The following is a 135,612-nucleotide window of genomic DNA, read 5'->3' as shown; positions in this document are numbered from 1 at the left end:
TAGTAATGCAGATAATGATGAACGGCGTATGGTATACATGCAAATGTAAGTGAACATGGCCTTTATGGAAGGAGGATCCCTCCCTGATAACAATTCAATAGGACATCAGCAGGTAGATGTCAAAGGTCACGAAAGTGGGAACACCAAGTAGGCTTGACCTGTAAGATGACAGGATCCCAACTCTGGTGCTGTCAGGCGGTGATGTGTATCAAAGGCTCCGAGACCGGATGAAGCACTAAGCTGTGCGAAAACACCGATTGTTCACCGCTGAGCGCAATGCATACCTGCTGCCAAAGTCCACGATGGATCCCGGTCTGAGGAGCATCGAGTAGTCTACTTCGCGGTGAGTGTGGCTATGCTTTTCCGTTCTTCGGTACCTAGTTGCCTTATTTATATTGTATTAGGTTTGTAAAAAATGGTGAAAACTCAAAAAATATGTTCATAAGAAAAAGAAATTGGGAGGGTACAGGCCGGAAGTCCATGGAGTATGACGTGCGGGAGCTGGGCTCTGACCCTCGCTGCACTAAACTGTGGTTTTAGCCCTGCTTAAAGGGGTACTCCGCTGCTCAGTGTTTGGAACAAACTGTACAGAATGCTGGAGCTGGCGATGGCAGCTCGTGATGTCATAGCCCTGCCCCCTCAATGCTAGTCTATGGAAGACTTGCATTGAGGGGATGTGGCTATGACGTCACAAGCTCTTGGCGCCGGCTCCAGCATTCTGTACAGTTTGTTCCAAACGCTGAGCAGCGGAGTACCCCTTTAAGCTCAGCATCTCGCCTCCTCCATCCACCTACAGCATTACCCAGCAGCTCTTCAGTGACCGTTTGGGTGAAGAAAAGCCAGCTATTGGACTCAGAGGTGCCTCCCTCAGACCCGCTGCAGACGCCATTATTGTGCCTCACCAACACGTGCTCCCTCCTTTGAGCGTTTGAATCCGGGTCTCTGCAAGCCTTCGGGGCGTCCATACCTACAGAATCCTCTCCACGTAGCAGCAGCCTGGGAGAGACCCGGCAGTCTCTACTGCATGCACTCAATGCACTGAGCACTTGGAGCCGGAGAGAGGAGTACACACCTACCTCGGAAAGTCCATAACTGCCGGGAGTCCCTGAACCTCCTTGCCGGAGCCATATACAGCACCCTTCCGAGCCCTGTCCACATAGCAGCAGTCTGGGAGAGACCCGATAGTCATTGCCACATGCGCTCCTGAACTGAGCGTTCAGAGCCGGAGAGAGGAGCGCACCTACCTTTCACTTCTGCACTCCAGAAGAGTTAACCTCTGCTATCCCCGTCTCCTCTATTCTACATCGGTGCTCCTCTACACCAGCTGGACCTTGCCGCAGCTCCTCACAGACCACGAGGTAGGAGACTACCACCCTGCACAGCCGCCATTTTACAAAGGTGACTCAGTACAAGGTAGTCTCTCAGAACTGCCCACAGGTACCCAAGCTCTATGGGGGAGATTTATCAAAACCAGTGCAAAGGAAAAGTTGCCCAGTTGCCCATAGCAACCAATCAGGTCGCTTCTTTCATTTTGCAGAGGCCTTATTAAATATGAAAGAAGCGATCGGATTGGTTGCTATGGGCAATTGGGCAACTTTTCCTCTGGACAGGTTTTGATAAATCTCCCTTTATATATCTAGAGACTGACATTAACCCAGTTATTAAACTGGTGACAAGCTTCTCTACTTTTCTGCCTACTATACATGTGTCTCCTGTGACCCTTGTTGAATACCCAATTGGCTCTCTCACTCAGAAGGGATTTAATTGCCTATCCCTTAGAAAGCCTCCATGGAAAGGCTGCTTATAAGAACCCACTCACCATTTGGTCTACGCATTCCAGATTTTTCATATTTATTACGCTGGTATAGTTAATTTTCCTCCATATTATATCTCAATCTATTCAAGATTTATGTGACAATACCTTTCATTTGAGAATCTCTGCAGCTTTACTGCCACCTTCTGACTGAATTCTTCTAGCAGCCTGTGACAGTTATTTTCACTCAATCCCCCAATCTGGACTAAAGTTCCACCAAGAAAGACACGCAGTCCCAAACCCAAGACACCTGACCGACGTGAACAACCTCCGTGATTCCAAATGACTTTAAAGTTGCTCCTGAGGTCTCAAACTTTACCTATGCTGACCGCGGAACCTAGATTACCCACCTAACCCTCAGGCTTCTATATTTATCCTCACCATAGAGAGGAGGGAACATTGTTCAACTAATAGTTATATAGTTTTTCTAATAGGCTTATAGCAAGGCTTGATATAGTTTGTTACCTGTATTTAAGACCGCAATACTGTTACTTACAGTAATCTAGATATGAATATTAAAGGGGTACTCCGGTGCTTACACATCTTATCCCCTATCCAAAGGATAGGGGATAAGATGCCTGATCGCAGGAGTCCCACAGCTGGGGACGCCCGTGATCATGCATGTGGCACCCCGTTTGTAATCAGTCCCAGAAGCGTGTTCGCTCCGGGTCTGATTACGGGCGACTACAGGGCCGGCGGCGTGTGACGTAACGCATCTGCCCTTGTGTGATGTCACTCTCCGCCCCTCAATGCAAGCCTACGGGAGGGGGTGTGATAGCTATCACGCCCCCTCCCGTAGGCTTGCATTGAGGGCAGAGCGTGACGTCACACGCCGCCGGCCCTGTAGTCGCCCGTAATCAGAACCCCTTTAAGTTCTCCTGCAAAAGGTCTTTATAAACTGGGAATTCTTTTTTCCTTCGATGGTAGCAATCCGTCCAGACCCTGACGCAGCAAAGCAGCCCCAATCGGGTGACACCCTGACTGGCGTCCTTGGCACTAAATAGCTTCACTACAATTATCCGACAACAACCCATCCACCCTCCTCAGAAATAAAAAATATATTAAAAACATACTATGCCGCAGCATGATTATCCGTACTCTGGAGGCTTTTTTGTTTAATTTTGAGCCTGCATTTTGTGACGTTGGAGGACGGAGTCTTGCGTTGCTGCGCTGAGGCCGGAGTTTACGTCAGGAAGGAAGACAGCGCAGCACCAACAGGCACATAAACAATAGTGAAGCCACAAAAAAATTAATAAAACGACTCAGTACATTACCCACCCCAAAATGTGCATGAAGCTGTATTACTATGGAGGTTTCTTTTTTTAAGGAAACATTTTAGAGCCACATATGGGTTATTTACGTAGCCTGTAAAAATTATTTCACAATTATTTTGTGTCTTATTCTATTTTAACACAACATTAATTTTAAAATTTAGTGGGTACGCCAGCATGTACATGTCCTAAAATTAACAAGGTGTGCAGTGTGTATTTTCAACCTGAAAATTAATAGATTTATATAATAATTTTTTTTTTTCATTAATGTAGCAGCTTTGCTTCATGATGCAGAACAAGAACAGTTGTTAAAGTGGGTGATAATTTCCTTCGTATGAACTTTCTGTAAGCCAGGTTGGACCTGGAATACATGTGACTAAACGGAGATGCAACTTTTTTTTCTTCATAAATAGCGACTATCGCATTTGATAAATACATGACCACTGCAAAGTGAAAAAAAAAATTACTACATGAGCAGATTTCAGTAATGTGCTTTGGAATAAGCAAAAGTCAAAAAGTCGCAGCATGTACAGAAAAGTCGCACGTGCGCAAATATGTGCAACTTTTTTTTAAACGAAAAATCTACTACAGAGCTTGATAAATCACAGTTTGGGAAAGCCATAAAGCTATTTTCAGAGGGCATTGTATTTCACTAGCTTCCCGCATTAAAAGAGACCAAATTCAACAAACCCAAGATCTAGAAAGACAACTCAAACGTTATGAAACTAGAATGGGCCTTTACCCTTCTACCTCTACTTTAAAAAATATATCTTCATAATAAATTAAAAGATTTAGAGGTTAATAATGTTGAGAAACTGCTCTTGTTCACTAAACATAAATATTACGCTAAAGCGAATGAAGCCCACACCCTGTTAGCTGCACAGTTAAACTCCCACTCCTCACAAACTTCTCCTTTTGCTTTGAAAAATAGGAATGGACATTTAATTTATGAACCAGACCAAATGGCCAAACTATTTCAAGAATATTATTCCCAACTTTATAACTTAACACCCAACATTTCCACTGGCTCGCCAGTAAATAACCTGTCCCAAATACATTCATATTTAAATTCTTGTAATCTCCCTAGGATTTCCCCTTTCGATCTCCAAATGTTAAATGCACAAATTTCCATTGAAGAACTATATGAAATGCTTAAGAAAATGCCAAATGGGAAATCTCCGGGTCCTGACGGTCTAACGTATCTGTTTTATAAAACATTTTCAGATATCCTACTCCCACATTTACAAAATCTATTCAATTCCCTTTTACATGATGCTCATATCCTGATGAGTATGTTAAATTCTTACCTCACAGTTGTCCTGAAACCTGGAAAAGATCCGGCTGAGTGTGGCAGTTACCGCCCAATTGCACTGCTCAACACTGACTTAAAACTTTATACTAAAATCCTTGCAAACAGATTAAGCAAAGTTCTACCAATGCAGATGCATGTAGCTTGTAGAACTGTGCAGTCCTACCCCCACCCCCTGCCTCCACTTGCTTTGATGTGTAGGTCATTGTACCTCTTGGGTTAAAGAGAAGCTTATCTGCAGCATGGTGAGTCGCCGAGTCTTTTTTCCTTTTGCAAAGTTCTACCAATATTTGTCCACAAGGATCAAGTAGGCTTTGTTCAACACTGACAGACTGGCGATGGTATGAGGCAAAATATTGACCTAATAGAAATTTTAAATAAGGCCAAGAAGTCTGGACTTTTTTTAAGCCTAGACGCGGAAAAGGCCTTTAATGTGGCTAGAAGGAAAGAACAGTTTAGCCTGTCAAAGAATTATGGAATATCTGGTCATTTTGCCTCGGCCATATCAGGTCTGTACACCACACCTACAGCCCAAGTTAGGTTACCTCATGCCCCTTCCAACAATTTAGCATATCTAATGGGACACGGCAGGGCTGCCCTTTATCCCCCCTCCTTTTTGTCCTTTGCATAAAACCCCTGGCTGAACACATTGGAAATAACCCAGACATCATGAGAATACAAATGAATTCTTGAACATTTAAGATATCATTGTTCGCAATGATGTCCTCCTCTCTGTAATCCCTTAACTTCTCTTCCCAATCTTCATTCGGCCCTTAATCTTTATGGAAAATTGTCTGGATATAAAATCAATGCCAACAAAATGGAGGCTCTCCCGGTCAATATCCCTGATAATGTCCTACGGATACTAACAAAAAAACACTTTCATTATAAATGGCAAGCCACTGCCCTAACATATTTGGGAATAAAACTTACCTTGTCCTACCTTCTGTTATTTAAACACAATTATGGACATTTATCAACGGGTTTAGTCAGGTTTTCTTTACTATAATTGTCGCAAAATTGTCGCAACTGCGACTACGCGATTTTTCGTGCGACATTTTGACTGGAAACCGACAAAAGCAAGTTTTCAAAAAATTAACGACGTAGTAATAATTTTGAAATGGACTACAGGTAGTCCGGTATTTATTAACTACGACAGTCGCAACTGCGCAAAAAAAAGTCGCAACAGGGTTAAAAATTGACTAAATATACTCCAGCTCAAACATGGAGCAGAAAAAGCTACTACCAAAGTAAAAAAGGAAAAATTGCTTACGTGAAAGAAAATTATCAATAGGCTGAAACCAGTTGATAAATAAGTCACACATAAGCAAAAAAAAAAAGTAAGGAAAAAATTACTAAAAAAAAAAGAATACATAAGCAAACATTGATAAATGTCCCTCATTATCCCCCGCCTTATGCAGGACATTAAACTTCTTCTTGAAAAATGGTCCCTTCTTCCACTCTAATTTTTTTGTAGAATAGCCACTATAAAAATGTCAATTTTACCTAAAATCCTTTACATATTGGAAACCCTTCCCATACCTATACTCAAGAATGTTATAAAACGCATCCAATCCATGTTGGTTCAAGGAAAACTGTCTGGGTACTGGCGGGTAGTGCGGGGGATGCTGATCAGTTTGATGCTTATTGTGCCCTGATCTGTCGCGCCGTTCGGCCGTAATCTTCTATTTTCGGTATATGCTAATGAGGTGCTAACTGGCACCAGCCGGGCTAACTGGCACTCTGCCGTCAGTGCCGATGGCCGCAGCGCCGCCCAGCTCATCAATATTCCTCCTCTCTCTCTTCATTACAGAGCGGGGAGAAGAGGGAGAGGCGGAGGGAGGGGAGGAATATTGATGAGCTGGGTGGCGCTGCGGCAGGCAGCACTGATGTCAGAGTGGCAGTTAGCACCTCATTAGCATATACCGAAAATAGAAGATTACGGCCGAACGGCGCGACAGATCAGGGCACTCTGCAGAATTTCCGTGCCAGCAACATCTGCTGCGGTAATCCTGATTTCGGCATCTGCAGAAATATTGAACAGGTTCGATGTTTTTTTGCAGATTCCGCAAGGAAATACATTGCCGTCTATGAGGTGGGGTTAAATGATCTTAACTTTTTTTTTTTTGCAATGTTATAGCTCCCAATCTTTTACATTGATCAATGATTTCTCATAGGAAACCATTTATTAATGATTCTGCCGCTTGACTGCTCATGCCTGGATCTCAGGCACTGAGCAGTCACTTGGCGATCAGACAGCGAGGAGGAAGGTAGGGGACCCTCCTGCTGTCCTACAGCTGTCCCAATTTCGCCGCAGCGATCCCAAACAGCCCCTTGAGCTAACCGGCATTAGTTTACTTTCACTTTAGACAAAGTTGAACGCCGCGTCTGAAGGGTTTGCGCGCGGCACCACGATCAGTGCCATGCGCTATTAGCCACGGGTGCAGGCCGTTGTTAGAGGCCTGGCCCGACCCACTAAGATGCGGGGCCACGGCGTGGCCCTGCGTTACAGAGAGGGAGTGGGCGGAGGGTGTACAGGTACGCCCTCCATCCCCAACAGGTTAAAGGGGTATTCTCGCCAAAGACATCCCTTATCCAAAGGATAGGGGATAAGATGTTTGATCGCGGAGAGCCAGAATACCACTTTAAGCTTGATCCTAATTTTTTGCTTGAAGGCACAACATCTTTTCATAGGTCTCAGAACATTGTTGTACCATCCTTCTGTTTAGACCCTAAAAATGTTCAGAAATGTTCCTATAATCTTTTAGATGTTAGAAGAGCTGTTCTCCAGTACATAGGGGGAGATTTATCAAAACCTGTCCAGAGGAAAAGTTGCCCATAGCAACCAATTAGCTCACTTCTTTCATATTTAACAAGGCCTCTGCAAAATGAAAGAAGCGATCTGATTGGTTGCTATGGGGAACTGCACCACTCTTCCTCTGCACAGGTTGTGATACATCTCCCCCATTAGTACAGAAAGGATAGCAATCTATAAGATGCTTTTATGCTCTGTTTGGATCAAAAAAATTGAACAAAGTTCCATAGCTAGATTGATAATGATGGTAATTTCAGAAGCTTGAAAAACAAACAACACATTCATGCTATGTATATCTTTGTTCATACTAATAAAGCTAATGCAATGTATGTGAATATTTCCAGCTCTGGGTTGTTAGAACATTCGATTTGGAAATAAGAATATATAAAAAATGGTATAAACCCAAAAAAATTTATCAAATTCATAAAGGCCCTTACTAATACTTGCCAGGAGTTCTCTCCCTCTCCACTGAAGAAACCCTTTTCCAAGATTTTTTGCTACCCACCTGCCAAACAACTGGTGTCTCAATGGACAGACAGAGTTGATCAGCTGTATAGAATGGAAGAGATTACAAATTCACGTTAAGTTTCTGAATATGTGGGCCTCTTGGAGTTCCTTTAGATCTTAATAAATGTGTGTACACTGTAATGTTTATCTTTGCCCGACCCTCCCCTACTTTGCCCGACCCTCCACTCTGCCTCCTGTTCAGCCTTAATTTTGCTTGAATTTGTTCTGATTTTACTTTGATGCTTTGTGTGGCCCTGATTTACTAAGAGTGGAGTGTAGTTTTCTTTGTGAATTTTTTTCCCCCTGAAACATTTTTCCATGGTTTCCCTTTTTTTTATTTTTATTTTTTTTATTATATACACGTTCTATGGGGATTTCCTCAGCTCAAATCCACCACATTTTCTGTGGAAACCTTAGTAAATATGCTGGGATTAAAAAAAAAAAAATAAATAAATAAAAGGTCTGGGACATGCCCCTTTTCAGAGACCACGCCCCCTCTCTTCCTGACTGCTACGTCCCTTTTCGGGGGTTCTCCCAGTAAAATGGAAAGTTGTTAAGTTTTTTTTCAATTCTGGCACAAGTTCTGTCACAGACAAATTTCTAGTGCAATGCACCAGAAACCTGACAAAATAGTAAATCAGAGCCATTGAGTTGCAGTTTTTTTTTCCTATTTTATTTCTTTGATAAAAAGATTTTATAAAAAAAAAAAAAATAGATATCTATCTCAAGGTGACTTAAGTCACAATATTATCCATTGCGCTTTAAACCTCATCCGTTTGACAAACACACCAAAAAGGAGTAGCTTTTATCACACTCCTCTTACTGTCGGCGTGCCATCTGACAGAGGCTGCACACACAATCTCTTGAGCCAGGAGGACAACAGCTCAGCAGAAGACAGGGGCAGAGAAAAGATGGACACGTCCAAGTGAAGCGGGCATTATTAAAAACCACTGGAGCAGAGAGCGGTTCATAGTAGGGATCGACAGATATCGATTTTTTAGGGCCGATACAGATACTCCGATAGCCGATAACTTATACCGATATATATCTTGCTATTTCAGCACACCCCCCTGACACCCCCCGCCTTTTTTCCTATAGGCTTTACAGACTCTACCCACTATTGATTTAACTAAAAGTACTATTAAGGGCAATTGTATGGAGTATTATAAACAAACTGCATGGACAAATACAGCAGACATTGCCATATCCGAGAACAGAATTGAATATCTGAAAGCTATTGTTGCTATCTGAAAGTGGCTACATTGTTTTATAGATTTCATGTTGTGTATAAGTGTACTTACGAGTTACAGGAAACCACTCCAGACAAGATTCTTTCTACATGTGAGCTGCTGTAGTCTTAGCTAGAGCTGTACATATTTATAAACATTCTATAAGCTTTATTAGCCTGGCTCCAAACATAGATATACCTAGCAGGACCAATTTTGTTAATTTCAGAAGCTTATTTAGGAAAAGGTAAGACACTGCCTCTTTAATTAAAAGCCCACTCGACCACAGCAGAGAGCAGGGGCTTCAGTAGAGCAGATATGTAAAGCTGCCATCTGGAAACATTAGAGGCGGCCTTCTTACTATTGAGGATATGGCCTTTGTCCCTCCCTAGTTCAATCTTGGGCATTACTCAGGGGTTTTGTTGTGGAGACGACATGGAGAATGATAAATTATACTCACTGATAATTATTCCTCTTTTTAGGGAGTCTCCACAACAACACCCAGACTTTTTAGAAAATAATTGGTTGGTAGGAAGTTTTGTAACTTTACAACTATAAATGGGGGGAAAAAAATAACACAGCCCTTGAGTTGTAATATCAAACTTTATTGCTTAAAACTAATAAACCAAAAGGCTTTAAAAACACAATACCGAGGATCAAGTGCACAAGATTTACATCAGTATTAAAAGCAAAACCCCATTTCAAACATGTGACAGGTTTGACAAATCACTTATTTGACAGTCACTCCACATAAGTCATACAGCAACCATTGATTAGATATATTAGATTACAAAGTATCACTGCGCAGACAATACTTACACTGGTTAATATAGCTGGTCGGAGCAAAACTAAGCTTATACTTTGCCAATGGCCTCACAATGTCTTGGAACATAATAAACAGAATCATGTTTAGTTAGTTTCTTTTTTTCAGCCTAGCCTGGTTATTAAGAATTATATATATGCACATACAGCAACATCAAAAACGTACATAAATGAATATATGTCTAAGTGTCTCGCAGTTACGGTATGTCTTTACAACCCACTGACTTCTTAGATAGGGTTCCCAGTAGCTAAATCACATTTGGCATTCACCAAGTACCACACAAAGTATAGCTTGTCTGCTCTCATACCTTTTAGGTCTATATTACCTGGGGGGGTGTACCTCACTCAAAGCATTTTAACATATAAAAGGGAAAAAGCTGTATTGTTACAGGTCTGCATGATTCCAGGCTTACTTTCAATGTGTGACAATAACTGAAAATCACACAACCAATATCAGAAAAAAAAAAGTTTTACATCGAAAAGTCATGCACAAAAATAGATCCCAAGATTTCAGTACAATGTAGCAAGCCGTGAGCACTTGACATGTTATCTACAAATAAAATAATGAGTAAAAAGTTCAATACAAGGCAAGTCTAGTAGTAATGCATATGGTTTGTAAACACAATTTGTACCAGTGAGTCAAAGGCGTTCTCTATCCAGTCAGTTTAACAGAGAGGAGAAATGATCCTTCAAAAAGAGGAACACATTATAGCTCAGGAACTTTTTCTCCCTCAATCTGGCCGTTTCTATATTAAGAATTTTAAGGATATTGTTAGTCTATAAAATGTTCATCTGAGGTAATAAATGTACAAGAGGCAACTATATAGGCTGCAAAGAATGGTCAGGCATACACCATAAAAGATTATTCTCATAAAAACACATACAATCATTGCTAAATTTGATTAGTAGTCACATAAAATGCTGTGAAGATCCATATCTAAACATCAGAGAGGGTTCGATTAAATTTTTACTTAAGAAAAGAGTCCACCATTTTAGGCTGAAATCACAAATGAAGTATCTCTGGCAATTAGTTATGCTAAAGGAATGGAACAAAAAAAAAATTAAAGAAAGACTGTTACTTCTCATATGTATCCAGTCCTGTGTTTGCTTCACTACATCAAAAAAAAGTTATTTGTGGTTCCAGCCTTAGGTACTAGGACATAGTAAATACTGCTATCAGTATTTGGAAGCCAAAACCAGGAGCGGGTCCATGGCAGAGGTGCAGGTGTTTCCATTATATTTGTTCTCAGCGGTGCGTTTCGCTCCTTATAGCTTACAGACAATGATGCAAAATACTGATGTGTGAAAGTGGCCCTAATCTGGGTCCATTATAGTCAATTACCACTTAGTGATATTTTTTGGGGAGAAATCAATTTTATCTGTTTTTCACTTTTTGATTAGTTATAGGAATTAACTATAATTCTTTATTAATTCATTTTAATGCTGGTAGATTTATTTTGATGTTATATTTAATCAAGGTCATTAGGAAAAAAAAAATGCCTATACATGGAGTCCTGCTGTAAATCTTGGACACATCTCCATTATAACCCCAAACAGGATAAAAATGTTATGAATGAAATATAAAAATTTATTGACTGCAGTAAGTATATATGTATAACTACACAGGCGTTCCAAGAGAACACAGATTTGTCTAGAAATGGGTACCAATTGGAACCAATCAAGTGCAAAGGAAGGGGGGGGGGTTCTCTTATAACCAAACAGAAAAGCCCATTGCTAAAGCTAACAGATAACAATGACAAAACAAAATTATACAAAAATAAATGAATAACTATTCAGTGTTAAGAGAACCTTAAAGAGAACTTGTCAGGTCTCAGGAGAACAGTGTTCTTGTGCTATTCTCTTACAGCTTTACCATGCAGTCCTCCGACCCAGTCTGGCTTGATAGGCTTCTCCCTGCATTCAACATGTCAATGAAGGCTGACTGGGTGGAAGGAGGGTGTGGAGTGTCACTCTGTCCAATGCAAGTGACTGCTATCCATTCACAGAGATGGGACCAGTTTTTATTTTTTTTGTTTTTTTTTATAGCTCTATGCAGCAAAGGAAAACCGTGTCAGAACACTGTCCTCCTAACCTGTCAAGTCCTAGGGTCAGTGTGTGGGGCACCAGGTACCTGAAAAGTTCTCTTTCAATATAGAACTCAAGGATATAAAAATATGCTATGTTTATTAGTTCTATACAATGCTTAGAGCTGCAGACAACTTCTAAAACACAATACTTGCCTCCAAGCTGATGGCTGTTTGCAGTTCTATCATCATTGCTTTCCTTCTAAGCTCAAGTGCTTTATGGGCTTCAGCATCCTTCAATCTCCTCTACCAGCTTGGCTTCTAGCATTGAGCCCTGTACATCAATCATACTCTGCCTACCCCAAATGTATCAGTTCTACAGGGGCAACAAACCTAAAAGCAAAAAGTCTGGCTTTTCTGTATTTTAACCAATTGCAAAAAAACTCTCTTTTGGTGATGGCATACCCTCATTATTATCAATTGTCCAATGACAAAGTGTATGGCAAACCATCCCTAGAAACAAGTGAGCAGTTTAAGTTATGATACATTTATTAAAAGGGGTACTCCGGCGCTAAAACATCTTATCCCATATCCAAAGGATAGGGGATAAGATGCCTGATCGCAGGGTCCTGCCGCTGGGGACCCCCGTGATCTTGCACACAGCACCCAGTTAGAATCAGTCCCCGGACCACGTTCACTCCGCGTCTGATTACTGGCGACCACGGGGGCCGGAGCATTGTGATGTCACGACCCCGCCCCCGTGTGTAGACACGCTCCACCCCCTCAATGCAAGCCTATGGGAAGGTGGCGTGACCCCCGCGATCAGGCATCTTATCCCCTATCCTTTGGATAGGGGGATAAGATGTCTTAGCACTGGAATACCCCTTTAAATGCTCCTTTGGACACTTTCACACAGCAATATTTTTTGCAGTATTTGTAAGCCAAACAGTCCCAAAACAGAGAGCAGATGTAACATAATGATCTGTAATATTTAAAGTTGTTTAAAGGGGTACTCTGGTGGAAAACATTTTTATTTTTTTAAATCAACTAGTGCCAGAAAGTTACAGATTTTTAAATGATTCCTATTAAAAAATCTTTACCCTTCCAGTACTTTTTAGCAGCTGTATGCTACAGAGGAAATTATTTTCTTTTTGAATTTCTTTTTTGTATTGTCCACAGTGCTCTCTGCTGACACCTCTGTCCGTGTCAGGAACTGTCCAGACCAGCATAGGTTTGCAATGGGGATTTTCTCCTGCTCTGGACAGTTCCTGGTACGGACATCAGGTGTCAGCAGAGAGCACTGTGGACAAGACAAAAAAGAAATTCAAAATCAAAGAATTTTCTCTGTAGCATACAGCTGCTAAAAAGTACTGAAAGGGTTAAGATTTTTTAACAGAAGTCATTTAGAAATCTGTTTAACTTTCTGGCACCAGTTGATTTAAAAAAAAAAAAATGTTTTTTATGTTGTGCAGGATCTCTAAAGTGAAACAACCGTAAAATTAAAAAAAATCACTCACCAGAATATATTCATCCAAAAACAAAGTGACATCTACTAAACATATACATTTTGTGGTTACTGCTGGGAAATCCTCCCAATAGAAAACCTTATCCCTTTGATTTGTGAAATAATTGTAAAACATTATTTTATACTTTGGTTATTTTGTCTATTGACATTATTCCAAAATTGTGTTTTAGAGAAAGTGAACAACTAAAATTGTAATAGGACTTGTGCAGATGATCCTGTGCTTTTAGGCTTGCTGCTTGCACCACTGAAGAAAAGAGGACACACACACACACACACACACACACACATAATAGATCTCATCAACATATATCTGCTTTTATGGGGACCTGCCTACAGTCCTTGATTTCTAAGGCATAAGTTTAAACAACAGTGGCTCAAATAGCAGCAAAAACATAACAACCAGATGACAGTTAATTATTAACATTATTAATTATTATTACTCTGAACAAGAGTTATGAGTTTTCTTTACCAAAGATAACAGTTCTCATATCTCAAAAAGAAAATAAAAAGGAAATACTGAAAGTATAAGTTATGTTATACTAAAATATCTTGTCTCATCACTAGTTTATGTACTTAGGTAGCAAAGCTGGATGAGATCTAGTAGAAGAGCTGGATCCCCATCCTGATATAGCAGTGCTTCCCAACCAGGGCGCCTCCATAGCAGTGCTTCCCAACCAGGGTGCCTCCATAGCAGTGCTTCCCAACCAGGGTGCCTCCATAGCAGTGCTTCCCAACCAGGGTGCCTCCATAGCAGTGCTTCCCAACCAGGGTGCCTCCCATAGCAGTGCTTCCCAACCAGGGTGCCTTCATAGCAGTGCTTCCCAACCAGGGTGCCTCCATAGCAGTGCTTCCCAACCAGGGTGCCTCCATAGCAGTGCTTCCCAACCAGGGTGCCTCCATAGCAGTGCTTCCCAACCAGGGTGCCTCCATAGCAGTGCTTCCCAACCAGGGTGCCTCCCATAGCAGTGCTTCCCAACAAGGGTGCCTCCCATAGCAGTGCTTCCCAACCAGGGTGCCTCCATAGCAGTGCTTCCCAACCAGGGTGCCTCCATAGCAGTGCTTCCCAACCAGGGTGCCTCCATAGCAGTGCTTCCCAACCAGGGTGCCTCCAGCTGTTGCAAAACTACAACTCCCAGCATGCCCCATGCTCAGAGTTTTAGTTTTGCAACAGCTGGAGGCACCCTGGCTGGGAAGCACTGTGATATAGGCCTATAAAAATCAGGTTTTGGCATGCATCTACACAGTATAAGCCTATAGGAATGTTGTAGTATAAGACAGGATACACCGTCTTTAATGAACGATGAAGTGACAAAACATACAGCCTTATATAAGCTGCTTTATATGACCAATTATCTGATGTAGCTGCCAGCACTATGGATATCTTCTAAATGTATGTACATCTGTAGTGTCACTTATTTGGCTATATTTACAAGACGTTTGTTCTGCATTAAAATTCATGTATGCTGTACTATTACTGGATGATGAAACCATCACAGAAAAAGTAGTAAAAGTTCTAACTGAGCAAATACAATCAAGGATATAAAAGATAGAAATCTGTCACGCATAACAGAATGGTTCTTACAGAGGCCCCAGACAATCAGTCTTTAATAAAAATAGACTGGCGTCATCGTGGAAGAAGGTAGACACAATGTTCTGTTATATAAAAGTAAGCGCCCGGTGGGATTTTATCACTATATTGCATATAAAGTTGTGTTTTATTGCCCAACTAAAGAGGTTTCATGAGAGGACGACAAAAAAACTAATGAAAACAACAAAAACAAAACAAAAAAAGACATATTGGCCACACTCACTTGGCTTTTAATGAAGTCTGAGGAAAACAAATCTGGCCATTTTGTCTCAACAGCACAGGGATAAATGTGTAAAGCAGCCCACATGGAGGAAGCAGACGGCCTTTGGTACATAAGGCTTTACAAGACAGGCAATATTGATTAAGGTGAAGAGCTCCTACACACAAAGCTTACCAACATTCATATGTGTAACATTGAGAGGATCCTACATACTACTATTGACCATTCCTCAGACCTAGTTATTACATCATAACGTGTCGAGTTACACGGAATAGGCAGCCTGCAATAATTCACCAGGAAAACGGCTAAATAAAAAGTAGAAAAATCATCCAATGCAAGGAAGCTTGTATTACCGGTAATACTACAACCCTCGCTTAAGTGAGGGATTTGACTCGGTAACAACCTTTTGACTGCTGTCCTACAGAAATTCGGAAAAAGATCCGTAAGCCTTTAAAGCCACCCTTTGTGTGCTTAAATATTTATTGTATTAAATCGCTTGGGCGCTCACTGTAACTTCCTGCTCATGTGACCTCTAGGATACAAGGCAAGTGTGACACCCAGGCTCCGTACACTGCATACAATGTGTATCACATTTACTTAAAAGTAGTATTTGCATTGCAGACTGATGCAGCTATTAAAGGGCATAGGACAACAACATTCATTCGGTTTGCATACAGGCTGTGCTTACAAGACATCTTTTCAGTAAACATCTATTATACAAGAGATGAATTACAGCAGTTGGTTGCTTGCTCTGAACTTGCCGGGAGATGATATAACCCATCCAGGTTATAGCGGCAGAGCAACTGATGTGATAGAGGCTTTGTCTACAGCATAAGCAGCTGAGATGTGTGCAAAATAAAAATGGTATACATGTGCTGGATATTGTGCTGTGGGTCCTTCATATGTCACTCATAGTAAATACCTAAAATCTAGTGCCAAGATCATGGTCATAAATAAGTATGGCCTTGGTCATAAATAAGTATGGCGAGCTAGGCAGAGGTCAGTAGGCAAAACATTACTCAAAACGTTGCGTATACCAAGTCCTGTAAGTGTCCTGTCAATTAGCTATTCAGTGCATTAAATAAACTTAATATTTTAGGTTTGCATTTCAAACTGGAAACGATACATATTTCTCTTTTTGACATACTGTACGCAGACAAGCATGATCCTAGGAGCGAAAGTGCTTGATGTTCTAAGTGTAATGCTTTCTTTGCCTTTTAGATTTGCACACATCAGCCCAGCTTAAAAGAAAATGAAAACAAAAACAGCAAGCTTCATAAAGGAGGTAATACGTCTTTTTTTTGTCCAGTTGATGAAAAAAATAAAATAAATGGACAATGCATAAGGAAGCAGCCCTGTTTATGAATCACCTTCTATACCAGATGAAAAGTTTGTCAAAGTAAGCTCTCAGTTTCTTATTGCTCCCTTTAGTGCACAGATCAGACATCCACTGTACATAGGGGTTCATTGCCAGGCTGTGCAGATTCAACAATCGTCATCTTAGGCTTTTTCCGTGTTTCTTCCTATTGGAAGAGATAATAAACAAGAAAACATTTCAATTTGTCTACAAGAAACATCATCTCTAGGAGGAATGTATTGTTTGTGCCATAGTAGGCAATAAGTGTAACCGAGCACAAACATACAGTTGACTGACATTTTTAGTCAATCATCAACCTATATAATTCTAAACAGTCTTTTTATACGACTTTTAGATTCTGTCTAATACTTCCATTGGTAGGGGGTCTTACATTTTTATCTCATACAGATATAAGAGTATGATTTACTATAGTATTGTACTAACCTTTAAAGGCACCAGTATTTGTGATACATGTACAACCAAGCACTTTCTGTAGAGGGTTAGAACAGATTAAGCCGCTGAGAAAGAGCTCCTTTCTTGGTCAACACTTTAATATTAAAGGATATATATCATGGGGAAAGACTAATCCCACATCCAAAGGATAGAGAATAAGGTTTAGATCAGAAGGGGCCCCCCACGATCTCCTGTATGGTGCCCCGGCTCTCCTGGGAGCAGTGCATCACGACCCCTGCACGAACCAGCGGCCGACATGCCTCTCCATATATCTCTATGGCAGAGCTGTTCCGCCATCTTCGGCATTCACAAAGAGATATATGGAGGGGGCGTGTCGGACAACGCTTTGTCCAGGGGTTGTGATAAGTTGCTCCCGGGGAGAGCTGGGGCCCCGAACAGGAGATCGTGCGGGATCCCAGCGTTTGGACACCCCACAATCTAAAACGTATCAAAAGGATTTCCCCCCCATGATACTTCTCCTTTAACTATTACAAGTGCCTTGGCAGATCACAATCACAAAACCCAATCACTGCTCCAGACCATATCACACTGGCAAGAGACATGTTGTGCCAACAGACCCATCAGTGTGTGAAATGAGTGGCTGAGTGGGCACTTCCTTGCGTTAAGACAGGTCAGGAAGTGTCATGGATTGGGACTTTGCTCTGTCACCATCGCAGCTGTGAGGGAGTTGAGCAGGTGAGTAAAAGATGAATATTGCTTGAGCAGACTGCAAAATAAAGACTTTCCCCATACAGACAATCTCTTTAACCCCTTAAGAACACCCCTTTTTTGACACTTTTGTTTTTCCCTCATCACCTTCTAAAAATCATAACGCTTTAAATTTTGCACCTACAGACCCATATGAGGGCTTGTTTTTTGCGCCACCAATTTTACTTTGTTATAATATAAATAATTTTACCACCCAATCTATGGCGAAACCAGAAAAAATATATTTGTCGGACACAATTGAAAAAAAAAAAACTAAAACATTATTATTATTATTTTTTTAACTATTGGGGGATTCTGTTTCTATGCAGTAAATTTTTCATAAAAATGACAGGCGATTATTATTCTATAGGTCCATACGATTATAATGATACCCAAATTATGTAGGTTTGATTTTGTTTTACTTCTGGTAAAAATCATAACTACATGCACCAAAATTAATACATTTAAAAATGTCCTCTTCTGACCTCTATAACTTTTTTATTTTACCTCATACAGGGCATGAGGGCTCATTCTTTTGCACCATGATCTGAAGGTTTTATCTGTACCATTTTTGTTTTGATCAGACTTTTTGATTGCTTTTGATTTACTTATTTATGGTATACTTTTCTCCCGTTTTAGTCTAAAGGGTTAATACCAGACATCAGCAAGATCGACGATGTCTGGTATTAGCCACGGGTCCTGGTTGCTGATAGCAACTGGGATCGGCCGTGTATGACACGCGCTCAGCTCCTGAGCACGCTTTACATAACGAGAGCCGTCCACGAGCGTAAATATACACTCGTGGTCGTAAAGGGGTTAATTTAGAAATTACAAAAATACTTTAAAGACAAATGGAACTGCCTGCATATGGGCTATTCAATGAAAAAAGAAGGGACAATTTGTATGCAGAGGTTAAAGTATCACTTACCCTTTCTTGTGCCAGCTTTGTCATTTCTTCCTGCAGCTTATTTAAAATATGAAGATTTGGCTTGTTCTTTTTGGCATACTGATGAAGTTCTATCACACTTTTATCTGAGGTTTCCTGACAAGACAAATACAACATAGCATTAATAAATTCAAACTTCTCTTTAATTCCCCTCTCTCTTTAGGAACTTCTTTGTAAATCATCATGGAATTGTACAGTATCAGACTGTACAGGGGCACACCATTTGGCACAGGAATAGTAAACAGTTGACAATTTATTTAAGGGAATCTGTGAGCTGGATTTCACTTAACTCTTAGCGGACACAATGATTTTTCATTTTTTGTGCTTGGTGATATTTTAATAGCCATAAGTCTTTCAATTTTTCACTTACAGGGTTGTATTTTTTATGCGTGACCTATTGTACTACTGTATCTAATTACATTCCTCATTTTACCACAAAATCTATGGCAAAGTCAACAAAAACTGGGGCAAATGAGAACAAAAAACACAAATTCCAACTTTTAGGGGTTTGTGGTTAAAACTATCTTTATTCTGTAGGTCAATACAAGTACAATCATAGGCAATTTATTTAAAGGGTACCTGTCGTTATCCAAAAAATGTTATATAATGTAGATAATACAATTATATGTATATTTGTAATATACATTGGTTAAAAATGTGTATAATTTTGTCCTTAATGCTATTGTCTGTGTGTCTCTGTGAGAAGACCAAATACAGGAAGTTTGGGTGGAAAAGCGGGCCTCTGTGCGCCGAGGACAAGCGGGCCTCTGTGCGCCGAGGACAAGCGGGCCTCTGTGCGCCGAGGACAAGCGGGCCTCTGTGCGCCGAGGACAAGCGGGCCTCTGTGCGCCGAGGACAAGCGGGCCTCTGTGCGCCGAGGACAAGCGGGCCTCTGTGCGCCGAGGACAAGCGGGCCTCTGTGCGCCGAGGACAAGCGGGCCTCTGTGCGCCGAGGACAAGCGGGCCTCTGTGCGCCGAGGACAAGCGGGCCTCTGTGCGCCGAGGACAAGCGGGCCTCTGTGCGCCGAGGACAAGCGGGCCTCTGTGCGCCGAGGACAAGCGGGCCTCTGTGCGCCGAGGACAAGAGGGCCTCTGTGTGCTGAGGCTCTATGACACGCTCCCGACTCACATAGAAGGTTGATTGAAGCCCTGCTTGTCCTGCCCTCACTTCCTGTATTTGGTCTCCTCACAAAGACACACAGGTCATGATTGTAGGAACAGCATTTTTTCACCCAAAAATACACATTTTTTAAACCAAAGTATATAACAAATATACATATAATCGTATTATCTACATTATATCAAAAGTTTTTGTTAATGATAGGTAGACTTAAAGTTTTGTTTTATTTATTTTCAAAACAATTCTAACTTTTTGTAAGGAAATTAGTAAAATACTTAAAATTGTCTGACCCCTATAACACTAATTTTTCTGTATAAGGGGACATTTGAGGGCTTACTTTTTTATGCTGTGACCTGTAGTTTTTATTAGCATCATTCTTGCTTTTTTTCTGGTATATAAAGTGACCTCAATATTAGACTTGGTATTTTTTTTTCATTTATGGCAATACCACGTTTATTTTTGTTTACATTATTGTATTTGAAAATATAACACTTTTTAAACAATTTTAATTTTTTAAGTCCTCATAGAAAACAATCACCTGCATTCTTTAGATTGTAAACACTGAACAATGATGTGCTATAGCACAGCATTCATCAGTGTCATTGTCACTTTGCTTTTCTAGCCTGCATAAGCAAGCTGGAGAAGCTGAGGCCAAATCGTATGACACAGAGGAAGATAACGACCCTTCAGCTATCATGCAGGCTGATTGGGACCCCGAAAACACTCCATGGAGGTCTCAATCAGCTCTATCAAAACCTAAAACTATCAAAACCTACAATCCAGCATGAATGTCAATTCACAATACTATACAAAACCTACAAAAGACTGACTCTCCATTATGAAAAAAAAAATGCAAAATCATTATTAAAACAAACACTACAATTAAAAAAACGGGCAGCCCTCCCACTAAAATCTCCCACCCATAAAAGTTCACTAACCCCAAAAGCAGCCAGGTAGGGAGCACCCACAAGAAGATCAACAGCTTTATTATGCACCACAATGTTACAACAGATACAAAGTACTAAAGACTGTTTGCACAACAGCTATTGAAAACGTATATAAGTAATACCTGACTGGGACATGCTGGGACCCCTGGATGCACCCCGCAGGGGTGTGGCATCTGAAGGGTTAATGCTGGACATCAGCACATTCACTGATGCCCGGCATTAGCGGTATGTCCAGGCTGCTGATAGCAACTGGGACTTAGAGTATGAAGCTCACTCAGTTTATGTGCAAGCTTCATAGCCACTGACAGCGACTATGAAAATTTAGCATTTTTTTTTACTTTGAAACTCTCTGCTTGTAAGGAAAATGGACATTCCAAATAAATGATATATTGATTCACATATACAATATGTCTACTTTATGTTGACATCATAAAGTTGACATGTTTTTACTTTTTGAAGACATTAGAGGGCTTCAAAGTATAGCAGCAATTTTCAAAATTTTCACGAAAATTTCAACATCTGAATTTTTCAGGGACCAGTTAAGTTTGAAGCGGATTTGAGGGGCTTTTCTGGGAGAAATACCCCATAAATGACCCCATTATAGAAACTGCATTCCTCAAAGCATTCAAAATGACATTCAGAAAGTTTGTTTCACAAGAATAGCAGCAAAGTGGAGGAGAAAAAAAAATAAATCTAAATATGCATTTTTTACACTCACTGACTCATCAACACCCAGCCTAAACCCCTGGACCAAGAAAGCTGAATATTTTCACAGGTGTTTTTAAGACGATGGCGAGGAATAAGAAAGGATTTTTTTTTCGAAATTCAACCCTTAAGGGGGTGAAAAAGGGGTTGAAAGTTTGTATGGAAGTCTGTCATTTTTGAAGCTAGAAGCTGTCTGTGTGAATGTTCTAGCATCACATCCAAACTGCTAAAGATATTACCATGAATCTTGGCACACATTACTTACATGTCAACAACAAACATAGGATAGGTAATTTAACCCTTACTCACCTCCATTTGCCAGGGGCGGGGTTTATGTTTACAGTCCCATACAAGTCAATGGGAAATATATGTTACTGCATAACTTCCAAACGGCTGGAGATATTTCAATACCTGGTACACATATTACTGGTCGGGATCGGAGGACGGGATAGGAGGATGGGATATGAAGTCAAAAGCTTCCTCCTTTGTTTATTTTCCTCCCCAACAAGGATTAGAAAGGAAAAACCGGGCAACGCCGGGTACTCAGCTAGTACCTCATATGTTGACAGAAAGTGCTCTGCATGCTCACAACATGGCTCAAGAGGGAAAGAGCAACTGTGGGATTTTTGAAAGCGAATTTTGCTGTCATGGTTTTTGAGGGCCATGTTGCATTTAGGAAGCCTCCATGGTGCCAGAACAGCAAAAAAATAAAATAAAAAAAATAAAAAAATAAAAAAACACATAGCATACTATTTTGGAAACAACACCCCTCAAGGAATGTAACAGGGGGTATAGTGAGCCTTAACACCTCACAGGTGTTTGACGACTTTGCGTTGAAGTTGAAAATTTTATTTTTAACACTATAATGATGGTGTTACCCCAAATTTTTCTTTTTCACAAGGGGTAATAGGAGAAAATGGACCCCAAAATTTGAAGCCCAATTTCTCCCGATTAAGAAAACACCCCATATGTGGACGTTAAGTGCTCAGGTCTCAGAACAGTAGGAGCGCCATTGGACTTTTGGATAAAGAATTTTGCTGAAATTGAAGTCGGGGGTCATATGCATTTACAAACCTCCAATGATGCCAAAACAGCCAACAAAAATAAAAAATAAAATAAAACACATGTGACACCATTTTGGAAACTAGACCCCTCCGGGAACATAACAAGGGTTACAGTGAATACTTAAACCTCACATATTTTTTGAACAGTGGGCCGTAAAAGTGAAAAATTAGATTTTTTCCACTATATTGATAGCATTACCCCAAATGTTTCATTTTCACATGGGGTAATAGGGCAAAAGGCCCCCATAATTTGTAGTGCAATCAATTTCTCCTGAGAAAGAAAATACCCTATATGTGGATGTAAAGTGCTCTGCGGGCGCACTGCAATGCTCAGAATAGAAGGAGCGCCATTGGGCTTTTGGAGTGAAAAGTTTGTTGGAATTAAAGTCGGGGGGGCCATGTGCGTTTACAAAGCCCCCATTGTGCAAGAACAGCAGTAACCCCACACATGTGACACCATTTTGGAAACTACCCGTCAAGGAACGTAACAAGGGTTATAGTGAGTACTTAAACCTCACGTTTTTTAAACAGTGGGCCGTAAAAGTGAAAGAATTGATTTTTAACCCCATAAGGACTGGGGTTTTTTCCGTTTTTGCATTTTTGTTTCTTGCTCCTTGCCTTTAAAAAATCATAACTCTTTCAATTTTGCACCTAAAAATCCATATGATTGCTTATTTTTTGCGCCACCAATTCTACTTTGTAATGACATCAGTCATTTTGCCCAAAAATCTACGGTGAAACGGAAAGAAAAATCATTGTGCGACAAAATTGAAAAAAAAAACTGCCGTTTTGTAAATTTTGAGGGCTTCAGTTTCTACGTAGTAAATTTTTCGGTAAAAATGACACCTTATCTTTATTCTGTAGGTTCATACGATTAAAATTATACCCTACTTATATAGGTTTGATTTTGTCGTACTTCTGGAAAAAATCATAACTACATGCAGGAAAATTAATATGTTTAAAATTGTCATTTTCTGACCCCTATAACTTTTTTATTTTTACGTGTATGGGGCGGTATGAGGGCTCATTTTTTGCGCCGTGATCTGAAGTTTTTAACGGTACCATGTTGGCATTGACAGGACTTATTGATCGCTTTTTATTCATTTTTAAATTATATAAAAAGTGACCAAAAATGCACTATTTTGGACTTTGGAATTTTTTTCCGCGCACGCCATTGACCGAGCGGTTTAATTAATGATATATTTTTATAACTCGGACATTTCCGCACGCGGTGATACCATATATGGCTATCCCGAACAGCCCACTGAGTTAACCGGCATGGTTTCACTTTCACTTTATCGCTTTTAGCGCGCGGCTAAAGGGTTAATAGCGCGTGGCGCCTCGATCGGCGCTGCATGCTATTAGCGGCGGGTCCCGGCTTCACTATGACGCCGGGCCCACCGTGATATGATGCGGGGTTACCGTGTAACCCCGTGTTATATCACGGGAGCAGGACCAAGGACGTACCAGTACGTCCTTGGTCCTTAAGGGGTTAAAGACTGAATTGTTGGTATTAACCAAATTTTTTTTTAGTTTTACAAGTAGTAAGAGAAAAAACATCTCCACAAAATTTGTAGCCCAATTTCTCCAGAATAAGAAAATACCCCATATAAGGCAGAAAAGCACTATGCGGGTGCAAAACAGGGCTTAGGAGTAAGACAGCACCGATGAGATTTGAAGCCTAAAGTGGTGATTTGCACTGCAATGGCTGAGGTTCTAACATAAAATCAAAAAAAATAAATAAATAAATAAAAAAAAAAAATAAAACAAACCCCAGCAAGTGTCCACAATTTTGTAACTACACTCCTCAAGGAAGGTACCAAGGGGTACAGTGAGTACTTACATCTCACAGGTTTTTTGAACAGTGTGCCATAAATTGAAAAATTTATTTTTTTTTACACTTGCTGGGGTTACCCAATTTTTTACATTTTCACATGGGGTAATGGGAGAAATTGGGTTACAAATTTTGGAGGGCTTTTTCTCCTGACTATGGAAATGCATCCACATATTGGGTAACGTGCTGGACGCGCGCACAACATGGCTCAGAAGGCATTTGCATTTGAGGCCTTTGGCATATCAGTAGCTGATGGTTACATACATTCAGAGGAATATACAAAAATGAAAACACCCACATGTGACACCATTACAGAAAGTACCCACCCTGAGGAATGGGTATAGGGGTAAAGAGGACATTTTGAACGCATGGGTGTTTCCTACATTTATTTTCCAGGAATGGATGAAGGGTAGCTTTTGAAAATTGCAATTTTCAACCTATACTCTGCTTCATCTTTCTGGGAACAACTAACATGTCACTCCGAATTGTCGCCTGGAAATAAAACAGAGATCATGAGGGAGAGCTCTTCGCATTTGAGGCCGATGTTTGTTACTGACCTAACAGTTACATACATTCAGAGGAAAATACAAGAAAGGAACACCCACATGTGAGCCTATTACAAACAGTACACCCATATACCCAGGTGTATAGGGGTGAAGTAGAGATTTGGAACAGACGGGTGTTCCCTAAATTTATTTTCAAGGTGGGGAGAGAGAGGGTGGGGGTGGGGGGGGGGGATTTGGCTTTAAAATTTTGTAGACAATGTACTCTGGACTGGTACATTGGAGTCGAATTCTGGGGAATTAAAATCAAGGAAAAGGATTAAAATTTAGTGCTCCATGGAAGTGTGATACTCCCTGAAGCAATCCTTAATGCAGAGGCCTGGATGATCAGGGCAAGTGTCGCATTGAGTGGTTGTGTCCTTCTGAATCCCCCTCTTGCGACACACACTGCATTTTTTCTGGGATCGTCCCTTCTTTCCAGTGTGGGGGACCTCACCTGGAAAGTGTTGGTCGGGGACGATCCAGGGCACTGAAGTTCCAGAGGTGCTCTGACCCGCTCCTCGGCGGTCACCAAAGATGAGGGCCTTTAGAACTACCTCTTGGAACTTCAGGAATGTCTCTGTGTTGTCAGCATACTGGGACAGTACTAAAGAGTTGTACATGGCAACTTGTACCATGTAGACCGCAACTTCTTTGTACCATGCCCGTATTTTCCGCAAGGCGTTATATGGCTTGAGGACTATCAGATTGTAGACCGATTGTAGTCCAGAATACAATCAGGCTTGAGGACCGGTCCCAAGGTACTTCGTACAGAGACAGGGATGCCGCCTTTCCCATGAATTGTGGACAGCAAAATGACATCCCTCTTATCCTTATACCTGACCAGGAACAGGTTTTCATGGGAAAAGGCACGGGACTCACCCCGGGGGATAGGAATTTGGAGGGGATAGCAAGGAAGGCCTCTGATTCTTCCGGACTGTCCCACAAGCGACCGTGGATCTGGCGGCGAGGGATGTGAAGAGAGGGATACTAGTATAAAAGTTATCCACGTAAAGGTGGTAACCTTTATCTATCAATGGGTGCAAGAGGCCCCAAACGATTTTCCCAGTAACAATTTTCCCAGTGGGGGGACATTCTGGGGGTTCAATACGGGAATCTCGTCCCTTATACACCATAAACTTGCAAGTGTACCAGGAGGTACTCTCGCAAAGTTTATACATCTTCACGCCATACCGCGCTCGCTTGGTAGGGATGTATTGCTGGAAGCAGAGTCTCCCCTTAAAGCTGATGAGAGACTCATCAATAGCGACCTCCCTTCCAGGGACATAGGCCTCCCAAAATTTGGCCCCCAAGTGATTGATGACCGGCCTGATTTTACACAGGCGGTCATACGCACGGATCAGTTCGGGGGGGGGGGGGGGGGGAGATGCTGCATTATCAGCATAATGCAAACATTTCCGAATGGCCTCGAACTGGGGACAGGTCATGGCCATACTGTATAGCGGGGTCTGGTAGAGGACGTCCCCAATTCCAGTATTGCCTGACCTTTGGCTGTTTAACTAGGCCCATATGCAGCACGAGGCCCCAAAAGGTCCTCATTTCGGCTGCACTGACTGGGAACTAGCCACCGGGCTTAGCTAAAAAGGAGCCCAGGTTTGCGGTGACGAACTGTTGTGCGTACAGGTTCATCTGGTCAACCACCAGATTGGCAGTCTTCACTAAAAAAAACAAAAAACTGAAATAGTCCATTTCAGTGAACCCGACGATGTCCATCTTGATTCCTGAGTCGCCAACAAACTCAGGAATCAAGGGTTCGTGGTCTGCTGGCTGACTTCAGACAAGTTCGCTGGTACCAGGCACCAGTAAACCTGGCTGGGGGGCTTGACTAGTATGAGCGCCAGGGGGACTCATACTAGCATGAGGCAGAGGAGGTTTGCAGCCTCCCTTGGCGGCATCTCCGCCGCCTTGGTGGCTCATAATCAGAACTAGATGAAGAGGAGGATGAGGAAATAAGGAAGGTGGGGTCTTCCTCTGAGGCGCTTTAAGTGTCCGAGGCAAGTATGGCATATGCCTCCTCCGCTGAAAACGCCCTGCGGGCCATTTCCCTACTCTAATGGGGATGGGGTGTGTGTATGTGTATAGGAAAAACTTTATTAGTGTATGTGCTGCGTGTGGTGTGGTGCGAGACTACCTCCCTAACCCGCCCTAACCTAACTAAACCTACCCTAACAGAAAAAAATATAAACTAAAAAAGGAAAAAAAAAATAAAAAATACTTCTAGCGCAAAAAAAGCCCTGCACAAAAAATAAATAAAAAAAAAGCGTTTACCTAATCAGTGGTGTGCACACTGATTAGCACTTAATGGCGTCAGGGAGCACAGAAGTCAGTGCAGTGGGGGGTTCCGGACACTCAGCCCAGAACAGTGGCTGGTGGCACGTACAGACCCACACACAAAATACCCGAAAAATAAAAAACGTTTAACCCCGAAAAAATGCACCCGCCTGAACCCCCAAAAAAACTGATCAGTGATAAGTCACCGACAGTGGTGGGGTAGGCCACACACAGAGGTACGGTCCCTCCACACAGCACAGGCCTGCTACTGGTGGCACGGACCGCCTATAGGTGGAAAAAGCAAAAAAAAGGCACTATAACCCGAAAAAACACCTGCACCACAAAAAAACGCTGATCAGTACTAGGGGACTGATCAGCAGCGTCTGGGCTTTAGCTAACAGAAGTGGACCGCTCTTTTATGGCTAAGAGGGCCCGCCCAAACTTTTAGCAAAAAAACTAAACAAAAACACAGTGACCCTGTAGGGCTCGGGTCACGCAGCTAAAGGTGCTGCGGACCCGAGGACACCTACAAATGTGCACTGAAATTTTTTTAAATTTTTATTTACCTCCTAAACTCTTTCCCTGCCTTATCTAAAACTGTCCCTAAACGCTGCTGTGCCAGGGGGGAACAGAACAATGCAAGATGGCAATTGTCCACTGCTGAAATTGTTCTGCGCAAAGAAAGAACATGTTCATTCTTTGCGCGGAAGTCCGCGAGCACTGCATAGCCGTCAATGGTGACGGCACAGTGCCGCACGGTTCTACCGCCGAAGTATTGCGGCGGCCGCCAGAATGGAATCTCTGCTCGCGGAATTCTGCCTAGCGGAGATTCCGTTCATAATCCGTAGTGTGAACATACCCTTTTCCACCATGTGCCTGTTTTGTTTTCATAACTGTTGCCCTTAGCAATACAGTGAGCCACACAGTGAAGTGGGTCACACATGCTCAGTTTAACTGAAGCCCCTTGAAGTTATTGGCAGTTGGTCTCCACTGCACATGCAAGCAAGGAGGATTGTGGGAAAGTGTGTGCTCTGTTGCCTGGCAACAGCAGGGTCACAGTTCAGAGGAAAGCATATTTCCTAATTTTTTAACTATTGACACAAACATACCATTTGTCTCCTTGCCTAAAGATATAATTAAAGTTGGCGCTTTAATACAAATTTACAAAGTAACAGCACAATGCGGCACTATGAGAAAAGATGCCTCAGAATGGAGACAACTATTTACTAAAAGGAGATTTTTTACACTTACCGTAAAAAATTTTTTCTCAGAAGCTACATTGGGGGACATAGGAACTATGGGTATATCTTGCTGCCACTAGGAGGCTGACACTAGGCATACAAAAAAAGAAGTCGGCCCCTCCCAGCAGGGTATACCCCATCTCCTGCCTTAGAGACACTCAGTTTTAGTCCCAAAGCAATAGGAGGAACTGAAAAAAATAAAGAGTCTAGAGGGCGCCCAGTCAAAATAATGAAACAACCAACTGACAGGCGACCAACTCTCAGATCACAACTAACCAACACAGGGTGGGAGCTGTGTCCCCCAATGGAGCTTCTGAGAAAAAGATTTTACGGTAAGTGTAAATCTCCTTTTCTCATTCAGCTCCATTGGGGGACACAGGAACCGTGGGACATACCAAAGCAGTCCCCGGGGGTGGGAAAACCATGTAACCCAGAATCAAGCGGACGGCAGAGCCACCGCTGCCTGCAAAACCTTACGCCTGAAAGAGGCGTCTGTGGATGCAGAAGTGTGCACTTGGTAAAACTTGGTGAATGTGTGCACCGAAGACCAAGTAGCCGCCTTACACACCTGTAGGGCCGAAGCCCTGTTAAAGACCGCCCAAGAGGCCCCCACAGAGCGAGTGGAGTGAGCCATAACCCGGAAGGGAGGATCCTTCCCCTTGGAACGGTATGCTTCAGAAATGGCGGACCAGATCCATCTGGAGATGGTGGCCTTAGAAGCCGGCAAACCCTTGCGTCGGCCCTCCGGAAGGATAAACAGCAACTCAGACCGTCGGAAAGAAGAGGTGGCCTTGAGGTAAACTTGTAAAGCCCGTACCACATCCAGGTTGTGAAGAGAACGCTCTTTAGGATGAGATGGAGCAGGGCAGAAGGAAGGAAGAACGATATCCTCGTTCAGATGAAAGGACGAAACCACCTTCGGTTGAAATGAAGGAACCGGCCGAAGTACTGCCTTGTCCTGATGAAGAATCAGGAAGGGAGGTTGACAAGAAAGTGCTGCCAACTCCGACACCCGACGGATCGAGGTCACAGCTACCAAAAAGGCGACCTTCCAGGAAAGGAAACTGAGAGAAATGTCTCGGATAGGCTCGAACGGAACGGATTGCAAGGCACTCAGGACCAAATTTAAGTCCCAAGGGGGAGTAGGAGACCTATAGGGAGGAACCTCATGAGCTACTCCTTGGAGGAAGGTGTGAACAGATGAGTCAGAAGCCAGAGGCCAGTGAAAAAGAATAGACAGCGCCGACACTTGACCCTTGAGGGAACTAAAAGCCAGGCGCGTCTCAAGACCCGACTGCAGAAACGCAAGAAGGTTCAGCAGAGAAAACTGAACTGGGGAAAGAGAGCGGGCCTCACATCACCGAAAATAAGCCCGCCAGGTCCTATGGTAGACCCTAGCCGAGGATGGCTTAAGCGCCTTGAGCATAGTGCGAATAACCCTAGATGAGAAACCGCGAGCCTTCAATACCGCGGTTTCAACCGCCATGCCGTTAAATGCAGCGGCTGTGAATTGGGGTGGCAAAGAGGACCCTGAGACAGAAGATCGAGGCGATCTGGCAGGCGGAAGGGAACGTCCGCCACGAGCCGAACCACGTCGGCGTACCAAGATCGGCGGGGCCAATCCGGGGCCACTTGGATGGCCGGTACGCCTTCCGCCTTGAGTTTCCTGAGCACTCGGGGAAGGAGGGGAATCGGCGGAAACAGGTACGGGAGAGTGAACCGAGACCAGGGAATGATGAGGGCGTCCGCGGCCAGCGCCAGAGGATCTCTGGACTTTGCTACGAAGTTTGGAACCTGCCGGTTTAGGCGGGACGCAAAGAGGTCCACGTCCAGAATCCCCCAACGGCGGCAGATGGACTCGAACACCTCCGGGTGAAGGGACAACTCCCCGGGATCGGGGGAGGAGCGACTTAGAAAGTCCGCCTCCCAATTTTCCACCCCCGGAATGTGGATCGCTGATATGGAGGGAACCATGTGTTCCGCCCAGTTCAAAATCTTGGACACCTTGGTCATGGAGGCACTGCTGCGAGTGCCCCCTTGGCGGTTGAGGTACGCCACAGCCGTCGCGTTGTCTGACTGAATGCGAACCGGGCGACCCCGAAGAAGAGACTCCCAGTGTCGGAGACAAAGGAATATCGCCCGGATCTCCAGGACATTGATAGGAAGCCTGGCTTCCCGAGGTGACCACCGGCCCTGGACCTTCCGGTCCAGGAGGACAGCCCCCCAACCGGAGGAGGCTCGCATCCGTCATAAGAACCAGCCAGTTCAACGGTAGAAACGAGCGGCTGCTCTGAAGGAGGGGAGAGTGGAGCCACCAAAGAAGAGACTGGCGAGCTGGGGTGGGCAGACGGATCCGATGATCCAAGGGCAGGGGGAATCCGTTCCACAGAGACAGAATAGCCCACTGAAGCGAACAGCAACGGAACTGTGCAAACGAAACCGCCGTTATGGCCGCCACCATTCTGCCCAGCACTGCCATGCATGCACGAATGGACACTGGATGCGGGCGTCTAAAGTGACGAACTCCTAACAGCAGAGCCCTCCGCTTGTCCGGAGGGAGGAAGATGCTCGCGCTCGCGGTATCGAACCTGAGTCCCAGAAAGACCAGAGACCGGGAGGGAGAAAGGTTGGATTTCTTCTCGTTGACGAGCCACCCGAAGCTGGTTAGGGTCAGCAGGGTGATGTGGAGACTCTCCTCATTCTGGACCCAGGACGGGGCCTTGATAAGCAGGTCGTCCAGATAAGGAAGGACAAACACCCCCTGGGACCTGAGAATGGCCATGACAGCCGCCAGGACCTTGGTAAAAACCGGGGGGGGGGGGCCAGTGGCCCGGCCGAAGGTCAGAGCCACAAATTGAAAGTGACCCTGCGGAATGGCAAAGCCTAGAAAACGATGAGGAGGAAAAATCGGGATGTGAAGATACGCATCCCGAATGTCCACTGAAGACAGGAATTCGCCCTGATCCATGGATGCCACGATCGACCGTAGCGACTCCATACGGAAGTGGCGAAGGTGAAGATGCCTGTTGAGGAGTTTCAGGTCCAAAATCGGACGGACTGAATCCTCCTTTTTGGGCACCACGAAGAGGTTGGAATAGAAACCCCTGAAACGGTCTTGAGGTGGAACGGGCACAATAACACCCTGCTGCAGCAGAGTGCGAATGGCAGAATGAAAACCTGCGGCCAGAGCAAGTGAACGAGGAGGCCCGGACCGAAAAAAAATGATCCCGGGGAAAAGAAGCAAACTCGATTCGGTAACCGTCGGAGATGACGTCCCGAACCCAAGAGTCCTGGACTTGTGCCAACCAGACGTCCCAAAAAAGAAGTAAGCGACCACCCACCCGAGACGGAGTCCCAGGTGGGGGCGCCCCTTCAGGTCGAGGCAGGTTTACGGGTTCCTGATTTAGCGGGAAATCGGTTGGAGCGATTATCCTGCTTCCAGGAGGAGCAAAGTTTGAAGGACGGGCCCTGCTTACCCTGCGAAGGGCTCGATTTTTCCTGGCGCCTCTGACCCAAGGGGCGAAAGGACCGAAAGGAGGTTGACTTACGAAAACCCCCACGAGCCGCAGTGCGGCGAGCCTTGTTCTGGGGTAGTAAAGAACTCTTACCACCTGTAGCCTCAGAGATGATGTCGTCTAGCCGCTTTCCAAAAAGGCGACCGCCAGTAAAGGCCATAGCCGTCAGAGATTTCTTGGAAGCCGAAATCATCACCAGACTAAGCCTGCTGCATCATGCCAGGCTTCAGAAAGCGGGGCGAGCAGAGGCAATAGGCGACCCAGACCCAAAGTACAAACCTGGTGCTGGCCTGTTGCGAGGAAGGGTTAACGGACCATACTCTATGGAACCGTGCTGTCAGGCCCAAGGCCTGATTATTAAAATCCTATATGTATATTATAATTATAACTGTGTGATGTATTATCCAAGACATGGGTGAGACAGGTCATTCAGACGGTGTATCCTTCGTTTTTATGTATTGCATTTTATTGGAGGTCTGGCTGTTTGGTATCTCCTTTGAAGTCTGCACTCTGGTCCCATCATATAATCAAACAGATAAGAGAGAAGACCCCCTGGTGGGATCAGAGGGGAATGGAGTCTCCCTCCCAAGAAAGCAGATATGATATATTTAAACAATGCTAGACTAAAAGTTGGTTGTTCAAGGCTGTGCCATAAGCTGACAAGACCATCCTAAGAACAGCACTCTCACTGACAAGGACTGCTATATGATCATGCTGTAAGAACTTCATCTTTTTTTTTATTTTTTTACTTTATTTAGGATTTTCAAGGTAATACAGACATGCCTCCAAAAGGAGGCCGACAAAAAGGATAAACAAAACAGAGTAAATTAGTCACAGAGGATGCTAAGTAGTAGTACATGGTACGGGAACAACAATTAAAGACATTAGTCGTAAACCCTAATACACGACACCACCAGACAGACAGAGAGGGAGTTAAATGGCAGCAGAAAGCGGAGACCCAGACCTTATCTCTAATGGCAGGGAGTCAATCGCTGCCAACCAGCGTTGTATTAGTTCCAGGCGATTCCTACCCCCATTTCTCTTAGCTATCATACATTCTAGGGTGAGATTATGATGGACCACAGCCAGCGTGGCAGGGAGACTCGGCACCCCAGTAGATTTCCAATTGCGGGCAATAGCTGTTTGGAACACTATCAGTACATGGAACAATATAAATATCGAGACCATAGGCAGCTGGTCAAGAGTCAAGTATAGCAACGCCACCTCCGGACCCCAAGGGAATGGGCAATCAAGCAATCCATCTAATAACTTTTTGAGGTCAGTCCAGAGGGGACACATTTTTTCACAGGTCCACCAGATATGTAGGAGGGTGCCGGGTTCCCTCAGGCACCTCCAGCACACCGGAGAAGCCGAGGGATATATTCTAGATAGGCGCACAGGGGTGTAGTACCACCTGTAGAGTAGTTTTCTGGAAGCCTCAAGATGATTAGCACACCTCGAGTGTCTCCTAGGCAAGTCGAACACAAAGTTCCACTGCTCATCAGTGAAGGTAAGTGCCAAGTCTCCCTCCCATCGATCCTGAAATATATAACGCCTCTGAGCGGGGAGGCCCAATAGCGCAGACTAGGATATAGAAATACCTCTAGTTGTATTCCCCTCAGATAAAAAGTAAGTTTCATAAGAGGTGCGGGGTACAGCAACAGGCCATGAAAGAAAGTGTAGGAAGTGTCTGAGGCGCAAGTACTAAGAACTTCATCTTTTGTTTTCTGAACTTGTCTTGCTAAACTCTTTTATATATTTTTGTAACTGTATGTCATTTGTTCCTGTATTTTTATATAGTCAGCACTGTGATACCTTTTATCAGATTAAATGTTTAATTAATCAGCTCTGGTCTTTGATCTCTAAATATATGAGCTCACCTTTCTGAAGGAAGCTCTGGTAAAACACGTTTATCTAAGGGTTAATTTGGTGACTTGCTGGGACAAGTGGATACCCAGAGGTCTGGCGGCTTTAACCCTTGCACCATCACACTCTCTCTAATGTCTTGGCTGGACCGATAGGGTGTGATTGTGACACGTGCCCTTCAGTCGCATGTGGGGAAACAGGCAGCGCCATGCTCCTGTCGCCCCTACCTAGAAAAATAAAAAAGAAGAAAAATTCTAAACACTATCACTAGAAAATAAAAAAAGACCAGACCTGGTGCAATCCAGGCTCGTGTTGCCTCCTATGACACTAAGCTAAAACTGAGTGTCTCTAAGGCAGGAGGTGGGGTATACCCTGCTGGGAGGGGCAGACTTCTTTTTTTGTATGCCTAGTGTCAGCAAGATATACCAAAGGTTCCTGTGTCCCCCAATGGAGCTGAATGAGAAAATATGTCATATCCCTATCGCCCTGTTACAGCACTCTTGGAGAGCGTACTCCTCCTTCCTTGAGACAAGAAACAGACAAGAAATCCGGTCAGCCCTTTCCCTATCAGTTCTGTTTCCTGTCCCTTGAGCAGAAAGCATGAAAGGCAAGGAACTGCGGGGGCCCAGTCTGTAATCTGTGACTGGTGGGTATTCTCCAGTAGTGGAAGTCTCCCTAGGGAGCCACTGCATTCAGCTGAGGCCCTCATCTAAAAAAAAATCACCATCCCCAGTATAGTCCGGGATCCTTTGTCCTCCAGCGGTCTCCTTCTGTCTATGCCATGTGGCTGGATTAAGTGGCGGCATTACATTGACTGGAGGCTTCGGGCGGAGCAGTGCTTTAAATGGGACGATGGCCGGGAGAAGGAATCAGCAAGAGCCGGGCTGGGGCCTATGACTGAGAAGTGATTCTTATTTAAAAATAAATAAAAAAAATAAAAATAAAAAAGAGTGCGCTCCATTATGAGGAATACGCAGGGTGAGGTTTATTGCCTGTTCTTTTGTCAACTTAGTCAATTACCTAGTTCTCATTTATTAATATATGGTTATTTCCACATTTTCAGGTTTCATTAGAGTTAAAATGAGAACAGCTATGTCCCCCTTTTACTAGAGAGATGACATTAAACATCTCAAGCATATGCTGAGGGGACGACTTGAAGCTTTGTAAGGGATCAGAGCCAGCAGAGGAAGGAGAACGGGAAGGGACGTCAGATGCCTTGTCTTCTGAGGAGGTATTCGGAATACCGCTATTCCCTATACAGCAGGGGACCTCATGCGGCCCGCCAAGGACATTTATCCGGCCCGCCGCTGCCTAAGGACATCCCTGTGTCCCGAAAGATGTTTTGGGGACACAGGGATGCGCTCTCTCAGCAGCCCCGCGTTTACTTTAAAAACGCAGGGGCCGCCGGGAGGTAGCGCACGCAGGGATGTCACCGACGTCCCGTGCGTGCGCCCATAGCAACGGAGTGCGGAGGAGCAGAGCAGCGATGAGGACGTGCACTGGCCTGCTTGGTAAGTGTTACCAGCGGGACGTCAGCTTTGGTGCTCCGACCACCGCTCCCCCGTAATGGACTTACTGCTATTGCCGGACTGGAGAAGTGGTGGTCGGAGTACTGAAGTGGGGCAGTATACAGTACTGCCAACCCTAATGTGGGGGGATCTGTACTGCCAGCCCTAATGTGGGGGAACTGCACTGCCAGCCCTAATGTGGGGGAACTGCACTGCCAGCCCTAATGTGGGGGAACTGCACTGCCAACCCTAATGTGGGGGAACTGCACTGCCAACCCTAATGTGGGGGAACTGCACTGCCAACCCTAATGTGGGGGAACTGCACTGCCAACCCTAATGTGGGGGAACTGCACTGCCAACCCTAATGTGGGGGAACTGCACTGCCAACCCTAATGTGGGGGAACTGCACTGCCAACCCTAATGTGGGGGAACTGCACTGCCAACCCTAATGTGGGGGAACTGCACTGCCAACCCTAATGTGGGGGAACTGCACTGCCAACCCTAATGTGGGGGAACTGCACTGCCAACCCTAATGTGGGGGAACTGCACTGCCAACCCTAATGTGGGGGAACTGCACTGCCAACCCTAATGTGGGGGAACTGCACTGCCAACCCTAATGTGGGGGAACTGCACTGCCAACCCTAATGTGGGGGAACTGCACTGCCAACCCTAATGTGGGGGAACTGCACTGCCAACCCAAATGTGGGGGAACTGCACTGCCAACCCAAATGTGGGGGAACAGTTAAAGGGGTAGTCAAATAATAAAATATGTAAGTATGCATAGGAATTTGTTCATGTTTTTTTTTTAAATCTATAGTCCGAGCATCCAACGATCTGAGGGACCGTGAACTGGCCCCCGTTTAAAAAGTTTGAGGATCCTGCTATAGAGAGAGTGTGTGGGGCCTCTAACCCCAACATTTTTTGAGACTTTAGCCCCTATAAAGAAGCATATTGCTGGCCTTTTACAAAGAAAACAGATAAGACCAGCTTTTTTTTTTTTTTTTTAGACTCACAGAATGTAAGAGAGCTACGGGCAGAATTTTATGCCCTATCACAATCCTTGTGAAGATTGGTAGAGAAGCATGTAAAGATATAGTCATGGCCATAAATGTTGGCACCCCTGAAATTTTTCAAGAAAATGAATTATTTCTCACAGAAAAGGATTGCAGTAACACATGTTTTGCTATACACATGTTTATTCCCTTTGTGTATATTGGAACTAAACCAAAAAAGGGAAGAAAAAAGCAAAGTGGACATGTCACACCAAACTCCAAAAACGGGCTGGACAAAATTATTGGCACCCTTTCAAAATTGTGGGAAAATAAGATTGTTTCAAGTATGTGATGCTCCTTTAAACTCACCTGGGGCAAGTAACAGGTGTGGACAATATAAAAATCACACCTGAAAGCAGATAAAAGGAGAGAAGTTCACCTAGTCTTTGCTTTGTGTGTCTGTGTGCCACACTAAGCATGGACAACAGGAAGAGAAGAGAACTGACTGAGGACTTGAGAACCAAAATTGTAGAAAAATATCAACAATCTTAACCCCTTAAGGACCGGAGGTTTTTCCGTTTTTGCATTTTCGTTTTTTGCTCCTTGCCTTTAAAAAATCATAACTCTTTCAAATTTACACCTAAAAATCCATATGATGGCTTATTTTTTGCGCCACCAATTCTACTTTGTAATGACGTCAGTCATTTTGCCCAAAAATCTATGGTGAAGCGGGAAAAAAAATCATTGTGCGACAAAATTTAAAAAAAAATGCTGTTTTGTAACTTTTGGGGGCTTCCGTTTCTACGTAGTACATTTTTCGGTAAAAATGACACCTGATATGTATTCTGTAGGTCCATACGATTAAAATGATACCCTACTTATATAGGTTTGATTTTGTCGGACTTCTGGAAAAAATCATAACTACATGCAGGAAAATTAATACGTTTAAAATTGTCATCTTCTGACCCCTATAACTTTTTTATTTTTCCGTGTATGGGGCGGTATGAGGGCTCATTTTTTGCGCCGTGATCTGAAGTTTTTAACGGTACCATTTTTGCATTGATAGGACTTATTGATCGCTTTTTATTCATTTTTTCATGATATAAAAAGTGACCAAAAATGCACTATTTTGGACTTTGGAATTTTTTTGCGCGCACGCCATTGACCGTGCGGTTTAATTAACGATATATTTTTATAATTCGGACATTTCCGCACGCGGCGATACCATTTATGTTTATTTTTATTTTTATTTACACTGTGTTTTTTCTTTTATGGGAAAAGGGGGGTGATTCAAACTTTTAATAGGGAAGGGGTTAAATGATGTTTATTCACTTTTTTTTTGCACTTTTTTTTTGCAGTGTTATAGGTCCCATAGGGACCTATAACACTGCACACACTGATCTTTTACATTGATCACTGGTTTCTCATAAGAAACCAGTGATCGATGATTCTGCCGCATGACTGCTCATGCCTGGATCTCAGGCACTGAGCAGTCATTCGGCGATCGGACAGCGAGGAGGCAGGTAGGGGCCCTCCCGCTGTCCTGTCAGCTGTTCGGGATGCCGCGATTTCACCGCGGCTATCCCGAACAGCCCACTGAGCTAGCCGGCATGCTTTCGGTTTCACTTTAGACGCGGCGTTCAACTTTGAACGCCGCGTCTAAAGGGTTAATAGCGCGCGGCACAGCGATCAATGCCGCGCGCTATTAGCCACGGGTCCCGGCCGTTGTTAGAGGCCGGGCCCGAACCGCTATGACGCGGGGCCACGCCGTGGCCCCGCGTTATAGATCGGGAGTGGACACGACGTTCCAGTACGTCATGTGTCCTTAAGGGGTTAAGGTTACAAGTTCATCTCCAGAGATCTAGATTTGCCTTTGTCCACAGTGCGCAACATTAATCAAGAAGTTTGCAACCCATGGCACTGTAGCTAATCTCCCTGAGCGTGGACAGAAGAGAAAAAATGATGAAAGGTGTCAATGCAGGATAGTCCGGGTGGATAAGCATCCCCAAACAAGTTCCAAAGATATTCAAGCTGTCCTGCAGGCTCAGGGAGCATCAGTGTCAGCGCAAACTATCCATCGACATTTAAAAATGAAATGAAACGCTATGGCAGGAGACCCAGAAGGACCCCACTACTGACACAGACATAAAAAAAGCAAGACTACATTTTGCCAAAATGAACTTGAGTAAGCCAAAATCCTTCTGGGAAAACATCTTGTGGACAGATAAGAGCAAGATAGAGCTTTTTGGTAAAGCACATTATTCTACCGTTTACCGAAAACGGAATGAGGCCTAAAAAGAAAAGAACACAGTACCTACAGTGAAATATGGTGGAGGGTCAATGATGTTTTGGGGTTGTTTTGCTGCCTCTGGCGCTGGGTGTCTTGAATGTGTGCAAGGCATTATGAAATCTGAGGATTACCAACGGATTTTGGGTCGCACTGTACAGCCCAATGTCAGTTTGCGTCCGAGATCTTGGGTCTTCCAGCAGGACAATGACCCCAAACATACGTCAAAAAGCACCCAGAAATGGATGGCAACAAAGCGATGGAGAGTTCTGAAGAGGCCAGCAATGAGTACAGATCTAACACCTGTGGAGAAATCTTAAAATTGCTGTTAGGAAAAGGCGCCCTTCCAATAAGAGAGACCTGGAGCAGTTTGCAAAGGAAGAATGGTCCAACATTCCGGCTGAGAGGTGTAAGAAGCTTATTGATGGTTATAGGAAGCTCCTGATTTCAGTTATTTTTTCAAAAGGGTGTGCAACAAAATATTAAGTTAAGGGTGCCAATAATTTTGTCCAGCCCATTTTTGGAGTTTGGTGTGACATTATGTCCAATTTGCTTTTTTTTTTCCTCCCTTTTTTTGTTTAGTTTCAATACACACAAAGGGAATAAACGTGTATAGCAAAACATGTGTTACTGCAATCCTTTTCTGTGAGAAATACTTAATTTCCTTGAAAAATTTCAGGGGTGCCAACATTTACGGCCATGACCGTATAAACAGACAATGCCACCACAATAGCTTACATTAACCACCAGGGAGGTACAAAGCTAAAAGAACCTTATGAGAGTTAAGTAATTTATTTTAATTTTAGGCTAGCAGAAGGCCATCTAAACTCCCTGTCAACTCCGAGCCTAAATGAAAACATAAGACGACTCCCTCAACCACCACTTCATGTAAGGGGGAGTAAATGTTTAATGAAGTTTTTCATAACATTATGGGATCAATACAGAATACGGGTGTTTGAGGTCTTGCTGTACCACTTGGTAATTACTTCTATTGTTATTTGCATATTATATTGGTCTTATCCCTCATCTCTTTTAGCTGCGATTGACATATGCTTTTTTATTCATGCTGCTAGGCTTCTCTCCCCATGTTATTCCCCATATGGGTATATACAGGGGCAAGTCCTGGTAAAAAGAAAAGTGAGGGAACTCGCCCAAGATTTCCACTCAAGGGGTGGTCCTACAGGACTCCTGCTAATGGGAACGGGGTTCCTGCTGTAAAAAGAGTGCAGGAACTCAGTTCCTATGCATTCCTCCAGGACTTGAGCCCTGGCCGTATATAATTGGTATGTAGTGTCACTGTTTCATTATTTAGTTATACTTACCTGAGGGATTCCATTTGTAACTCCATCAATATCTTTGCTCCACTGAGTAGTATATCTCTGTGATTCGTTCATTATTTTTTAATTGTCTTTTTTTAATGTATATATGTTTTTTTCCGATTTAGTAAACATACATTGTTTTCCTTGTCTTTCCCTAACCCTGAGGAACCCACACACTATAGGAGTGGGAGAAAAGCGACAGAAAGAGGGAATAAACACCGTATTTAATGTTATACCTTTAAACTATCATTATAGAATAGGGTATTAATATCAATGGTGGTAACATAGGCTCCCCCTATTAGTGTAGTTGTTTTTATTATTAGTACACTTTTCTTTATTGACAAACGTGGAATGTTGTTAGGACTGGGATATCCTTGCTAGAGTCCCTCTCTGGCATATATCATCCTAGCCATTGTGCCTGACCGTGCTTTGGTCACTTCCCATTGCTCATCTCTGTTCATAATTTTTTTCCTTTTGCACTTAGCACTAAGGAGGGAGGGTCACCATGGTTGAGGCCATCCTGTTAGGGAGATGGGTCCCTCAAAAGGCAGATATACAGGGGTGTCTATCTTTTAGGGCCGGCTTTTTTGGGGTCACAATTCATCCTTCTAGGTGACTAATCTCCCAGCTTTACCAACAACCCACGTTCACTTTTCTTTGTTGTGTGTTTTTGTCTCTTGTATTGTTAGGGACACCTTTTGTGTTTTGACCTATTTTTATGCATACTAATAAAAGTTGTGTTTTATTTTTCCTTATTAGATTAGATGGGACAGCAAAGTATACTCTATGCGAAAGAGATTCCCACACCCCTCAGCAACAGTATGTAGGCTTAAGGGAGAAGAGATCTTTTATTGGCTACACAAGTCTAGGAATGAAGCTGTCCAGATACAAGAGAGTTACTTAAAGGGGTACTCCAACCCCAGACATCTTATCCCCTATCCAAAGGAGAGATTGTGGGGGTCCCCAGCGGCAGGACCCCTGTTATCAGACATCTTATCCCCCATCCTTTAGATAGGGGATAAGATGTCTAGGGCCGGAGTACACCTTTAAGGCAGAAGCCTACTTGATTCATAGACCTCCACATACCACATGAGAGAAGTATAAAACTAAGAGAGCAGGTTTCGAACTGCACTTCACTGGTTTGAAAAAAAACAACAAACAAAAAAAACTGAAAGAAATAAAGATTGCAGCCTGCAACTCAAAGTTAGTGCTGACATGTAAAAATAAATTTATTATATGCTGAAGGTGTCTATAGCCTTAAAGCGTACCTGTCATAGTGCAAAAAAAAGTGATATGTTACTCAGAACCCAATCCTGATCATGTGCATATCATTTTTGTGTGTCTCGGACCTATATATCCAGAGATATAAGCATTTATCTGCTGGTGAGTTACTTTTTCATTGTGCAGGCTGGAGGGGGCGTGTCAGTCTGTCTCCCTCACAGGAGCAAGCCTGGGCAGTCAGCCAATCAGTACTCTCTACTCTGTAACCCTTTCCTCTCTGGTTTTATGCTGTGTCATGTGTCAGAGGAAGATACTTGGAGCTTGCCTGCAGTAATCAGAAGACATTATGGTGAATTCATAACCGGATAAAATGTATAAATATAAGAATAGATCTTTATAAAATTAGTGCAAGGATTTTTTTTAGATAAAAGAACAGCATTTTTATGAATACATGTTCTATCTGTTTTATCTTCTCCTAGTAAAGCTGGATGCTAATCAGCATAGCTGTCACTATGTGTGTCATTCATCTTTCACAGACTCCTGAATGTCTGATCAACTTCTTTGTCATTCAGGAGTCCGAGAAAGCTTTGACTATTTCAGCATGCTGGGAGTTGTAGTTTAGTAACAACTGAGGCTGCAATGTTTGTAAATAACTGTGTTAAAGCAGTGTTGCCTACAGCCGTTTTAAAATTACAGCTCCCAGCATGTCCACACATCCTTTATCTGTAGTTTTGCATACACAATAGAAATCTCCTATACTGGATACCGGTATGCTTTACGGCCGGTATCCAGTATACTGTAAAATCTAGACTAGTCTGTCTGGCTAAAAGACAGGCGACCCCTAGTGGTGGCTATTTTGAGCTTGAATTTCAGGTGAAAATTTTTTTAAAAATTTAACAGGTGTATATTGTCAAATGTCATATTATAATGAGTTCTGCAATATATGAAAAGTTTTTAACAATGACAGTGCCTCTTTAAGATGGAAGACCCTATATCATTTTAGGAAACAAGGTAGATGTTAGTGTCATTATAGTTTAACTGCACTTCTAAAAAGGTAAAACTATTTTTTTTTTTATTACAGTTTCAACAGTAAAGGTGTTAGCCACTCAAGGTGCACACACACCACACAATCCAAATCTAACACAATATAAAGACTCACCTGTTTTACCATTTTAGTGCTCTCCCTTCCATACATACGTAGAAGGGAGCCCCAGTTTTTCACATGGGGATGAAGAAGCTGAAGAATTTTTTGTGATGCCAACTGTTTGCCAACCCTTTTATTTTTACCTACAATGAAGAGGAGAGATTGTTTAATAAGAAATGTAGTACTAGTTAGGCACAAGTAAAGTTATTGGAAGAAAACATTAAAACGTACCTGTCAGGTCCAAAAAAAAACTGTCAGTACCTAATCCTGACCATGTACATCTAAGTTTTATATGTCTGGCACCTTTATTTTTTAATTACACTTTAATTGATGCTCACTTGTTTTAATTTCATCCCAGGGGGTGTGGCCTCACTGTGCAGGCCTTAGCCTCCTCCCTCAGTCTGCTGTCAGCTCCCCTATCTCTTTGCATTAATAAAACTACAACTCCCAGCATGTCCTCACTGTCAGGGCATTCTGGGAGTTGTAGTTTTGTTAACAATAGGGGAGATGTAAGTGGCAGGCGGGCAGTGAAATTAACATTGGGCGGGAGAAGTGAGCGGCTGGCGGACATTAAAATAAGCGGCGGGAGAAGTCAGCAGCGGCGGCATGCTAATAAGTGAGTGGCAGTGTGCGGCTGTATTAGCTGCAGAGTGGGGCTGATGTAATATGTGCGGCGCAATCTCGGGCGCTCCGCAGTAGCCGACATAAGCAGTTTTCCCCGTGCGCTCCTAGCACTTTCAGCATCAGTGATGTTAGAAGTGCACTGGGGGAAAACCGCTAATGGCTGCTGTGGAGCTTCAGTGTAGTTATTAACCCCTTAAGGACTGAGGGGTTTTCGGTTTTTGCACTTTAGTTTTTTCCTCCTCACCTTTTAAAAATGATAACCCTTTCAATTCTGAACCCAAAAATCCATATGATGTCGTATTTTTTGCGCCACCAATTCTACTTTGCATTGACATCAGTCATTTTACCCAAAACTCTACAGCGAAACGGGAAAAAAAAATCATTGTGCGACGAAATTGAAGAAGAAACGCCATTTTGGGAGCTTCCGTTGCTACGCAGTAAATTTTTCAGTAAAAATGACATCTTCTCTTTATTCTGTAGGTCCATACGATTAAAATGATACCCTACTTATATCGGTTTAATTTTGTCGTACTTCTGGAAAAAATCATAACTACATGCATGGAAATTTACACGTTTAAAATTGTCATCTTCTGACCCCTATAACTGTTTTATTTTTCTGCGTATGGGTCAGTATGAGGGCTCATTTTTTGCGCCGTGATCTGACATTTTTAGCGGTACAATTTTTGTATTGATCGGACTTTTTGATCGCTTTTTATTCATTTTTTCATGATATAAAAAGCGACCAAAAATATGTTATTTTGGACTTTGGATTTTCTTTGCGCGTACGCCATTGATCGTGCGGTTTAATTAATGAAATATTTTTATAGTTCGGACATTTACGCACGCGGCGATACCACATATGTTAACTTTTATTTACACAGTTTTTTTTATGGGAAAAGGGGGGCGATTTTAACTTATTAGGGAAGGGGTTAAATGACCTTTGTTAACTTTTTTTTCACTTTTTTTTGGAAGTGCTATAGCTCCCATAGGGAGCTGTAGCACTGCACACACTGATCTCCTATGCTGATCCCTGCAGAGCCATAGCTCTGCACGGATCAGCGAGATAGGGGCTCGATTGCTCAAGCCTGTAGTTCAGGCTTGGAGCAATCAAACCCCGATCGGACGCCGCGGACACAGGTAAGGAGACCTCCGCCTGCGTCCCAGCTGATCGGAACTGTCCCGATCAGCCCGACTGAGCTGCCGGGAAGCATTTACTTTCACTTTCAGACGCGGCGGTCAACTTTGATCGCCGCGTCTGAAGGGTTAACAGCGCGCAGCACAACGATCGATGCCGCACGCTGTTAGCCCAGGGTCCCGGGTATGATTAGCAGCCGGGACCGACCCAGTGTGATGCAGGGTCATGGCGTGACCCAGTTTTTAACACCGGGAGTGTACTAAGTCCTTAAGGGTTATTTAACAAAAAAAAAAAAAACTCCTGCATCCCTCTGCAGGAATGCAGGACCTTACTTGCTGTGTGCTCGGTCCCGGCCGCTCTTTGCTCCTGCAGGATGAGCGACAGGCTGGTGGGAGAAGAGCAGTGTCCAGGGTCCATGCGTCATGACGCTGCCTCTGGACTTGTGTGTGTCCCAGCAGGTATGGGGACCCCAGTTTTTTAAGCCATGATTTATATAAAAATTTTATAACATTTTCAGAAGAAGTATATTAGAAAAGTTATTGTTTTGCCAAGATGTAAAACATACAAAAAGTTTTTGTATCTGACAGTGCCCATTTAACCTCTTAGGGACGCAGAGCATACCTGTACGTCCTGCGCCTGCGATATAACGCGGGGTAATGACCCAGCGTCATATTGGGTCGGTCAGCTAACGGTAGCCAGGACCCGGGGCTAATAGCGCGTCACTGATCGCGGTGATCAAAGTTGATAGCATTCCATGGTAAACACTGCACCCTATGAGTACATTATGACACCCACTGTACAGTTTTTGCACTTCCCAGTTCTAAGCCTAAGTGCAAAAACGGAAAACCCTGAGTCCCCAAGGGATTAAAGGAGCAAACAAACAAACATTCTAAAATCCTCTTCTTACAAAGTTCCATGGTAAACACAGCACCCTAAGAGTACATTACAACACCCACTGTACTGTATATATGCATTAGTAGGGCATATAGATTTCTATGATTATGACAAGGAAGGCAGTTTATTTAATTGGTGGCCGTAAAAAGGAGGATATTTTTTATGCTTACCGTAAAATCTCTCTCGAAAGATTCATTGGGGGACACAGACCATGGGTGTATGCTGCTGTCACTAGGAGGTTCGACACTATGGCAACAAGAGAAGTCGGCTCCTCCCAGCAGGCACCTGAGGTAATCAGTTTTAGTCCCAGAGCAATAGGAGAAGACCGACAGTTCAAGAGAAAACCACAAACTGTCCGAGCAATCAGAAGGCAACTGAACACACCTTCGGACAGATAACTGAAATACGAACACCAGAAAAAAGGGGGGGAGCTGTGTACCCCAATGGATCCTTCAAGAAAGAGATTTTACAGTAAGCATAAAAAAATCTCCTTTTCTCTATCGGCTCCATTGGGGGACAGAGACCATGGGACGTACCAAAGCCGTCCCTTGGGTGGGTAAGGAATCAGACAGGTGGACGGTTGGACCACCGCTGTCTGCAACATCTTACAGCCCAGAGTAGCATTAACCGATGCAAAGGCATGAATCTGGTAGCAACTTGAGAAAGTGTACAAAGACGACCACGCGGACGCCTTACAGAACTGCAAGGCCGAAGCCACGTAGCGGAGGGCTCAGGATGCCCCGAAAAACCGGTGGAAAGAGCCAAACCCCTGAAGAGTGGGATCTTCCCCTTGCAGCGGTAAGCTCCCAAAAAGAGCAGACCGGATCCACCGAAAAATTGTGGTCGTAGAAGCAGGTTGTCCTGTACAACGACCTTCCGGAAAAACAAAAAAGGGGGGTCACACTGCCGAAAGGAAAGAGTGACTGCGAGATAAGTCTGAACAGCCCTCACCACAACCAGGTTGTGAAACAAATGCTTACAGGAATGAGAAGGGGCCGGACAAGAGGACGGTAGGGCAATGTTCTCATTGGAGATGAAAAAGTTAAAAAAAAACATCTCAAATAAGGAGGATGGACCTGGACGGAAAACAACTTGTCCTGGTATACCACCAGGAAGGGAGAACGGCAGGAGAGAGCTACCAGCTCTGACACCCTCCTAACAGAGGTAAGAGCAATAAGGAACACCACCTTCCGGGAAAAGAAATGTCCCTGGGAGGGTCCAAAGGGGCGTCCTGCAGAGCACCTATGACAAAGTGTAAGTCCCAAGGGAAAAAAGGGGACTGATAAGGAGGGGCAGCTTGTGCCACTCCCTGAACTAGGTTCGGACATGATATTTGAACGCCAAAGAACGTTGAAAAAGAATGGAAACGGCCGAAAGCCAACCACGACCGGAGAGAAAGGCTGAGTTTCACACCAACAGAAATAAGACCGCCAGGTATGGTGGTAAACCTTTGCAGAGGAAGGCTTGTGAGCCCTCAGAATGGTGTGAACCACTTGGGAAGAGAAACCGCGGGTCCTCAGAACCGCTGTCTCAAACGCTACGCCGTCAAAAGCAGAGACGGTAAATAGGGGTGGCACAGGAGACCTGATATAGGAGGTCTGGATGATAGGGAAGGTGCAGTGGTAAGTAGTTTAGGAGCCTGACCACGACGACGTACCACGCCCGCCGAGGAAAGTCTGGGCCACGAGAATGGGGGAACGCCCTCTGCTGCGAGTTTCCTCAGGATCTAGAAAAGAGAGGAAGGGGAGGAAACAGATAAGGTAGGGCAAAGCCCGACCAATAAACAGATAATGCAGGGCAAAGCCCGACCAAGAAAGAGGAACGCTTGGTTGTGGCGGGACGTGCAGAGGTCCACGCCTGGAGCGCCCCAGGGGTTGCAGATCACTGCAAACACCTCCGGATGTAGGGACCACTCGCCTTGGACGGCTGAAGACCAGCTGAGAAAGACCACATCCCAGAAACGCCCGGAATGAAAAGCGCTGAGATGGCCAGAAACCTGAGTTCCGCCCAGAAGGGATTTCCCAAGAAGCAAGCAAAGAAAGGATTGCTCTAGGCCCCAACATGTTGATGGGGAAAAAGGGCTTCTCGAGGGACCAAGGCCCCAGACCGGCCGGTCCTTGAAAACACCTCCCAGCCCAACAGACTGGCAGGGAGGGGCAGGAAGGAGCGCCCGAAAAAGCAGGGGAGAAACGAAGCCACCATAGAAGGGATCGACAAGACTGTCGAGTGACAATGGAGACCTGTCCCACTGGAAGAGAATCACCAATTGAAGAGGTCGGTGATGAAACTGGGCAAATGGCACGGCCTTCACGGCCGCCGCTAACCGACCCAGGATATCCATGCAAAAGCGAATGGAAACTGGAGCAGGGTCCCGAAGTCATCGGACTCTTGATAAGAGAGTCAGCCGATTGGTTGGCAGAGTTGAAAGCGGGCAGAGGCCGCATCGATCTGGAGCCCCAGGAAAGCGGTTGGACTTGTACCGAATGACCATCCAACCCAAGAGAGACAAGGTCTGGAGGTTGAGACCAAGACTCTCCAGGATCTGGGCCCTGGCTGGAACTCTGATCAGAAGGTCGTCCAAGTAAGGAATCACGGAAACAACTGTTGTCCGTAAAAGGGGCTATCACAGGCGCCGGGACTTTGTTAAAATGTCCACGGAGAAGTGGCCAGACCGAACTGGAGAGCCACAATAGAAAATGACCGTCCGGAACTGCAAAGTGGAGGTACCGCTGATGCCTGGAACAATGAGATGTGGAGGCAGGCATCCTTGATGTCCACCGACGAACGAAAATTCCCCATGAACCAGGGACGCCAGCACTGAATGGAGAGACTCCATTCGGGATGGGAAGCAGAAGATGCTGGCTGGGATACTCGAAAACCAAGATTGGGCGAACAGAAACGCCTTTCTTGGGGACCACAAAGAGGTTGGAATAAACCTCAAAAACTTTCCCCTGAAGGAACCGGGACAATGAATGTGCGTAGCCAAGGCATCCCGGAAGAGTAAGAGGCGACCAACCACCCGAGAAAGGTGGTCGGGGGGTGGGGGCGACCAATCAGATCGAGGAAGGCCTACGGGTGCCCGATGGGGCCGCTAAACGGCCTGAACGGATAGCCGACCTCCGGGAGGGACAGGTCCAGAAGGAGGAAGCCTTCTTCCCATGAAGGCGCCCGGCTGGACCCCTTGTTGGTACCCTGTGTGGCACCAAAGGTCCGCAGAACCCGAAGGAGGACTTACGACGGAAAGCGGTTCTGTGAGCCGTATCCAGAGGTAATAAAGAACTCTTTTCTGCCCGACGCCTCACTTCCTGAAGGCGGCGTCCACATTCCAGGCTTTAAGCCACATGGAGGGACGGTGGCTTGTGGCAAAGGCAGCACAGTGGCTGCGCATGAAACAGAAAATATCCAGCTGCGGAGCATCGGCTAGATTAAATAAATCCTCCAGAGGGATCTTGAAGACTACCCTGGCGGAGTTGGGAGACCACACTGACCCCCAGGCCGAAGCAAAAGCAGGAAGATCCTGCTGTCTAAGGCAAAGTTTGCCAAAGTCTCCACCTTCATGTCTTGAATGCAGCCACATGAGCCAAAGGCCGGGTAGGTGCCTTAGAGAGGCGGGAGACCGACAGATCCACAGTTGGAGAGGAGGTCCACGGCGAAGGGATACCGCGCTTGAACCTTCTAAGTTTCCTGAAACTTCTTGTCAGGGTGCCTCCAGGTGGATACCAGCAACGCGTAAAATTCAGCATGAGAACTGAAGGTCTTGGGTGCCGGGCGGGCACGAAGAAAAGGAGACTTCTGGAGCCACATCCGAAGTTCCTGGGTCCTTTAGATGGAAGGTATATCTTATGGCCGAAACCAATGAGTACACCACATCAGGAATCCGTGTGTTCCTTTAAGTCTGAGGCCGAATCAGAAACCTCATCCGCAAGTTCTCCAGGTGAATGGGAACGAGGTGAGGCAGCCCTGGAAGAGGTCGGGCATGATGAGAGGAAACTTCTGGACCATGTCCGAAGTTCCTGGGTCCTTAGCTGGAAGATGGCTCTTATGGCCGAAACCAATGAGTACACCAAATCAGGCATATTCGTGTGGTCCTCCGAGTCGGGGGCCGAATAGGAAACTGCATCCACAAGTTCTCCAGGTGAATGGGAATGTGTGAGGTGGCCCTGGAAAAGGGGGAGACTGACCAGGTACGCAGGTCTGGAGAGCCAGAGCAGCGACCATGGGAGCGTCCTCTAGAGGAGTAACAGAGCGATGCCTGTGAGGGGAGCGCCCGTGCCTGCCAGAAGACTCGGAGGAGGAGTCAGATGAAAAACACCCACATGATGCTGCGAGAGCATCAGTATAGGAGGAGAGTGGGACCCTCCAGAGGGCCAGGAGGGCCTCTCCAATGCAGTCACCTCATAACAGAAGTCCTGAGCCAAGTCGGACATAGACTGGGGGAGGTAGAGAACCCAGGCTGGAGGGGCGGCCGAACCCACCGGGTCTGGTAGACAACCGGGGTAGAATAGCAGGGCGGTCAAGGGGAGCAGGCAGAACAAGTGGTTCAGCAGAAACAGACATTTTTGAGATACAGCTTTTACAGATTTAATGAGTGGCTAACACTCCAGTTAACTGTTTAGAGGGAGCAAATGGGTTCAGCAGAACCAGGCATTTTGGAATTACAGCTTTTACAGACAAAATGATGAACTAACGCTCCAGTTGTCTGTGCAGCCCAAGTCTGTGACCCCAGGGCAGCTGCTGTGAGGAGAACTCCGTTCTAGTGTAGACAAAGGAGGGAGAAATGCCGGCCAATAGCATAAGAGGGGCGGGCCAGGAGCAGGGGCACTGCTGATTGGCCCCTGCCTCTCACTACGCGCACAGTGCTGATTGGAGGCTAATTTGGGCTTCTCAGAAGCCCCAACAGAGGAGGGCGGAGCTATAGTGCCCTCAGCTTCTGACAAGAAGGTCAGTAATGGCGCCCACGCCCCTTTCCCCGAGCGCACGTCATTTGCATATGCGCTTGCGGGGAAGCGAGCGAGACACCGCCGGCAGCCGAAACCGAAAGTAAGCCGGCGCTTCATGCGCCCGCATAGTAAAAACGCAGCGGCTGTCAGCCACTTAAGAAACATTGACACCACACACACATATCGCTCAGGAAAGTGAAAAGTATAGTGCCCTCTGAATAAAGTTGTACCCCAGTCCAAAAATGCTCCTGCTCACCCCAGTTTTTTCAATAACTATAGAAAAACCCCTTGTCCAGGCCAGCCCCTGAGAAAAAGTGGGCAAAAAGTGAGGGTATCCAGAGGTTGCAAGGCTGTACCTAGGAGAAAGGGAATATACTCACCTCAGTCAGAAGAACTTACCTCATGAAGTCTTCCTATGAAGTCTTCAGTCAGCCTTCTGTCACCTGCATCACACCGAGCTACCATGTGCGAACGAGGCGAGCAGGGAAATAGGGGACCCGGATCCATGAGGTACAACCCCAGGCGCTGACTGTTGGCGAGAGGGGGTTAACAGCGTATATACGCAATGTCTGTGCCCCCTCAATCGCAATGGGGAGACAGTGAGCCGCAGTTCCTGAATCCCCACCTGAAAACATGAAAGAAAAAGGAATAAAAAAAACCACATCCCTAACTAGGAAAATAATAAAAACATAAGACCTGGTCTGGAGAGAACTCCGGACCATGTCCACCTCCTTAAGACACTAAGCTAAAACTGGTTACCTCAGGTGCCTGTGGGCAGGTATACCCTGCTGGGAGGAGCCGACTTCTCTTGTTGCCATAGTGTCGAACCTCCTAGTGACAGCAGCATACACCCATGGTCTGTGTCCCCCAATGGAGCCGATAGAGAAATAATACATTTCTATTTATTGCTGAACACAGCTTTCCTTGTAACATGTTTGCAAAACTGTATCCACAGTGATCACTGTTCCCCGGGCCAGCCAAAAAGACAAATATCTTACATTATAAAAATGTGCTGCATGAGTAAACAATTGTATCTATCCATACAAAGGAAATCTTGTGACATAACTTCAACCCATCCCCCTGGAGAAGCCAGAGCCAAGTTAAAAGATACTGCATCTCTACTATTTTTTGAGCCAAAACCAGTGGCAGTTTTCCAGAAAAAAATAAAAATAAACTGCAGTGTGACAGTAGCCTCAGGTTATGTTCACACAGCGGAATTTCCATGCAGAATCTGAAATGGAATTTCTGCTGTCCCATTTACACAGCAAATTTTATGCTGCAGAAATTCCAGTGCAAAAATACTGCATTCCAGATTCCGCTACAACATTGAGCCTGTCACTAGTGTTCAACAACCTTTGAGGGGTTGCCCCCTCGCGGGGATTAAACCCTTCACTAGATCCCCCCTTAAAAACAATCTTTATTATTAACTTGTTAAAATATTACCCCTTCACACTATGATTAAAATTGTCAGTGGAGGGTATGATATTAGGGAGCTATAATTACTCCTCTCTTTGTATATGGAGCTTATAGTATATAATTCTCCGTGCCAATCTTATATTGCTTAGGCGCAGAGTATACCTATGCTCTAGACACTTTTTTTATCCCTCCACTGTTTAAAACTAACTACCAGCCCACCCGACGTTTCGGTGATAAATCACCTTTGTCAAGGGTTAGAGGCTAATGGCGCGAGGGACGCTGTGCACTTACTAATATAGCCTACTGTTGACATCACTTCCTAACTTAATTAACCAATCCCGTAGCGCCACATCATGTTCCCAGGTATTGCGGTCACGGCTCCTCCACTAATAATAAGGGAGGTCCGTGACGTGCTAGTCACATGGTCTCATCATGTGATCGAGTTCCTGTCGTCCGCGTCCTAGGTTGTCAACGCTACACATCCTCTCCGTGTCACGTGACCTCCACTTTACTACGTCACTTCAGTTTCAGCGCATGCGCTAGAACTTAGATTCTTATCTGATGTTTACATTCATAGTGCGCACTCTCCAGGACTTAGAAAAAATCACGGTCACCGTGACCGTGATTTTTTCTAAGTCCTGGAGAGTGCGCACTATGAATGTAAACAGCAGATAAGAATCTAAGTTCTAGCGCATGCGCTGAAACTGAAGTGACGTAGTAAAGTGGAGGTCACGTGACACGGAGAGGATGTGTAGCGTTGACAACCTAGGACGCGGACGACAGGAACTCGATCACATGATGAGACCATGTGACTAGCACGTCACGGACCTCCCTTATTATTAGTGGAGGAGCCGTGACCGCGATACCTGGGAACATGATGTGGCGCTACGGGATTGGTTAATTAAGTTAGGAAGTGATGTCAACAGTAGGCTATATTAGTAAGTGCACAGCGTCCCTCGCGCCATTAGCCTCTAACCCTTGACAAAGGTGATTTATCACCGAAACGTCGGGTGGGCTGGTAGTTAGTTTTAAACAGTGGAGGGATAAAAAAAGTGTCTAGAGCATAGGTATACTCTGCGCCTAAGCAATATAAGATTGGCACGGAGAATTATATACTATAAGCTCCATATACAAAGAGAGGAGTAATTATAGCTCCCTAATATCATACCCTCCACTGACAATTTTAATCATAGTGTGAAGGGGTAATATTTTAACAAGTTAATAATAAAGATTGTTTTTAAGGGGGGATCTAGTGAAGGGTTTAATCCCCGCGAGGGGGCAACCCCTCAAAGGTTGTTGAATTTATGATTTGCCCTGTTACCTCCAGGGACATATTTTGTGGATAAAATTTGTCACTAGTGTTTGCACAATTCTTTAGATTCCTTAGAAGAGCCCATTGAAGTCCAAAATCTTTGCAAATCAGCAGAAATTACAGGCACATTCCGCAAACAATCTGCAAAGCTTCAAAAAATCCGCTGCCACCTTGGTAGAAAAGAATTAAGCACAGAAATTTCTAAGGCTATGTTTACATGGTGGAATTGTTGTGCAGAATTCCACTGGAAAATTCTGCTTTGAAATTCACTGAACATTGAATTGAATGGGAATTTTTCACTGTTCCATTCAAACGGCAGTGCAGTGGAAATTCTGCTTTCCGGTTTCAGCATGTCTTTAAATTTTGCTAAATTCTGTGCGGAATCCAATTTAAGTCATTTGGGGCTTTGAATTTTGAGCGCACAGAAATTCGGACAAAATTTCATGAAACTGCAAAAATTATGCAGAAAGCTTTGCAAAATGTAATTTGAGCAGAATAACAGAATTTCCACTGCGTGAACTTAGTCTAAAGCTGAAAATTATGATTCAGTAGGATAAGAAAATCAGAAAACTCACACCAGCCTCTCACAGTGTGTTTTCCACAAGTCATCACATATTCACTCTTCTGGTTCTTTCCAGGAATGACTTCAAACTTGATTGATGTATCACCCATTCCATGGTTTCTAAAGAAAGAAAAGACAACTGATTTTACCAATTCATCTATCAGTGTGTAGTATGCATTGGATAACAAATGATGACACATCTGCTTTGTTAAAAATACAAACCTCTTAAGGCACTCGTGAAGAATTTGATATGGTGACAGCAGTCCAGCTTTATTGGTGAGCTCATACACTCGTGAATCTTCAATACTGATATGGTTAAAATACTAAAAAAAAAAAAAAACACATCAGGAGACAAGTTAAAAAAATTTCAGCTGTAACAATATTAAAGGAAAACAGTCACCCGTTCACCCGCACTATACCAGATACATTGGGTGAACAGGAGACCGATGCGGGGGTCTCGGACTGCTATACCTACCTGCAGTCTGGAGCCCCGCCTCAAAGCCCAAGTCAGCGCTGGAAGAGAGTGACCTTCGGGGGATCGGGGCTGCAGACTACAGGTAGGTATAGCAGTCCGAGACCCCCGCATCGGTCTTCTGTTCACCCACCCGGTGTATCTGGTATAGTGCGGGTGAACGGGTGACTGTTTCCTTTTAAGAGGACCTGTTGCTAACCTCAGAAAAATTTAAAGATTTTACTGTCATGAAACAGCTTAGGGTATCCTGATCACAAACACCTTTTAACAGTTTCTTGATACGCCCTTCCATTTCTGGGATGTGTGGATTTATAGTTTGTCTGACAATTCAGCCAGTCAGATGGAAGTGAACTAAATAAAGGGGAGTGAATATTGTATACAATGCTTAACCCCTTAAAGGGAATGTGTCACCAAATGTGATTGTTTTAAATATTTAAAAAAAAAATATATATATTTCTTTACTAGCCACAAAATATGAAAAATGAAATTAAAACTTGTCATATCTCCCACTGTTGCCCAGCAGAGGGAGCTAACATGAGGAATCTGGTGAAATCAAGCAACTTGTCTGGCTGCTGCAATTAGACCTCACCTGTCTACCTTCCTCCTCTGTCAATGTGCAATAGGAGAGGGGGAGTTTTTTTTTGTAGTTTTTCCCAATTCCACTGTCATTTAGTTGGTGTCTGAAGAGTGGTAAAAAACTGACTAGATGTCTCTTAAAGATCTTTGCTCCTCAGGGACTTCGAGAAAATGGTGCTGGTTCACCCCCTTTCATTTCACCTAATCTATGCTATGCACATGTGCAGTAAGCAGTCAATGCTTTTCTATGAGACACTCTCAGTCTTAACTTTCTTATGCCGTGTACCTGCCATAAAGTAACTGTGTAAGTGTTCTGTAGTTACAAACCATAAAAGAGGCTACAATAATGGCAGCCCCGAGTACACACTTTATTAATAAATAACATTAAAACTACATTGTCCAAAATTTTAATACATAAATGAAATCCTTTATCTTGATAAAATTATTCTATTTATTAAAAAAATAAAAATGGTGAAACATTCCCTTTAAGGACCGGGCCATTTTTCATTTTTGCACTTTCGTTTTTTCCTCTTCACATTCTAAAAATCATAACGCTTTCTAGGGCTGGGCAGTATACCGGTTCATACAGAATACCGACCGAGGCGGAACCTATCACCGGCCGAGGGGGAACATCACTGCGGGCGGTGATAGGCTGAAGGCTCTCCGACGTTCCCGTCCCCAGGAAGCAGGTGAGGCCAGTACCGGACCAACAGGAGGTGAGTTAAAGTTAACTGTTTATCTTTTGCAGCCTGGGCATAGGGATACAGCGTACAGTACAGAGTTCCAGTGCTGGCGGCCCGCAACAAACAGGAGGACGAGGAAGGCAGCGCTTGCGGGTGACATGTGATTAGTGTGGGGACAGCGCAGTGCTGGGCTGATAATTGGTGTGGGGGGGGGGGCTGAAGAAGAACAGCGCTCGCGGGTCACATATAATTAGTTCCAAGAGGTGGGGACAGCGCAGCGCTGGGCTGATAATTAATTGGGGAGGAGAGAGAGAAATACCGTTACATACCGTGGAATCGCTATAAGTTACAAAAATACTGTGATACACATCTTTGGTCATACCGCCCAGCTCTAACGCTTTCAATTTTCCACCTACAGACCCATAAGAGAGCTTTTTTTTGCACCACCAATTTTACTTTGTAATGACATTAATCATTTCACCACAAAATCTATGGCGAAAGCAGAAAAAAATACATTTGTGGGGCAAAATTGATAAAAAATTTTTTTTTTAAATGAACACCATTTTGTATCTTTTGGGGGCTTCAGATTCTACACAGAGCACTTTTCAGTAAAAATTACAACTTATCTTAATTCTGTAGGTCCATATGGTCACAAGGATACCTAATTTATATAGGTTTTATTTTATTTTACAACTTAAAAAAAAAAATTACATGCACCGAAATTAGCTGGTTTAAATTGTCATCTTCTGACCCCTATAACTTTTTTCTTTTTTCCACATACGGGGATGCATGTGGGCTAATTTTTTTGCGCTGTGATCTGAAGTTTTCATCATTACCATTTTTGTTTTGATGGGACTTTTTGATAATTTTTTATTCGATTTTTAAGGGTATACAAAATGACCAATAACACTACATTTTTGAATTTTTTTTACATACTATGCCATTGGCCATGCGGTTTAATTAATGCTTTTTTACACCATTTTTAAGTCCCCACTGGGGACTATTACATGCAATCTTCTGATTGCATACACTGTTCAATGCTATGCCATAGCATAGCATTGATCAGTGTTTTCGGCGCTCTGCTGCTCCAGCCTGCTGAGCAGGCATGGTGCAGCAGATCACCAATTGGACAGAGGAGGCAGGCACCCTCCCCCCCGTCCTCTCAGCTGTTCAGGATGCCGCGATTTCACCGCGGTGGGCCCGAACAGCCCGACTGAGCTGCTGGGAACAGTTTACTTTCACTTTAGAAGTTGATCGCCGCGTCTAAGGGGTTAACTCAAACGGTTATGTCCGGCATTAGACACGGGTCCTGGCGGCTGATAGCGGCAGGTACCATCCGGCTATGACGCAGGGGAGTGGGACCAGGGCGTACAAGTACACCCCAAGGTGTTAATACACACTGCCTGACTGTATAATCTAACCAATCACTCCTATTATTAAATAGACAGTTCTGTCTTACCTCCAGCTCATCGCTATCTTTGGGCTTTTCATCAGAGGTCTGTTTTATAAAGTCAGGAATGAGGATTTCCAGTGTAGATCGGGCTAAAAAAAAAGAAAAAGAAGAATTTTCCTTCACAGCTTACCAAAGTGCAATGATACATAAAGTAGAGAATTTACTACAAAATAAATACCAGCTTTATTTTTTGCCAGTTTTTTGCTGCTTGCAGTTCCAGTACCATAGGTCACTCCATCTATAATCACAGATGCTCCAAAAGGCTCACTTGGGTTCTCTACACAACAAGAAAATATCAGAACAGATAAAAAAAGGTTACCTACAATGGTAAAATGAAAGTGAAAAAAATTTAAGGGCAATCTGAAAATAAAGGCAGGAACCTAAAAGGATCTATTTAAATGTCCCTGCTGTATATTTGCCAGTTCATCAAGATATTTTCTACTATGCTACCTTTAATTACATACAATAAACTGGCAGCTACATCTTCAATAAACTGCGTTTTAGATACAATCCTTTGAATTTTAAAGGGTTATGCAGGAACAGAAAAACAGAGCTGATTTCTTTTAAAAAAAACAGCACACCACCAATTCTCAGGTTAGGTGCAATATTGCAGCTTTCCAGTGGCTGCAGGGAGCACTGTGTATGACTGAACTTTGTCCGGGGTCTGACCTGAGTCAAATCTTTATAACTTCCTATTGTCAGTTAATCTACAAACATTTTTTTCTTCTTCCCGGAACACCCCTTTAAATGGGCTCTGTGATTAAAACTATTTTTTTGTATATGATACAGCATGTAAAATAAATACTATTTGTAATTTACTCCCAGTAAAAAAATGTCACTTTCATGGCCTTATAAATCTGGAATCTGCCTGTGTATGAAACATGGAGAGTGCGTTCTATTCACTGCCTTTGGCCAGACCGCACTTCCTGAGTTTAGTCTCCTTTAATGACAGAGCCCATTTAAGTAAAAGTGCCAACGGAATGCTGCAAAGAAGCATGTCCAGTAAGTAAGAAAACCACTTAAACTTAAGTCTTACGTATGAAGGTATCACCCATGTCCTGATCTGCTGCGATTGCCTATTCACAACATACAGATGCCCTGGTTCCTTACCACATTCAAAGAAGTTGTAAACAGGACGGACTTTCAAGACTCTCTGCATATATTCATGGAGGATGCAAACTTCCGACTTTCCATTTGGATTAATAACAAATTCTGTTAGATAAAAACAGTGTTAGCATTTTAAATAAACTATAGTTCTTGTTAGATTAAATTCAAATATGGTGCAACGGCTGCAGGTTTACAGTGCTGGTTCTGCATTAACTTATAGTCCAATGTATATGGAGTGAGTTTAACAGGAATCTGCCAATTCTATTTGCTACTAAGATCTGCAGACCGCTTTGGGATAGCTGTTAGGGTATAAAAACAAACTGTACCTTTCCTGGAGCTCATGGTGGTTGCCAAACTCATGAAACTGCTTTTTTATGGGCAAGTATCAAGGAGATTGAATCGAGCTGTTTAAGTGCCACAGCTTGCCATGCCTACTTACTCACCTCCCTTCCCAGCCTCTCTGTGGCTGACATACAAGGCTCTATATGTCAACTAATAAGAGATTGGGAGGTGAAGGTGAGTGAGAAGGTGCCTCAGGCCTGTGGCACTTGAACAGCTCGGCACTGGATGCTGGCAACCACAGTTTGCTTTTATATCCCAACAGCCATTCCAAAATGGTCTGCAGCTCTTAGCAGCAAAGACAGCTGACAGATTGCCTTCAATACCCCATTCACATGCAGCAGAAATCTGCAGTGGAAAAACTGCTACGTATGAACTTACTGGCCATACTGCTCCCAATATAATATAATGAGCCCACTGTACACATTCAGCAAAAAAAAACAATACCTAAAAGTATAACACTGAAATATTTATAAAAATGGGCCAATATGAATATAATGGAACCCAGGAATATACAGTACATTCAGATATGTTCATGTAACAATAGATGACAATACTATTGGATTAAAGGGGTTATCCACCATAAGGTGATTTTAGTACTTACCTGGCAGACAGTAATGGACATGCTTAGGAAGGATCTGCGCTTGTCTTGGGGCTAAATGGCTATGTTGTGATATTACCATAACACTGTGGCTAGCTTTTTGTGAATTGTTTGACTTTTTTTTTTTTTTTTTTTTTTTTTACTACAAATCCCACAATTCCATCTTCCTCCCTCCCACACATCAGCCACCCCACCCATTGAAACATAAATGAGCTGCATCCATTCAAAAGACCTGTGGTTTTCAATCATGGTGCCTACAGCTGTTGCATTAGTTGCAGATTGATCTCTCCCACCAAGCGAACCCTCCACCCATTAAAGCAGACAGGCTCCCTGTCATCAGCTGACTAGTGAGTCAGGTCTTGGACACATTGCAAACTTGGAAAAATCTCAGACAGTCATTTTGTATGCTGACAAAAATAAATATTGGGGTGAAAATCACATAAGAATTGTGAGAAAACAGTCAAACACAGGTACAGACACTATATTATGGACTACGCTAACTTTACACAGCCCATGTAGCATAGTCAAATAAAAAAAAATTCCTGGAACACCCCTTTAATAGACGTGTACAGACAGGACAAAATCAGCAGACACACAAAGAAAGAAAGAAGAAAAAAAAAAAGGTATTCAGTTTGCTGTTTTTGTCCATACAACACTGTATTGCAAGGAAATTCACCCCTACAAGCAACACTTAAAGAGAGAATGGGTCTGAAATATTGCATTCATTAAGTGTTCCACTGCCCCGATCCTCTTGAACATGGATAAAGGGGTGATTTATGCTATAATACAGGTCTGCCAATAAGAACTGCTGTACTAGAGATGTCTTCTTATAATCAGCAGTGAACACACACATAAAATACACCTTTTGTAAGTCGCCTTATTCTGTGGGCCGTAACTTTTACATTTTTTCACTGACGCAATTGTGTGAGGACTCTTTGCGGGACATGTTGACGGTTTTTGGGTGTGTTATATACATATATACATAAAATTTTTTATATATTTTGTCATATTTCTTTCTTTTTCTATTTTATGATTTTTTTCTCTTTATTTTTTATTTTTCCCATTTAACTTTTTTTTTTTTTTTAAACACACTATTATACACATAATTCAATGGAGTACACATCTGTACTCCATTGAGTTATGCCTGTCATTATTGACAGGATAGATCAGTCTCTACCTTAGACTGATCTCCTGTTGCCATGACAATGGAGGCCACTGTCAGGCCTCCAGTTGCCATGGCAACCATCGGCGCTCTGCTTTCATTTTGCAGAGCGCCGATCGGTGACAGAGAGAGCTCCCTCCCTCTATAACCCTAATAGACGCTGCAGTCTCAGTGACCACATTGTCTACAGGGTTAACCCAGGATCGGAGGGCAGCTCCGATCCTGAGTGCCGCGGGTGGCCTCTTCCGACAGTGCCCCCCACACCACCGATCGCTTCACTGTGTGAAGCGCAGGAGGAGAAGGAGGAGACCCCCCCACTATCACAGCTATTGGTCTGTCTGTACTGATGGATCAATAGCAGTGATCGCCGGCCACGGACCGCTGCAATTGGTCCCTGGCTGGCTTCAGGGAGGCTCATCCATGGCCAATAAACTGTCACAGCGCCCGGCGGTGCTGTGACAGTTTAAAATGATCAGGTACATGTATATGGTGATGCAAGAAGTCATCCCTGATCACCACGTACATGTACCTGATTTTGCGTAAAGAGGTTAAAAACTATTTCCATATGCATAGGGCACAGATCACATTGAGGGAAAATGTATCCATCTGTATTTGCATCAGTAATCCCAATGCCCTAGAGTGTGGTTCATGTTAAAGAGTTTATTTTAGGCCTCCAGTTCAGCCTAAAGAAGAATTGGTGTAATCAATAACCATGGGTAAACAACTTTGTGTATTACTAATGTAACTATAAGTATTATCCATTCAATTCATATTGGATATGACTACCAGGCTCATGAAGTTGAACTCCAACTGTCCTCTTATTTGCACATTGAGTTTCCTTGCCCTGCAATAATCCATCAGTGGTTGACACGCCACTGAAGACTGTAGTCTTTACCTGTAAACTGCACTTGGTTGATAATAAAAATACTGGTTTCTCACTACTGATGTGACATCTTAGAAATACCAGGGTTCTTTTTAAATGAAAATTGTGTAGCGACTTACTAAGTTACATTTAAATGGGCATTGACAGATTTAAAATGTTTTATATGTTGTACATCTTGGCAAAATACACTGCTCAAAAAAAATAACAGGAACACTAAGATAACACATCCTAGATCTGAATGAACTAACTGTATGAAATACTTTCGTCTTTACCTAGTTGATTGTGCTGACAACAAAATCACACAACAATTTGGAAATCAAATTTAGCAACCCATGGAGGTCTGGATACGGAGTTACACTCAAAATCAAAGTGGAAAACCACACTACAGGCTGCTCCAACTTTCATGTAATGTCCTTAAAACTAGTCATAATGAGGCTCAGTAGTGTATGTGGCCTCCATGTGCCCGTATGACCTCCCTACAACACCTGGGCATGCTCCTGATGAGGTGGCGGATGGTCTCCTGAGGGATGTCCTTCCTGACCTGGACTAAAGCATCCGCCAACTCGTGGACAGTCTGTGGTGCAAGGTGACATTGGTTGATGGAGCGCGACATGATGTCCCAGATGTGCTCAGTCGGATTCAGGTCTGGGGAACGGGCGGGCTAGTCCATAGCATCAATGCCTTCCTCTTTCAGGAACTGCTGACACACTCCAGCCACATGAGGTCTAGCATTGTCTTGCATTAGGAGGAACCCAGGGCCAACCACACCAGCATATGGTCTCACAAGCGGTCTGAGGATCTTATCTCGGTACCTAATTGCAGTCAGACTACCTCTGGCAAGCACATGGAGGGCTGTGCGACCTCCCAAAGAAATGCCACCCCACACTATTACTGACCCACCGCCAAACCAGTCATGCTGGAGGATGTTTCAGGCAGCAGAACCTTCTCCACGCCATCTCCAGACTCTGTTACGTCTGTCACATGTGCTCAGTGTGAACCTGCTTTCATCTGTGAAGAGCACAGGGCGCCAGTGGCGAATTTGCCAATCTTGGTGTTCTCTGGCAAATGCCAAACGTCCTGCATGGTGTTGGGCTGTAAGCACAACCCCCATCTGTGGATGTTGGGCCCTCATACCACCCTCATGGAGTCTGTTTCTGACCGTTTGAGCGGACACATGCACATTTGTGGCCTGCTGGAGGTCATTTTGCATGGCTCTGGCAGTGCTCCTCCTTGCACAAAGGGGGAGGTTGCAGTCCTGCTGCTGGGTTATTGGCCTCCTCCACATCTCCTGATGTACTGCCCTGTCTCCTGGTAGAGCCTCCATGCTCTGGACAATACGCTGACAGACACAGCAAACCTTCTTGCCACAGGTCGCATTGATGTGCCATCCTGGATGAGCTGCACTACCTGAGCCACTTGTGTGGGTTGTAGGGAGCCTACAACCCACACAAGTGGCTCAGGTAGTGCAGCTCATCCAGAATGGCACATCAATGCGACCTGTGGCAAGAAGGTTTGCTGTGTCTGTCAGCGTATTTCATCCTACCACTAGAGTGAAAGCACCGACAGCATTCAAAAGTGACCGAAACATCAGCCAGGAAGCAAAATTGATTGTCCATCAGTGTTGCTTCCTGAGAGGACAATGTGATTTCACAGAAGTGTGACTGACTTGGAGTTACATTGTGGGTTGGGGGGGGGGGGTAATTAGGGGAGAGTTTAGATCATGGTTAGGTACTCTTTAACCTTTCTAATATACTTCAAAAGAAAATTTTATTTACTATTTATAGAAATCATGGTCACAGAGCAGCCTGCAGTGATTGGATAAAGAGACCCAGCACAGCAGACTCAGGGAGGAAGAGGAGTCATGCAGAGAGAGGACAAGAGACAGATATGCCTCTTCAGAGCACTGGATGAAAAACCAAGCGAGCACTATAAAAAGATATTTGTGAGAGAATATAGGTGCTAGACACATTAAAGTTATATGTACATCACCAGGATTAGGTGCTAAGTAGCATAAAAATGTATGTGGGATATGACAGGTACTCTTTAAAGGAGTTATCCAGAAAACCTTTAAACAGCACCACATCAGGAAAAAATACAGTCTTAACATATAAGTAGTTACAGAAATAGTTAGCTATTTGACAAAATATAATAAAAAACACTAATGTGTTCAAACACACCTTTCTTTGTTGGTGCATCCTGAACAGATAAGGTTATAAGTTTCTGATTGGCAGGCAAAATGGGTCTTTCAGAACCTGCTTGCTTGCGTTTTACTTCACGATTAAACTGTCTTCTTTCTGCCCATGTTCTGAACTTTTTCACTGTTACCTGTTCAAAATCAAATCTTTTTTCCAAATAGCTTCGGAAATCTTCAAGATCTATAAAAGTAAAAAAAAATAGCTGCAGTGAATAAAGTCAAAAATAAGCAGAATGTATTTAGATTTGTTGCCTGTACATATTGTGAGTCATAAATAATTGGTGAGGGGTGAAAAAAAGGTAAAGTATTACTGGGCTGTCAATGAGTTCACCCATAATGTATAAAATGGCACACAATTATTATGTTAAACGAATAGACTGTCCACCTCCAATCTATTATTGCAATATGTAACCCCTTAAGGACCAAGTCCATTTTGGCCTTAAGGACGAAACAAATTTTATTTTTAAATTTACATTTTTTCCTCCTCGCCTTCTAAAAATCATAAATCTTTTATATTTTCATCCACAAACTAGTATCAGGGCTTGTTTTTTGCGTGACCAGTTGTCCGTTGTAATGACATCACTCATTTTACCATAAAATGTATGGCACAACCCAAAAAAAATACTATTTGTGTGGTGAAATTGAAAAGATAACCGCAATTTTGCTAATTTTGGAAGGTTTAATTTTCACACTGTACAATTTACTGTAAAAATGACATGAGTTCTTTATTCTGTGGGTCAATACAATTAAAATGATACCCATGATTACATACTTTATTATTGTAGAGCTTTAAAAAAAATCTCAAACTTTTTAAAGAAATTAGTATGTTTAAAATCCCTATATTTTGACCACCTATAACTTTCACTTTTCCGTATAAGCGGCAGTATGAGGGCAAATTTTTTGCACTGTGATCTGTACTTTTTATTGATATACCAAATTTACATATATAAATTTATTTATTTTTTATAAAAAAAAATTGGAATATGATGTGACAAAAAAAGCTGCAATTTAAGATTTTTAAAAAATTTCTTTTAAAGCCGTTCACCATACGGGATAATTAACAATATATTGTGATAGTTCAGACATTTACGCACACAGAGATACCAAATAGGTTTATTTTTAAGCTTTCTGGGGGGTAAAAAGGGACGTTTTACATTTTTATTGGGGTAGGGTATTTTTCTAATTTCTTTACCTTTTTATTTTTAAACACTTTATGTCCCCATAGGAGACTATGTATTGCAATCCTTTGATTGCTAATACTGTTCAGTGCTATGAATAAGGCATAGCACTGATCAGTTTTATCGGCGATCTTCTGCTCTGGTCTACTCAATCTCAGACCAGAGCAGAAGACCTCTGGAGAGGGCCAAAGGCAGGACCACCATTAAGGATGATCCGATCCACGGCGATCTGATCATCTATTTTAAAGAAAAACTGTCACCAAGTTCACCCACACTAAACCCAATACACTGGGTTATAGAGTGGTCAACAGGAGTCCATACATGGGTCACTTTTTTATGTTTTCTTGTTGCTGAGTTGTCGTCCGCTTAAGTTCCGCTGTTTACCCTTCACTTGCGCTCTGAAGGCGGGTCCCCCGCAGGCAGCCTTGCTTTGGGTCCAGGAGGAAGGGACCTTAGCCCGTCCCCTTTTTTCGCATATTCATTTTCCCCCTGAGCGCAGTACATCGGGAGAGCGATCTGTGCAGTGTAACTGCGCATGCGCTGGTCCCTCGCTACACCCTGTAGTACCTATTTCTGAAGTCTCGCTACTCCCGACTTCCGGGTGTAGCGAGGGACTGGCACATGTGCAGTTACACTTCACAGAGCGCTCTCCCAATGCGCTGGGCTCAAAGGAAAAATTTATATGCGAACAAGGGGGGGCAGGCTAAGGCCCCTTCCTCCGGGACCAAAGGCAAGGCTGCCGGGACCCAAGGCAAGTGAAGGGCAAACAGCGGAACTTTAGCGGACAACAACTCGATAACTAGAAAACACAAAAAAGTAAGTGACCCATTTATGGACTCCTGTTCACCCACACTATAACCTAGTGTATTGGGTTTAGTGTGGGTGAACTTGGTGACAGTTTTCCTTTAAGTGCTGCACTGCCGCAGATGCCATGATCTGCATTGATCACGGCATCTGAGGGGTTAATGGTGGACATCGTCGCGATTACTGATGTCCACCATTACCAGGGTCCGGTGCTCGCGGTCATGTTCATGACATAAATGTACGTCATGATGCGCTAAGTACCACCGTACCATGATGTGCATTTACGTCCAATGTCGTTAAGGGCAGCAAGTTATACTCAATGGATTCTTGAGGGGTTATATAAGTGGAAGAAAGTTTTGATGTGAAAAGACCATTCAATATAACATGGTGCCCTTACATAAGGTAACATTTCAGGGTATGACATTTATTTGGATCTGTGTTATATTCACTTGGTCAGAAATGTTAAGCATTACTCAAGCAATAGTCAAGCAGAATCTCATCCCAAAGTTAAAAGGGATATTCCAGCCCTATCCCCTCAAGTGCAGGGACACCAGTCTGCCATTGATGTGGAGCAGCGGACCTCCACACAGAGAAAAATCTGATTTTGTCAAAACTTTGCCTGCTATTGCATTACACACTGGCATAAACAAATAATACAGTTTTGCTGTAAGGATGTTGTCACTTTTGCATTTTATTGGATATAATTTCCAGGAACTAACCATCCAAGAATTATTGGATCTAATTCATTATCTATGTTGCTCATGGGATTAGATGTAAAAGCCTGTTACATACTGCTGGATAAGTCACACATAACAGTATACCATTTACCTAGTATTGGAAGTAATACTAGAAAATGTTTTTTGACTTACCAATGGATTCATCTTTGCAAACTTCCACTTTAGCCTTCACCTGACACAGTGCTCCCTGAGTGATTTCCACTGCTACCTCTTTATCATCTGGTGCTAAACTACCGGCAGCAGTGGAATCCGGCTCATCTGCACTTCTCTCTAAGGTTTTTTCACATGGAGAGTCTAATGGAAGACCTGCTAGAGAAGTGTCACTGTTTTGTTCCTTTTCTTCATTATCCTTCATTTTCTTGTAATGCAAACAAGGAATACTACTGATAGGAGGATCATGTTTCTGAAATGTCAAATAAAACAAGTAACCAGACAGTTCAATCTCTGGCATCACCCTTTCATTATGTGGTGACAAGTCATAACAGTAAGACAAAGCCATTGCTGGATTCATAATGGACTAATTGAAGCAACCCTGATGAAGCCATGGTATGATGAAACTGATAAGGTGCATCAGACCACACAGATATGAAGATGAGGAATTTGTATATTTTACCAGCACTCCTAACTTATATAGGGGGTTGATCAATGAATAGTCATCACTCTTAGTTGATGGATTCTTATTGTGCCTTTAAAAATAATGAAATACATTTGACAAGTTTTTATCACATCAGGTCTCATTCCTGAGACCGACTGCAATTGTTAATTATAATCCGGGGAAGTGGGTGGCAACACGCTTTACTCCCTGACCCGCAGATATGAACTTTTCACTACTTAAAAAGGGGTACTCAACCCCTAGGCATGTTATCCCCTATCCAAATGATGACTGATTGCGGGGGGTCCGGCCACTGGGACCCCTTGGGATCTCCAGGCAAGCACTGTGGTGTTCATGAACACGGAATCCTGAGGTTATCGTGTTCGTGACGTCATGCCACGCCCCTTCCATTCGTGTCATTGGGAGGGGCATGACGGCTAGTCCCATAGACATGAATAGAGGGGGCAAGGCATGACGTCAAGAACAATGAAGCCCCAGGCTTCGGTGGCCACAAAGCTGGCCTGGAGATGGCGAGGGTCCAAGTGTCCGGACCCCTCTCCACGATCAGACATGTTAATTCCCTATCCTTTAGATAGGGGATAAAAAGTCTAGGGGCGGAGTACCCCTTTTAATTGACAGCCAGGGATTTAGAAGCGCACTGCTGCGACCTTCCACAGCTTATGTCTAGCTATCGCAGCAGGTCTCAGGAGTGACAAAACTTGTCATGCTGGGTAACTTATTTGAACATTTTTTTTATGATAGTAGCTCTTAAATCTTTGCTAAGCTCTGTCCTTAAAAGGAGTATTCCAGTGTGGTACAAAGTAAAAAAAAAAAAAAAAAAAATTATATAATAAAAATAATAAAGTATGCCCGCAGACTGCTATTCCAACAGTTCCCAAATCTTTAAAAAAAAATAAAAATAATATTTTGCCACATTGCCATATGCACTCCATGTGGATCTGAAAATTCATGTGAATAGCAGATAAGTTTTTAAGTGCTGGAATAGCTTTACATGGCAGTATTTTGTATAAGCATTTAACCCTGTTCCATGCTCCAGGGCTTCTCCTCATTTTGGCTAATGTCAAATACTACAATATTGCCATGTGAAAGATTTTGCCGGATAACCCCTTTAAAGGCAGTCTCACTCGATGAAGGACAGCCTTTCCTATTTCAGCCAGTATGAAGAAACAGATGGCAGTCCCAGAATAAACTGATCACAATACTTGGGTAGAAGACGCTCTTTCAAATCGATACAAAAGCAACATTAAATCTATCAAAGCAAAAACAAACATGATGGACAAACAGTGACGGCATTTAAACTAAGAAATGTCGATAAGCGCCAGTCATTTTTTTTCCTGTCTACGTACTCTTATGCTTCCGGTCCCCAAAAAATAAGGCCTGGACCACGTGACTACTCGTGTTTCTCTATGTAAATAGACAGGAATGCCGGAGTTATGGAATGTCATGATCCATCCATCAGGTAAGGGTTCAGTAGGAGGGCGTCCACGACCTTCATATTGGAAAGGAAAATAAATACATTTTAGCATACCTGCGCAGCACATACATTCCATCATATCTACAGTAAACTAATCTTTGTTTAGAGACAAAACCAATCTGCATGATATATAGTACACTCCTACTGCTGAACTGGAGCCGTAGAGGAAGAAAATGGGACCAAGTAAAATTTTCCAATATACACATCCTCATTTTGCCTCTTCACACTAACTCTGGAGCTTGTAAAACAAGATGGGGGGCCTAAAGGGGAGCAAAGCTTAAAATGCTGTTAGTTTACATGCAGTTGGGCTTTGCAGCTGTACGAGTCTAGTGCTACATGGAAACCTCAGTTGCTTGACATTCTAACGATTATCAATGTGGTCACATTGTAGCTTATGACATAACGTAATCACTAGTTACCCAAAATCTAAAAGTTAATGGATTTTTGGTTGCGGTTGTGGCACACAAATTTCCCCGGTTGTGCAACCTCAAAGGGGTTCTCCAGAAAAATGACTTATTTTTTATTTATTTTTAAATCTAATCAGCGGGTGCAGAGGGGACCTGCTTTAGCCACTGACTGGCTGAGCAGGTGTGTGACATCACATTCTCAAACCCAGAAGCACCGGACAGCAGGGAACTGAGCTCCATTATAATGGCGGGAGCCCTGGAGTGAGGATCACATACCTTTTTGCGTTGCCAATGGTCCTCTTTAATAAAATAAAAAATGTTCTCCACACCATCCCTTTCTGCAACAAGAAAAATAATAAACCTTAACTTACTGCCACTTCCATAGTCTGCCGATAATAGTCTCCCGTCCTTCCATCCGGTCTTTTTCCACATTCTGGGGCCATACATCTCACTGCACTGAGCTCGTCGCCAGCCACAGAAATGTCCTGCCACGGCGCTGATATGCTGAGGGGTAATGTCATGTAACAGGTCCGGGCCCCAGAATGCGAAAGAAGATCGGGGCGGAAGGACGGAAGACTGTTATCGTGCACTGGGGGAGCAGTTAAGTTAAGGTTTGTTATTTTTCTTTTTGCAGTCAGGGCAGAATGGAAAAAAAAATTTGAATCGTTGGATAACCTTGATAAAGGGGTACTTGATTTTTATCAACTGGTGCCAGAAAGTTAAACAAATGTGTAAATTACTTCCATTTAAATTAAAAATCTTATTCCTTCCAGTACTTATCAGCTGCTGTATACTACAGAGGAATTTCTTTTCTGCCTGACCACAGTGCTCTCTGCTCACACCTCTGTCCATTTTAGGAACTGTCCAGAGCAGGAGCAACTCCCCATAGCAAACCTATCATGTGGAAATTGATAAGACAAAGGAAATTCAAAAAGAAAAGAACTTCCTGTGGAGCATGCAGCAGCTGATAAGTACTTGAAGTGTTAAGATTTTTAAATAGAAGTAAATTTACAAATCTATTTAATTTTCTGGCACCAGTTGATTAAAAAAAAAAATTCCAGGAGATTTGATGCGCAGGATTTTCTGCTGCAGATTTCAATGTAAGCTAAATGACTGAGCACAGCTTCTAATCTGCAGTTACAAATCCTGTGCATCAAATCTGCACAGGGTCCTTAAAGATTTGTTGTGAAAGGTTTGTAGCTTTACAATGCACACGTCGTTATTGAACATGGCCTGCTCTTCTAGAAAACTCATGTTGCTGCTTTTAAAAGGAGTAGTCTACTGAAAAGTATTTCCAGTCCGTTGTGCCCGTGCAGCTGTTCCTTGGTCCGGTCCGGTCTTCTTCCGTGTGCACAAATCATCGCACTGCCCTCAGCCTATTACCGGCCGAGGTGGGACATTGCTGCGGCCGGTGATAGGCTGAGAGCAGTGTGACGATCCGTGCACACGGAAGAAGACCAGGCCAGAGGGCCGAACAGCTGTAGAGGTGCGACGGGGGAACGCAGGAAGGTGAGTGAAAGTTTGTTTTGTTTTTTGCAGTCCGGGCACAACGGACGGGAAAAACTTCTCAGTACACTTCTCCTTTAAATCAGTGCAGAGAGGTAGAACCAGGATGTAGGGGTTAAAAAAAATGCATATACTTGGGCACCAGTCTTTGAATTTGTTGAATCTCTTAATGTCCTATCATGTAGCTAGCACTAATGCACAGAACACAAGCTGTCCTTACTTTTCAAAACAGTTTTTATTTTGGTTATCATTGGCTGAACACTGGTCTCGCCATCTGAATGGTGGTCACTTTCTTCATCGTACTTTTCTTCCAGTCTTCTCTTCTTCGGGGTATGCAGGCCCTCCTCCAGCAGTGCATCCACATCGTTATCAAAATCATCCTGCAAAACAGACTATCAGGCAAGTCCCCTCCAAAGGCAGGAGAGGCAAACACTCCACTGAGCACAGACATGTACCTCCAATCTGCAGCTAGAAAGGATGGCAAAGAATGTCTACAAGACACTGTGACAACACAACACTCATATGTAGTCAGCAGTACACGAGAAACATATCAGACCAAGGCATGGTTAGAAAGCATGTGACAAAGCAGTGTTCATTATAAAGACAAATTGTAGAAATAAAAATGAAATGCTTCAAATTAGTAGGTTATGGGTGTATTGTTAGCACTTGCAAACATACCTCATAGTTGTATATCAGGGATTCGTCATCAATCTTATCTCTCTGAAGAATGGCATCCGATATAAACTCAGCAAACTCTGCTCCTTCCTCATCTACCTCCATCACATTCTCTGTGAAATCCTCCAAATCATCGAGAACGGCATATTCCACTTTCTTTTCCTGATCAGGTTCCGTCTCCTCATTTCTTTTATTTGAACTTTCATGATTATTGACAATTTTATCATTGCTCCTACCAGCAAAAGGACAAACATGCAACTCTCCATTGACAGTGTTATTGCTATCTATGGCTGTCTGATCCTCTGCCTCTGCGCCAGTGTACAGAACCTTCCTATCCTTGCTCTTACAACTCTCTGTAAAACTTACACTGATTTTAACATCTTTAAGCAATTTAAGATTAGGAGTAAACTTCTTAACTGCTGGTGCATGGCGAGCTGTTCTGGGACTTTGGTCACTTTGTAACTGATCTATCACTGTTGGATGACTCTTGTAAGAAGACGACCCTTTTGTGAGTAGCTGTGCTCCGTAGTTTAGCTGCAGGTCCCCAGCTGGGGTTTGTGACTGTCCATCACCACCAGAGCCAACGTCCATTACCTCTGCGTCACTGGACGTTTGCAGGGGAGGTGGTGGAGGCTCTTCATTTGGCGGCAGTGGTGGGGGACAAGCAGGTATGAGTTCCATTTCTTTGCTTCCAGGTTCATCAGGGAGAGGGGCTACATACTCACACTGATCCATATTCAATACTAAATCAGTACAACTAAAAACTACACAAATCAGTAAATTTCTACACTTAGTCCTTATAGGAGAATGTCCAATACAGTGGATATAGCATATCTCAATTGGCCACAGAAGATTCAGTTAAGCTGACTACATTGCTCTTTTCATTAATGTAGACAGCCTTCAGAAATACTGTCTCTATTACTGGAAATCACAATGTATTCAGCTTAAGAGGCGTTATCACTGAGAAGACATTGTTGTACTTCAAGCTTTCTGTTACCTGGAAGAAAAGACAGAGAGAAAGGGAAAAACAATGTCAGAAAAATTATAATAAACTGATCTGCCCTAATAAAAAGAAAAATGGCTATAAAACATCCATAATCCAAGAAATGCCACAAAACAAAGCTCATTCCTGTTTTTCTGTTGTGTTGTTAGTTCCAGAATCATATTAAATGGAGTCAGAATGCCATTCAAAACAGTCTTATTGACTTTAGTTTAAAGAAAAAGGTGGAAATCTCTCCGTTTTTCTCTCTCGACATTATGTGTGTCAAAGAGCTGAGGAACAGCAACGAGACACCTAGGGCCCGATTACATAAGTCAAAAATCAGAGACTTGCGCTTGTTTAAAGTGCGTGGGCAGTGCCGTACATTTTATCTCTGGATTGTTTGCGTTGGCCACACATCCCCTAATTACTCAGAGAGATGAGTGGTCAAATTATTATTATTTTTTTAATACTTTTACAAAGAAATCATCAGCGCTTGCTTGACATTAGCCAATCACAGACCCTATAACACAAAGTGATATTGGCCTGTTTGGTCACTAATGGCCCCGTGTTACAGGGCCCTTACACCGAAGGCTTACTTCATGCAGCTGCATGTTAAACCCATGTACGGGGACATCTGGGAAAAAGCCACACACTATTAGATCACCACCAGATCCCACTGAAATCAGCATGATCAGCTGACTTTGATCCAACAGTCATGCACGGCAACCTTTAGCCAATCCTACATAGTTTAAGAGAACCTGTCCGGTTACAGTTGCTTTCATTTACACTCACACCGCGGCCATGAGTGAGGCCCTATGAACCTGACAGGTTCTTTATAATGGGGGTTGTGCAGCATCTCTCTGTTCCATGCCAATGTCAGATTGGCCGGCAAGACAATGATGCACGCCGAGGAGGACAGTTGCCAAGGCAACCTTCTGACGCCAAGTGGGTATCCTGCACTGTCTTGTATAAATTAATAGGCCACAAGCATGATACCTGCCAGACTTCAGATGGTTGCCTCGCCAACTGTTCCGGGTGACATGCAGCAGCATCTCTAGGCATGTGCACAATACTTAATTGTCCTCCCCCCATACCAAACAGCGTCTCTCCGCACCCAATGTCAGGAAAAGTGAGAGAGAGAGCAAAAATGGACAACACCTTTGAAAGCCACCCAGCCCTACATGCAAAGTAGCATTTTTAGGATAAGTTCACACATTGTAAAATGCCAAGAAAAAAAACTGCAGTAAAAAAGGTATAAAAAGCAGCATTTAAAAAAAATCTAATACTGTGTTCACACATTGTAAAAGAAAAACTGCAGTAATTCCAAGGCTGCTGATTTTTTTCTTTTTTTACAAAGTGTGAACTGAATTAAAAAAGCGCTGCTTTTTATACCTATTTTACTGCATTTTTTTTGTTAATAATTTGTTTACAATGTGTGAACTTGGCCTCATTTTTCACCTGATCACTATCACAGCTAGAATCTGCACAACCTTTCTGTCCACACCATGTTTTGGCAGCTTGGAAGGGCTCATTCACACTGCCGTCAGGCTACATTAGGTGGAGTTCCGTCAGCAGTTCTGTCCAGTTTCTCTGCTAAAATCCTGTAAAATTACCGGGTCACCGACAGACCCCATGCAATGAATGGGGGCCGCTGGGACCTGGTAGTAGCTGTTTCCATCCGAACCGTTCCAAACAGGTCGGATGCAAACAGTTTTGTCAACATAGCCTTAGAAGGTCCAAAGTATAGGAGAATCAGCACAGGATGGCCTCTAGTGCGGTGCACAATATCCGCCAGCTTGCCAATGCTGGATTCAGCACCAAGCACAAAGTCCGGTTGAACGCAGGCTATAAAACTTTATTGCATCAGAGCATACAAATGCGAAGTTTCGGCTAGTGAGCCTTGAGAAAGGCTCGTCGCATTTGTATGCTCTGATGCAATAAAGTTTTATAGCCTGCATTCAACCGGACCTCGTGATTGGTAGTGTATCCTGGAATGGGGACTTAAGTCTTAGGGTACGTTCACACTATGGAATTCCAAGGCGTGAACATAACATTAGTGTGAATGGGTCTCCGCGAGACCCGTTCACACTGCGGAAATTGTTCAGCGCAAAGAAAGAACATGTTCATTCTTGCACGGATTCCGCGAGCACTGTATAGCCGTCAATGGTGACGACTCAGTGCCCCGCAGCCCTAGCGCCGAGGCATTTTCGGCGGCAGCCACCAGACGGAATCTCTGCTCGTGGAATTCAGCGAGCGGAGATTCTGCAGTGTGAATGCACCCTTAGAAGGTACTTTTTTTTTTTTTTTTTTTTTTTTTTTTTACTCTTTTTCTACCAGTATTTCCCAACAAGGGAGCCTCCAGCTGTTTCAAAACTACAACTCCCCGCATGCCCGGACGGGCATGCTGGTAGTTGTAGTTTTGCAACAGAATGGATACTGAAATGCATACAGCATGGCTCAGTGTACCGGGTCTATACAAAGCCGAAACAAGTCAGAATAATTTCTCTTTGTGCGATTCGGATTTAGTTGATTCCCTCATTTCTGTTATCCCATAGACCCTAATGTCATTTTAGGTGATCAACAACACACGATGGCTGTCATTGCACCGTATTTTATGATTAACCTAGAAAAAGTCATAAAAAATAAATAAATCAGGATCCCCCCCCCCCCCCCCCCAAATCTGTTTTGCTCTTTATAGAGTAGATGGTTTTACCTTGTGTTACACCACCATGTCAGGCTGACTACCTAGACGTAGCAGGCAGCATATAGTGACTAGGATAAAGACAATGCTATAATCTGTATGTCAGTGTATCCCAACCAGGGTGCCTCCAGCTGTAACAAAACAACAACTCCCAGCATGCCCGGATAGCCAAAGCTTTTCAGGCATGCTGGAAGTTGTAGTTTTGCAACAGCTGGAGGCACTCTGGTTGGGAAACACTGGTGTATGTAATGGAGATAGTAGTAATGGAGTCCCATGTAGTCAGGGATGACAGATTGCAGCAGTGGGGTTACAGGGACGTGGGTCTCCTCAGCAGTCACTACTAGTAAGGTGTCTCCATGTCACAGTCACCAGGGCTGCACACTGCGGGGGTCCCCTATAGCAGGCGGAGGGGAGGGGGGGTGCCTTATAGAGGCCTCCAGTCCCCAACTACTTCACAAGTCATCAGCCGTAAAGCGTAGCTAGAGCCGTCAGTGACCTCACCCGGCCTCACCACTCACCTCCTGAACGAGGCTTTCGGTCCCCTATCACCATCCCTCAACCTGAGAGAAACCCATCGCCATCTTGCATAGACCAGCCGGCTCCAGACAACCGCATCGATTCGTTCACCAATCAGGGAGGAGGAATGGCGCCTGGTGCAGCCCATCAGCCAGTAGCGGCCTGCCACGTCATTAGTGCTAGGAAGCGCTTCTCCAATTCGGTTGCGGAATAGGCAGGACGTCTGGTTAGGGGCAGCCAATAGGAGAGCAGCCTGTGGGGACACGGTGATGTGAATAGGAGAGTGTGATACAGCTCACCTCTTTCTGAGGTTCTGCGCTTTTTATGCGGGTATACGATGCGGTGTCCGGAGGCAACAGGTTCCTGTTCTCCTATATGTATGCACGGTGACTGGGCGGCCACAATCTTTGCTGTTCGCGGCTGATATCGTGGGGTAATAGGAGGGTTGGAAGTTAGGTTGGGTTCACACCACGTTTTTGCGATAAAAGTTCCCGTATCAGGTTTCCTAATGGATTCCTCAAAACCTGACTAGGTGCATGCACACCACGTTTGTGCAATACAGTTCCCGTATACGTTTTCAGTGTGAAAACCGTGCGGAACCGTATTGAAAACCGCATGCATTGACTCTCCATTGAAAACCGTATGCCAAAAGATGCATCAGGTTGTGTCCGTTTTGCATACTATACGGTTTTGTCAGTTTTTTTCCTGTACCCAAAAGTAGTCTACGGCTGGATTCACACTACGGTTTGTCATTACGGTTCCCGTATATGGCTGGGAGGAGGGGTGGGCGGAGCTTAATCGCCGTATTCGGGAACCATAGTTAATGTATGTCTATGAGCCGACCGGAGTGAACCGCAGCCTCCGGTCGGCTGCTTTTTCGGCCGTATGCGGTTTCCCGACCGCAAGAAAAACGTGGTCGACCACGTTTTTGCTTGCGGTCGGGAAACCGCATATGGCCGAAAAAGCAGCCGACCGGAGGCTGCGGTTCACTCCGGTCGGCTCATAGACATACATTAACTGCGGTTCCCTATACGGCTGAGTGCGGGTGCCGTGATTAAGCCCCGCCCACCCCTCCTCCCAGCCGTATATGGAAACCGTAATTACAAACCGCAGTGTGAACCCAGCCTACCACGGTTTTTGGTCCGGTGAAAAACTATTAAACCGTATACATTTTTTTTTTTTTAACATGGGAGTCAATGGGAACCGTACAGAACCTTATGTGCATATGGTTCCATCCGGTTTTCACCATACGTTTTTTTGACTTTGCACAGTTTTTTGGGGGGGAATTTCAATCAAACAAGTGAAACTTTATTCAAAATGGAGTGAAACGTTAAAAACGTATACACCATTTTTTTTGAAACTGTATACATTTTTTAACTGTATACGGGTTGAAATTTGTACACACGTTTTCATACAGTTTGGTCAGGTTTTGAGGAATCCGTTTTTCATCAAAAACCTGATACGGGAACTGTATTGCAAAAACGTGGTGTGAATGCAGCCTAAACTGTATCAAAACGTGTATAAATTTTAATCCGTATACGATTTGAAAAATGATATCCAGTTGCAGCCGTTTTTTAAGAAAAAAAAGTATATGTTTTTAACTTTTTGCTCCATTATGAATAAAGTTTCACTTGTTTGATTGAAATTCCAAGAAAAAAAAACTATGCAAAGTCAAAAACCATATGATGAAAACCGGACGGAACTGTATGCACATACGGTTCTGTACAGTTCCCATTGACTCCCACATAAGTTTCAATACAGTTTTTAACCCAGACCAAAAACCGTGGTAGGCTGTGGTTTTTGGTATGGCAAAAAAATTGACAAAACCATACAGGATGCAAACCGACACAACCTGATGCATCTTTTGGCATAAGGGTTTCAATGTAGAATCAATGCATACGGTTTTTTAACCCCTTAAGGACCAGGCCATTTTACACCTTAGGACCCGGCCATTTTTTGCACATCTGACCACTGTCACTTTAAACATTAATAATTCTGGGATGCTTTTAGTTATCATTCTGATTCCGAGATTGTTTTTTCGTGACATAGTCTACTTTAACATAGTGGTAAAATTTTGGGGTAACTTGCATCCTTTCTTGGTGAAAAATCCCAAAATTTTATGAAAAATTTGAAAATTTAGCATTTTTCTAACTTTGAAGCTCTCTGCTTGTAAGGAAAATGGATATTCCAAATATTTTTTTTAATTTTATTCACATATACAATATGTCTACTTTATGTATACATCATAAAATTGACGTGTTTTTACTTTTGGAAGACACCAGAGGGCTTCAAAGTTCAGCAGCAATTTTCAAATTTTTCACAAAATTTTCAAACTCACTATTTTTCAGGAACCAGTTCAGGTTTGAAGTGGATTTGAAGGGTCTTCATATTAGAAATACCCCACAAATGACCCCATTATAAAAACTGCACCCCCCAAAGTATTCAAAATGACATTCAGTCAGCATTTTAACCCTTTAGGTGTTTCACAGGAATAGCAGCAAAGTGAAGGAGAAAATTCACAATCTTCATTTTTTACACTCGCATTTTCTTGTAGACCCAATTTTTGAATTTTTACAAGGGGTAAAAGGAGAAAATGTATACTCATATTTGTAGCCCAATTTCTCTCGAGTAAGCATATACCTCATATGTCTATGTAAAGTGTTCGGCGGGTGCAGTAGAGGGCTCAGCAGCGAAGGAGCGACAAGGGGATTTTGGAGAGTACGTTTTTCTGAAATGGTTTTTGGGGGGCATGTTGCATTTAGGAAGCCCCTATGGTGCCAGAACAGCAAAAAAAAAACACATGGCATACCATTTTGAAAACTAGACCCCTTGAGGAACGTAACAAGGAATTAAGTGAGCCTTAATACCCCACAGGTGTTTCACGACTTTTGCATATGTAAAAAAAAAAAAGTCACTAAAATGTGTGTTTCCCCCCAAATTTCACATTTTTGCAAGGGTTAATAGCAGAAAATACCCCCCAAAATTTGTAACCCCATCTCTTTTGAGTATGAAGGTACCCCATAAGTTGACCTGAAGTGCACTACGGGCGAACTACAATGCTCAGAAGAGGAGTCATATTTGGCTTTTTGAGAGCAAATTTTGCTCGGGGGCATGCCGCATTTAGGAAGCCCCTATTATGCCAGGACAGCAAAATAACCTCCACATGGCATACCATTTTGGAAACTAGACCCCCTTAAGGAACGTAACAAGGGGTACAGTGAGCATTTACCCCCACTGGTGTCTGTCAGATCTTTGGAGCAGTGGGCTGTACAAAAATTTTTTTTTGCACAGCCCACTGTTCCAAAGATCTGTCAGACACCAGTGGGGTGTAAATTCTCACTGCACCCCTTATTACATTCCGTGAGGGGTGTAGTTTCCAAAATGGGGTCACATATTTTTTTTTTTTTTTGCGTTTGTCAAAACTGCTGTAACAATCAGCCACCCCTGTGCAAATCACCTCAAATGTACATGTGCACTCTCCCTTCTGGGCCTTGTGCGCCCCCAGAGCACTTTACGCCCACATATGGGGTATCTCCGTAGTCGGGAGAAACTGCAATACAAATTTTGGGGGGCTTTTTTCCCTTTTACCTCTTGTCAAAATGAAAAGTATAGGGCAACACCAGCATGTTAGTGTAAAAATTTTTTTTTTTTTACACTAACAGGCTGGTGTAGACCCCAACTTCCCCTTTTCATAAGGGGTGAAAGGATAAAAAGCCCCCCAAAATTTGTTAGGCAATTTCTCCCGAGTACGGCGATACCCCATATGTGGCCCTAAACTGTTGCCTTGAAATACGACAGGGCTCCAAAGTGAGAGCGCCATGCGCATTTGAGACCTGAATTAGGGATTTGCATAGGGGTGGACATAGGGGTATTCTACGCCAGCGATTCCCAAACAGGGTGCTTCCAGCTGTTGCAAAACTCCCAGCATGCTTGGACAGTCAACGGATGTCCGGCAATACTGGGAGTTGTTTTGCAACAGCTGGAGGCTCCATTTTGGAAACAGTGGCGTACCGGACGTTTTTCATTTTTATTGGGGAGGGGGGCTGTGTAGGAGTATGTGTATATGTAGTGTTTTTTACTTTTTATTTTATTTTGTGTTAGTGTAGTGTTTTTAGGGTGCAGTCACACGGGCGGGGGATTACAGCGAGTTTCCCGCTGCGAGTTTGAGCTGCCGCACAAAATTTGCTGCATCGCAAACTTGCAGCCTGATACTCACTGTAAGCCCCCTGCCCATGTGAATGTACCCTGTACATTCACAGGGGGTGGGAACCTCCAGCTGTTGCAAAACTACAACTCCCAGCATGTATGGTCTATCAGTGCATGCTGGTAGTTATAGTTTTGCAACAGCTGGAGGCGCACGGGTTGGGAAGCACTGAGTTAGGAAACAGACAATGTTTCCCAACCAGTGTGCCTCCAGTTGTTGCAAAACCACAACTCCCAGCATGCCCAGGCAGCCGAAGGGCATATTGGGAGTAGTGGTTACGCAACAGCTGGAGGAGAACAGTTTGGGGACCACTGTGTAGTGGTGTCCAAGCTGTAGCCCTCCAGATGTTGCAAAACTACAACTCCCAGTATGCCAAAACTGTCCAGGCATGCTGGGAGTTGTAGTTCTGCAACATCTGAAGGGCAAGATGTTACAGAACTACAACTCCCAGCATGCCTGGAGAGTAAGGGCATGCTGAGGATGTGTAGTTTTGCAACATCTGGAAGGGCACAGTGGTCTCCAAACTGTGGACCTCCAGATGTTGCAAAACTGCAACTCCCAGCATGCCCAGACGCCAAGGGCTGTCTGGGCATGCTGGGAGTTGTAGTTTACAGGGTCCCATTACAGCAATGCATGTCGCTTTACGGCGACGTGCATTGCTGTAAAGGGCCCGACCGCGGCTGAAGATCTACTCACCTGTCGCCGCCGCCGCCATCTTCATCGCCGGGATTCGGGTCTTCAGGGACGAGGTAAGTACCGGGGCCGGTCCCCAGCACTCCCCCGTCCCCCGCCGCGTCTTCCGGTCTTCCTCCCATCCTCTCCGGACGTCCAGGGGCCGGGCAGGACGGGAGGAAGTAACCGCCCAAACCCCCCCCCCCCCCGCCGCGATTGGTCGGTTAACTAACCGAAGAATCGCAGGGGATCGCTCCTATACTTTAGCATGGTCCTGGCTGTCTGTGACAGCCGGGATCATGCAAAATTACCGGGCGGTCGGGTACCAGAGACCCGATCAGCCGGGTATCACCGCAGATCGCAGGGGCGATTTCCCTACATGGCCCCCCTCGGCGTTTGCCCTGGATGCCTGCTGAAGGATTTCAGCAGGCATCCGCTTCCGATCTCTGCCCGGGGCGCGGCAGAGACCGGAGAAACACCAGGACGTACTAGTACGTCCTGGGTCCTTAAAGCCCAGGGTGCCAGGACGTTCTAGTACGTCCTGGGTCCTTAAGACGTTAATGACCAAGCCCATTTTCACCTTAGGGACCAGGCCAATTTTATTTTTGCGTTTTCGTTTTTTCCTCCTCGCCTTCTAAAATCCATAACTCCTTTATATTTCCATCTACAGACCCATATAAGGGCTTGTTTTTTTCATGACCAATTGTACTTTGTAATGAAACCCCTCATTTTACCATAAAATGTACGGCGAACCCCCCCAAAAAATATTTTTAGGGAGGAAATTTAAATGAGAACCCAAATTTTGCACATTTTGGAGGGTTTTGTTTTCACACTATACACTTTACGGTAAAAATGACGTGTTCTTTATTCTATGGGTCAATACGATTAAAATGATACCCATGGCTAGATACTTTTATATTTTTGTGCCACTTAAAAAAAATCAAACTTTTTGTACAAAATCAGTAATCTAAAATCGCTCTATTTTGACCACCTATAACTTTTTCATTTTTCCGTATATGGTATGAGGGCTAATTTTTTGCGCCATCATCTGTACTTTTTTTAGATACCACATTTGCATATATAAAACTTTTTTTTTTTTTTTAAGTAAAGGTTTATTAAATTTTACATGGTAAGAGAACAAGTCAGTAACAGTCATCAGTAAATGCCATATCACCATGCAAGAAAAGCAATCAGGGCCGTAATCAGGGGACAGCACGTCTCAAGCAGTCAAAGTGGGTAGCCATTTGAGTAGCACATTATGGGAAGCATGAGAATGACCGGGCGGCTACAAGGTTCAAGTGCCCATAACAATATTCAATGTTGGAGTGCATCCGGACACTCATACTACAACTATACATTAGCCTTAAGAGAGATTAAGTGTGAGACATATGGTGGCAAAAACTGGTATTACAAAGAGTGTGGAGGAGAAGGAGTGGGAGAGAGCAAGGGAGAAAGAAGAGAAGATAATAGGAGAATAAAAGAAAGAAAGAAAGAAAGAGAGAGGTCTATAAGAGAAGGCGGGGAGGTAGGAGAGGCGAGAAAGGTATCACAGGCTTAAGGAAGGGACTTACCTTGCAAACCGGACACTCAACGGAGGAACCCCCTGAACTGGGCGACACCACACAAAGGACATGAGTGTTATAGATATTTAGTCTACTTAGAGGGGCCTGTTGTCTAGTGTGCCTGGAGGAAGTCAGGAGCAGACATGTAATCTAACCAGGGTTGCCATGTGTAATAGAATTTATCATAATGTCGTTTGGAGTCGGCTGTCAGTTCTTCCATCCTACAGACGTGGGATACTTCTTGCATCCAGGACGATACGGAGGGAGGGGTCACGGATTTCCACAACCTGGGGATTACAGTTCTGGCTGCCAATAGGAGGAAGAGGAGGAGTTTGCGGGAGTGACGGGGAAACGATGAGGGTATGATGGAGAGGAGAAGCAACTCTGGCGTCTTTCGGATCGGTGTGGAGACAAGGCGCAATATGATAGCTAAGACACCCGACCAGAACTCAGCAAGTGCTGGGCAGGCGAGCCAGACATGCAGCAATGTCCCTCCACCATTAGCACATCTCCAGCAAACATCAGGAAGAGTGGGGTAGATACGGGACAATAAGGACGGTACTCTGTACCATCTGGTAAGGATCTTATAATTTGTCTCTTGCGCCTTGCAAGAGATAGACATTTTATGACACGATGAGAGCGCCTTGCTCCAATCCTCATCCGAAAGGGGGTGCCCCAGCTCCCTCTCCCACGAGAACCGGAATGGTAGTGGGTCTGCGGAGATGTCATCGAGGAGGTGGGTATGCAAAACACTTATCTTCCTGGGAATGGGAGATGTGTCGGTGCAGAGCCGTTCAAGTTTTTTGAGTGGACGGTGTAGGTTTAGCCTCAGCTTATTGGCCTGATAAAAATGACACAATTGTGAGTATTGGAACATGTGTATGGGGGAAATGGGATTGTCTCCAAGGATGTCTGAGAGTGGTTTTAGTCCCAACGGAGTGAGCAAGGAACCCATAGTGGGGCTCTCCAAATGTGAAAGAGCAAGAAACATCTGGGGCATTTGGGCTGGAAGAAAGACGCTCGTGTTAAAAAGGGGCATTAGTGGGCCATCCGAGGAGAACAACGACGACCTCGAGAGGTATGTCGAGCGAGCATAAAGAATGGAGCGCGTTATGGGCGGGAGGCTGGAGGACAATCGGGAGCGGGGAGACCATTTTGGGAGCCATAACAATGATCTGGGATCCAGGCCCGCTAGCGAGTGTTCTAGAGTCACCCATTGTTTATCTCGACTATGGTGGAAGCTATCCAATACTCTTGTAAGGACTGCTGCCAGGTAATACGAGAGAGGGTCAGGGAGGGCAAGGCCTCCCTCGATTTTCTTTCTGATAAGGATGGATCTAGCTATTCGGGGATGTTTATGGGTGCATATATCAAACTTTTAGATCATTTATTATTATTATTATTATTTTTTTTTTTTTTTTATGTGACAAAAAGCAGCATTTTTGGACTTTGTTTTATTTTTTACGTTTACGCCATTCACCGTACGGGATCATTAACATAATATTTTGATAGTTCGGACATTTACGCACGCGGCGTTACCAAATATGTATATATTTTTTTTTTATTACGCTTTTTGGGGGTAAAATGGGAAAAACTGACAATTTTCATTTTTATTGGGGGAGGGGATTTTTCACTTTTTTTTATTTTTACATTTTTCAACTTTTTTTTTTTTTCACACTTCTTATGTCCCCATAGGGGACTATCCATAGCAATCCTTTGATTGCTAATACTGTGCAGTGCTATGCATAGGACACAGCACTGCTCAGTATTATCAGTGATCTTCTGCTCTGGTCTGCTCGATCGCAGACCAGAGCAGAAGACCCCGGGAGACGGCCGGAGCCAGGTGAGGGGACCTCCGGCCGCCATGCTGGATGATCGGATCGCTGCGGGCGATCCGATCATCCAATCAAAGTACCGCAATGCCGCAATCTGTATTGATCACGGCATCTGAGGGGTTAATGGCGGACATCCGCGCAATCGTGGATGTCGGCCATTACGGGCGGGTCCCCGGTCCCCTTCCGATGCTCTCGGTCATACACAGGACGTAAATGTACGTCCTGGTGTGGGAAGTCCCGCCAAACCAGGACATACATTTATGTCCGTTGTCGTTAAGGAGTTAATAAGGTTCCATACAGTTTTCTAATTGAAAGCATATAAGGGAACTGTAATGCAAAGACGTGGTGTGATCAGTATAATGGAGAAAGACATGTCAGATGTTTTTTTTGTTTTTTTTACCTCCCCTTAACCTCTTCAGGAGGCAGGGCCCTGCATCCTGAGTCCTTGGGAAGAGTGCAGACAACCTGTTCAAGCAAAAAAAAAAAAAAGAGGTGACAGAAAACACAATGTTTATTTTTCTATTTTTTTTTTTTTGCTTGAACATGTGCTGCACTCTTCCCCACCCCCTCAGCCCAACCCTATATAAGTAGTAGTTAGCTACACAAGGGCCATTTCTTTCCTAGCAGCCTCCCAGTCTGACTGGGAGAGCATGGTAAGTGAGCTATTACACCTTGTTCACACTGGTGTGGAGCTGTGCGGCGTCCGTTGCTGCCGTGGCGCCGTGTCTGCGGGGAGGTGCGACCCATAGACTGGTTTGAGTGACATTGGGGCCGCTCTGCCAGTGGGTCGTTCCCCCCCCGTGGGCACTGGTGTCGCGGCGGTGGTGGTCGCCGCCCAGTGGTACGCCATTTTATGCTAGGGACGTTAGGGACCCACTCTAAATAGGTGGCTTTGACGTGGCGAGTGGGCTTGTACTTTTTGATCAAAAATGTATACTAACAACCTGTTAGTTTTGATATTATGCTGAAAAGCAATCAGATCATTATACAAGATTGTAGATGTGCACCATGTCTGTTTTCTACTCGAATTCAAAAGTTATATTTTGTTTCCATCATTTACACTTTTAAAATAACAGAAAACAAAAAATTTGTGTCTGCAAAAGTTTGGGCACCCTGCAGAATTTATAGCATGCACCGCCCCCTTTGCAAAGCTGAGACCTGCCAGTGTCATGGATTGTTCTCAATCGTCATCTGGGAAGACCAGGTGATGTCAATCTCAAAGGTTTTAAATGCCCAGACTCATCTGACCTTGCCCCAACAATCAGCACCATGGGTTCTTCTAAGCAGTTGTCTAGAAATCTGAAACTGAAAATAGTTGACGCTCACAAAGCTGGAGAAGGCTAGCAAAATGTTTTCAGCTGTCAATATCCTCTGTTTGGAATGTAATTAAGAAATGGCAGTCATCAGGAGCAGTGGAAGTTAAATCAAGATCTGGAAGACAAAGAAAAATATCAGACAGAACAGCTCTCAGGATTGTGAGAAAAACAATTCAAAACTCACGTTTGACTGCACAATGCCTCCAGAAAGATCTGTCAGACACTGGAGTTTTTGTTCACTATTCCACTATAAAGAGATATTTGTACAAATATGGTCTTCATGGAATAGTCATCAGAAGAAAACCTCTTCTACATCGTCATCACAAAAATCAGCGTTTGAACTTTGCAAATGAACATATAGACAAGCCTGATGCATTTTGGAAACAAGTTCTGTGGACCGATGAGGTTAAAATTGAACTTTTTGGCCGGAATAAGCAAAGGTATGTTTGGAGAAGAAGGGGAACAGAATTAAATGCAAAGAACCTCTGTCCAACTGTTAAGCATGGGGTGGATCAATCATGCTTTGGGGTTGTATTGCAGCCAGTGGCACAAGGAACATCTGACGAGTAAAAGGAAAAATGGATTCAATAAAATTTCAGCAAATTTTGGATGCTAACTTGATGCCATCTGTGAAAAAGCTGAAGTTAAACAGAGGATGGCTTCTACAAATGTATAATGGCATCAATGAAAAATGGCAAACATGGATCTTTGCAGGCGCATGGACAGCAGTGGATAAAAGTTCATGGAGTCTTCAATACATATAGATGTTTATTTTAAGCACATAAAAGCAACGCGTTTCCTGCCCGTAGCGGGCACTTCATCAGGCAAGTGTGCATGTATACAGGTATCAGAGAAAGCACATTTAAATAGACAGTCCCTACGTACAATCAAAAGGTCAAATCAATTAAGCTATTCTGGACAGGATTACGGAGTCCAGGTGAACACAGTTACGTAACAAAAACATCATACAAATGTCTAAACAAACTTATCACAGATAGAGGTATTATAGTCTCTAGTGGATACAGAGACACAGAAAGTTATAAAATCAAGAAAAAAGGAAAATATGATAGCCGCAGAATCTCCAAGCACTGGCTAGCGCACGGGTTTAGATTCCGGCTGCCCAGTACTGGAGTAGTCTGATTTTATGAATGAGCGACGCTACAGATACTGTAGCGAGGCTGAGAGTGGGCGGGGCCAGTGCATGCACTGGCTGAATATGGATTCATGAATGAACGGTGCTATAGATCCTGTGGCGAAGCTAGTGGTAGGTGGAATAGAAAACACACACTGGCTGGATAGAGAGCAGTGATCATGCGCTAATATTAATTAGAGAAATATAGATGGAAAAAACATGTGCTCCGCTAGTTATAGGGGAGCCGGCAGAAAGCTGAGAGTTGCAGGTGAGAAACACGGAGACAATCCCTGATGAATAAAAAGGGTAGTAACCCCTAGCAACCAGGTAATGGTAATTGAAAATCTAAAATCGGGTTTAATGTGGTAAAATCTAATATAGTCTATAGCCTAATTTAATAGACTGGAGGAGCACAGCTCACAAGACTGATGATTGGTACTGTTAAATTCAAAACACATGCATCAACCATAGGCAACAATAATAAACCAGAATAAAAACAATAAAGCTGAGAAAAAGATGCTAGCGTGCCATAGGTAGTAGACACAAGGATATTGGTACATATGTATATGTCTCACTCCATATATATTCTAAATAACATTTCAGTATTAGAGGGGTGTGTATATGTTATTTGATGGTAGAACCATCTCAAAGGCTAAAAATAGGTTAAAGACCTATATAGTGGGATAGATCGGTACAAAGTAAAAAGGAGGGGGGGGGGGGGAAGGCAATAAAAGGATTGATGCACACATATACGGGACAGAGATCATTAGCCCACTAACCTGATGGGGAGAATTCCATAAAACTAGATATATAAAAAAAGAGTATGCAAATATGGTATTATATATTAATATAAACCTATTGACGTTAAAACCTAAGAGTACAGAATTTCCAATAAAAAGGAATGACTCCATGTTCATAATAAAAAAGGGGGGGGGGGGAAGGGAAAGATGGTGAATAAGAGTTAAATATTTGTTATCATATCAGTATGGTCTCAGAAATTTCATTCAATCCCTGCGGTTGCAACGTGCCACATTTAAAGATCCAAAAAATCTCAAGTCTCTTCAAGAGTTCAAAACGATTGGATTTATGTTTGGGTACATGGTCAATAGGAGTGACCTTAAAAGTTTTTGTAGGCCCATGGGGTACAGTGTTCAGGTGTCTTGATAAGCTGTGCAACATAAACCCAGTCTTGACATTAAACCGATGTTTGTTTATTCTGTTTCTTAACCTCATGGTTGTACGCCCTACATATTGGATTCCACATTGGCATTGTATCAGGTAAATTACGTGATCTGATTCACAGGACAAATGATGTTTAATAGGAAAAATCTCACCAGTAGCATGAGAGGTAAAGTTGGTTTGTTGGTGGGAAATATTTCCACAGCATAGGCATCTCTTCTTTCCACATTTATAACTCCCCGGGTTACTTTGAGTATGTTTTTTAGGCTGATGTCTTTTAAGCTGGCTGGGAGCTAAAAGATTTTTCAGCGGCGGGGCCCTGCGGAAAGTAATTCCAGGATTGTTGTTTAAACAATTTTTAAGGAATTCATCTCCCTCTAGAATACACCAATATTTTTTGAGTATGGCCTTAATATTTGATGCCGACCTACTGTAGGTGGTTATAAAATTTAGTTCCCAATCTCTTTCTGTTTTTGTTTTTATTTTTTACTTTAGCTCCTAAATCTCTATTTTCTTTTTCATTATCATTATAAATGCTCTGCTGTCCTTCCCTTGGCTCTTCTTTTTCTTTTTTTGTGGTCAGGCATTCTTCCTGGGTAAGAGTTTTTGTCCTCTGGTACCAATTACCCAGGAAGAATGCCTGACCACAAAAAAAGAAAAAGAAGAGCCAAGGGAAGGACAGCAGAGCATTACTAATGATAATGAAAAAGAAAATAGAGATCTAGGAGCTAAAGTAAAAAACAAAAACAGAGATTGGGAACTAAATTTTATAACCACCTACCGTAGGTCGGCATCAAATCTTAAGGCCAAAAAATATTGGTGTATTCTAGAGGGAGATGAATTCCTTAAAAATTGTTTAAACAACAATCCTGGAATTACTTTCCGGAGGGCCCCGTCGCTGAAAAATCTTTTAGCCCCCAGCCAGCTTAAAAGACATCAGCCTAAAAAACATACTCAAAGTAACCCGGGGAGTTATAAATGTGGAAAGAAGAGATGCCTATGCTGTGGAGATATTTCCCACCAACAAAACCAACTTTACCTCTCATGCTACTGGTGAGATTTTTCCTATTAAACATCATTTGTCCTGTGAATCAGATCACGTAATTTACCTGATACAATGCCAATGTGGAATCCAATATGTAGGGCGTACCACCATGAGGTTAACCCCTTAAGGACGCAGGACGTAAATGTACGTCCTGGTGAGGTGGTACTTAACGCACCAGGACGTACATTTACGTCCTAAGCATAACCGCGGGCATCGGAGCGATGCCCGTGTCATGCGCGGCTGATCCCGGCTGCTGATCGCAGCCAGGGACCCGCCGGCAATGGCCGACGCCCGCGATCTCGCGGGCGTCTGCCATTAACCCCTCAGGTGCCGGGATCAATACAGATCCCGGCATCTGCGGCAGTTTGCGATTAAAATGAACGATCGGATCGCCCGCAGCGCTGCTGCGGGGATCCGATCATTCATAACGCCGCACGGAGGTCCCCTCTCCTTCCTCCGTGCGGCTCCCGGCGTCTCCTGCTCTGGTCTGTGATCGAGCAGACCAGAGCAGGAGATGACCGATAACACTGATCTGTTCTATGTCCTATACATAGAACAGATCAGTATTAGCAATCATGGTATTGCTATGAATAGTCCCCTATGGGGACTATTCAAGTGTAAAAAAAAATGTCAAAAAATGTAAAAGTAAAAGTAAAAAAAAAGTGAAAAATCCCCTCCCCCAATAAAAAAGTAAAACGTCCGTTTTTTCCTATTTTACCCCCAAAAAGCGTAAAAAATTTTTTATAGACATATTTGGTATCGCCGCGTGCGTAAATGTCCGAACTATTAAAATAAAATGTTAATGATCCCGTACGGTGAACGGCGTGAACGAAAAAAAATTTAAAAAGTCCAAAATTCCTACTTTTTTAATACATTTTATTTAAAAAAAATTATAAAAAATGTATTAAAAGTTTTTTATATGCAAATGTGTATATAAAAAAAAGTACAGATCATGGCGCAAAAAATGAGCCCCCATACCGCCGCTTATACGGAAAAATAAAAGTTATAGGTCATCAAAATAAAGGGATTATAAACGTACTAATTTGGTTAAAAAGTTTGTGATTTTTTTTAAGCGCAACAATAATATAAAAGTATATAATAATGGGTATCATTTTAATCGTATTGACCCTCAGAATAAAGAACACATGTCATTTTTACCAGAAATTGTACGGCGTGAAAACAAAACCTTCCAAAATTAGCAAAATTGCGTTTTTCGTTTTAATTTCCCCACAAAAATAGTGTTTTTTGGTTGCGCCATACATTTTATGATATAATGAGTGACGTCATTACAAAGGACAACTGGTCGCGCAAAAAACAAGCCCTCATACTAGTCTGTGGATGGAAATATAAAAGAGTTATGATTTTTAGAAGGTGAGGAGGAAAAAATGAAAACGTAAAAATTAAATTGTCTGAGTCCTTAAGGCCAAAATGGGCTGAGTCCTTAAGGGGTTAAGAAACAGAATAAATAAACATAGGTTTAATGTCAAGACTGGGTTTATGTTGCACAGCTTATCAAGACACCTGAACACTGTACCCCATGGGCCTACAAAAACTTTTAAGGTCACTCCTATTGACCATGTACCCAAACATAAATCCAATCGTTTTGAACTCTTGAAGAGACTTGAGATTTTTTGGATCTTTAAATGTGGCACGTTGCAACCGCAGGGATTGAATGAAATTTCTGAGACCATACTGATATGATAACAAATATTTAACTCTTATTCACCATCTTTCCCTCCCCCCCCCCCCCCTTTTTTTTTATGAACATGGAGTCATTCATTTTTATTGGTAATTCTATACTCTTAGGTTTTAACGTCTATAGGTTTATATTAATATATAATACCATATTTGCATACTCTTTTTATATATCTAGTTTTATGGAATTCTCCCCATCAGGTTCGTGGGCTAATGATCTATGTCCCGTATATGTGTGCATAAATCCTTTTTATTGCCTCCCCCCCCCCCCCCCTCCTTTTTACTTTGTACCGATCTATCCCACTATATAGGTCTTTAACCTATTTTTAGCCTTTGAGATGGTTCTACCATCAAATAACATATACACACCCCTCTAATACTGAAATGTTATTTAGAATATATATGGAGTGAGACATATACATATGTACCAATATCCCTGTGTCTACTACCTATGGCACGCTAGCATCTTTTTCTCAGCTTTATTATTTTTATTCTGGTTTATTGTTGCCTATGGTTGATGCATGTGTTTTGAATTTAACAGTACCAATCATCAGTCCTGTGAGCTGTGCTCCTCCAGTCTATTACATTAGGCTATAGACCATATTAGATTTTACCACATTAGACCCGATTTTAGATTTTCAATTACCATTACCTGGTTTCTAGGGGTTACTACCCTTTTTATTCATCAGGGTTGGTCTCCGTGTTTCTCACCTGGAACTCTCAGCTTTCTGTCGGCTCCCCTATAACTAGCGGAGCACATGTTTTTTCCATCTATATTTCTCTAATATTAGCGCATGATCACTGCTCTCTATCCAGCCAGTGTGTGTTTTCTATTCCACCTACCACTAGCTTCACCACAGGATCTATAGCGCCGTTCATTCATGAATCCATATGCAGCCAGTGCATGCACTGGCCCCGCCCACTCTCAGCCTCGCTACAGTATCTGTAGCGTCACTCATTCATAAAATCAGACTACTCCAGTACTGGGCAGCCGAAACCTAAACCCGTCCGCTAGCCAGTGCTTGGAGATTCTGCGGCTATCATATTTTCCTTTTTTCTTGATTTTATAACTTTCTGTGTCTCTGTATCCACTAGAGACTATAATACCTCTATCTGTGATAAGTTTGTTTAGACATTTGTATGATGTTTTTGTTACGTAACTGTGTTCACCTGGACTCCGTAATCCTGTCCAGAATAGCTTAATTGATTTGACCTTTTGATTGTACGTAGGGACTGTCTATTTAAATGTGCTTTCTCTGATACCTGTATACATGCACACTTGCCTGATGAAGTGCCCGCTACAGGCAGGAAACGCGTTGCTTTTATGTGCTTAAAATAAACATCTATATGTATTGAAGACTCCATGCACTTTTATCCACTGCTGTCCATGCGCCTGCAAAGATCCATGTTTGCTATTTTTCATTGATGCTATTTGGACCGGTGAACCGGGATAGACTTGAGGATCGTGGCTGCTGACAACCTAACCTGATTAATACGCTGTATGGTGTTGTGCCCTTAGCGCAACACATTGTGGTAAGTGTGACCTTTATTGCACTTATTCACTGTCTATAAACGTATCACACTAGGGGCGCGTGTTCCCTCTTTTTTCCCTTTTGTCTTTGCACAAATGTATAATGATCCTAAACACACCTCGAAATCCACAGGGTATTACATCAAGAGGTGTAAACTGAAGGTTTTGTCATGGCCTTCACAATCTCCTGACCTCAACATAATTGAAAATTCTATGGATAGACCTTAAAAGAGCAGTGCGTGTCAGACAGCCCAGAAATCTCAAAGAACTGGAAGACTTTTGTAAGAAAGAATAGGCAAAGATACCGCAAACAAGCATTGAAAGACTCTTGGCTGGCTACAAAAAGGGTTTACAAGCTGTGATACTTGCCAAAGGGGTCAGTAAAAGATATTAACTCTGCAGGGTGCCCAAACTTTTGCATTTTTTTGTTTTCTGTTATTTTGAAAGTGTAAATGATGTAGAAATGGATCAGGTACAGGAACATGGGTCCCATCCGCCAGCTGAAGATGAGCCCAGAGTGGGGCTAGAGTTGCGCTGTCACCTGGAAGAAGTGACTGAGACCAAGAAGGAGGAAGCTATGCTGAACCTTGTGAATAAAGATGAGCCCAAAGGGGGGTTGAAATTGCGCGGTCATCTGGAAGAGGTGTCTGTGGATAATATAGAAGTACTGAAGAGAGTACATGTGGAGCCAGTTGCTGCGCTTACTGTCACAGAGTCCTGAGTGAAGGAGATGTGACGTCTGGATCAGAGATTGATCGTGACCAGGTGTTGTTGCAGACCCAGGAGCCCTAGACGTTTCTGCCGTTGAGCAGAGAGATCATGGCGAAGTAACAGAGAAGTCAGGGAGTGAGCAGAGAGACAGTTCAGACAGACTGACCGGGAACTACCCTGAAGCCCAATTGGTCAGGACCCTTGCAAAGGGGGAGACTACTCCTAAAAGGTGGAGTAGAGTCGGACTGAGACTGCTTGAAGAAAGAGACAGACCAAGGACAGGTGACCATCAGAAGACAAGAGAATGTTTCATGGTCCAGCAGCGAAAGTGAAGTGACTGTTGTAAGTAAGAGACCTCTGAAAAAAAGAGCCTGTCCTCATGAGAAAAGGGGGCAGGTATGTAAGGCCATGGCAGTGGAACAAAAGTCTGATGGGGACTCCAAAGAGGCAAAGGCTGAAGAGTCTGAAGGCAATGAGGAGAAGCCATAGGAGATGTCCTCTGAAGCTGTAGAAATATTGACATTTGATGGGGAAAATGCTGAGGCAGGGATGTTCTCTGAGACAGAAGCTAAGTCAGGGATAATTGCAGAAGCTGCAAGTAAAGTCAGTGACACATCTGAAGGTGTGGGTGAAGAGAGGCCTAAAGGAGCCAAGAATTCTCAGCCTGCAGATGAGCCTGTGAAGTTTGGTGTCCCTAAAGAAAAGGCTAATATAAAGCAAAGTCCTTAAAAAGAGGTCACTGTGATAGAAATCGGGATTGTGGTGGAAACCCTGAGAGGCGATGGATTAGTTCCAGAAAACACTGGATGAAGTCCACAGAAGTAGAATTGGGAGAAGAGTCCGTCTCAAGGAGAAGGTGGACAGGTGCATTAAAGGGAAGCCTCCTGAAATTGTGGAGAAAGTCTTAGAAGTCCTGCAAATGGGTGATACAGGCTTGGTTGGCCACCAGCAAAGTGCGAGCGGTGGTCATACCGTTAACAGAAGAAGACAAAGGCCTGGAACATCTGCCTTGTCCGCACCTAGTGTCCAGAGTACTGCACAGACCATGATGAAGGACCTGGCATTGGAAATCCGTGACATGAATAGAGCCTTCTACAAGGGTTTTGCCAAAGGTGACAAGTGACCAGTCTTGTGCTCAGTGGCTGGTGAAAGTGCGAATGCAAGAAGGGTGCGCCATTAAAGTGGTGCATATAAAATCTGCTGAAGAAGTAAGGCAAGTGCCTAAAAACCTATTGGACAAACTTGGTCAAGTAAAAGGAAAGGCAGTTGGACACTGTCTTTTGAAGTCAAGTGCTCCTTCCCGGTGGTCTGAGCAGAGGGGGGGGGGGATATGTGGCATTGAGGCAGGTTTGAGGTCAATAAAAGGGTGTTTTTCCCAGTCCTTTCTCCTAAATGAGCTAGCAGAGATGCTCATCAGGTGCCTGATTAATGAGACCAGCAGGATGTTTTGGAAGTGTAGATATAAGGAAAGGAAACAATAGTGTGTTCTCTCCCTAGAAGACAGAAAGGTGGCAGTAAAGGGGGGAGGCAGGGGTCCTGGTGAGGAGTACACAGCCAGGGCTGTAAGTGACACCCCAAGAGTGAAGTGGACAAGACAAGGAGTCTTAGCACACACAGCAAGAGGATGCAAATGCTGTGTGTGAACAGTGAGTAAAAGGTTGCAGGAAACTTGTGTTTTAACTGGCAGGGTAAAGCCCTCCAGTTGATAGTCAGGGCATGCTTGGTTGTGTAGTCCGTGACTGGACGGTCAAGGGTTTTGTTTGTTCCTGTACTTTGGTTTTTATTTATCCTCCAACCTATCTAATGATGCCTGCGAACAGCCAGACTGCATAAAGAACTGTTTTTTTTGCCTGCTAAATGAAGTAGAAACGTGTCCTGTGGCTGTGTCAAGGACAATCCCAGAGCTATCCCCAGAGTGAAATCCTTACATCCCACATAAAATGTGGTGGATTTGAGCTCTGGAAAATCAGACATCCCAGAATAGTTGTAAAGAAAGGAAAATGTATGGAAAAGTGCAAAACGTACGGAAAATTAGTAAATACCATGGGAAAAAAAAACTGTCGAATCAAAACCCACAAAGAAAACTACACTTCAGTCTTAGTAAATCAGGACCAATGTATACAAAATGGCCAGTGACTGTAAATTAGCAGACTCCAGGATAAAGGAGCCTGCAAGCCTGTCTAACTGGCAATTCATTGATTGATTTGTAATTACATTTACTTTAAGTTTTTGTTTGTGCTACTAGTTTCTCAGGTTCAGAAATACCCCCACTTGTGCGTCTGGATAGGACATAAGAGATCTAATGATCACAACAGAAAAATTGCGGATAAAACTTTTGACATGTCTGAATGACATGTCAAAAGTTTTTCCAAATGACACTGACACTTTAATGGAATTTAAAAGTGGTAATTTTATGCAATAATAATCTATATTCATGAATAATAAACATAACTTCTATTTGATACTTTGTGCAGATGCTATGCTGCAAACAAAGACCTATTTATCTTAGGGATCAAAAGCTTAAACACACTCAATATGAATGAAATGGTGTTTGTATCAGAAAAACTCTAATCCCCTATGTGATATCTCAAATAGTTTTAAATGCTATTGACAGGTTTCATTTTCAGTTATCTATTAATAAAATGGCAAGCTAGGAGGGAGTTGAAACTACTTTATTCTACTGCAAAATCCCCCCTAAGGCTAGGATTCCACTTGTTTTTTTTTTCTGGCAGTTTTTGGAAAACTGCCACTGCAGTTTTTGAGCCAAAGCCAGAAGTGTATTCAAAAGGAATAGGACATATAAAGGAAGGACTTACACTTCTCCTCCCTTATGGATCCACTTCTGACTTTGGCTCAAAAACTGCATTGGCAGTTTTCCAAAATCTGCCAGAAAAAGAACCAAGTGGAATCCTAGCCTAAATGTCTTTGTATAAAAAAAAATATATATATAATATATATATATATATATATAAAAGGAAATTCCCAAATGACCTCTTACCTTGTCTGTTTAATGGCAGGCTCAGTGCAATTTCCTGGTTTGGCCCTGAGATGTGGGTGGTTCCACATAGTTCAGGCCAGTGGCATACACATAGTCATATATAAATATACATATATATATATATATATATATACATAATATAGCAAAAGGATATCCCTGCAGCACACAGTCCATAAAGTGCAAAAAGGTGAGTTTATTCCATAAAAAGATAAGTGTTAAAAAAAAAAGCAATGTTTCAGCTGGTTCACCCAGCCATTCTCAAGCAACACAATCACATACATACAAAAACCGACAATTCATACACTCACACACACACACACTTCAATCACTTTACTTCATGTTTACTCTTTCTGTTAGGCTAAGTTTCTACTTGGTTTTTGTTATGCGTTTTTTGGTTTGAAAAACGACGGAAAAAACGCAATTTCCTGTGTCTGGTGTTTTTTCATTTGTTTGGAAATTCCACTTTTGGCATCTTTGTCGTTTTTTTTTTTTTTTTGTTTGGTACCCAAAATTTGTTGGGTACCAAAAAAATAAATAAAAAAAAAAAGGATGCAGTAGTGATGGAAAAAAAAATTCTTTAACAAAATTTATATTTTTTATGACAAAATTTTCAATAAAGTGTGTGTTTCACTTTTTTTTTATATTTGACATTTTTTAGGTAGTACTACTACTCTCAGCATGGAACAGACTGTTCCATGATGGGAGTAATAGTACCTGTACTAATAGACATATCGCCCGATGCGATCGTCCTATCTATTGCAGAGATGCGGAGCGGCTCTATATAGTGCTCACATCTCTACTCTGTACTCCGGCCAGTCATGTGAATAGAACATCACTCATTCATATTTTCCGCCCAGAGTGGTAATTGGCCAGATGGTTGTAGCCAATCACAGCTCTCAGAGGGAAATATAAATGAGTGATGTTCTATTCATATCACTGGCCGGAGTATAGTGCAGAGATGCGAGCGCTGTATAGAGCAGCTCTGCATCTCTGCAATAGATAGGACGATCACAGCGGGCATCAGGAGTGATACCTGCTGTGATCTTTCCTTAACTGCAGGTGCTACTACACGCTCTGCTCCATGTTGGGAGCTGTAGTACCTGCAGTTAAGGAAAGATCACAGCAGCTGTCACTCCTGACACCCACAGTGATCCTCCTGTAAAATGTATAATAGATGTAGCCGGACACTCTTCTATGGTCCCCTGCACTGCCGTATATATGCACCTATTCATATTTCCCACAGAGAGTTGTGATTGGCTTGAACCATCTGGCCAATCACAGCTCTCTGCGGGAAATATGAATAGGTGTATATATATATGTCAGTCCAGGGGACCATAGAAGAGCAGCTGGCCGCATCCATACATAATGCAGAAAGATCGCAATGGACCCAGGGCGATCTGTCAATTAGTACAGGTACTACTACTCCCATCATGGAACAGTGTGTGTTCCATGCTGGGAGTAGTAGTACCACCTAAAAAATAAAGAATAAAAAGTGAAAAAAACACACACACACACACACACACACACACTACATTTTTATTATTGTCGGCTACATTTTTAGTGCCCTGCCCGCCCACATAAATTGATCCCTGTTTAAAAATTTATAAAAATGTTGTTATAAAAAATAAACATTTCATTAAATACAATTTTTTCCATCACTACTGTATCTTTTTATACATTTTTTTTATGGTACCTTAAAAAGGTATCTCCATCACTTTTTTGGATCGCTAAAAGAGCATAAAAACCGCCTGAAAAACAACCAAAGTTAAAACCCACATGGCGTTTTTCTTGACGTTTTTTTTACTCCCATAGACTTCTATGGGAGAAAAACACCACAATTTCAGGGGAAAAAATCCAGTGGTTCAACATGCTGCGATTTTGCAAAACCGCCAAGGAGCTAAAAAACGCCCCAAAAAAGTGAGAAAAATGCAAAAAGGATTAAAAAAAAACAAACAAACTGAAAAACGCCAAGTGGAAAAAGAATTTTGTGATTTCTCATTGATTTACAGCTAACATCTGGCCACAGCGTTTTTTGGCAAAAAAAAAAGCCATGCAGCAGAATTGGCGTTTTTCTTGGCATTTTTTCCAAGTAGAAACTTAGCCTTAAGGACCATTTGATTGCATTGTCAAAAGTCTCGCTCTCACTGTGAGAATAAGGTCAAAGACACAGGCTCAGAAATATGCAGGGCTGTCCTGAAGATTCCTCCCTGCCCTAAGAGTTAGGCAGCTGTCACTACTAAGGTAAACACACAGATATGGTCACTGGCCAGGGCTCCTGCAATCCCAGCTTGCTTGCATTTTTCTGTTCAATACAGAGAAGATGAACAATGTCACCAGCCCAACAATTTTTTCTAAAGCACAAAGGGTAGTCTGCAACCTAGACAATGAGCTGTCATCAGATGATAGTAACAAAAACCCTAAAGTTTAACCCCTTAAGGACGCAGGGTTTTTCAGTTTTTGCATTTTCATTTTTTGCTCATCAACTTCTAAAAATCATAGCGTTCAATTTTGCACCTAAAATTCCATATTATGGCATATTTTTTGCACCACCAATTCTTCTTTGCAGTGACAGTCATTTTACCAAAATATCCACTGTGAAGTGGGAAAAAAAATTAATTGTGCGACAAAACTGAAGAAAAAAAGCCCTTTTGTAAATTTTGGGGGCTTCCGTTTCTACGCAGTGCATTTTTCGGTAAAAATTACATCTTATCTTTATTCTGTAGGTCCATATGGTTAAAATGATACCCTACTTATATAGGTTTGATTTTGTCGTACTTCTAAAAAAAAAAATCATAACTACATGCAGGAAAATGTATACGTTTAAAATTGTCATCTTTTGACCCCTATAACTTTTTTATTTTACCGCGTATGGGCCGGTATGCGCTGTGATCTGAAGTTTGTATAAAAAAAAAATGTCACACTTTTTTTTTTTTTTGCAGTGTTATACCCCCCTAGTGGCTATTACACTTCACACACTGATCTGCTACACAGATCATTGCCGTTCATTGACACGGCAAAGATCAGTGTTATCGGCGGTTGATTGCTCAAGCCTGGATTTCAGGCTTGGAGCAATCAATCTTCAATCAGACGTGACAGAGTAAGGTAAGGGGACCTCCGCTTGTGTTCTAGCTGATCGGGACATCGCGATTTCACCGCGATGGTCCCGATCAGCCCAACTCAGCTGCCGGGAAGCTTTTACTTTCATTTTAGATGCGGCGATCAACTTTGAATGCCGCGTCTAAAGGGTTAATAGCTATTAGCCCAGGGTCCCGGCTTTCATTAGCAGGTACGCCTTGTGTCCTTAAGAGGTTAACAGGATGCAAAGTAATTATAACTATTTGCAAAAATATGTATTTTACATGCGCTACAAGGTTAAGTAGATCCTTGAAATGGGGATATCCCTTTAAGTATGGGTCTGTAAAGCAAAAAATATTTTGTAACAACCTTTTTATTTCATTTATTAAAACTAAAACTTAAAAAGAAAGGAGAGGAGGGGCAAACATTTTTTATATATTAACATAGATTAAGTAAATCTTGTCTGTAGTTCAAGGAAATCTGTCAGGTCCATACAAGCTACAGAGCTGCAGATCCGAGCACATAGGTCTTTGGGAGATAAAATTAGCCATACCTTTAGTTTTGCAGAAACTTGCAAACAAGAATGGTGAGCTTCTCCATGGTCTCTTTTATCTTTTCTGGTGCTTGGGCAGCTATGGGTCATCAGCCAGTCAGTGATACACAGTAACAAATTCAAGCATTCAAAAGCATAATAAAAGCAGCTTTCTTTATTTAGACCAACAAGGAGGAATGAAATCAACTGGTGCCAGAAAGTTAAACTGATTTGTAAATTACTTCTATTAAAACAATCTTAATCCTTCCAGTACTTACCAGCTGCTGTTATGATCCACAGGAAGTTCTTTTCTTTTTGAATTTCCTTTCTGCCTGACCACAGTGCTCTCTGCTGACACCTCCGTCCATTTTAGAAACTGTCCAGAGTAGGAACAAATCACAATAGAAAATCTATCCTGCTCTGGACAGTTCCTAAAATGAACAGAGGTGTCAGCAGAGAGCACTGTGGTCATGCAGAAAGGAAATTAAAAAAGAAAATAACTTCATGTGGATCATAACAGCAGCTGAAGTACTGGAAGGATTAAGATTTTTTAATAGAAGTAATATACAAATCTGTTTAACTTTCTGGCACCAGTTGATTTAAAAAAAAAAAAAAGTTTTCCAGTGGAGTACCCCTTTAACAGACAAAGAAATGTAATTTGATAAAAATGCTCACTTTTCCCCTGACTCTTCTATCCCCTACAGAATATACCCCTACTACTGAAGCACAGGGATGTCACCCAGTTGAATTTGGTGTTTAGTAAATTTATTCAGGCTGGGGAAAAAAATAACACAATTTCTTTACATAAGCTTACCTTAAAGGGGTACTCTGCCCCTAGACATCTTATCCCCTATCCAAAGAATAGGGGATAAGATGTCTGTTCATGGGGGTCCCACCACCGGGGACTCCCACGATCTCTGCTGCGGCACCCCAGACATCCAGTGCAATAAGCGAACTTCGCTCCATGCCAGATGACTGGCGATGCGGGGCAGAGGCTTGTGACGTTACGGTAATGCCCAGCTTGTGAGGTCAATGCCATGCTCCCTCAATGGTCATGCCACCTCCCATAGACTTGCATTAAGGGGGCGTTGCTGTGATGTCACGAACGGAGTGTGGCCATGACGTCACGAGTCTCTGGTGCTGGACCCGATGCTCTAAATGTACATCAGGTGTAGCACGGAGATCGCATGGGTCCTTACTAGCGGGACCCCCACAATCAGACATCTTATCCTCTATCCTTTGGATAGGGCATATGATGTCTAGGGGCGGAGTACCCCTTTAATTATACCTAATGGAGAGCTCAATTTCCTGAACATTGAGGGTTACAATTTATATTGTCTAAGGCATTACTACTTCTCTAATTCTTCTCTTGTAACGGAACTTACAGCTTCATAGGGTCTTGCTTACATGCATCTGTAGCTACTCTGCCGGCTAGTATTAAATGCTCAGCAGTAATTAGGGATACAGTAGTGACGTGGAAAGAACTTTAAAAGCTTTTGGGCTCCCATTTCTCCTGTCTAAATGACAGTCGCCATTGTCTCTACCCTGGAAAAAATGACGATCGAGTCTGGCAAGACATGGTATATGGATTGCTGGTGACCTTAGAAATTCTACTGATGGATGCGTGTTGACTGCCACTGAAATAAAGTCTATGTTTGGGCTGGGTGACTCTCAATTTTGTTCTTTTTGCACTGGTCGCCTTAGAGTTGTGAATGCCGAAGCACTCCCGTCTGACATGTCTGTCCTCAGGTTGTGACTTATCTCATGAAGGAATTGCATGGCTTCCTATTTATTTTATTCACCCACAGGATAACCTACTGAGATCCATTCCAAAAATGATCCACATTGTGTTATTAGTTGTAAAATGGACGTTCCCTTCTGATCACTTTCAGTCACTTCTAAAGGTCTAACGTCTTGACGGATCTGTCTGACCTTTTAAAGAGTACCTCTCATCCAAAAAACTTTTTATGTATTAAAGTTAAATTCCTACTGAATAACTTTCTAATTGCTTTTTATAAAAATGTTTGCCTCCTTTCATGTCCTGGCCGCAAGCATTTCTATTGATTTTGGACTCATGGCAAGAGTCCAAAATCACACTGCAGCCATGACATGTACAAGCTCAGTGCAGCTCCCCGCCTGTCAGACAGGTGGGAGCAAGCGCTGTGCTCGTGCTTTAGCAGGACGCGCTCTGAGTCAGTGGAACACTGCTCTGCTAATAGTAAATACCAAGTCTGCCTTGGCCAAGCGAGGTCTTGTAGTGAGCGGGGTGGAAGTGAGCCCGGCCAGGCTGCAGATGATGGTGCGCCTGCCGGGCTACTCCCCCCTTTCTCCCTCGCACACAGCAGAAGAAACGAGCAGCCTTAATTGAGGGAGAAAAAGGTATTTATAATAATTTTTAAAGGGGTACTCCGCCCCTAGACATCTTATCCCCTATCCAAAGGATAGGGGATAAGATGTCAGATCGCCGCGGTCCCACTGCTGGGGAGCCCCGGGATGACGCGCACGTAATGACGCGCAATACAGGGGCCGGAGCATCGTTACATCATGGCTCTGCCCCTCGTGACATCACGGCCCGCCCATTTCAATACAAGTCTATGAGAGGGGGCGCGGCGGTCGTCACGCCCCCTGCCATAGACTTGCATTAAGGGGACGGGCCGTGTTGTCACGAGGGGTGGAGCCATGACGTCACGCGGCTCCGTCCCCTGTATCGCCCGTCATTACACACAGAGCAAACTCGCTCTGAGCTGTAATGATAGCGGGGTGCCGAAGCGGGGATCACGGGGCTCCCCAGCAGCGGGACTGCGGCGATCTGACATCTTATCCCCTATCCTTTGGATAGGGGATAAGATGTCTTGGGGCGGAGTACCCCTTTAAGTAGAAATAAAGGTAGGGATAGCATTAGTAAGTGTTAGATGGGGGGGGGGGTATTAGGAACAGTTTAGTTGACGATAGGTACTCTTTAAAGGACATCTGTAGTGCTCTGATAGCTCTTTGAAAGGCCTTTCCAACGATACCTGATTTGTCCAAATTGGTCCAGCCGTTCTCTGGTAGTTGCCACCCAAAGCAGTAAGCAGCCATGTCATAGAGCAGTGATTCCCAACCGCGGTGCCGCGGCACTGCCCTTGGTGCCGCAGGATTTTGCCGTTATTTATTTTTTAAATGTCCCGCCCTGGCCTGCGCGCTTATGACTGATGGCGCAGACCTGCGTGGACACAGCTTCCCCCTGCGTCCCCCTCTCCCTTAAGGCGCAGTGAGCCGAAAATAGTGCCCTGAGGCGGAACGAGCTGCATCTGCGCCGGACTTCCGTGCCTGCCATGGAACTTGAAGCTGCGCGGGCCAGCTTGCTTAAGGTACCGTACCCTTTCCACCCCTCTGTTACCCCTTTTCAACCCTGTCCAAACCCCACCACCACCACCGTCACCCAGGTCCACCCTCTACCCCCCCCCCCCCCGTCACTCATGTCCACCCACCTGTCATCCATGTCCGTCTTGTCCACCTCCTTGTCCATTCCTGTCACCCGTGTCCACACGTGCTGTGACCCATGACACCCCCTGTCAATCATGTCCACCCCCCCTCACACATGTCCACCCTCCTATCATCCCCGTCACCCATGTCTACCCCCCTCTCACCCATGTCCACCCTCCTGTCATCCATGTCCGCCTTGTCCACTCCCCTGTCCATCCCTATCACTCATGTTTACCCCCCCATCTACCTCCGTAGTCTACCCTGTCACCCATGTCCACCCTCCTGTTCACCCATCTGTCCCTTTGTCACCCCAGTCCGCCCCTCTCTGTCACTCCTGTCCCTCTTTTGCCCCCTTGTCACCCTTGTCCACCCCTCTGACCCCATCTCCCATGTTCACTCTCCTGTCATTCATGTCCACCCCCCCATCCAACCCTCTGTCACCCCTGTCCATCCCTGTCACCCATGTTCACCCCTCTGACCACAGCCTTGTCACCCATGTCCACCCCCTATTCACCCCTCTGTCACCCCCTATGTCCCCGTCACCCATGTTCACTCTTCTACACCCATCTGTCACCCTTTTTACACCTCCCTACACTCCTCTGTACACTCCTCTACACCCCTCTGTCACCCATGTACACTCCTTTATACCCCTCTGTCACTCATGTACATCCACCTGTCACCCATTTACACTCCTCTACACCCATCTGTCACCCATGTACACTTTTCTACACCCCTCTGTCACCCATGTACACTCCTTTACACCCCTCTGTCACCCATGTACACTCCTCTACATCCCTCTGTCACCCATGTACACTCCTCTACATCCCTCTGTCACCCATGTACACTCTTTTACACCCATCTGTCACCCATGTAAAAAAAAAAGAGTGTGGAACCAAATAGGTTTGTTTTGCAGGTTTAACGGTAAAGAATTGTGTGTGGAAGAAATCGTGATGATGGCCTGGACCAGATGGAGAAGAGAAAGCAACGATGCACATTAGAGAAGATGTCATTTGTGAGCTGCTGTATAAAGCAGCACTTTAAACTACATACCCACTGATAAATAGATAAAGTGCATTGCGCAGGGGTGCCCCGCAGAAAAAAAAGTTTTCCGAGGTTTGCCCCGACCCGAAAAAGGTTGGGAAATACTGTCATAGAGCCTACATTTCCCGTGCCTCGCTGCAACACCCCCCCCCCCCCCAGCACAGGTCAGTACCCGATGCTGAGTAGGGATCCCTGCACCTCTCGGGATGTGTCAGGTCTGGGGTACAGTGCGCAGTCAGTCCATTATTTGACAGCGCAGCATAGAAGGGGTTTACTGTGTGCAGGTTCTCGCAGCCTATACAGATAGACTGTGGCCCTGAAACGCCCCTACTGTGTGCCCAGGCAAGGAGCTTATGAATAGATATGAGATGGGAGGAGAGGGGCTGGCGCAATGAGCAGCCGGTGGAGTGCAGCACATTATAGGGTAATAGTGACGTAGCATCGACCAAGATGGCGGCCCAATAAGGAATAATAGGTCAACGCTACGCGCATTAGAGGACCAGGGAGCGACTTCTGGTGGTGGAATATCGGCAAAACAGGGCAATCAAGGTAATGGAAACCAATTAGTAATATGTATAACTTCTAATTTAATGACATTTGAGCTTAACTTGTTCGGCGCTGCAGATGTCCTTTAATCCCCCTTTTCTGTCCATTCTTATGTTTTATTTTCTGTTTTACTCTTGACTATATCCTCATACTGTATATGTGACATGCTTTTGACCAGTTCTCTTTATTGTGTACCTTTCTTGTATTTAATTTACAGACCAATTAGATATGCTTTTATTTGCCTGTTCTCACACATTTTTCTATTTATCAAATTGTTTGAAAAATCCCAATAAAAAGAATAAAAAAAAAAAAAATGAAAAGTGCTATACAGAGTGACATTTTTCTGTAACTAAATTAACTCAAATCTAATTTCTGTATCTATTTATTGTACAAGGTTCACTATACTAAGGCCCCATGCAAATGGTGGAGGCACAGCCACTATGCCTCCATGTACTGCTGTACTGGCTCCATCAGGTGCTTTATCATTGGAGTTATTCTCCCCTAGAATTAATGCTTGCCTCTCTATAAATATATGAATATACAGCCGTGAGGAGCCCTCTAGGTCCTGGAGAGGAAAAGCTGATGAGACTTTTTTTTTTACAATCTTACAGTTCTTTTTATGGTTGCAGTAATTTGACAAATTTTGATATGGGTTTATATCAAAGATGGTTAGGCTCTGATGCTGCTTTCGTCTGACAATCCCTACAGAATCCCTACAGTACTCTCTGCTGACCTCTGCTGTCCATTTTAGGAACTGTCCAGAGCAGGAGAAAATCCCCATAGCAAACATATGCTGCTCTGGACAGTTCCTAAAATGGACAACAGAGGTCAGCAGAGAGCAATGTGGTCAGGACATCAGAGGAAATGCATTTCTTTTTTGGATTTCTCTTTAGTATACAGCCCCTAAAAAGTACTGGAAGGATTAAGATTTTTTATTAGAAGCAATTTACAAATCTGTATAACTTTCTGGCACCAGTTGTTTAAAAAAAAAAAGTTTTCCCCGGGAGTACCCCTTTAAAACAGGGGCCCACCAGGAGATTCACGTGATCTCCTGGTCCTGATCTCCTAGTGAAATATGAAAGCAAGGGGCCCATTAGATTCTCTTGCACCGGGCTACCACTGACCTTTGTGCCCATCCATTTTACATACACATACAGACTATACCTTTTTTTGAGAGTGGGATCAGTTGCTATGGTTTTGTAACATTACCTCATTAGCAACATCAAAGAATAACAACCATCATTGCTTTTTTTATGTATTCAGTCCCATAACCCACCATTTAATCTATCCAGGTGCACTAACAATTTCTGGTTGGTGACATTACATCTGCCTTAAGTCATCTGTTTTGCCGCATTTAATGGACATTTTAACTATCCATAGGAAATGTTTGTGAACATCCTGTTTGAATTCATCCCTGCAGCGATTAAATTAAGAAATGTCTGTAGAGATCAGGCAATAATCAACAGATCTGCCTGACTAGGCAGGTGCTGGGATTTTGTTACCTAGCAATATAGCATTATTTGCTTTGCCAGTCTTCATCTCATGCACGTCTCTCTAAAAAGTGCTTGGAGAAGATTGCACTTCCCTAGATGTGTGGTTATTCATGGCTCGTTAACACTAATAGCTGAAACAACTCTCTCAGCACATATAAAAAATTTAACAAACAATCATGATACTAAGATGATTAAAAGAAAAAAGAAAAAATTTATGTCTGAAGGAAGCCACCTAAAGATTAAAACAGCCGAATATTTAAAATTGTAAACAGTTGAATTTTCCTTATTTCGCTGTATTGTGGTGTCCCGGTAGGTGACCTAGTTCTGTACCATCCTTAAGTCCCCTCAGCAAGAGTCCTTTGAGTCCATAGGGCTCTCCTGCAGGGTCCCCCCCCCCCTTGCTCACCTTCTTATTGTTCAATTTAAATGCATTGTATAGTATATATTGTGTATGTATTGTCAATATGTATAAAGTTTGTACAAATGTATAAAAGTGTTAGTCATGTGAACCACTATCCTGTGACATACCCAGAGTTCCTTGGGTACAGAACCCACAGGCTTAGCAACCAATGGGCTTTAGTCCAGCCCCTAGTATATAAGGGGCTGTAGTCTCTCAGTTAGGTCTCTTGTTCTTGCACTCTTAGTTCCTGGCATTCAAGAAAGCATAAACTCCTGTTTACTGCAAATTCATCTCATCTAGGCCAAAGCCTAAAGAACCTGCAGCCACTTCAAAACGGGAGTTACCAAGCTCCCTACAAATCTAGTGACTACTATTCAGCTAAAGAATATATTAGTAGTACAGTGGCCTGCATAAATATCTACATAACTACAAGTCCCAGCAAGCCTGCGAGGTATCCTGTGTCCCGGTTGCCTGTGAAGGAACTGCATAATTGTAAAGACTGTTTCCTGAGCATTTCAAGTAAAAGTTCCAGTTTATTCATAATCCCTGCCGTGGACATTCCTTTATTACAAAACCGTTTTGGGTTGGTTGATGGTGGTTACCATACCGGAATAACCACATCCTGAGGTCACGAACACTAAGGGGTTAACAGCACAAAAGTGTACAGGACATTGTTGCTGAAATTGTGCTTTGCCGGGGCGCTAGAAAAAGCAAGGGGGGAGATGAAGAATATTGTATTGTGACCATGTGTAAAATCAGGAACGAAGCCATGTTACGTGCTCCTCTACAAAAAGTTCCTGAAGGGGTTAAAGAAGAACCCAAGAAGCACACCAAAATGTCCCACGCTGGTCTGTGTCCTGCCCCTGGGCGTGGAGATCATGTAGCTGTTTCAATGCCGAAGTGGAACTGTTGTCTGCTTGTGTTTGCCGGGGGACAGGAAGTCAGGGCTGCAACGATGACGTCCTTCCGGCTGGCGGCCATTTTGTTGAAGCCTCATTTAAAAGAAGCCACGCAGCCAGACCTCTATAGTCCGGAGATGGCAGCAAGGTGTACGGGGATGGCGGAACCCATCGGAGCATGTGAGGAAAGCAGCAAGATGGCGCCGTAACAGCGGAAAGTTGCCGCAGCACAACTTTTCCACGAATTAGCTGACCGCTTGCAGCAGTTGTCCCTTGGGGCCAAGGAGGCCTGCGACCTGCCCCCGCTTCCAGAGGACAACAAGTGGCCAGCCACCCCAAAAGGGGAATCACCAGGGACTTCAGCGACAGCATCGCCGGTGAGATTGTCCCCTCACCACAGATCCTGGGGATCCTGGGTGGAGATCGCAACTAAGGAGTGGAGTCGGATGTAAGTACGCCGGCCGAAGCCACATTTTCTACGCCTTCTTCCTCCTCCAGCCCCGACAAGGAACCCACAGTGCAAAAGTCTGTTCCACACCAGCAGTCACCCCCTCTTCCTCAATGGGTGTTCGGCGACAAGCCTGCACTCATCCAGTGCATGTGGGATCATGTCCTTCCCCTGCCAGGGAAGTCCCATACATCGGTCCCCACAGTACAAGCTGGGAGAGCCGGCAGAGAGGCTGAAATAGCCGGCATTATTGAGAAGCTAAAAGCCCAACACAGAGAAAGATATGGTCCTAAACGGTTGCCCTATGAAGTTCAAGTAGAGCAGCAGCAAGATACCAAAAAATTGGAGGCCCTATATATACGCAGGCTGAACTATGCATGAGAGGGTGAGCCACCCTTAGAGCGCCGATGCGCTATCGTTGTTAAATTTGACAAAGCATGGGGCTTTGGTACCCTCCAGGACTGCCGGCATGGAGGGACCATACTAGTCAACAGAAGGGCAGTTCAGCGGGACTACATACCTACTAAGTATCACTCCTTAGAGCGAGGGGAGTGGAATACACCCCAGTGAAAAGTCTGCAGGTTAATAGGCAGCAACCATAACCAGGCCCAAAAATCCCACTCGAATACCCTTCACATACTTTCCATCAGACGACTGGGACGCAGATCCCCATGGAATTCGGCCTATGAGGTTGTCAGAGACTGCCTTTAAAGAAAAAATGTTCAAGTACAAGGTGCCCATCATGGCACCTAAATTCATGAAGAGATCCAGTTCAGCGTCTTCTCTAACAGAAAACGTGCCCAGGCCTACTCCTTCTGAGGAGGTGAGGCCTGACCAACGGGCACCAATGTATGTGCCTAGGCCTACTCCAGTCCCGGAGGTGTGGCCTAATCAGCAGACACCGACCGATGTGCCGCTTCCTACTCCACCTAAGGAGGTGTGGCCGAACCAGCTGGCACCTACAGTTGTACCAGTGGCCTCAGCTGCTGAAGTTAATGTTGTGGTCAATGTAAATCTGACCATGGCACAGTCCCGGCTAACCCATGTAGCCTGGAACACTACTGTCAACCCAATGAGGGAAACCCAACCGCGTGCTCCCAGATATATGTCTGAAAGTAGGAAGCACACCGACAGGCGAGGTTGGGAAGCAAGAAGATCCAACTTCTTAAAATACTGTTGGCATTCTACTAACTGTGTGGTACATTAGTACCTTCTTTATTGTTTTAGGTTCATCAGTTTCTGCAACAGTTCAAGCCAAGCGCCTGGCAGGACTATGCCAAGAAGTTCCACTGTTTTGCAACGCAACCGCTGTCGTAAGTTTGTGCCCGGCTCCGGCCAAGAGACTGCTTGCTTGAGGAGATCCTATTAAGTTTTATGCCCAGCTATAGCTGTGTTCCTAACCAAAGACTCCATAATGTAGGTGGACTGTAGCGCCTTACATGCACGTTATTGTAAATGTGATAATAGTAATATATTTTGTGCACCCTTGCACTCAACTATCAGGTAAATGTAACCTGACTGTCTCAATTGTTCTGCTGTTGGTATGTAGCTTTTGTGTCGTTATGTTTACCAAAATGTAAAAATGTAAAATTCCTGTACAGAAGTATAAAATTCCTGCACAGAAGTATAAAATTATATAAAAGGTGTTATAATGTTTCTACTTAGGTGCTGTCCCAGCTCCACTGGGAGAAACAAGAAAAGCTACCTTCCCACTAATGCCAAATACCAGTTAGATATCAAGACTGACTTCATACATGTACTTAAAATTCAATACACATAAAATTCAGTACATACAAAATCCAAGTAGTGTACATCTACAAAGTCTAGTACACATAATTCACTAAATTCATATATCTGTCTCACCAGAACACAAGTCAATGTGTATTAGGGACTGTAACCTGTTCTATACCAGTCCATACCACTGTTATGCACAAAATGTCATGTACTAATGTGTTCTTTTTGTCTCCACGTGTTCAGGATGCTTTTGTGGCCAGAAAGTATTCCTGTAGCTAACTAAAAATGCACGTATTCAGTAAAGGTAACAGTATGTGTAAATGTTATCTAAAAAAAGAGTTCTAGGGGTAAGTGTGTAGTACCGATAGACCCTAGCAGCTAAGGCATTGGGCAGAAAGCCTCCGGCAACCCAATCCGCAACCAGTGTATAACAAAGGAAATAATGAGTGGTATAATATTAACTGTATATCAATGAAAAGAAAAAAAAAGTAACAGTGAGATAATGCCAAGTATGTAGTAGCGTTGTAGTCATTATACATACCATATATAGCAGTCAAATGTCATTGATAGTCAAATGTCAAATATCAGTCATAGTACAATGTCAGTAAGATTGTTAGCTATAGTCAGATGTGATAGCTATTCATAATTCATGCATAGTCATTAGAGATGCATAATCAAATAAAATAAAATAAATATGCCTATACTAAAGAAAAAGGTATTGAGATAAAGCATAACAAAATAGTCATGTTATTGAGGAATGTTAATATTTAGTGAGTATTAAGAAAAAGGTCTATTCCTTATCATCCTGTTCCATCCTGTTTGCAAAAGTTACAGAGCATGTATGGACATTCTCAAATGCAGAGACTCTATATTTTTCATTATTATTCTACTGTTCTTCAGCCTAAAATGGGACATTGTGATTAAATTCACACTTCAGGACTGCATCCGGCCATTGGCTACTTTGCTCCTCTCCCTAAGGGGACAGACATCGATGGCGACTCATATTAAAGGAGTACTCCAGCACAAAATAACTTATCCCCTATCCAAAGGATAGGGGATAAGTTATAGATCGCGGGGGGTCCGAGTGCTGGGGGATAAGTTATTTTGCACTATAGATCTCCTTTAAGTAAGGGAGTTTGGGGTGTCCCACCTGTACCATCCTTAAAGGAGTAGTCCAGTGGTGATTCAGTGGTGAGCAACTTATCCCCTATCCTAAGGATAGGGGATAAGTTGCAGATCGCGGGGGGTCCGACCGTTGGGGCCCCCCGAGATCTCCTGTATGGAGCCCCGACAGCCGGCGGGAAGGGGGCGTGTCGACCTCCGCACGAGGCGGCGGCCGACACGCCCCCTCAATACAACTCTATGGCAGAGCCGAAGCGCTGCCTTCGGCAATCTCCGGCTCTGCCATAGAGATGTATTGAGGGGGCGTGTCGGCCGCCGCTTCGTGCGGGGGTCGACACCCGCTATCTCGGCGGAGAGCCGGGGCCCGTACAGAGAGATCGCAGGGGGCCCCAGCGGTCGGACCCCCCGCGATCTCAAACTTATCCCCTATCCTTAGGATAGGGGATAAGTTTTTCACCACTGGACTACCCCTTTAAGTCCCCTCAGCAAGAGTCCCTTGAGTCCATAGGGCTCTCCTGCAGGATTTCCCCCCCTTGCTCACTTTCTTATTGTTTTATTTAAATTGTATATATTGTGTATGCATTGTCAATATGTATAAAGTTTTTACAAATGTATAAAAGTGTTAGTCATGTGAACCACTGTCCTGTGACATACCCAGAGTTCCTTGGGTACAGAACCCACAGGCTTAGCAACCAATGGGCTTTAGTCCAGCCCCTAGTATATAAGGGGCTGTAGTCTCTCAGTTAGGTCTCTTGTTCTTGCACTCTTAGTTCCTGGCATTCAAGAAAGCATAATCTCCTGTTTACTGCAAATTCATCTCATCTAGGCCAAAGCCTAAAGAACCTGCAGCCACTTCAAAACGGGAGTTACCAAGCTCCCTACAAATCTAGTGACTGCTATTCAGCTAAAGAATATATTAGTAGTGTTACACTATGCGCTCCGGCCTCTCACGCTGGCCGCGAGTGCATGGCCCCCTTACCTTCTGCTGCCAACGGGGCTGGGACTCTGCTGCCTGCCTACTGAACTCGTGCTACATCCTGACTACGCTACTGTGCCGCCTACCCTGACCTACTGCTATCCAGACTATGAGTTGTCTCATCCCTCCTGTGCTTTGCATCTCCTCAGCCGCCTGTGTGGTCGAGCCGTGCCAGGAGTAGTGACCTGGGTGTCGCCTGCGGCTGCAAGCCCATCCTGCTTTGCGGCAGGCTCTGGTGAAGACCAGCGGCACCTTAGACTCCGCTCCCTGGTATGTCCGAGTCATCTGCCACACAGGTCTAGCGGATCCACATACACCGGAGTCCAGTCTTCAAAAACATGAGTGTTACAGTAAGATCCGGCCATGGATCCCGCTGAGGTACCCCTGCCTGAAGTTGCGGATCTTTCCTCCATTGTGATACGTCAGTCACAGCAGTTGGCCCGACAGGCACAGCAATTTTCTCAACTTGCAGCCATGATGCAACAGCTTTTGGCCTTGCAACAGCAGCAGGTACCACAATCTGGCCCACTCCTACCTCCAGCTCATGCAGTGTCTCTTGGCTCCCAGCTGCACCTACCTTTGCCTTCCAAGTATGATGGGGATTCCAAGTCATGCAGAGGCTTTGTTACACAGTGCTCCATGCATCTGGAGCTCATGTCTGAACTGTTTCCAACGGAACTTAGTAAGGTGGCCTTTGTCATTAGTCTACTTTCCGGAAAAGCCCTGGCTTGGGCTACACCCCTTTGGAACCGTGGTGATCCAGTATCCTCCAATTTGTCGGCATTCTTGGCAGAATTTCGCAGTGTCTTTGAGGAACCCACATGTGCCTCTTCAGTTGAGACAGCATTGCGGAACCTCTGTCAAGGGAATTCTACCGTTAATAACTACGCGGTTCAATTCCGCATTCTAGCCTCTGAACTTGCCTGGAATGAAGAGGCCTTGTGTGCCACACGAGATCCTCCATCTTCTTTGACTGAACTTATCCACTTGACCATACGCATTGATGTGCGTTTTGCCGAAAGACAGGAGGAATTGCGCTTTGAGAGGGAATCTGTCTGCCTGACACCTGTGTTCCAATGTCCACCCCTTCTATCTCTTGCGCCTCTTGCCGAAGAGGTTATACAAGGAGATCGTTCTCGTCTTACGCAACAGGAGAGGTATCGACGACACAATGAGAATTTGTGTTTGTACTGTGCTAGTCCGGAGCACTTTCTCAAGGACTGTACAGTTCGTCCGCACCTAGGGTACGTGGGAGAGGCGTCCCTGGGTGTGAATACTACCTCTCCACGATTAACTATTCCTGTACAAGTCTTCGCTTCAGCCAAGTCTTCCTTCAGCGCTACAGCATTTTTGGATTCCGGATCAGCAGGTGACTTTATTGTGCGGCTTTAGTCCACAAGTTTTATCTTCCCCTTACTCGGCTTGCCAAGCCCATGTTCATCTCCTCTGTTAATGGACAAAATCTGGACTGTAAGGTTCACTTCCGTACTGAATCTCTCGTCATGCAAGTGGGAGTATCGCATAAAGAAAAGATTGAATTCTATGTTCTGCCACACTGTACTTCTGAGATTCTTCTTGATCTTCCTTGGCTGCAACGCCATTCCCTGCAACTGGATTGGGGAACTGGAGACATAATTCGCTCGGGACAATCCTGTCAAAATTTTTGCCTCCAACCTGTTCTGCGTAAAGTTGTTTCTCGTCTTCCACCTTTACCTCGCCTGCCGCCTGTCCTTACCAAGATTTCTCGGACGTCTTCTGCAAGAAACAGGCTTAATCTCTGCCTCCACATAGTCCTTATGACTGCCCTATTGATCTTCTGCCTGGTACCACTCCTCCTCATAGGAGGATATACCCTCTTTCAGTTCCTGAGACCAAAGCCATGGCTGAGTAAATCCAGGACAATCTCCAAAAGGGTTTTATCCGTAAGTCCTCTTCTCCTGCTGGAGCAGATTTCTTCTTTGTAGGGAAGAAGGATGGCTCACTCCGTCCATGCATTGACTACAGGGGGATTTAACAAAATCACGGTCAAGAACCGTTACCCTCTACCTCTTATCTCAGAACTTTTTGACCGCCTACGTGGTGCCAAGGTCTTCTCCAAGTTGGACTTACGCGGTGCGTATAACCTCATTCATATCCTCAAGGGAGATGAATGGAAAATGGCCTTCAATACTCGTGATGGACATTTTGAGTATCTTGTAATGCCTTTTGGTCTCTGCAATGCTCCAGCCGTTTTCCAGGAGTTCGTCAACGATATCTTCCGTGATCTTCTCTACACCTGTGTTGTCGTATACCTAGTGACTTCCTGATCTTCTCTTCCAACTTAGAGGAGCATCGTACTCATGTTTGTCTGGTTCTTCAGCGACTACGGAAGAATCATCTCTACGCCAAACTGGAGAAATGCCTGTTCGAGAAATCTAGTCTTCCGTTTCTTGGCTACATTGTCTCTCATCAGGGCCTGCAGATGGATCTAGATCTAGAAGTTGTCTGCAGTATTGGTTTGGCCTCGTCCCTCTGGCCTACGTGTGATTCAACGCTTTCTGGGATTCGCTAACTATTATTGTTAGTTTATCCCACATTTTTCATCCTTGGTTGCTCCTATTTTGGCTCTCACTAAAAAGGCATCTAATCCTAAATCTTGGCCTCGAGAGGCTGAAGAGGCCTTCCCCCCTTTAAAGTCTGCGTTTGCCTCTGCTCCCGTGCTTACAAGACTTGATCCAGAGAGGCCCTTTGCTTTGAAGGTTGATGCCTTATCTATTGGAGCGGGTGCCGTTCTCACTCAGAAAAACGCCAAGGGCAAGAGTGTAACTTGTGGGTTCTTCTCCAAGACTTTCTCTCCTGCTGAGAGGAATTACTCCATTGGAGATCGTGAACTCCTTGCTATCAAGCTAGCTTTGGAGGAATGGCAACATTTTTTGGAAGGTTCTTCTCATCCGGTCAGCATCTACTCCAATCATAAGAATCTTCTATACCTTCAGTCTGCTCAGCGTTTGAACCCCCGCCAGGCAAGATGGTCACTGTTCTTTTCCAGGTTCAACTTCTTCATTCACTTCCGTCCAGCAGACAAGAACATCAGGGCTGATGCTCTCTCCAGGTCCTCTGACGTCATTGGTTTGGACTCCACGCCTAGGCATATTATTCCTCTTGACCATTTGATTCCTGCCGCTCCTGCCGAGATTCAGCAAGTTCCTCCGGGAAAAACCTTTGTGCCCACCAGATTGAGATGCAAGGTACTGAAATGGGGTCATTCTTCCTTGACAGCAGGACATCCTGGAATACGCAAGACCCTACTTCTTATTTCCCGGCACTACTGGTGGCCCCATCTTGAACGTCATGTTTCTGATTTTGTTCGGTCCTGTGTAACTTGTGTCCGTAACAAAACTCCTCGGCAAAGACCTGCAGGACTTCACAGGACCTGGATTTCATCACCGATTTGCCATCTTCTCATAATAACACTGTCATCTGGGTCATGGTAGATCAGTTTTCCAAGATGGCTCATTTCATTCCTCTACCAGGTCTTCCTTCTGCTCCGCAGCTGGCGTAATACTTCTTGTTGCATGTCTTTCGTTTACACGGTCTTCCACATGGTCTTTCTTTAGGTTTTGGCGAGCCCTTTGTAACCGTCTGGACATCAATCTGGACTTATCCTCGGCCTACCACCCTCAGTCCAACGGTCAGGTGGAGAGGGTTAATCAAATCCTTGAGACTTATCTTCGGCATTTTGTTTCAGCTTGCCAAGATGATTGTGTCGACCTTCTCCCCTGGGCTGAATTCTCATATAATCTTAAGGATTCCGAGTCCACGAGGTCGTCTCCCTTTTTTGTTGTCTACGTACTCCATCTCCGTCCTCCTCTTCCTCTCCCAGTTTCCTCCGGTGTGCCTGCTGTTGATGAGCTGGTCTGTGACTTCTCCACCATCTGGCAACAGACCCGACAGTCGTTGTCCCAAGCTTCTTCACGCATGAAGGCGCAAGCGGACAAAAGTAGAAGACCTCCTCCGTCCTTCTCTCCTGGTGACATGGTGTGGCTTTCATTCAAATACATCAGCTTCAAGATCCCGTTACAAGCTCGGTCCCCTCTACATTGGTCCCTTCCAGATTCTACAAAGGATCAATCCAGTCTCCTACAAACTCAGTCTACCTTCTACGTTACATATTCCCAATTCCTTCCACGTCTCTCTCCTCAAGCCTCTTGTCGTAAACCGGTTCTCTCAGAAGAATCCTGTCCCAACACCTGTCTCCAGCTCATCTGACGTCTACAAAGTTAAACAGATTCTTGCTGCAAAAACTGTAAGAGGTAAACTATTTTTTTTGCTCGACTGGGAGGGTTACGGTCCTGAGGAGAGATCTTGGGAACCTGAGGAGAATATCCTGGACCGTGACCTTCTCAGGAGTTTTCTCTCTTTTAAAAGTTACACTATGTGCTCCGGCCTCACACGCTGGCCGTGAGCGCATGTCCCCTTACCTTCTGCTGCCGACAGGGCTGGGACTCGCATCGCGGGACGCGCCCGCATGCGAGCCCCGGTCCGTCACTCTCCGGGTGTTTCTCCTGCCTCTGCCTCCACCTCTCTGCTCCGGCGCGCGTGTCCCCGTACCTTAGGGCGTGCACGCACCGGAGCTTTAAGATTTAACCCCTTAAGGACTCAGGGTTTTTCCGTTTTTGCACTTTCGTTTTTTCCTCCTTACCTTTTAAAAATCATAACCCTTTCAATTTTCCACCTAAAAATCCATATTATGGCTTATTTTTTGCGTCACCAATTCTACTTTGCAGTGACATTAGTCATTTTACCCAAAAATGCACGGCGAAACGGAAAAAAAAATCATTGTGCGACAAAATCGAAAAAAAAACGCCATTTTGTAACTTTTGGGGGCTTTCGTTTCTACGCAGTGCATATTTCGGTAAAAATTACACCTTATCATTATTCTGTAGGTCCATACGGTTAAAATGATACCCTACTTATATAGGTTTGATTTTGTCGCACTTCTGGAAAAAATCATAACTACATGCAGGAAAATTTATACGTTTAAAAATGTCATCTTCTGACCCCTATAACTTTTTTATTTTTCCATGTATGGGGTGGTATGAGGACTCATTTTTTGCGCCGTGATCTGAAGTTTTTATCGGTATGATTTTTGTTTTGATCGGACTTTTTGATCACTTTTTATTCATTTTTTAATGATATAAAAAGTGACCAAAATACGCTTTTTTGGACTTTGGAATTTTTTTGCGCGTACGCCATTGACCGTACGGCTTAATTAATGATATATTTTTATAGTTCGGACATTTACGCACGCGGCGATACCACATATGTTTATTTTTTTTTTTTTTTACACTGTTTTATTTTTTTTATGGGAAAAGGGGGGTGATTCAAACTTTTATTAGGGAAGGGGTTAAATGACCTTTATTAACACTTTTTTTTTACATTTTTTTTGCAGTGTTATAGGTCCCATAGGGACCTATAACACTGCACACAGTGATCTCTAATGCTGATCACTGGCGTGCATTAACACGCCTGTGATCAGCATTATCGGCGCTTGACTGCTCCTGCCTGGATCTCAGGCACGGAGCAGTCATTCGTCGATCGGACACCGGGGAGGCAGGTAAGAGCCCTCCCGGTGTCCGATCAGCTGTTCGGGACGCCGCGATTTCACCGCGGCGGTCCCGAACAGCCCGACTGAGCAGCCGGGTCACTTTCACTTTCACTTTAGAAGCGGCGGTCAGCTTTGACCGCCGCTTCTAAAGGGTTAATACCGCACATCGCCGCGATCGGCGATGTGTGGTATTAGCCGCGGGTCCCGGCCGTTGATTAGCGCCGGGACCCACGCGATATGATGCGGGATCGCGGCGCGATCCCGCTTCATATCGCGGGAGCCGGCGCAGGACGTAAATATACGTCCTGCGTCGTTAAGGGGTTAAAGGGCCAGTACGCTCATTAGTGTAACCACCTGTGGCTTGTTTATAAATTTCTCCACCCTCCTCAGTTCTCTGCCGGATCTTTGTTGCCTTGTGCCCTAGAGAAAGCGTTCCTTTGTATTGCCTTGCCGTGTACCAGATCTCCTGCTCTTGTGACTTGACCTTGCTCCTCTGCCGCCTGCCTACTGAACTCCTGCTATGTCCTGACTACGCTACTGTGCCACCTGCCCTGACCTACTGCTATCCAGACTACGAGTTGCCTCATCCCTCCTGTGCCTCGCATCTCCTCAGCCGCCTGTGTGGTCGAGCCATGCCAGGGGTAGCGACCTAGGTGTCGCCTGCAGCTGTAAGGCCATCCTGCTTTGTGGCGGGCTCTGGTGAAGACCAGCGGCACCTTAGACTCCGCTCCCTGGTACGGTTCGAGTCATCTGCCACACAGGTCCAGCGGATCCACATACACCGGAGTCCTGTCTTCAGAAATGTGAGTGTTACAAGTAGTACAGTGGCCTGCATAAATATCTACATAACTACAAGTTCCAGCAAGCCTGTAAGGTTTCCTGTGTCCCGGTTGCCTCTGAAGGAACTGCATAATTGTAAAGACTGTTTCCTGAGCATTTCAAGTAAAAGTTCCAGTTTATTCATTATCCCTGCTGTGGACATTCCTTTATTACAAAACCGTTTTGGGTTGGTTGACGGCGGTTACCATACCGGAATAACCACATTCTGACATCACGAACACTAGGGGTTAACAACATCTTGCCCCCAGGGTTAATACCACCAGACCCTGCTACATGCTGCAACACCCCAGTCACCACAGTATCATTGTTGTATCTGATTATGTACTGATGGTAGGGCCATTGATATTACATTGAAATTCATTCATCATCACCGATTTTAACTCGATTGGGTAAACACGTTGCCCGGTACGGAATATATGGCATAAGATTTAATGAGAACCAGAGCATGGACCAGTAGCAGGTAAGTATGGTTGTCATCAGTGTCACCTGCACTACCTATTTGTACTGTCAGGTGACACTGATGACAGATTTCCTTTAACATTAGCATTTGGTTATGAATGCTAAATGCACTAGTGGTATAATTGAGGAAGGTATAGCAATAGTAGTCACCATTTCAGGTGTCAAACAAATGTCCAGAATTCAGTCACACAGTCCCAGATTGCTGAACTGTCTTGGATCCTTTCTGTCCATCTTGTCTTCTCCATGGCAGATCCCTTAGTGCACCAGTTAGAGGTTGTCTTTCAGGAAAACTGATAAAAATGATTGTTTCTCTTCTAAATTCCCACATCTAATTATGACACCTGCTGCCACTGCTGTATCTTCTAGGTTTCTCAGTTATTAAAGTTGTCAAATATAAGCATACTTGCCAACTCTTCTGGAGTATCTAGGAGACTCATGGAAAAAGGAAGATCTTGTGAAAGAGCCAGTGAATCTCCTGGGTACCCACGGCTGAAGTGAGTATTTGTATAGCCAGTCTGAGGACTGTAATGATACTTTGGGGTTTGGTCTGGAGTCTGTAAACAGGGAGTGGAAGTCCAATCTGGGTCTATATAGGGTTTCTAGTTTATGGTCTGTATTCATTTTGGGTTCTGCTGAAAGGATCCATATGTCCAACTTTTGGTTCAAATTAAGTAACTTGGTGCTCTAAAAAAATGGCATGGCCTAGGAAATTTATTTGTGTTCCCCCCTTCAGGATCTCCGATATCCTTTTTCAAACATTGGTTAATACCAGCAGCAGCAGTCTTGCATCTTTAGCAGCTAAAAGTTGTAGATAGGGTATAAGTGTTTTAAGTTGAAATACCCTTTCATGTCTATTCACACATACAGTATCCTGTGCACAGGATTTGAAGCTGTGTTCAGTCAATTAGTTCACATTAGACTCTGCAGCATAAAATCTGCAGCTTCAAATCCTGTGCATTAAATATGCGCAGGATACTGTACATGTCAATACACCCTTAATCAACAAAGTAAAAAATGTCTTCTGTTTAGATAGGATGAGAATTTAAAACAAAATAAGTGGAAAATTAAGAAGTTTATATGGAATTGAAGGGGTACTCCGGCCCTAAGACATCTTATCCCCTATCCAAAGGATAGGGAATAAGATGTCTGATCATGGGGATCCCGCCGCTGGGGACCCCGGCAATCTCTCATGCAGCACCCACCTGCCTCAGCTGCATGAAGTGACGATCGCTCCGTGTCTGAAGCCTCGCGACCACAGGGCCGGAGTACCCACACCCCTCCCATAGACTTGCATTGAGGGGGCAGGGCGTGACCCTTTAATGGTTTCTCAATGATCCACATTGCTCTATAACTTTTTTCATGCACTTAGATTATTTCACTCTATGTATACTTCTGGTCTATGGGACAGATTGCAAACTCTAGACCAGTGGTTCTTAACCTTGTTGGAGGTACTGAACCCCACCAGTTTCATATGCGCATTCACCGAACCCCTCTAATTGGAAAAATAAAATAAGATTTATTTATACATAGGTGCACAAAATGAACAAAACCATTAAGACACATTAGGCGCAGGCAGTGTTCCCCCCCCCCCCCCCCCACACACACACACATTAGGCGCAGGCAGACTGTTCCCCCCCACACATTAGGTGCAGGCAGACTGTCCCCCCACACACACATTAGGCGCAGGCAGACTGTTCCCCCACACACACATTAGGCGCAGGCAGACTGTTCCCCCCACACATTAGGTGCAGGCAGACTGTCCCCCCACACACACATTAGGCGCAGGCAGACTGTTCCCCCACACACACATTAGGCGCAGGCAGACTGTTCCCCCACACACACACATTAGGCGCAGGCAGACTGTTCCCCCACACACACATTAGGCGCAGGCAGACTGTTCCCCCCCCCCCCCACACACATTAGGCGCAGGCAGACTGTCCCCCCCCCACATTAGGCGCAGGGAGACTGTCCCCCCCCACATTAGGCGCAGGGAGACTGTTCCCCCCACACATTAGGCGCAGGGAGACTGTTCCCCCCACACATTAGGCGCAGGCAGACTGTTCCCCCCTACGCATTAGGCGCAGGCAGACTGTTCCCCCCACACATTAGGCGCAGGCAGACTGTTCCCCCCCACACATTAGGCAGGCCAGTGGTCTTCAACCTGCGGACCTCCAGATGTTGCAAAACTACAACTCCCAGCATGGGAGTCGTAGTTTTGCAACATCTGGAGGTCCAAAGGTTGAAGACCACTGATGTAGGCAGTGTTCCCCCACAGACATACAGCCTCCAGCCATATACAGTGTATGGCTGGAGGCTGTATGCCTGTATACTGCCCACTTCAGTGTTCCGACCACTGCTCCGGCTATAGCAGTAGGTCTCGGGACCGTTGGTCGGAGCACCGAAGATGACGTGCCGCAGGTCACTTACCAAGCTGGCCAGCGCACGTCTTCCTCCTTCTCTATCCTCCGGTCCTCTGCGCCTTGGTTTCTATGGGCGCATGCACGGGACATCAGTGACGTCCCTACGTGCGCTATGTCCCGGCGGCCTCTGCGTTTTTAAACTTAACGCGGGGCCGCAGGGAGTTAACAGTGATGGGGGGGAATTGCCCTGTCGCTACAGGACGGACAAACACCGGCTCTGCTCGGGGCCCCAAGCAATTGCTTAGTTTGCCGGTCTTGTTGCGACCTCCCCTGCCGAAACTCCCGAGACTGACACACCGAACCCCTGGGGTTCGATCGAACCCAGGTTAAGAACCACAGCTCTAGAGGATTTGCAGTTATGAATTTAGTCTCTTCTCAGAACAGCCTATTATGTTGGCAGTAAAGAAGAAATACTTCCCATGTTATTGCAGCAAATCAATGGAAACTGAGCAGTAAAAAATGCCAACCTTCATAAAAATGCTGGGCTTTTATCAATGGGCTATTTTATTTACATAATTATAAGCAATGGTAGCAAAGTATTTTTATTGTTATAGTTTTGTAAAACTTTTCATGAAGACAACCATTTTTTTTGTAAAACCGGTCAGGTAATAAACTGTATAACAGGGGTCTTTCTCCTGAATTGCTTGTTATGTCCAAGAGAAGCTGCTACTACTCCAGGTACATAGTAGTATTACATGGCTTACATTCAAATAAATGTGTTTCTGTGTAAAATGTAATAAACTGGGTCTGTTGGAACTCTGATACTGATACTTTTCCATTCTAGCTTGTAGAAATTAGGGATACCAAGCAGGGGACCCGCTCTCTGACACCCCTATCTTCTAATACCTTCAAATCAGCCTAAAAGTACTATGAGTCTTTTCTACAAAGCAGCTATATTAATTTAAAAACACTGCTACTTAAATTCTATCTGTTAAAATCCTATCTGCAGCCTACTTAAAGGACATCTGCAGCGTTCCAAACACTTATCCCCTATCCTCAAGATAGGAGATAAGTGTTTGATCGCGGGGGGTCCGAACGCTGGGGCCCCCGGCGATCTCCTGTACGGGGCCGCGGCTCTCCCGTGCAGGGGGCGTGCCAGCCGCAGCATGACGTTGCGGCCGGAACACGCCTCCTCCATACATCTCTATGGGAGAGGCGGGGAGGCAGCATTTGTGCCTCCCCGCATCCCCCATAGAACTGTATGGGGACGGGGAGGAGACGGGGCGTCACCGTCGACCTCTAGGTCGACGCTACGTCACCATGGGCGCTAATGCCGGCGCCCCGTTAGGGAGATCGAGGGGGGTCCCAGCGGTCGGACCCTCCACGATCAAACACTTATCCCCTATCCTGTGGATAGGGTATAAGTGTAATTCCGCTGCAGTTGTCCTTTAAAGTGTAGCTCCCACCAAGTACTATATAATCTAATATGTCCCTACCTAGTAGTAATCTAGCCCTAACCCCCTACCTGGCTTCAAAACATTTTTCAATCGCTTTAATAGAGCAGATTTAGTGCTTCTAAATCTGCTCTATAAAGCAGGGCAGAAAGCAGCGCTTCCCAGCAGGCGTGATGTCACTGATGTCTTGCTGGGCGCTTGCTTCCGCCCTCACATCGTCTATACATGAGTGTTTTATTTATCTAATAGGGTGCTTCCAGCTGTTTCCCAACTACAACTCCCAGCATGCTATTAGCTGTCAGGCCATGCTGAGAATTGTAGTTGTGAAACAGCTGGAGGCACCCTATTGTCTAATGTCATAGTGTCACAAGAATGCCTCCCAAGAGCGCGATCGCTACCATCACCGTTAGCAGGGTCCCTGTGCCCTGTGCCCGGGCGGGCAGGGCCGTGCGCGAGGCCAGTGGAGCTGGCCAATGCGCGCAGCCCCAGCTATCAGCGTGCTCGCTCTCAATCAAACAGGCGGGAGCGAGCACCGCAGTGCCTGAATTTCGACTCATTGCCAGGCTTAAATGAGTTGAAATTCAGTAGTGACATCACTGCCGAATGCATTCGGCCACTAGGAGAGCGACCCCCTAGTGGCCGAATTTAAAAGTGATTTTAAACTTGTTTAAAATCACTTTTTTTTATTAAAGTATATTAGAGATATGTTGTAGTACTTAAGTACTACAACATATTAATTTCTTTACTTCATGACAGTGCCCATTTAAAGGGGTAGCCCGGAGGAAAATTTTTTTTTGTTTTTTAAATCAACTGGTGCCAGAAAGTTAAACAGGTTTGTAATTTACTTCTATTAAAAAAAATCTTAATCCTTCCTGTACTTATTAGCGGCTGTATACTACGGAGGAAATTATTTTCTTTTGGGATTTCTTCTCTGTCATGACCACAGTGCTCTCTGCTGACACCTCTGTCCATGTCAGGAACTGACCAGAGCAGGAGAAAATCCCCATAGCAAACATATGCTGCCCGGATAGTTCCTAAAATGGACAGAGGTGTCAGAAGAGAGCACTGTGGTCGTGACAGAAAAGAAATCCCCAAAGAAAAGAATTTCCTCTGTAGTATACAGCTGCTAATAAGTACTGGAAGGATTAAGATTTAATAGAAGTAATTTACAAATCTGTTTAAATTTCTGGCACCAAATTATAAAAAAAAAAAAAAAAAAAAAGAAGTTTCCCCCCCCCAGAGTACCCCTTTAATGAGCTGTACCTATATAAAGCACCTACTGACCTGAACCAGAGATATAAACACAGATCAGCCATAACATCAAGGTTGAATTCACATGTGGCAAATTTGTTGCAGTGTTTGAAACTGTTTCAAAAAACTGCAAGAATGTCAATTTACTCTAAGGCTGGGTTCATACAGTGAAACATGAAAACAAAAAAGCAGTAAAGTTGGTATATAAAGCAGTAGTTTTTTTTTAAATCTAATATTGTATATAATATGTGTTCTATTAGTCTATGAAAAAGCATCAGTAAGTGCACACATTGTATAAAAAAAAAGGCAATGATTCCAACATTAAAATTACTGATATTGCCCTAATTGTGATGGGTAGATGACTGGGTCAAGAGCAAAGTCTTGGCAGGTATTGTGGAGTTTTCCCGGTATATGCAGTAGTTGTTACCTACTAGAAGTGATCGAGTAAATAGGCAAATGGGTCATGCTTTTCCAACCCACTGGAGTGCAAATTACTGCAAAAGATAATTCTGGATATCATACAAAGGTACCAGAGCTGGACAATGGAGCAATAGAAGAAGGTGACCTGATCTGAGGAATCATGTTTCTTTTTTACATCATGTGGACAGTGGGTTGTATATGTGTTGCTTACCTGTGAAAAGAGGGCACTAGGATTAACTAGGAAAGGAATGTAAGCCAGAGGAAGCAATATGATGGTTTGCATAATATTCTGCTAAATCATGGCCTACATGTGGCTGTTACTATGATACATACATTGTTGCAGACACAGTATGCTGCAAAAATGTTCTCGAGGAACAACTAAATATTTAAAGATGTTGATTTGTCCTCCAAAAGATCTCATATTTTAATCCAATTTTACAACTGTGGGATGTGCTGGAAAAACAAGCCTAATACATGGAGGCTCCATCTTGCAAATTACAGGATTTAAGGGAGAATTCCAAATAGTCCAAATAGTGCTTTAACCCCTTAAGGACATAGCCCTTTTTCACCTTAGGACCCGGCCATTTTTTGCACATCTGACCACTGTCACTTTAAGCATTAATAACTCTGGAATGCTTTTAGTTATCATTCTGATTCCGAGATTGTTTTTTCGTGACATATTCTACTTTAACATAGTGGTAACATTTTTTGTAAACTTGCATCCTTTCTTGGTGAAAAATCCCCAAATTTGATGAAAAATTTGAAAATTCTCTGCTTGTAAGGAAAATGGATATTCCAAATAAAACATTTTTTATTCACATATACAATATGTCTACTTTATGTTTGCATCATAAAATTGATACACAAGTATGTACTGTGTGGTGCTTGGTGTAAAAAGGGTAATAACAGTAATAGAATAAAAAAAAAGCTGCGGTCAAAAAAAAAAAAGGGGTGGCGCACACAGCTCCCTGAACCCCTAATAGGACCCGGGGTCAGGGATCAGACCCTAATAGGACCCTTGGGGACCTATTAGGGGGTCGGGGGGGGATTTTTTTTTTTTATAAAAAAAAATTAAAAAAGCTGGGCCCAAAAAAAAAAAGGGGATGGCGCACGCAGCTCCCTGAACCCCTAATAGGACCCGGGGTCAGGGATCAGACCCTAATAGGACCCTTGGGGACCTATTAGGGGGTTGGGGGATACTTTTTTTTTTTTTACTTTTATTTCACTTTTTTACTTATTTACTCCTACCTGTCCCTGCAATCCGCTGTCCCTATTCTAATGCTCCTGAGGGGGCTCGGGAGCTCTGAGGGGGGATCCACGGCTTCTTCTCACTGCTGCAACCGCTGACTGAACGAAGAGAGCCAGCCAATAGCAGCGTTGCTGGGGCGGTGACAGTGCTGTCACCGCTCCCCAGCAACGGCAGGTGATAGGCGGTGTACTGTACACCGCCGATCACCATTTATTTCCAGGTCATCGCAAGCGATCTCCTGCGATCGCCGACATGCGAATGTCCTGGGACCCCCCTCAGCATTTGCACGGCATGCCTGCTGAAGGATATCAGCAGACATCCCGTTCCGATCTCTGCCCGGCATGCGGCAGGGACCGGAAAATGCCAGGACGTACGGGAACGTCCTGGGTCCTTAAAGCCCAGGGTTTGGGAACGTCCCCATTCGTCCTAGGTCCTTAAGAGGTTAAGCTATACCTACCTACCCGACAACCCCCCCCCCCTCTCCAAATCATCTTGGTGCAGCTCCCGTTTCCTCCACTGCTCCTATCTTCAGCCTGCTTCTGAGAAAAGAACTGTCAACAGTGGTGTCGCATCTTGGCCAGTAATTGGCTAAGCGGACAAGTCTCTTTCTGAACTCTTGTCTCAGAAGCAAGCAGAAGATAAGATTAATGAAGGACTGGAAGCAGAGAAAATAGGAGCTTTTCTTATTTTTAATGGCCCCAGCACTATATGATTTTTTTTAAAGCCAAAATTCCCTTTTAAAAGGATCTGCTCCTGTGGTATCCTGGACAGGTCACAGCTATTTTGGGAGTATGAGTTTCCACTTGGTTTTTTTCTGGCAGTTTTTGGAATACTGCCACTGCAATTTTTGAGCCAAAGCCAGAAGTGTATTCAATAGGAATAGGACATATAAAGGAAGGACTTATACTTCTCCTCCCTTATGGATCCACTTCCGACTTCTCCTTCCCACTGGACCAACTTCTGACTTCTTGCTCAAAAACTGCAGTTCCACAAAAAAATAAAAAAAAAACTGTGTGGAAACCTAGCCTGAAGGGGACCAAGCCCTACCATTAGTAGGCAGGTAGTATGCATGAGGCCTAAGGCTAAGTTTCCACTTGTTTATTTTTTCAGTGTATTCAAAAGGAATAGGACATATATAGGAAGAACTAATACTTCTCCTCCCTTATGGATCCACTTCTGAATTTGGCTCAAAAACTGCAGGGGCAGTTTTCCAAGTGGAAAATTAGCCTAAGGCTAAGCTTCTACTTGTTTTTTGTCATGCGTTTTTTGGTTAGAAAAAAAAAAAAAACGCCAGAAAAAACGCCTGAAAAAATGGCAGTGCAATTTCCTGCGTCTGGCGTTTTTTCTGGTATTTTTTCATTTGTTTGGAAATTGCATTTTTGGCACCTTGGCAGTATTTTTTTTTGGTACCCAAAAGTTGTTGGGTACCAAAAAAAAAGGATGCAGTAGTGATAGAAAAAGATGTATTTAACGAAATAAAAATTTTTTAGAACAAAATTTTTATTAATAAAGTGTATGTGTTTCACTTTTTTCCTTTCTCAATTTTTTAGGTAGTACTACTACTCTCAACATGGAACAGACTGTTCCATGCTGGGAGTAGTAGTACCTGTACTAATAGACATATCACTCTGGGTGTCAGTCTGACACCCAATGCGATTGTCCATAGTATAGCACAGATGCGGAGCGGCTCTATACAGCGCTCGCATCTCTGCTCTGTACTCACAGCTCTCAGAGGGAAAAATGAGTAAGTGGCCGGCCGGAGTATAGTGCAGAGATGCGAGCGCTGTATAGAGCCTCTCCACATCTCTGCAATAGACAGGACGATCACAGCGGATGTCAGTAGTGACACCCGCTGTGATTTGTTCTTACCTGCAGCTAATACTACTCCCAACATGGAGCACACTCTGCTCCATGATGGGAGATGTAGTACCTGCCTTAATAGACAGATCGCAGCGAGTGTAACTTCTGACACCTGTTGCGATCTGTCTATTAATGCAGGTACTACAGCTCCCAGCATGGAGCAGAGTGTGCTCCATGTTGGGAGTAGTAGTACCTGCAGTTAAGGAAAGATCACAGCGGATATCACTGCTGACACCCAGTGATCCTCCTGTATAATGTATAGATGCGGCCGGCCGCTCTTCTATGGTCTCCTTCACTGACATATATATACACATATTCATATTTCCCACAGAGAGCTGTGATTGGCTGGAACCATCTGGCCAATCACAGCTCTCTGTGGGAAATATGAATAGGTGTATATATACGGCAGTGCAGGGGACCATAGAAGAGCACCCGTCTGCATCTATACATCATACAGGAGGATCGCAACGGGCGATCTGTCAATTAGTACAGGTACTACTACTCCCATCATGGAACAGTGTGTTCCATGCTGGGAGTGCTAGTACTACCTTAAAAAAAAGAAAAAAAAATTTAAAACACATACACACTAAATTTTTATTATTGTCGGCTATATTTTTAGTGCCCTGCCCGCCCACATAATTTGATCCCAGTTTAACAAATAATAAAAATTTTGTAATAAAAAAGATACATTTTGTTAGATGAAATTTTTTCCATTACTACTGTATCTTTTTCATAATTTTTTTAATGGTACCCTACGAAATTTTATTAAAAGGGTATCTCCATCACTTTTTTGGATCGCCAAAGTCCAAAAGAGAATAAAAACCACCTGAAAAAACGCCAAAGTTAAAACCCACTTGGAGTTTTTTTACTCTCATAGACTTCTATGGGAGAAAGGCGCCATGATTTCAGGGAAAAAAACGCCAGTGGCTCAACATGCTGCGATTTTGCAAAAAAGGAGCTGAAAAACGCCAAAAAAGCGAAAAACCACCAAAAGGATTAAAAAACACCAAACTGAAAAACGCCAAGTAGAAAAAGATGGATAGCTAACATCTGGCCGCAGCGTTTTTTGGCCAAAAAAACAAAATGTGGCAGAATTGGTGTTTTTCTTGGCCTAAGGCTAGGTTTCCACACAGGTTTTTTCTCTGGCGTTTTTTGGGAAAACTGGCACTGCAGTTTTTGAGCCAAAGCCAGAAATGAATTCAGAAGGAAGGAGAAGTGTAAGTCCTTCCTTTATATGTCCCATTCCTTTTGAATACACTTCTGGCTTTGGCTCAAAAACTGCAGTGGATGTTTTCCAAAAACTGCAAAAAAAATAAAAAATAAACTGCCAAAAAAATAAATAAAAAACAAGTGGAAGATTAGCCTAAGGCTAGGTTTTCACACAGGTTTTTCTTGGGCATATTTTGGGAAAACTGCCACTGCAGTTTTTGAGCCAAAGTCAGAAGTGGATCCATAAGGGAGGAGAAGTGTAACTCCTTCCTTTATATTTCCCATTCCTATTGAATACACTTCTGGCTTTGGCTCAAAAACTGCAGCAGCAGGTGTCCCCAAAAACGCCAGAGAAAATCGTGTGTGGAAACCTAGCCTTATACTGCTTAGAAATACACATAATAGTTGCCCAAAAGTATTCATCAAATAAATGTCAAAACTTTAACCTTACATTTCACAGTTTAATGTTAAAGATGGTTTTTGTATTTGAGAAATAAATTTGAATAAATTATAAGTATAAACATAATAATAATAAAAAAAAAAAAAAAAAAAAGGCTATGCACCAGTGCTACTTTATCACCAGATGCATACAAGCTTTGATTCAAGCTTAACACAGAGGACACATCCAGGAAAAGTGCAATAAAATGAACAGTGGTACTGCCTGTAGCAAACAACCTTTTTTAGTTATTTAAACATGGAAGCAAATCTAATCTATCATGTTCTACAGAGGTATACCCCTAGTATTTGCACTCATTGTTATACCCATCTACTAAATGTGCAATAAAAACAAGGTATGCATTTTAAAATATGTCCAATTCTCTTTTCTACAAGCAGATAAAATTTTTTATTTTGTAGAACTAATAATGGTTTGTAATTACTGTATATATTGTATGTCCAGATACCATTTTTTTTAAGACAGAGTACAAGTACCCATACTTTTTTTTAAGTATTCGCCAATTACAATTACCGATACTTTTTAAAATGTCTTATGACAGATTTTTTTTAGGGGGTGTTTTCAGTTTTTTATTAGAGGAACAGCTTTCCCAGATATAAACATATAGGGGGAGATTTCTCAAAACCTGTCAGAGGAAAAGTTGCCCAGTTACCCATAGCAACCAATCAGAATGCTTCTTTAATTTTTAAAAAGGCCTCTGCAAAATAAAAGAAGCAATCTAATTGGTTGCTATGGTACAAGTGCAAATAACCAGTATCGGGACATCCCTAATTGTATTCATTATAATTTCTGTAACTGTTGCATTTTATGCAGCTTAAAATGTATCCCCTATCCAAAGCGCTGTACTCGTACATCTCCGGCTCTCCCATAGAGTGAAGATGCACGGAGAGGGGGGGTGTCGACCACGGCTTTGTCAACCACGTGCTGTGGCCGATACAGCTCCGTGCATGGGGATAGCCGGAGCACCAGGCAGGAGATCACAGGGGGTCCCAGCAGTCGGACCTCCCATGGTCAGACACTTATCCAAAGGATAGGGGATACATTTTCCTAAACTGGACTACTATTCTAATTCAATTTAAATGTTGTTCAATGCTTAGATGTGCCTGAGGAAGCTGTGCATGCACAGCAAAACGCGTTTTATTCAGGTCAATAAATCCTCTTTTATCCATTCACCTGTCTGGTCGATCAGAGCCGCTGAGCCGGGTTCTTCTGAAGCCAACTATCCATTGACATATGGGCAGGGAACCATGAAGCAGTAACTCACCCACAGCCACTGTCCCTACCTATTGCCCAGCACTCACCAAAATTGCAGTCAAGGTGATTCTTTTATTCACATGACAGGGTATCAAGAACAGGACGCATTTCAACAATATGCCTTCCTCTGCTGTCTAACATGAGGTTTGTCTGACTAGTTTTATACATATGAGGAGGCGCCCATTAATGATGTCATGCTCCGGCCGGCACGTCGGGCATTATGTCAGTAATCATGGAAACATATAAACATAAACACAGTGACAGGGGGATCGGATAACAGTATACAGTAATGGTCTAATACATGGAGCAGCCAGAGGACACATATTGTAACTGTATAAATCTGACACCACTGGCAGGTGGGTCTATCGGTGTATTGTAAAACTGTATGTACAGAATTCAAAGCAATTGTCCAGTATACTGTAAGCACATCAGTAGATGGTGATTTCATAGTAAAAAGGGCTGTATGCATAAGCCACCGGCATGTATCGCTGTGCAGATTGTGCATAGAAGCGCTAGTGAACGTCGGGAGCACAGCTCTCTCATAAGAGGAAAGTTGCCATCCTGGGAGCAATAGTACTGCAGTTTCTCCTAATGAAAAATGGTAAGTCCATAGCACTTTGACATTATAGAGAGTAATATATGCCACCAGTTTCTGTATGCAGCTCTGTAAACCGTTTGCTATGGACATACCACTATTCATTGGGAGAGTCTGCAGTACTACTGCTGCCAGGATGGCAAGTTCCCCCGATGAGAGAGCCGTGATCCCACTGCTGACTAGCGCTTATATGCACAGACTGCACAGGGATACTAGCTGCTGGACACTGTATACAGCTCTCTATATTGTAAAAGTGATATGGACTTACCATTTTTCATTAGGAGAACCTGCAGTACTACTGCTCCCAGGATGGCAACTTTCCTCTTATGAGAGAGCCGTGTTCCCGACGCTCACTAGGGCTTATATGCGTGATCTGTACAGCGATACATGCCGCCGGCTTATGCATACAGCCCTCTTTACTATGAAATCACGATCTAGTCATATGCTTACAGCATACCACTGGACTTGCCGATCTGCAATACTGGACAATTGCTTTAAATTCTGTATATACAGTTTCACAATACGCTGATAGAACCGCCTGTCAGTGGTGTTACATTATGTGTCCTCTGGCTACTCCATGTATTAGACCATTACTATATACTGTTATCCGATCGCATTGTCACTGTGTTTGTTTATGTTTACATGTTTCCATGACTACTGACGTCATGCCCGACGTGCCGGCCGGAGCATGATGTCATTAATGGCACCTCCTCACATGTTCAAAACTAGCGTCAGACAAACCTCATGTTAGACATATTGCTGAAATGTCCTGTTCTTGATACCTTGTCATGTGAATAAAATCATCACCTTGACTGCAATTTTGGTGAGTGCTGGGCCTTTTTCATACTATTAGTGCTATTCTGTCATGTGCACCACCACCACGGAACTGCCATAACCTTCCTAAGTATTGCCTAACCGTCCGAAGTGACAGATCGACAACCACAATAACAAACCCTCCCTGCTAAGTGCTGGGGCAGCATTGTCAAAATAATAAAATACAAAACAGTTGGGAAACAGCTGTAGGCACACAAACTAACAAAGATACACTAAGACACACACAGTCAAATTTAAGTCAAACTAGACAAGGTCGGTACCAGCAAATAGTGGAGTTCAAGGACACAAAGCAAGAGAAGAGTCAAGGGAAAAGCTAAAGATTGATATACAAGCAGCTATCCAGTAAGCAGGAGGTGTCAGTTAAGGTATAACCTTTCATGGATGCTGGACGGATCAATGCTCCTAGCTTATATAGGAAGGTGATCAGGGATACCCCTTCCTGATAAGTATCAGAGCTAAGAACCACACCCAGACAACACGGGAGCTCCAATCATGCTGATCTCAACTCTACCCAAGCTCTGCAGACCATGCAAGTAATTACAATGCAGTTATATCCAGTGACTCACAGGTGACTCCTTGCAGTTGTTTTCTTTCTGGCTCAGACCACCATGAAGACTTCTTTCAACCCTGACTCGCTTCTGCAGAATCTGCCAAACATCTTAAGTTCTGAACTTTTCCAGCACATTAAACACCTTTCACTACCCTCAGTGCCCCAAATAATGGCTTCCTTGGCGCCATATATAGTATGAGTGAGGTGGAAAGGGGAACGGATATTGGGTGGAAGCAGGTAGGTAGGTCCCCAATGGGTAGGTAATCCCTCCCCATTAGGTAGATGCCTCCAGAATATGGGTAATTTCCACTCATTAGATAGAAGGCCCCAGTAAGCAATATCCCCCAATTCGGTAATGCCCCTAGAAGGTATGTAATTTCCCCTGATTAGGTAGATGCCCCAGTAGGTAAATCACCTTTCCCTTCCCCCATTTGGTTAAGTCTCCAGTGGGTAGATAATTCCTGCCATTAGACAGATAAATTCCCTAGTAGGTAGCTACCCCCACTAGATAGATAATTCTTCCCCCACATTAGGTAGAAGCCCAGAGTAGGTAGATCATTTTCACTCCTAGTAGGTGATAGCCCACAGTAGGCAGATAAGTCCCTCGCTATAAGGCAAAAGTCCCCAATAGGTATATAATTTCTCCCCATTAGGTAGAATTTAATTAGGTAGATAACCCCAAGATAGGGTAGTAGAAAGGTAATTTTCCCCAATAACACCAAAATAATAACAATCATGCTCACCTTCCATCTGCTCCCATGCTGATGCCAAACCTTCTTCTGACTCCACTCTGTGCTAAATCTCCTGGTGCAGCTCAGGACTTCTCCTGCAGGCTGTGTGTGATGAAATACATCATTGTGCGCTGCTGGCAGCAGAAGCCATGCGTCACTGCACAGCAGCAGGTAGTCTGGAAGTCCCTGCTTCTTAATGTACATTCTGTAGAATGCCTGATTCTGTACAATAATGTACGCATCGACATTTACATAACATTCTTTTGTTCCACGAAGAATTTTGCTCCCAGTGCTACTGACCAAAGGTAACCACAACCAACAATTTTGTAATGTTTGAGCCACAACCCAAAATCTTTTACTTTTACTATGTTGAAGAGGACAAGAGATTTAGGCCATTTTATTTTTTAAAGAATATCAAAGTGCAGTAAATCACCTAGATTACTGTTCTTTTTAATTATTTTGTAATAGATACATCTTTTTATTTAATTTTTTCTAAATTATTATAGGGGTAGCCATCTTGCCTGAACTGTTTTTAACAGCATTTAGTGAAATGCTTTACAGCAAGCCAATTGGACACGGGCACAATAGTTTAACCCAATTCATTTGTATGGAAGAAGTTCCTAGGCATGCTGTGTAAGCTGTGCAGATGTCATTGTACAGGGAAAGGGAGGCTGAGCTCTGGGAATCTTTTGTAAATGGTATGTTCTCTATACAGTCGTGTCACCTTTTACTTTAATCCCCTCTGTGATGATAAGGAGGACACTGCTTGAAAGTGACCCAAAATTCTCACAAATATGTTTAATATTTTCTGATGTCACATTACGTGAAGTAGGAAGAGATCCCATAGTCTGGCACTGGTATCTTCAGCAGGGATCGTGCTAACATTCTATCCTGCTGAGGGGCAGAAATGATGTTATGTCCATGTATGTTAACACTTTCATTTATTTGGGATTTCAGATAAACTGGCACTTTGGTGGTCCTTAACGCACCACATTATCACATATTTCCATATGTATAATTATAGCAATATTTCCCCTTTAACTAGTGATAAAACTGTATCTTGTAAAAGCTTGGCATTTTAATTTAAAGCCATTTCAAAAGGAAGCGGCGCTCTCTTAACAGCCATTGCTAATATTAGTTAATATCTTGCCTCAAGATCAGTCATTAAAGGATTACTCTGGCTCTAAGACATCTTATCCTCTATCCAAAGGATAGGGGATAAGATGTCTGATCGTGGGGGTCCTGCCACTGGGGATCCCCGCTATCTCGCATGCAGCACCCACCTCTTGGAGCTCCCAGAGGTGGGTGCTGCATGCAAGATAGCGGGGGTCCAAAGTGGCGGGACCTCTGCGATCAGACATGTTATTTCGTATCCTTTGGATAAGGGATAAGATGTCTTAGGGCCGGAATACCCCTTTAAAGTCCAACACTAGCCTTTGGTAAGAAAATAAACCATGATGACTCATGGAAGGGACATTAATGCTATCTTGTCCCATGAAAAATCTCAGCATAATGATGTGCTTACATTATTAGCCATATCATTTATTGATGCATGATCTTAAAGCAAAACTAGAAAATACAAATCACATTGCCGTCTTTCACTTTACACATACAATACTGAAAAACTTTACATAATTTTCACGTTTTTTCCTACCCATAATACTTTTTACAACATTTGGTGCATTACTGATGTGCTTGCTGCAATAAATAAGTCAAAGTGAAAAGAAAAAATTTGGAGACGAGAAACAATATTTCCCACTGTGTTGGTTGTGCTTCCACTTGCACTGCTGGATTTCTTTTGGTTCTCTGGCTTTTGTGCTGGTTAAGAAAGTGATTTTAATATTTGAATATGTTTTAGTATTTTTTAGGCACCAGAAGTTCAGCATGTTCGATATGTATGTGAACCCTTAGTTAACAGAGATGTTTCATTATGGTGAGGTGCTAGTGTTGTAGCTTAAACTGATGAGTGCTAATTTTCCACTGAGTGATGTCACAGTTTAGCATCGTGCGTTCTGTGAACGTCACATGTCCTTCTCCATCAATGAGAACTATGGTGTTGGTCCTAAAAGAAAAGAAATTCTGACATTAGAAAATTTCAGTTTAAAGAAAACGATTGATGAATCAGAATAGTGTACATTATAGAGGACAATATTGTTAATTCTGGAGGATGACAAAACCACCTGAAGATAACCACAAGAGAAAATACAGACTGGCATGACATGTCACTTTGGAGCAGCCAACAAAATGCTCAAATCTGTATTAGTCGTGCTCCCAAAAGTGTGGCAGAAACAAGCGAAATACATCAGTAGATTTAACCCCTTCATGACCCAGCTAATTTATTTTTCTAGCTCACATGTTTTTTCCTCCTTACATTCTAAGACCCCTAACTTTTTTATTTTTTGACTGACAAAGTTGCATTAGGGCTTATTTTCTGTATGGAGAGTTCTAATATCCGCTGATACACTTTTTTTTTATCATACAATGTATTACAAAGTCAGCAAAAAATTATATGTAGGGCAAAACCTAAAAAAATATGGAATTGCACAATTTTGTAGGGCAATAATTTTTGGGGAGTTCAAAATATGGTAAATCTGACATGCCATCTTTATTCTCTGCGTCAGTACGATTCCAATGATACCAAACTTGAATAATTTTCGTTTCGTTTTATGGTATTCATTACCATGTTCTCACCCCTATTACTGTTTCATTTTTCCTCTTACGGAGCAGTTTTAGGTTTGTTTCTTTGCGCCATGAGCTGTAGTTTTTAACGGTACCACTTTTGTGTAGTTCTGGCTTTTTGATAACTTTTTATAAATTTTTTTTGGGATGTAATGTAACCAAAAATCTGCAATTTTGTTTTTTGGATTTTTTTGCATTAAGCCGTTCACCATGCAGGATCAGAAACATAATAATTTAATAGTTCGGACAATTATGCACGCGATACTAAATATGTGATTTTCCGTTTGTACAGTGTTTTATTTAAAAAAAAAATAGGAAAAGGCAGGGGATTTGAATTTTTATTAGGGGAGGGATTTTTTTAATATAAAAAAATAATTGATTTTAAAATTGTACTTTTTTCATACACATTTTTTGCCCCCCCCCCCCCCATAATCAGATGGCTTACCTAGATCAATGTAATGCTATTGCATTACATTGATCCATGAAATCTGTGCTCGATTGCTAAGGGCTGACAAAGGGAGCCCTAAGCAATCAAAGAGCCAGGAAAGACACAGAGAACAAGGTAAGGCCTCAGGCTTCCCTAGCAACCCATAGCCCCCGCCTGCGATGTAATCATGTTTAAATACTGTAATCTGTATAGATCATGGTATTTAAACAGTTAAATGATGGACATCGGAGCGATCTCCAATGTCCATCATTACCGGCAGATGTCAGCTCCCCTACATAATGAGGTGCAGGTGAGGAGTTAGTTAGTCCAATGCTAGACATTGTTCAGTCTAGTTCCAATAAGGCTCCTGAGCAACAGCTAAGCTTAGGTGTGCTGTATGTTGTGTGCTCTGAGGAGAGGCCTACTTCAAATCTAATCTCTCAAGAAGGCAACAGGGCTCCCAAGGGGTTACGCTGCACTCCCACATCAAAGGCTAGCTGTATGTGTAATACCATATGCACCAGCTCAGTAAAGACAGTTATCTGTAACCTGACGTCGGTGTGTTCATTTACTCCCCATGTCTGGCCCAGGAGAAGCTGTCCCAAACCTCGGACCATGTTTAGGATAACTGTGCCCTGGCATCACAAAGTGATCAGTTATTTCCACCAACACCACCCTGTGTCACCTCAAAACTTGGTTGTCACGAGCAGGATAGTTGCTGTTCATGAGCCAACACCACAATGGCAAGGATACCAGGGACGACTGAAACAAGACTGTCACAGCCACACTGCATCCCCCTTGCTGTCAGGTGTATGTGACAAAACGCTCTTTGCGCATGATGTGATGCTACTAGGTTTCTAATGTTATAAAGCTCTAGAAGAGTAATAAAAGTGTCGCCGTCACAACTGCTTTCAGGGTGTTGACTGGTCTTCCAGAATTTGCATTAACCTGTTCAGAATAAAATAAATATCAAGGAAATAGGTGACTGCTCTTCATGTTCTTGTATGGCTTGAAGACTATTGATACTGTCATAACATTTTTACTTCTATGTATTACAGTTTTGAAAATGAATGCAAGTAAATTAAATATAAATGGTTTGATAATATTTCAGAAATCTTTCATGCACATGCTGCATTAGTCTCTCCACTTTTAGTCACATGGTTGCATCGTTCAACAAATGTGAGGGACAACTTGTCCCTAGTGACAAATACATTACCATAGCCTTCTGCTACTGGAGGATACAGCAATGGATAAGTCATGGATAAAATATGGATGCCAAGTAATCAGCTGGGGACAAATGAAAAGTAAGTATAGAAGGGACATTTGCATCTGTGTTCCCAGTGTGCTGATCCATTTAACTCTTATGCACTTAAGTTCTGCAGGCTAGGAAGTTATAGAATCTTGAAGTAGTGCAGCACGCTGCATCATCACATCATTTTGCGCACAATCCACAAACCAGAAGAGACACTTTTACTATGTGGAGACACTAAGGGGGCACTTACAAGCGTACCTTGCAAATCACTTGCATTCCATTGCACTGCAAATAACACTTGCAGACTACTACTACTGTTACAAAGTGTTCTCTTCCAGCATAGCAACACTTGGACAGGCAGGTCATGATCTGTACCGTACAGCAAAGGATGTGGCTGAAGAGTCAAAGA

The 135,612-nt window shown here is 43.6% G+C and overlaps 2 protein-coding genes across 5 annotated transcripts in view; both read right to left on the bottom strand.

Moving 5' to 3' along the window:
- Window positions 1–16,213: 16,213 nt before the first annotated feature.
- DGCR8 (DGCR8 microprocessor complex subunit) lies at window positions 16,214–74,385 on the bottom strand. Its single transcript, XM_056532633.1, has 14 exons — window positions 74,130–74,385; window positions 69,932–70,925; window positions 69,474–69,633; window positions 67,213–67,355; window positions 65,386–65,656; window positions 62,518–62,715; window positions 57,359–57,460; window positions 56,427–56,525; window positions 56,255–56,337; window positions 53,287–53,387; window positions 53,078–53,184; window positions 42,197–42,324; window positions 18,567–18,680; window positions 16,214–16,643 (listed from the first exon to the last, which is right to left on the bottom strand). Exons 2-14 carry the CDS (start codon window positions 70,661–70,663, stop codon window positions 16,560–16,562), a joined length of 2,322 nt encoding a protein of 773 aa, XP_056388608.1. The 5' UTR covers window positions 70,664–70,925; window positions 74,130–74,385; the 3' UTR covers window positions 16,214–16,559.
- Window positions 74,386–132,251: 57,866 nt separating this feature from the next.
- Window positions 132,252–135,612, bottom strand: part of TANGO2 (transport and golgi organization 2 homolog) — a 217,248-nt gene continuing 213,887 nt past the window's right edge. For all 4 annotated transcript variants that reach the window (XM_056532606.1, XM_056532610.1, XM_056532598.1 and 1 more), the window contains exon 9: window positions 132,252–132,907. In XM_056532606.1, coding sequence (XP_056388581.1) covers window positions 132,787–132,907 — 121 coding nt within the window. In that variant the 3' untranslated portion in view covers window positions 132,252–132,786. The remainder of the gene's footprint in view (window positions 132,908–135,612) is intronic.

The sequence above is a fragment of the Hyla sarda genome, chromosome 1 (assembly GCF_029499605.1).
Source record: "Hyla sarda isolate aHylSar1 chromosome 1, aHylSar1.hap1, whole genome shotgun sequence".
NCBI lineage: Eukaryota > Metazoa > Chordata > Amphibia > Anura > Hylidae > Hyla > Hyla sarda.
Note: the sequence above shows the minus strand (reverse complement) of the source record. Positions and strands in the feature narration are given on the sequence as shown.

Excerpts from the sequence above, each read along its gene's own strand:
- DGCR8 (XM_056532633.1), bottom strand. The coding sequence starts at position 70,663 with ATGGATCAGTGTGAGTATGTAGCCCCTCTCCCTGATGAACCTGGAAGC. Across the intron at positions 69,634-69,931 it reads CCCTGATATACAACTATGAG|GATGATTTTGATAACGATGT; the intron begins GTATGTTTGCAA and ends TCTGTTTTGCAG. Across the intron at positions 56,338-56,426 it reads ACTGGCAAAAAATAAAGCTG|CCCGATCTACACTGGAAATC; the intron begins GTATTTATTTTG and ends CTTTTTTTTTAG.